The sequence below is a fragment of a genome, unplaced genomic scaffold (genome assembly GCF_019419815.1).
Source record: "Pyrus x bretschneideri cultivar Hongxiangsu unplaced genomic scaffold, Pyrus_bretschneideri_v1 Contig10, whole genome shotgun sequence".
Lineage (NCBI taxonomy): Eukaryota > Viridiplantae > Streptophyta > Magnoliopsida > Rosales > Rosaceae > Pyrus > Pyrus x bretschneideri.
The window spans coordinates 114,475-250,976 of NW_025999391.1; the positions used below are offsets into that span (position 1 = coordinate 114,475).

The following is a 136,502-nucleotide window of genomic DNA, read 5'->3' on the forward strand; positions in this document are numbered from 1 at the left end:
TCTAGATGGGTATGCTTTAAACATCGACTGTTGCGCAAACGTGGATAGAGGCAAATTTTCAAGCCTTAAGAGACATGATTGTCATGTGATACTTCAACGCCTTCTCCCATGGGAATTCGACACCTCTTGCCCGAAGACGTGGTGAAGCTGATTATATTGTTGGCGAGATATTTTTCTCAATTAACTGCAAGATCTTTGAACAAGTCCTATGTTAAATAGTTGGGCGACGATATTATTGAAGTGCTATGCAAGTTTGAACAAATATTTCCTCCAGCCTTCTTCATAAGCATGATCCATGTCATGATTCACCTGTCGGATGAGGCACTTCTAGCCGGACTAGTCAACTATTGATGGATGTATCCGATAAAAAGGTATTCAATTGCCAAAAATACTTTAGTTTATGATTTATGTACAATTTGACTAATTTTACACGTTATTTTGTGTATTGATGCAGACTACTGGGTGAATTAAATAAGAGTGTATGGAATATGGCAAAGCCCGAAGGATCAATTGTGGAGGCATGGGTCACATTTGAGTCGTTTACATTTTTTACAATATACCTACAAGACGTTGAGAGTATGTTTAACCGACAGCATCGCAATAATGACAGTGGTGTGAGAAGTGAAAAACTTTATGTTTTTGCCTAAATTGTGTGACCCTTTGGCAAACCAATCAAAGGGGAGTTGTTTAACAACATAGACATAGAGGTAGCACACTAGTTTGTACTTAACAATTGTGACGAGACAATTGCTTACCTAGATGAGCATGAAGAGTTGATGAAGTAGGAACATCCTTCACATTTATATGCCAAGAAGCACTGTGAATTGTTTCCTCGTTGATTTTGTGACAAAGTAAGTTGTTCGTGTTTTGGGTTATTTGCATAATTGTAAATGGTAAACTAACACGTCAACTTTTTATCATTAATTTAGGTGAAGAAATTGAAAGACATGAATTCACCCGCTTACACTGAAGAATTGTACAACTTGGCTATTGGGCCCTTAAGCACAGAATTGTACTTCGGTTGTCATGTAAATGGCATCAAGTTTTTGGCAGCTGATCCCAATGACAAGCTATGTACACAAAATAGTGGGGTACATGTCCCGAGTGCCTGCAACATTACAGACATTGATTTCTATGGAAAACTTACAAGTGTTATGCAATTTCTTTACAAAGACTGTTGTTAAGTTATCCTATTTAAGTGTTGCTAGTTTGATACAAACCCACGTAGGGTCGGAGGTGTTAAGCAAAACAATAGTTTTCTATCGGTCAACACTAATAGATGTTAGTATAATGACAACACCTACATTTTGGCAACGATGGCCAAACAAATTTTCTATATATATGACCCTAAGGGCGAGAGGAGGTGGAAAGTAGTTCAGAAGATTGAGCATAGAAGACTATATGATATTCCGAACTGAGATCCTAGTAAAGATGACGATTGTGGTGACGTTGCTGACCAACAACTGGAGACTTTAATGGAACTTGGTGCATATACACTGCGAGATATGACTATTGTACAAGAACCGTATCAGGTAGCGGGAGGTCTTGAAATCAAAATACCGATCGACTCCATTATGATTGACCTCGGGGATCTACCGTGATACAATGCACCTGAGCACGCGAACGACCATGTTGACGTGCCTACAGACAAGGAGGAATAGGAGTCTGAATCTGATGAAAGTGATAATAGTTATTCTAGTTCAGAAGAGGATTAATGAAAACTTGTGATGTAAATGTAATGATATTTATTGAATGATATTTTTTTTTATACAAACAAAAGTTTCCTTTAAAATTTGTAAAAAATTAGATAAAAATCTAATTAAACAAAAAATAAATTAAATTTACAAATATGCATGACGAAGTTTTAGAAATGTTTGTCGCACAAATATTTAAAAATTCATTTGTTAATTTAAAAATGGATATGCAATGAGAATTAGAACACCCTCGTCGCATAAACATATAAAAATTTGATCTTTTGGCAAAAATTGGGTGCGTTTTTATTTTGGCGAAAATTAGAACACCCACCCCCTTCATATTTCTTACAGACTCTATCTCTCTATCATTCTCTCCGAAGCTCACTCTTCGCTCTTCTCTCTCCCTCTCGATTCTCAGTCTCTCCATCTCTCAATCTCGTCACTCACTATCTCAATCTCTCCCTCTCTCTCTCCCTCTCTCTCTCTCTCTCTCTCTCTCTCTATTTCTATGTCTCTCTATAACTCACTTCCCTGCACCTGACATTTGTCGCAACTCTACGATCACACACCATCTCACCGCCATCGCAACATTACTAGGTAAGCACCAGTATCCCTTAATAAACTCTCCCTTAATTCAATTATTTATTAATGAAAATTTTCATTTTTTTCTGTTGAATTGTTTTAATTAGAACAATTAGGGATTTAGGGTTCGAATAGGGAATCCTGGGTTACGATTTTCAAATTGGGAATCTTGAGTTAGGGTTTCGAATTGAGAATATTGGGTTATGGTTTTCGAATTGGGAATCTGGAGATTGTATTTCTTTTTCCATTTTTTTGGTTATAAACAAAACTGGGTATCGAATTGGGAATCAAATAGGGTTTCGAATTGGGATTACCTATTGGGAATGAGAGGAAGTCCTAGCAAATTTCATTAACAAAACTGGGTATTATGCATTAAGAAATTTGGAAATTTTGCTTTGAATTCTACTATCATAGATCAAACTCATTAAGAAAATTGGGTATTTTTTACATTAACAAAACTAGGTATTTTTTACTGGGGTAGAAGTACTGGTTTTAAGAAAATGTCAAAAAAGAGAATATGGTTGTGAGTTCATTTTTTCTTAGCTCATTCAAACCTGATATGTGTTCTTCCTAGGATTGTAAATTGTGTCGATGTCTCTGGTTTCAATCTATTCAACTTAAACCAGGATGTTGGGTAATGACTTATCATTTGTAAAAAAAAATTGGGGATTTTTTGGGGTACTCCATGAAAGTGCAAGCTTTCATTTATAGAAATTTATAGAGGGAGGGAGGTGGGGAGTGGCCTTTCTACAAGTCTTGAATAATAAAATTTTTGATATATTTTATGCTTGAGTTGTACAGAACTTAGATTCCATGCGAGTGTCTTTATTTTGGCATGAATTTGGATAAAGAGAAAGATTGAGGAATTTAACATTGCTCCAAAGTTACTAGCTTTCCACTTTCTTTCCAAAGCAAATGGAGGGTTAGAAAAGAAAAGATTCTCCTATATATTAATTTCTTGATAGTTTTTTGCTTTATTATATAGGCAATCATATATACTCATTTTCTCTCCAATATGTGTCCCTGGTAGAGGTGGGTTCGAAAAACCAAAAACCGAAAAAACCCAAAAGCCGAACCAAATCAAAACAGAAAAAGCTGAACCGAACAAAAAAAACCAAACTGAATTGAAAAAACCAAACCGAACTAAATTCTTTTGGTTCGGTTTCGGTTTCAGTGGCCTAGAAACCGGACCGAACCGAACCGAGCCGAATTAATAAAATTAATATTTTTTTAATTTTATTTATTTAAATATCTATTTTGGGTATTATTTTTTAAACCCAATTTGTAAGCCCAATGTGTTGAGAAACCTTAAACCCAAAATATTAAAAAAAAGCCTCTATGTTATGAGTCTAGTTGAACTTTAAATGTTTATTTTCATTGTCTTTGATTCTAGTTGGAATGTTTATGTTATGATTGTGTTGGAGATGTTAAAAGTTAAGATTTCAATTTTTTTTTATTTTTTGACCTAAAATACATGGTATTTAAGCATATAATGATCACTAGCTACTTACTAGTTTGACCTAAAATACGTACTTTTTTTTTAGTTTTATATCTTAAATGTGGCAGTAGTTGCAGTGTGGTAAATTAATTAATCTATTCAGTTCTTTTTCATAATCTGCTTCCCTCTAAATCTGGATCCCTATTAATCAGTCATGGCAAAGGGTGAAAAAGAAACAAACAAAATCTGACCGACTCTCAGATTGCATGGAGGCTGCTCGCTTTAAACTTTCAAGGTTCCTTTTCTTTGTTTTAGCATCCAGGTTCCTTTTTAGCTCAATACTATCACAAACTGTCATGATAATCATCCTGCAAAGAGTTAGAAGCACTCGAACCCTCTCCACCCGTAGATACCATCTCCCTAGCGACAAGATAAGCATTCTGCACCGAGAACTTCCCATGATGCTCGTAGTGCCAGGCTCATCTATCACCAATTGTCCAAAAGCTTAACGGAATAGTTAGGATTTGCTCCACCTTCTCTTGAAAGAATAACTCTTGAAACAGCTCAACATTCCAACTCCACGATTAGGACACTATGAACTTGTCCACTGTAGCCTATGTATGCTAGTTCACCAGCGGGGGACTTGGCACTTTAAAATAAGAGTCTCTCGATATCTAGTTGTCATGCCAAATCTTGATATTCACCCCATCTCCCACTTGCCAACGGTACCCCTTAGTTATCACCTTCATTGTAGCTGCAATACTCCTCTAGACATATGACCCATTAATAGTGACTGGGGCATTAAGAAACTTAGTGTTTGGGAAGTACCGTGCCTTAAACACATGATAAGTGAGGGACTCAAGTTGGTGAGTAAACCTCCAAGCTTGTTTTGCCAACAAAGTTAGGTTAAAGGCATACAAATCCTTGAATCCCAACCCCCATACGAATTTAGGCTTACACAGTTGTCTCCAGTTAAGCCAATGTATTTTCCTCTTTCCCAAATCACCACATAACCAAAATTGTGCAACATAATATTCAACTCTTCACAAAACGATTTAGGAAGAAGAAAACATTGCATGGAATACTTAGGAAGCGTCTGCACCATGGTCTTTACAAACAACTCCCTACCCACACAACTCAACAGGCCCCCAAGCCAACTTTGAAGTTTTTTCCAAAGCCTATCCTTGACATAGGCGAAAGTTTCCTTCTTTGACTTTTGAATAAGGACCAGTAGGCTTAAGTACATATCATGGAACTCTACTATCGTCACTCCCAAATAGTTAGCAAGGAGTTGTTTGTCAACAATGGGAAGATTATTACTAAAAGACACACAACTTTTCTCATACACTCGAAGAATCTGTTTGATACTTTGACATTCCTGTAATGTAAGCCGAGCAAACAGAAAGCTATCATCTGCACAAAAAAAGAGATGATGAATACTTGGGGCCTGGCAACAAACCGTGATACCTTTCAGAACACCATCAGCTTCCACTGACTTGAGGAGAGCCGACAATTCTTGGACACACATAACAAATAAGTAGAAGGAAAAAAGATCCCCTTCTCGAACTCACCTACCAAGCTTCACATACCCAACTGGATCCTCATTCAGTTTGAAAGAAAAAGTCAGGGTAGACATACACATCATTACCGTATGGATCCAAATCGAAGAAAACCCCATGCACCGCATTATAGCCTCCAAGAATATCCATTCCAATCTATCATACACCTTACTAATATCCAGTTTTAAAGCCATATGCCCATTCAACCCTGAAGTCTTTTTATACATGTAATGAACAACTTCTACTGCTACTAAATAATTATCTGAAGTCAGCCTTCTTGGAATGAAAGCACTTTGAGTAGGGGAAATGATGTAAGGGAGAATGGTCTTCATTCTATTCGCTAAAACTTTCGCCAATATTTTATGATAATAACATGTGTATAGTTAATTTTTCGAAAGATACGTCCTAATGACACCATTTCTCGGATACCATTACACACATCAGCCCTTATAGTCGCCCAATGCTTTTGATAGAAGCCAGGTGACATGCCATCAGGACCGGGAGCTCTTGTGGGCTGCATTTGAAAAACAGCACACTTTACCTCATCATCCATGATAGGCCTCCCGAGTTCAGAGTTCATCTCTACCATAACTGACGGTGTAACCTTGCATAAGATATCTTCAAAGTCAACTACCTCAGAAGCCTTGAATAACGTGGTGAAATAATTAACCACCACACATTCCATACCCCCTGGGTCCTCATGCCACAGACCCTCCTTATCCATCAATCCATGCAAATAATTTTGCTTTTGTCTTCTATTAGCTTTCTGGTGGAAATACTTAGTGTTCTGATCACCAAGCTGGACCCAATTCTCCTTCGCCCTTTGGCTCTAAAATAATTCCTCTTATTCTAACAGGAAGTTAAACCTTCCAATAAGGGATTTCTTCTGCTCAATAAAATCTTCTTTGAAATGATGACCCAATAAACTGGTAAGCTTGTCTTCAACTTCCCTAATCTCTCGCGGCCCCGTCTTGGCATTACTACTAGCCCAATTTGTCAACATCATCCATGTTGCTTTGATCTTTTTCATGACCTGAAAAATGGGTGAACCATCCATATTTAACTCTCACCAATTCTTAACCACCTCGGCACAACCTTCATGCATGTTCCAAGCCTCTTCGTATTAGAAATATCTCTTCCCTCGGATAAAATTACTTCCTAAGTTAAGAAAACTAGAACATGATCAGAAGAAGTCTTATTCAAATGCTGCACACTAAATTATGGGAAAAGGTCAACCCACTCTTGAGTACCCAATGCAGGATCAAACCGTACCTTAATATCATCGCCTCGCATAGTAAACCAAGTGTACTTATTCCCAGAATAGCCCAAGTCAATGAATCTACACGTTTTCACCACATCCTGAAAACCCTCCATTTGTTCATTACTCATACGATTTCCCCCTTCCTGTTCATGAGATTTGAGAATCTCATTAAAATCATCAATATAGAGCCAAGGATGAGATGCATTCCCACATAATGTTCCAAGTAGCTGCCAAGGCTTAACACGACCACTTACTGCCGAAAAACCATAAAAGCCAGTAAACCTCCAATATTTCACAGTCCCAGGCACCCTAACAATCCTACGAGAAAGACCGCAAATTCAAGTTGAGCTTTTCCTTCCATAGCACACACAGCACATCGGAGCTACCTCTACTATCTACTGTAAAACTTCTATCAAAATTCAATTTCAAGCGTAGATGTTCCATCTGACGAGCATTGCTTTTAGTCTCGTATAGGAACACTACCGTGGGATCTTTACTATAGATTAGGCATTGAAGCGCATGAACTGCACAGAGGTTCTCAAGCCCCCGGCAGTTCGAACTCAAGCAACTCATTGCTCCCGGCGGGGTTGATCTTTATCAACCTCTGCTAATAAAATAATAGACTTCATCTTATCCATGAGTTTCCTACGCCCTTCTGGGGAAGGGGGCGGGACCTCGAACTCCTGACCTTCCCTTTAAATACATTTACTAAGTTCCGGTAATGTCAACCCAATCATAGCTTAGGGATTGGAAATTGAGATACCCATGAACAACTCACCCTTTCTACGATGTCTACATGAGTTCTTCCTTTTCTTATGCTGAAGCTGCTCAATGATAGGCATAATATTGAAAGGATTCGAGCCCAATTCAAAGTGCCTAACCCCAGAAAAATGCGAACTTTCTGTGGACGGGTTATGATTCACAACAAGGTTCATAGGGGCAACATTCTGACTCGGGCCTGATTTGGAAAAAAAAGACAAAGCCCACCTAATTCCAAACCACTATCTACCATATCACTGAAAGGCCCACACCTTAGCTAAGGTTCTTGATTTGAGGAACAATCTTCACCATATAGCACATCATTCAAATCAATACCAAATAAACACAAGCTTCCAGAGCTAATGGACGTGTCCTCAATAATATCCCTCCCAACAACCGTAATCATAGGGATCTCCTGATAAGGAACGATGGCTAAGGAATCAATAACTATCTCCTTCAGCTCCAAATCAGAAATCAAATCCGCATTCAAGTCAGGTATGATACCTTCACCATAAAGATCCCTTAACTCACGCTCATGCCCTTGAAAATAGCAAACCAACTCCCTCAACCTGGTCACCACCCCGCCATCCGTTACCTTCCCTGGAATATGACCAGCTAACCCTGGCTCTTTGTCCTTATCCTCAACATCCACTAGCACTTTCATGGACCACCTTGGTGATAGACCTAAACCGAAGTGAGTGCCTTGGGGTTTACGATAACTAGGAAGAACATCACTCTGAAACCACCTACCGTAGAGTTTTGAAAGATCATCCTCGTTTTTCCCCTTAAACTGATCGCATTGCTCCTTTATATGCCCAATTATCCCACAGATAAAGCAAGTAACTGGTAGTTTCGCATATCGAATATCAATGCTCACCAAAGAACCCTCAATAGATAATAACAAACTTTCTCCTCAAAGGTTTCGTAATATCAAGGGCAAAACGAATATGCAAAATCCTCCCTTGAATATCGGCCCCTCTACTTTGATCAGTGAGCACATGCTCGCCTATTTAATAGCCAATGAATTGCCCCATGTGGCAGGTCATGTATGCTAGAGGCAAACCCTTGATTTGAATCCAAAATTCCTAAGCATTAAGGGCAATCCGACTGGGATAAGCCAATGTATTGGCCTCAGCCAAAACTAGTAACGCCCCATCGTACAACCAAGGTCCACCTTTCAGTACCATCACTCTCTCTCGTTGGTTATCGAAACCAAACGAAAATAGGTCTTCTTCCAACTCTACAATCGACACTCAAGCCTTAGGTCGCTAAAGATGCATTATTTATTGGCATAATTAGGGTCTAATTGCTATAATAAATCACATAGAAAATCAAGAAATAATTCATGCAATTATATATCACAATAATGCATGCACATGAGTAATCAATGTTAAATGAACATGATATAATGAATTAGAAAAACCTAGAAAATGCGGTCGAGACAAGAGTTGGACACTTTTTCCTTAAGACAAGTTTACGCCCCACTACGGTGTTCATGGTTGATCGGTGCATGTCTCCTAAGATACAATGACCATGTCCTTGTAATAGTAGCACTCCAAATCACAAGGCTCCATGAACCACGCTTGTGTTGAAAACTCTCTCATATGGACTCAATGAGACTCTTTAATACTTAGTGCACTCTATGTATGATTATGTAAAACAATGAAAAGTTATTTTGTGATTATAGGGGGCTTCCCTATTTATAGAATGTGAGATACATTTTTGGAAAGCATGTGACTATTCTTAAAGAGTCAAAAGTTGCAACTCTTCATTTGAGTAAACAAATCTTTCTACCAAAAGGCTCCACGTCTAATTTCCATTCAATTAATAAATTTAATATAATATTATTATTATTAAATTTTTCAACAATCCCCCACAAGAATGGAAATTGACTCATTACCATGCAAATGACAATGTAGACACTAGAGAGAGAATTAAGAAGGAAAAGTACTCTATCAGGATAGGTGGCTTTTAGCTTTGAACCTTCCGTAGTGAATTACTATCAGATTTACTTGGCTAATCAATGAACGCGATATCTTGGACTGCTTAACCGTTTGTGAAACCAAGACAATAGTAATCACACAATACCCTTCCAGACACCCCGTTGTTGCTTGGTTATGTTCATTTTTGCCCTGAACAATTCTTGGTTTCTCATAAGTGCTTTTAGAAAACTAAGCCCTTCAAAAAATTCTCACAGGAATGGTCCCATTCCTCACTCAAGATAGGTGACTTCCCATTAAGAGTATCCTGCAATACCCGGCTTGTTATTTCCAAGTATAGGAATCATTAAAAGCAATGCTTATCCTAAATACGCCGCAGATAACACTGTTTCATCATAGGACATGGGTAGGAGGTAATCTCCGCAATGCTCCCTTTGAATCATCTCGATTGTCCCTTTGAACCTAGATCTTGGGATCTCCAGTCAACTAGGTTGGGTTGCCATTATGGCGATTCTTAAGACGTAGGTTTTTAACCCATTCCCCTCGATGATACAACTTACTCTCTGGTCAAACCTTTAAAAATTGGTACCACTAGGTTGACTTCTCATTATATGGCCATCACAAACTTTATATCCATGCATGGAAATTATTTCCTTTTAGAGTAGTTGTTTTCCAATGTAATTCCTCCAAACATGCGTTCGCACTTGATAAGTAATTTGCTAACACTTGAGCAAACTCCCCCACATTTAAGATATTTATAAGAAGGTTCCCAACCTTGCCATACCTTAAATAATTACTCATTACAAGAGATGACATTTTGATTGTCTTATCCAATTAGCAAATTATATTTCCATTCTTCTTAAATAAATTTCATATCTTGAAAATAGATAAGCTACGTCCACAATTATTCGATAATTGTGGTTAATTTTAACATCATCGTTAAATCGATCACCTTTTCTTTCTTTTTTTCTTTTTTTTTTCTTTTAAGAAGTAGAAACAACTAGGATAGACCTTATACATCTATCTTCTTAGGCCTTCATGCCTCACTAGCCATTATGGGAAAAACAATTCTTGGCTTTTATCCTTTCCTTCTTATGACTAACATGCATGAACATTCATATGCTTACTTAATAAGCATCATCATATCTAATTCATTTTTTTTTTCAAATATCCCACATTTTAATGTCTAGTCTTTTCCTTTCCGAAGACCAAAATGTTTTGACTTCAAACGTCACTTTTATTGTCACAACAAAATGTCAAATTGATTTCTTTATGAATAATCATGAGTCAAGGAAAACTCACTTCGCAGTGACATCATATATCACACTGACCTTTGGATAGTCATGTCTGTTCATGTTTAAAACAAGAAAGGTTGTGTACAATCATTTGTAAAGCAACGAAAACCCGAAGGATCACATCCTCATCGCCACACTATCTTTATACCGGTTCGTGAGGAAATGACAACATTCAATGATTACACACTGGGTTGGCAGCCAACCTTTCATTGCAATGCAACCGATGTACATAGCACAACCATTCAAACAGCCAATGTAATAACAACATATGTATAAATCTCAAAGCAATATCCGAGATCGAACAACATACATGAATAAAAGGCCTTTATTGTAAATGCAGTCATACCAACGGTAGTGTAAACTATTAGAGGTTATTGAAGAAGAAGGTTATACAGAAGCAAGAAACAAGAAAGAAATAGAGGGAGAAGTAGAAGATTCAGAAATTAGAGAGAAGAATCTGTTGAGAATTGTAGTATCTTTTCTTATCAGTTACAATGGTTTGTTACGAGCTATATATATAATAGCATTTGGTAGCTTACACTCTAAGTAACAATATAACCAACTTAACTAACTTCATAACCTTTTGACACTTGTCCATTTCATAACCATTGGATCTTAAAATTCTTAACATCCCACCTTAAGCTAAGGGGCAGAGAATTTAAGCCTAAGATTGGCACAATGAATCTGGAAAAAAAAAAAAAAGGAGTAGATAGTCATTTGGTTAGTATATCAGTAAACTACTCGTTTGAAGACACAAAATGCACTTGCAATTGTTGTTTTGCTACCCTCTCTAGAATAAAATGCACATCAACCTCTATGTGTTGTACGTTGATGCTAGATTGGATTTAAAGTCAGTGCTATGGCAGATAAATTGTCACAGAAGAGAAGTGGCTTTTCTACAATATGCAGAAAATGCAACTGTTGTTTGATGCAATTAAGTTCAACAGTTGTAGTAGATAGAGCCTGATATTTAGCTTCTGTGGATAAGCGAGAGACAGTATTTTGCTTCTTAGATGACCACGAAATGGGATTAAACCCCAAAAATACAACCATTCCAGTAGTTGATCTTCTATCATTAGGATGTTCAGCCGAGTTTGCATCACTCTATGCAGTAATATCCAGTGAACTCTTGACATAATGAATTCCACAACCTTGAGTAGCTCTTAAGTAACTAAGGATCCTTTTAATTACCATGAAATGTGACTCCATAGGGTTTTGCATAATCTGACAGACTTGATGCACTACAAATGCAATGTTAAGTCTAGTAAATGTCAAGTACTGTAAAGCTCCAACTAAACATCTATAAAGGGCAGGATTATTATACGGTTTCCCTTCATCTTTGAGCAATCTGTTGTAGGGCAAACTTGAAGTAGCACATGGTTTAGACAGCAACATTTCAGACTTAGTTAACAAATCTGTAACATACTTGTCTTGAGAGAGAAACAAGCCATCATTCTTCTACATAATTTGAATCCCTAGAAAATAGTGTAGTGGTCCCAAGTCTTTCATATCAAACTCCCTAATAAGTGAATGAATAACCTCAGTGATTGCTTGGGTTGCACTGCCAGTGATAATATTATCATCCACATATAAGAGTAAAATTACCACAGAGCTGTCAACAACTTTCACAAACAATGATGAATCTGCATATGTGGATTTGAATCCCAAAGATGGTAGAAAATTGGTGAATCTCTCATTCCAAGCCCTTGGTGCCTGTTTCAATCCATATAAAGACTTATGTAATCTGTAAACCTAATCTTCATGTTTGATATCAACAAATCCAGGTGGTTGTGCCATGTACACCTCTTCTTGCAATATGCCATGAAGGAAGGCAATTTTCACATCCAATTGTCTCAATGTCCAACCAAAGTGTGCTTACAAAGCTAAAACTAATCTCACTGTTGTTGGTTTAACAATTGGACTAAAAGTCTCCCCATAGTCAATCCCTTCTTCTTGATTAAAGCTTTTAGCTACTAGTCGTGCCTTATACCTCCCAATTGATCCATCAGCATTCTTTTTTATCTTAAAGACCCATTTGCAACCAACTAAGTTCTTGTGTTTTGGTAGGGGAACCAAAGACCATGTACCTTGATTGTGTAATGCTAAAATCTCATCTTTCATAGCCTCATGCCATACTAGAGTTTTTAAGGCAGATTTGTATGTTGCAAGTTCAACTTGAGTCAAGTCAACTCCTCCATTTTCATGAACAACAGCAACAAGAGCAATCTTCTTAACAATGGCACTCTTTGACCTTGTCTTCATAGGGTGGAGATTAACTGGAGGAATGGAGAAAACCACTTACAAATTGTTCACGTTGAAATTCAAGTACCACAGAGAGTGTAGAAAACAAAGGCTGTGTTGTTGGTGTAGCAATGGATTGACTGCAATTTGAATCTTCTACATCTGAGCTTGAAACTATAACTGTAACTGGAATTGTAGTAGAGCCTTCTAAACCAACGTGACTACGATGCTGCCGCCGAATCAGACTTGTTGTCGCTCTCCTAGTGATACGTAGGAAACCTTAAGAAACCCTAGAGAGCATTATTTTCGTTAGGAGTAGCATGTGGTTTCATCATAGTTCGATAAATTAAACTTTTTTATTAAACCACTTTTTGTTAGGTATATTACTTGAATTATGGAGTAAATTCAAACAAGTCATTAATGCGATGTTAATTTAGTGAGTTATTTTTGTGTTTTTAAATTCACCAAGTAATTAAGGGATAAGAAAACTTCATGCTTTAAGAAGTATTTTCCACCCCAATGAAGGAATGCAAATGACAACACTACTAATCTTTCACAAAAATGTAAGCAATGAATTGTCCTGATGATTAAAGCATTCATCTTTTACACATTGTGTCCTGAATTCAAATCCTCTCCTTCGTGGTAGTGTCTCACTTGTACTCAAACAAAAAAAATATAAACAAAGAAAACGTAAGAAACATCACAATTATTTCGTTGGTGCAGTGGAAACTGTTCCACTTCGTTTTCATTGGGGTGGGTTGCCAAGGCCAGCCCTGAGGGTAGCCGAGGTAGGCGGTTGCCTAGGGCCCCCAAGTTCGAGGGGCCCCAAATTTTTTTATACATCCTGTATATAAAATATAAATAAAGAAAACGTAAGAAACATCACAATTATTTCGTTGGTGCAGTGGAAACTGTTCCACCCCGTTTTCATTGGGGTGGGCAGTTCCTCGTAGGCATTAGTTTTTGCTTTTTTCAAATCTATGAAATTAAAGATTAAAATTAAAGATAAATTGCTCTTTAAAAATTTTAAAATTACAAGAATCAAAAGGAGTTAAAATAATTCAACAAATATTAATTTTGAATGAATTTAAAATTGTCAATTTTAGAAACAACATAACAAAACTTCATGTTAGTGGGTGGTTTATGTTTAAATTCTTATTTATTTTCAAAAATATTTTGAATAAAAATTTTATAAATAGAAAAAACTTGAGTTTCTTAAATAAAAAATATACAAAGGTCAATTGTCACACGCACAATAGGTTAGTGAAATTAATGGCCTCAATTTGTCCAAATGCATTTTTTTTTTCTTTTGCTTTTGATAATAACCTAAAAAAATAACAAAACCCATAATAATCATAACTTTGTAATCTTTTTTCTTTCAACTTCCCAATCTTTCTATTTCTATTGAATGTTTAAGGAACTATCACTTGGTTCTGAAGATTGGAATTTGAGGTAACCATAACTTTGAATTTAAATTTTCTTTTTCAATAATTTATTGTTAAACAAGGTTATTCTAAAATTTGATTCGCTAGTGTGTGTTGATTTTAGAAAGAATACAAGAGAACCACTTGGCGTTGTTGATTATTATATTCGTCAATCAAGTTTTATTGTTTTTACTCTCTTGATCATCAAGTTTTATTGCTCTTCACTCTCAATCTTGGGCTGGTTTAGTATTGCTATGCTTTGAAAAGAAAAACTGTGTCTGATGTGCTGTGAGAGTAAGCTCATTTTTGTTGTTTCACGGTTTCAGCTTATTTTCATCCAAAATTGTGAAAATAAGTTGTTTTTAAGTGTTTACCAAACACCTTTTTGAGCTCAGTTTTTTTTTTATACCCACTTTTTATAAAATCACCTCAGTACCAAACCAATACTTAGACTCTTGACTGCAAACACTTAGTGCATTTGCGTCTAAAGACATGTGACATGTAATATTAAGTAATGTTAGTACATCTTTTTTCTTTTGATATTAATTTTTAATGATATTCGACGAAGAAATAGACATTTTATGTAATTAGTAAATTCGTTTTACTATATACCAATATACAAAGAGTCAAAGGTTTGAGAACTTTAGGGCCCCACTTTGAAGACTCGGCTAGGGCCCCCAAATTCTCAGGGCCGGCCTTGCACAAAATTGTGTACAAACTTCTAAGTGACTGCAAATAGCGTGTCATTTGAACCCAAAGTCAACGTTCAACTGAAGTTTCTGTCCGTTTTCTTTTTTGGTCAATAACTGACTATATAACGCTCCCAATTAGTCCCACAGGTATTTGCTCAAATTTTAGAGAAGTCAGCCTAGTTTGTTTCTTGTAAACGGCCTAGTGAGTGGCCTACCTAACTTCCTCCCAAAAAAATAGGGAACCTTTATATTGAAAGTAAATAAATTATTAGCAAATAATTTCAGAAACAGTCAAATGTACCAAAGCAAGAACAACAAAGGAAACAATTAAATAACACGATGACCAGTAATTTCAAGTAGCTTCCAGATCACATCTTACATGTTACGCTGTCATTGTGTTGTGGAGTCTTTTTTTTGTTTTTTGGTTCAACCTCTTCCCTACATATATATATTTAGGCAAACTTGAGAGTTTTAGACTACCTTCAACACTTGCTTTCTTTTCTTCCAAGAGTACTTGTTCTGCGTGATCCACCCTAATTGCAGATTCTCAAAGAGTACATTAATCACAGCCACCTATGGATACTAGGTTTATTTTTCATCTCCTTTCCTCATAAATGCGATTATTTTCTTCCACTAAATAATTTTAGGTTTTGATAATTTATCATCGTTGTATGATATGATGAAACTTTTGACCTTGCACGAGGTAATGTTCACTTGACAAAACACGGTATGTTATTTGCCAGACTTCAAATTCACGGTTTGAAAAATTACGAGAGAACATACCCCATATCACGCGACTTACATTACCCCTTATTATTCATCTTAGTTAATCAACAATTTGACTGTATTTTTCTTTCAACTTCAGACTTGTATTCATTGTCTTACCTTTTACCTTTTCTTTTCTTTTGTATATGCATTTATTTGAATAGAAATAATGACGAAGCGTATGTCAACTTCAACTGGGACAAGCTAGGGTTTGGCCTCACTCCAACTGACTACATATATATCATGAAAATTTCTGGAAAAGATAACTTCTCAGAAGGATCTCTAAGTCGCTATGGAAACATAGAGATAAGCCCATCTGCTGCAATTTTCAATTATGGGCAGGTAATCTTTCTTGTATCATTACTTGCAACGCAAGCCAATGTTATTAACATCAAAATAGACAGAGATTTGCCAGCGACTAATTAACCATTAATTTGTGGTGTCATTAATTAGGGATTGTTTGAAGGTCTGAAGGCATATCGAAGGCCAGATGGTGGCATTCAACTATTTAGGCCAGAACTGAATGCCCTGCGCATGAAAAATGGAGCAGACAGACTCTGCATGCCATCCCCACCAGTTAATGTATTTGTTGATGCTGTAAAAAAAACTGTCCTTGCCAACCAGCGATGGGTATGAAACCTTCAATTTTATCTAGTGAACAAAAGTTGTTTATTCGTCATTTACTGACAATTTGATGAAATGAAAGAAAATATATATTTATTGACAACATTGTTAATAACATCCTTCAAAGAAAATCAGAAGTAACTGCATGAATTTTTTTTCTCAACTTTTGTTAAAATATCTCAAAATCTGTCATATTTAATCATATGTAGCATCAATCCCTGTATATAATTATGACATTAAGTCAATTAATCATGTTTATGAATTCGCTTTTTTGGATTGATGCAGGTGCCTCCACCAGGTAAAGGATCATTATACATTAGGCCTCTACTTATGGGAAGTGGAGCTGTTCTGGGTATTGGACCAGCCCCTGAATGCACATTCCTTATATTCACCTCTCCCATCGGAAATTGGTACAAGGTAGGTGGGGGCTTCCTTCCTTCTTAAGAATTGTTTCTGGTGCTTATTGATGGAAGTTGAATCCAAGACATACTAGGTTTGAATATTTGTAACATGATGCCAAGTTGCATGCCGACAACTTACAAGCTACAATGTCACATTTTTCTGTTCTTTTGCTAAGTGCTTGTTGATTTTGCTCAAATAACAGTGTGGCCCTAGCATGAATTTGTATGTTGAGAATGAGGTTCCTAGGGCTACTCTTGGTGGAACCGGAGCCATTAAAAGCATCACCAATTATTCACCGGTAAGCAAAATTGGCCTACTTCCATAATAAGAAGGATTGGATGATGAGTTGGGATTTTGGGAAATATATTTGTTTGAGATCTTAGTGGTGTCGTTATTGTATTATGTATTTAGGGTTTCTCATGAATGATTTTCTTGCTCCAATTTCCTGTAGGTTTTTGAAGCAGTAAACAAGGCTAAGGCAAAAGGGTTCACCGATGTCTTATTTCTGGACGCGGCCACTGGAAAAAATGTTGAGGAAGTTTCTTCATGCAATGTTTTCATTGTGAAGGTAGTACTGATTAGAATTGTCATTAGCCCTCATAAAATATAATAATTTAGCTAGGGTAACAAATTAATTACGTATTCGATCACATAAATTATTATACATCCACAAGGCAATAAGGAAAACATTATGATCAAGAAAATGTTACTTTGTTCATATTGCTAGACATTTCGATATATCATGTTTGCTGAACAGTTAATCCAAATTGCGGATTCGAAAAATAATTTTCTTTTAAGATGGATCAGACACCAACAACATAATAAACCAAATTGCGACATTAATTGTTTGGCAATAGAATTTTCATAATAATATATGTATTGTTGTAATTTGATATGATAAACTTGATTTCATTTTGTGTTGTAGGATAATGTGATTTTAACACCACCAACCAATGGAACTATTCTTCCAGGGATCACAAGAAAAAGCATTATAGAAATTGCTCTTCATCTAAAGTACAAGGTAATTAAGCAACTTTTTCTTTCCTCATCAACTATTATTCCTTGTATGGCTAGTAATATTCGACAAATACTGGTAAACAATCTTTTATTTATGAAAAGCAATTCTGCAGTCACTATTTCTCATACAAAATATCTAATTTATTGTTTTTGAAAAATTGATTCAGGTGGAGGAACGTGATGTTCCACTAATGGATGTGCTAACAGCTGATGAAGTGTTCTGCACAGGGACTGCAGTGGGTGTCACTGCTGTTGCTAGTGTAACACATCATGATAAAAGGTATAAATAGTGTTTAAAAGGTGCAGATTTCATAAAACAGTTTTCTAAAGAAGTACTTGTTATGTGTGCTTCTTCAAGAAATATGTCCAAGTGGTTTTCTCGTTGATTTTTGAAAAGAATTTTGAAATGTTTATAGAAACACTTCTAGCATAATTGGATATAAGAAGTGTTTTCCATTGAAGCATTACCAACTGAGTCTTTATAATGTAACATTTGAATTTTGATCAATAGCTAGTTAATTTTTATTTTTTATTTTTATACAAACGATATATTTACATTTGTATGGCGGAATAAATTGGTTGTAAACTTGTCATCCACTAAATTCAGATCTAAGCCTCTCACTTACAAATAAATAGAAATATCATTAGACCGTAGTACTAAATGACAATAAATTATTATGTTGAATGGCCAAAAATTAATTATGTACATGCAGGGTTGAATACCGAACTGGAGAAAAATCAATCTCTCAAAAGTTGCGAGTAATGCTTACAGAGATTCAAACAGGCATGGTCGAGGACAAGATGGGATGGACCATGCAAATTTATTGAGCTGCTTCTCTCTGTGTTTCATTGCTAAATCTGAACAGTGGTTTTGGACATGTAGTCAAGCCACAAATGCAAAATAATTATATTTCCTGCTGTATTAGATAAACTAAAGTATGATAGTTGAGTACTATGGGTGCTCGTTAAAAGTTGCTTCTCTATCCTTAATGATAATAAAATTTCTATATAAACATTTGAGGTGATGATTGATCCAGCAAAGTTTATTAAACATTTTCTAAAATGATATTATTCACACACTCATTTTTATCTTTCACACACTTCCTCTTAATTTATGTTATTTGGTCATTATCAATTCATTCGACTCGGTGATTGGATATATAGCCTAAAAAATTATAGAAATAATTTCTATCACAAAACCGATAACTCCATAAAATTGTTGCATGCTTTGCATGGTATAGCAAGTAATAACTAAAGATAGAGAGGGAGAATAAATGAGCTATGAAGCTTCCTAACATATTGCTTCTCTCTTATGGCAGTTACAAATCAGGGTAAATGAGGCATTTCACCAATGCAAAATATCTAACAATAATAATAGATTATTGATACAATGACAGTTAAGAGCATATTCAAAAGGGATATCAAATATAAAACATCAAATTTAAATTTGAGTGGCTTATGTGGAAATATGGAATCATGCAAAACTTCTTACTTACAAGTTCATATGTTATGCGCCTATTTTGTGTGTAGCCTCTATATGTCAAAATGTTTCATTTTATATTAGGGAATTGTTATTAACACTCTCAAAATCTCATTCTACATTCTTTACAAAATGTTTTTTTTTTTTCTAATTATAAAAAGTTTAGAATGCAAACTGAGATTTTCTTTAGTACCAATAACAATTCTCTTATATTATTTTCTTTTGTAATATTTAATAGTTATTTATTAAAGAAGGTTGAAAGTAACAATTTCACATAAACAAAATAAGTTGTATTCGTTGTGGGTCCTACCATTAATCAAATTAAAAATAATTTGGCATCAATCTCTCTTCTTGTCATTTTTTTACGCTGGGAGCACCTTTTTCAATCCAAGTTAGCATTTGGCTCCACGGTTGAAGCCTTTATTGATGCTAAAACTATCCGTTTTTGTGCACCTAGCATTTTTTACATTTTCATTGAAAATGCTCTAAAGGTTAAAACAAAAGGTTAAACACATTTATCCTAACATGAGACTATGACATGTGAAATGCAAATGCAATTAAAATTCAACACCTTAACTTGCAGTTTGACTTGAATATTTGGGTAGACTTTATAATTCGTTGCCAAAACAACCCTCCAAAAATTCCAACCTAATTAAACTAATCAAATATTAATTGTGTGTAAGTGATCGTTTAAGTGGCTGAACTACCTTTCCTATTGGCCAACTCTATCTTGTAGTCTAGACATAGAAGTCCAAAAGTCTTCATGCTTAGGTCATCCAAATTTATAACACTAAACCAGAGCCAACCTTGAGGTATGCAAAAGGTGTCACTGCATAAGGCCTCGATTCAGAAGAGCCCCCAAATTTTATTTTCATGTACACTAACACATGCGTAGATATTTTAAAATATGCAATATAATATCAAAGTTCTAATCTGGTGCTAGTGGCTTAGGGTTTTTACCATTTTGAGGCTTTAGCATGAGCTAGGTTCGACAGTCGGTAGTTTTGCCTTACTGATTTCAAAAACATGCAATTGTTTCGAACTCATGACCTATTGAAGACAGAAAACACTCTTGTCCACAAAAACAAACTTATTTTTTATTCACTAACCTATAATACTTCAATTTTATAGAAGAAAAAAATTAAAAAATAATAAATAATAAAAGGCCTCCTTGTAAGTTTTGCACAAAGCACCCAAATGCTTAGAGCCACCCCTGCACTAAACTAACAAGACTTCTTGACAAAAAAAAAAAAATATATATATATATATATATATATATTATATACCAAGACTTCGTGGAAAAAGTACTCTTAGCTAGGGCCAACCCAGGCCCAATGCTGGCAGGGCGATCGTCCGGGGTCCAAAATAATTGGGGGCACCAAAATTATTAGGATGGTATATTTATATATGTTTTCATAAGAGTATAAATTTATAAAATTTGGTTCAATGACAAAGATATTTAACTAGAACTGGTAGTTTTATTGTTTGAAATTAATGAGGAGGTCTTGAGTTCAAAACATCATGTGTCCTTATTTATTTTTCAATTTTTACAAATTTCTTTTCATAAGAGTATAAATATATAAAATTTGGCTAAATGATCAAGAAGTTTAACTAGAATCAATGATTTTTGTTGTTTAAAATTAACGAGAGATCCTAAATTCGAAATGCTAAAAGCATGTTTATTCTTTTTAATTTTTACGAATTTTTGTTTGGTTGTTAATTTATTTTTAATTAATAGCTAGTAGCTATGTGACATCCCACATCGCCCAGGGAAGTGATCATTACATGTATATTCCCATCCCTACCTAGCACGAGGCCTTTTGGGAGTTCACTGGCTTAAGGTTCTGTAGGAACTTCGAAGTTAAGCGAGAAAGGGGCTAGAGCAATCCCATGATGGGTGACCCACTGGGAAGTTGCTCGTAAGTTCCCAAAAACAAAACCGTGAGGGAATGGTAAGCCCAAAGAGGACAGTAGGTGGACCGGGCTCGGGAAGTGATCCGTCCTAGGTCGGGATGTGACAATTGGTATCAAAGCCTAACCCTAGCCGTGGTGTGCCGACGAGGATGTCGGGCCCTTAAGGGGGGTGGATTGTGATATCGCCCAGGGGAGTGATCCTTATATATATATTCTCATCCCTAACTAGCACAAGGCCTTTTGAGAGCTCACTGACTTCGGGTTCCGTAGGAACTCCGAAGTTAAGCGAGAAAGGGGCTAGAGCAATCCCATGATGGATGACCCACTTGGAAGTTACTCGTGAGTTCCCAAAAACAAAACCATGAGAGAATGGTAAGCCCAAAGCGAACAATATCGTGCTACGGTAGTGGAGTGGGCCTAGGAAGTGATCCGTCCCGGGTCGGGATGTGACAAGCTATGTGGGTTGTTATTTTTAAAAATTTGTTCCAATTCAAGTTTAATCTTCAACAAAGAGTAATGCGGTTGACCAAATTTGCAAATCATATGATGTATCATAAAAAAGTTTAATTTAGTAACCATTTGTTAGTTATACATATCAATTAGACTCAAAAACATCATTATTTTTTTAGTCCCATATTGACAAGGTTAGTGAATAAGAAAAAACACCTCACGATTTATACAAAAACACTTTAAAAGTTAAGATGGAAAACAAAACTCATATCTATCTACTTGTAAACCCGGAGTTTTTTTTGTTTCCTTCTCACGATACAAAATAAATTAGTTTTTCCGTATTTCTAAATTATTAAGTTTGAAGTTCTTTTGTAAGTATAATTTTATCGATGTCTTACGTGTGAAAACAAATAATTTTCTTATATAAAGTGAGGGCATATTTTTTAGTGTCGTCCCGGACCTCAAAAATCTCTGGACCGGCCCTGCTCTCAGCCAGACATCAAATTTGACGCCAAAAAGTACAAAGCACCGATATAGTATTTTGGTTTGAATTTTTTTGACGAAATTGGTGCTATTTCAGTTTGAAAAATCAAAGTCATGTTTTTTATTTTACCTATACAAAACTTTCTCACTTTCACTTTTATAATAAAGTGATGTTATCTAAATCTAAACTACATATTAATAGAACTTTATTTGTCAATTAAAAATCATCTAAACTACATATTAATAGAACTCTATTTATCGCCACTTAGTACTACGATGTAGTGATATTCCTCTTTACCTATAAGTGAGAGATTTTAGCTAGGTTTAATTCTCGCCAAAGGTGAATTTGAACCACATTATTGATAGCTCATTGTGAGACTCACCCCATCCCCTCCCCTTATTGTAGAAAATATCGTTTTTTTTTTTTTAAAAAAACAAAACAAAACAAAAACAAAAACAAAAAAACAAAAAACAAAAAAAAAAAAAAAAAAAAAAACTTTGTTTGTCAACTAAAAATCAATGAAATTACTATTATACCCTTTTATACATAACTAAAAGAAAAAAATTAGACATTATAGTAATTTCACACAAACAAATTTTTACTTCTTTTTTTTTTTTTTTTTTTAACTGAACCTCGTAACCATGTCATCCTATCAATACCTAAACTCACTTTTCGTTTCTCTCTCTCTCATTTGCACCCACCCACGTCTACTTTTTTCTTACTTTTTCTAACTTCGCCAATCCACTAATACTTAATTCTTTATAAATTTTAAATCACACACAAAGGGTGTCTACTGCTGCATCTAGTTATATATAAAGTAAAGGGAAAAGGGTACTAATCACCCTTAATTTTCATAAAAAATTTGGATTAAAATATGTCATGATAGGAAACAAAACGAAAATAAAGACGAAATTTGCTTTTAAATGAAGTGTTAAGATGGAGAGATATCTCACCAAAATGCGTTTATGTTATAAATTGCTCACTCAAAGGTGTTTTGTTTCTTTGTTGCGGCTGTTTTAGACTTTATTCTACATTAACTTGCAGCCATGACTTCTGAATCCATAGTTCACAGGTGATTTACTTCACCTTATCAGCTTTCTTAATTTTATCTCTTATACTTAATTTCCGTAAGAATTTCTCAAAGCAGTCATGAAGCAGATGAAAAACACGTTGATGCCATGAACTGGGATGAACTGGAATTTGGGGTAATTCCAACCGATTACATGTACATTAGGATATGTTCCGATGGAGAGAATTTTTCACAAGGCCATCTCGCTCCCTATAGAAAGATTGAGCTCAGCCCATTTGCTGGAATCTTGAATTATGGACAGGTAATTATACTTAGCTGCCCTTATGTTTGTTTCACAATGACGCCGAATATAATCGGATCCATGCTAATTAATAGATGAGTATCGATCCGAGGGCTTGTAATTCTAGTAGTTAAGAGTATGTACGTGATGGTGTCATCAGGGAATATTAGAAGGTCTCAAGGCAATCAGGACGAAAGATGGTCGCATTCAGCTCTTTCGTCCGGAAGAGAACGCTCTAAGAATGAAGATGGGTGCAGAGAGATTGTGCGTGCCATGTCTATCTACTGAGCAATTTCTTGCTGCTTTAAAACAAGCAGTCCTTGCCAACAAGCGTTGCGTATTTTCACTTTAGACCCTATAGTTCTAAAGTTTACAAACGTAAAAACTGACGTTTTAATTTTCATATGTATATGTAATCGGATCCATGCTCATTAATAGATGAGTATCGATCCGAGGGCTTGTAACTCTAGTGGTTACGAGTATCTACACCTCTTGGTACTCACAAGTTAGATCACAATGGTACTCTATTACCTAATCCTCATGAATACATATCAATGGTGGGGCATTGCAATATTTGACATGAACAAGAACTGATCTCTCATATGCAGTGAATCAAGTTTGTCAGTTTCTTCATTGTCCTGGAGGTACTCACTTTCAAGCTATCAAAGGAATACTTACTAAGGTTTCTAAAAGGCTCTATTGATCATGGTTTGTGGTTCAAGAAAAGCTCTTTGGATCTCACTGCCTTCTCTAATGCAGATTAGGTAGGCTGTGTATTTGACAGAAGATCTACAAATGATTACTGTGTTTATCTGGGTAGTAATCTCATTAGTTGGAGTGAAAGAAGCAGCGAACAGTTGCTCGTTCCTCAACGAAAGCTGAATATAGATATTGGGTTCATACAATAACAGAACTACCTGAGTTTGCAAAATATTTAAGGACATTTGTTTTCCTCTGTCTAAAGTTCCAGTTTTGTGGTGTGACAATGTATCTGCCACTTCTCTGGCTTCCAATCCAGTGTTCCATGCTAGTAACAAACAAGTGGAAATAGATTATCATTAAATCAAAGAACTAGTTCTTGCTTATCTCCTCAAATTCAGTATGTCAACAGCCAAAATAAGAATGTTAATATTCAGGCCAGTTTCACTATCTTCAGTCCAAGTTTTACCCTCCATTCAGCTTGACCGGGTGTAAAGACGCAACTCATACTCATAGTACAGTCAGCAGTGTCATAGTCTTGTCATTGTCCTTATCCTTACCTATTGCAACAGTTATGTAACTAATTGTAGTGCTAGTGCGAGGTGTTAGTGTGATTAGTTAAGCTTGATTAGTTGCTAATCATTATTGGCAAATGTATATAACGCCAGTGCCAATCTTTTTCATTCGAAAGGTAACATTGGTAATTTTGCATGCTTTGCTGCTAGCTAGGTAGCTTATTCAGTCAAATTCTTTTATTATTGTGAAGAAATGTTATCCTGTCAAACTGAGAATATCGACCATTATTTAAGTAGATTCTTGCCAAGACGTCTCATTCAGATTCACTCTGCAACAACATAATATGATTATGTTATTATGCTATCGAACTTTTGGTGATATAAATATGCACATTGCGGGTTTTGTCAGGGTATATTTGAAGGTATTAAGGAGTACAGGACAGAAGATGATCGATTTCTGCTCTTTAGGCCTGGACATAATGCTTTAAGAATGCTGATGGGAGCAGACAGCATGCAATATTTTCATCTTGAAGGCAAAACCAATTAGCATTACTGCGCTTTTGGTCCACTCAATTCGAAGGCGTAAACCTAGAGCATGCATGCTTTCCTTCAGGTCGAGGAACATGTAATTACGGTGAAGGATTTGCTTGAAGTCAACGATCTGTATTGGAACTGCCGTTGCTGTCACCCCAATTGGTGTTGTAATTTATGAAGGAGAAAGGGAGAGAATTCAACTTCATTTTTTCTTGTTTTTGGTTTAATTTCAGGATGCCGTGACATTGCATTTGTAGGGTTGAGTACAGCACAGGAAAATGAGCACTGTTTAATGGGTGCGTACAAAACTATCCTTGCTCATCCTACCCTTATTTCAATAAAATTCCGGAAAAACTAGCCTTTTATGATCATATCGTAGTAATTGGGCAAACGGGGGGTCATTCGGGGCGATTAGGACAACTCCTTAATACAAAATATATAAGACAAGCAAATAGAACATTACCATTTACTCTCGTTGTCGTGGCACAGGTGTCCAAAGCCAGGCTGAAATTTTCCTTGTGTTCTAACCACAGTTGCCTCCTCTAGATGCAACATTATGTGGATTTCAAAAGGCAGCATTGAGAACAAGTTGGGATGGGATTGTGCTGCGAAGTTCACTACATCTCAGATGAAAAAAATGAAAAATCTCAACATGAAAATAATTCATCAATTTCTACTTTTAATAACATTTAGCTGCTTTATATATAAGCCATTCCAAGTATCTGTTAATCCTGGCAAGCACCAGTGCATGCAGTCGTCGTGTTTCTTCCCACTGGCTGTGGATGGATGGGTATCTGCTCTGAACTCACTCATGTGGGTTATGTTCAAAATCTGGAAACTTGATCCTTTAAGGGACTTGTAGAGGTGTTGATTCACCAGGCGTGCCTCCACGTTTGTACCATTATTCTTCACTGAGAAGAGATCTTCGACCTAGAAAGCAAATCGTAACATTATACAATAGCTTAATTGAAACAACACAAAGTAGAAGGGGTTTGTGCTTGGGTAAAAATCATTGCTTCATAACATGTAAGTGTAGCTCAATTAACTAAACATGACATTCATTTTGCTCAAAAGTAAAAACAGACATGATATCCATTCGGGTCATTATAGCATCACACAACTCACCTGCTCTACCAATAAAGGATTTAGCCGATTACAAGAGCCACCTTGGTCCCAATCACCCCCTTCAAAATGTCTAGGTGACTGAGTACGAAAAAAATTTGATTGCACCTACTTTCGTTCTGTTCTCCATAAGCATTACCTACAATGAATGAATCCACTAAAAACATGAACACCAGAATACTACCTCTTAATTTCTTATGAAACGTAAATTTAAACAAATTATGAGTATTGAAAGTCTTGATCTCTGCCTCAGAAAATTAAACATAAAATTAACCAAATTATGAGTACTGAAAGTCTTGATCTCTGCCTTATAAAATTAAACAAAATCTGGGCCCGGGGATTTTGAAGAAAGCATATCGAAGAGAGTTGCCTTGATCTCCACCTCAGAAAAATCCTCATTCAAAGAGGTAGCCATCTCATCGGTAACTAGCTGGTCCAGGGCCCCAATAATTTCCTCGTCATCCACCACTTGGGAGGTCCAGAACAAGTTGTCAAAATAGGATAAAACAATGCGTTCCATACCATCATCTAACATAACCAACTCCCCATTATCGTCACTGAGGCCATAAATTGCATTTTTTTTGTTTTTCGAGTGGTAGCTCTCTAGTGGAAAAACTTGGTGTTCTTGTCCCCCTCTTTTAACCATTGAATTCGAGACCTTTGCCGCCAGAAGGTTTCCTCTTGAGCCAAAAGGGAATCAAGTTCTGCAAAACATCATTCTTCTCGGCCAACATGGTTCAGTCAAGGGGTTAGCCAAAAAAAATTGAGCCAAGAACGAACCTGCTCAATTTTCAATTTCCTAGCCTTGAAATTTTGGTGCTGCCAAGTTAGAAAAGAAACCTTCATCGCTTTCACTTTTTCCACCACCTAGAACATTGGGAACCCTGCAATCAAGGCAGACCTCAGCCATCACTTCCTTACAAGAATCATGATGCATCCACCATTCCTCAAATATGAAATAAGCCCTTCCATGACCCTTCCTAGAATCCCTGCCATTGTAATTGAGCAAAATTGGAAAATGATCAGATTTGCATGGGTTAAGGTGGATAATAGAGCAATTGGAAAGAGATTCATCCAAGTAGAGTAGCGAGGACACAGTCGAGCCGTCCATTAATACCCCCACAGCCGGGGGTTATCCAAGTAAAATTCTCGCCTCTGAACCCCAAACCCATAAGATTACAGTCTCCCACTGCTTCATGGAATGAGAGAATTTGGTGGATGTGGCGTAAATTTCCTCCCTCCTTCTCCACAGAAAGGAAAATTCCATTGAAACCGCCTCTACAAACCCGGGGAATAGAGGAGCGTGAAGCCAGTGTCCTCAATAGGTCCCACGTTTCATGCCTATGCTTAGTCACTGGGTGTGGGTGTCCATAGAAACCCGTGAACCTCCAGTGCTTCGCATCACCAATTCCGCCTACCTCCTCGTTAATATGGTGGGAAGAAGAGGATAGAATTCTCAAAGTAGTGTCATCATTCCATAGTAAGGAAAGACCTCTGGATCTACCACAAGAGGTTACTCCAAAAGCGTAATTGAACCCCAACTGCACTCTGATATTTCGTAGCCTATTTGTATTGTATTAGTTTTAGAGAAAAACACAATACGGGGAGCTTGTTGCCGGATTAACCCACGCAACGCTTGAACTATCCGACGGTTCCCAAGCCCCTGGTAGTTCCAAAATAAAATACTCATGGTTAACGATAAGACTGAGTCTCCTTAACCGCTGCTGATTCCAGATTCTTTTAGTGCTTATTCCTTCCTAGCAGGCCATTGAATTTAGCCTCTTCCAACTTTTTGGATGCAGAAATAAGGACTTCACATAACCCCTGGTCTTCCCCCATGCAGAACGAACTTCTTCTAGTAAAGTCAATATCTCCAGTTACATGTTGACCACGTCCCCTACCATTCCTTTTTTATTTTCTTTTAGGGCCATCGCCCTGAGCAAAATGGAGAGGTTTCTACGGGCTAATAGGTGCCTTGGTTCTTGGACGTTTAGGAGGGGGGTTAGGTGTAGCACTCTCATCCATGTGCTTTTTCTTGGCTTTTCCAAGTCATGGATCGGTAGGAAGGTCCCCCACTGGTAATGAGTTGCTAGGATCCAACAGCTAATCACAAGGTAGGCCAGCCAATTCATAGCCAGGCTCAAGCCTAAAGAATTGCTAAGTGTTAGTAAGCCCATTGGCATTGAGGAAAGCCCATGGTGGGATCCGCTTTGGGTCACTCCAAACTTTATCGAGGGATAGACCATTGATAGCCAACGTTAATAAGCCATTCGTAAAGTGGGTCCCAAAACTATCAGGGTGCCACATGTGATCAAGATCCTCTAGAGATGATCTCATTCTGACATCCTCAGATTGATTGTTACCAGGTAACGGACACTGCAAACCAAGTTGCATTCAAATGTCAGCTCCAACATATCCCTGTCGCCAGTAACTGGATTATTGTTACCGTTTGACTGCATGGAGACCTCAATGTCCTTCTGTTTGGCCACAACGTTCACTTGAAACTGCCATGCCTATGCCTTCCATTCTTCATCCCGAATACCATAGAAACCACTTTCCACATGCCATTTTCTACGCCAATGCCGCTCATTAGCACCACTACTTGGCTTAGGTCTAGTCTGGCAGGGAAACAGCAACATAGAGACGAAGCCAATAGGGGGCACTCTTAATCCCTCACCATAGTTACATTCACCGGATTCAGTGAGTTGAACCTTCTAGGTACATCCTTTAGAATGCCCAAGCCGACCACACTTGTAGCAAAAGTCCTTGAGACCTTAGTAATGAAGCCGGATAGTTAAAGAACCATTCTCTAGGCAAGGCATAATAAATCTGGTAAGGAGGGGTCTACAGGTATCAAAATCAACCCTGCATCATAAGAAACCTCAGAACCCGTTCTCCACCGGATCAGCGACTACGATGACTGCTCCAATCCTTTATCCCAACCAGCGGGCATTTTTATTGGTATAGAGTTAGCGTGGTATGCCATGAGATTGGACCCAAAACATCACCTTGTCCGGCTTAATGTGATCTAAGGAGTGATAAGTAGGCCAAAACTTAACTGAGAAAGAGTAGCCCTTCACAAACCATGGGTTCCCCTCTAACAATTGCCTCGCTACCGCTTCTTCCCCATTGGTGATAGCGTGGATATTTTCCTTCGCTCTAGCCACTCGGATGACTCTAAGTTTGTGCCAAAGTAGCCGACGTACCTCCTTCATAACATACTGAAGGGGTTCCTGATCAACAATCATTCTACCAACTAGATGAATAAGGTCTTCAAAGCGATTCTCCAGGTCCAAACAATCCTCGAAAAAATCCGACAAACATTCGATGTCCTCCACTCCATAATCGGGTTGATGTTTGTCCATAATGATGGCAAACAATAAAGGGCCTGCAGACAATAAAGGTAAAAACCCACTAAAGAAACAGCAACTAGGGGCCACCAATCAGGATCCACCGCCTCCATTAGGGACACAATCTAGCAAAGAGCCATCATCGAAGCTCGCCAGAGAGCATCACCCTTAAACTATCGTGGTTAAGCAGCCTGGATTATGCCAAAGAAAACTCAGGAAGATCAAAGATTAAGATGCCATGTTGTATATGCCTTGTGTAGGTGGGAGTTGGGCGCCGGACAGCATCACCCTTGCCAATGGAAGTTACATACAAGTGATCGGTCATCGCTTCTTAGTTCATTTTATTCTTAATAACATATAGCTTATCTTCTTAGATATAATTGTTGTTTAAAATATTGATATCAATAAAAAATATTTAAATGCAAATTTGTAGAAATATCGACGGATATATCAAATATCAACATCCAAAGTGGTTGCTTTAGATGGAAATAATGGAAATTTAAAAGGAAACTTTAGAAATTGTCAAACATTGATTTGGACAAAATATGAGAGTTTCTCTGATATTTAACAAATGTGTGAGAAATAACAATGATATCTGTCGATTTCTTTATCTTTCTCTTATTTTTTAGAGATTTCCATAAAAATATGGAACGTATCGAAGAATTTCTAATCAATAGATATATCAATCAACAAAAACTGCCAGAGTGGTTGTTGATTCTTCCATGGTTATTAAGGTTTCTCATCTTGATAGTTGCCTGGGGGATCATAGTTGCACCCAATAAAGGTACCCCCACTACTGCACCTCACTTTTGCGCACCCTAGGCGAACTATCATATTCCAAACCACCTGCCTATAATGCCCACACATCTTGCCATCAGCACACGAATTCGACTCATAATTGTAGTCAACCTTCTCTGCCTCCCACCTGTCCACAGCCTTCACTCTCGGTAAGTCAGCCGTGCTTATGGTGGAAAGGTTTTCACCGTATAGCCCATTGGAATGTGTGAGATTGCAGTCGCCAATACGTTGGTTAGCGTGGTTTTGTGCAAAACGTGCTATATTGTCCTCCCACATCAAGGGACCGACGCCTACCGTTGCGCAGGCGGAATTGTGGGAATTGAGGAAGTCTTGGGGTGTGTCTTGGGCATGAGTCGATTGGATTAGGGCTGAGCCTAAAATGTAAATGAGGGATAAAGAAATCTTGCACAGCCCCATGTTAATGGTTTGTTTTTTTTTCTGTACTGAATTATTAAGTTGTGGATGGGAAGATGAGATGTTATGGTGTGTGAGTATTTATGATAGCGGTGAATGGGAAAATTAGATGTTATGTATGGTATTATGGAGCATTTACAGTAGCGGTGAATATGGAGATTTATTTGCATGGCCAACAAAGTTGGACGTTCACACATGACTCCTTGACTTTCTTTGTAACTGTTGTTTTTTTTTTTTTTTTGTACAAACGATATTTTCTACACTAAGGGGAATCAGGTGGACTTAGTCTCATAATGGGCTAGCAGTAATGTGGCTGTAATTCACCCACAAGAATCGAACCTATGACTTCTCACTTACAAGTGAAGAGAAATATCACTAAACCGTAGTACTAAGATGACTTTCTTTGTAATTGTTAGTTATGAAAATTCCCTATTACCCAAAAAAAACAAAAAAAAAAAGAAAAGAAAAAAACCTTTCGCCGAACTGATAAAACGAAACCCTACTTTTAGAGTTCTTTACAAACAACGGCTTAATTTACATGATTACATGTCAATTCAGTGATATATATATATGGCGAATTTAGAATTCGAATTTTGTGGTCACAAAATTAAAGGTTCAAGTTTTTTTAAATAAAAACAAAGTGAGAAGGGCAAAAAAATAAAATAAAATAAATAAATAAAATAAAAAATAAATTTAGTTTAATCACTTAATCATTTTGACGAACAATTGGTGAACTTTTTCTCATCAATTAAGCCATGTTGTGCACATGTCAACAGATCTTGACATATGCCCAAGCAATCTGATGAGTGATGTTGAGATAATTTGTCTAGTGTTGTCGACGCAACGTGTCGAGATATGCCTAACAAACTTACATCAAACACTTAGTAGGCACAAAAAGGACCCGTACCAAACATTATGAGGATCCTCAAAAGACCTTCACATGATTATTTCCCTGACTCTGCATTGGTCCTACGACCACCTTGGTCCCAAAGTATATCTAGCCCTCTATGAGAGGATTAACTTTTTTTAGTACAAAATACTAATCTACACTAAGCGAGAGAGTGAAAGTCTGAACCTGGGACACAATGAGTTAAAGAAAAGTCTCTAACTACTAGGACAATCCACCACATGCATAAAAAATAAAAAAAAATTAACATTTACTTATAGTCGTGCACATCAAGAAGATTAGTAATTAAATTGTCACTATAATAAAAAGAGAAGCACTAAAGAGACTCTCTTAAAAGTGAGACTCTACGGACTCTCTACTAGCTACCACATGGTTTTGGTACAATGTTTGATTAATGTTGGCACATCAGTTGATGTTAAACTGTAAGTTGACAGAGAATTCATGGGGAGCCTCGCTTTTTAGAGAATCTCCTTAATATTTCTCTAATAAAATTGAGCAACCCCAATGTCACAAACTATATGTTAATACAATTAATTATAATCATACTACACATGTAAAAACATTCAATTAGATAAACCGATAAGCATCAAATACATATACCAATAAACAAAGCAGTAAATAGAAAAAGAGTAAGGAATAATCTGGCTTGCGATATCAAGCGAAGCATGTTGTCACTATGACAACTCCCTATGTGCAGGTTATAAAGATTATATACATTAAAATACAACCCTTGAATCTCACAAAGTGTTTGATCCATATGAACTATTACGGTAGACAGGATGCCACATAGTAATCAATTAATTGCCCATTGATGTTGAAGATAAGTAGATGGATATAGGGAATGTAGACGTCGGAGAGAAGGAAAGTAATGAACGCCTATTTTATGTTTGAGGAGTTCCGTAGGATAATAGGGAATATAGATTTAGGTGAGAAGGAAAGTAATGAACATCTATTTTATGTTTGAGGAATTCCTTATTTATAAAACTCTATACTCTCTTTTGTAAAAGTTGTGACTTATCCCAATAAACATGACTCTTCATATTTATTATTTTAGAAAATAGTAAATAAAGTTTTGAGTCTTAAGTAAAATAAATTAAATAACCAACAATTGTTCACAAGATTCAAAACTCTATAACAATTTAGAAGACGTAAACATATAGATATGAATGGAAGAAATTTGGACAAGTTGTATACCATGGAATGGGTGTAACTTTCTTCCGGACTCGAACCTAAATTTAGTGTTAACAACTTTCATCTAAAGGAATCACAATGAACTATGTCTTGGACTAGACCTCTTTTAACCAAAATACTAAATGTCACACACATGACACTGATAAAAAAAACTTGGCGCGGGATAGCGTTATTTGTCGTCTGCTCTTAATCTTGATTCTCATGAGAGTTCTTAGAGAACAACCCAATCCTCATAGTCACAGCCTCATGACTACTCTTACTTAATTGAGTTCTCCAATAGTACATGTGACTTGTACCTTGCGGAAGATTGCTAGCCTAGAAACTCATTCAGTGTTAATACCCTTCCTAACTCCACATAAAATAGCACTAAGGATGAGCAGAAGAAGATAATTCTTTATCTTTTGAGTTGCTTTGCATATCGGTCACTCAAGACCTTTGGTCTCAATATCTCATGGACATCTTCACTTTAATATGAATGCTATAATGAGTCATGTTCTATGGAATGTTTATACCACATTGAACTTCCTTCATGGTACCTCCAATTAAAGAAATTGAGTTTCTTTCCTAGGTGACTTCCTTATGGGCTTAACCACATCCTCCTCGACAATTGCATTTAACCTCTTTGCGAAGCATGCATATAAATGAATGACAAGTCATTTTATTATGTTTATCCTTGACACTAATAGAAAAACATTTTGCGCGACAAAACAAATTTCGTCGCGCAAAGTATGTTTGCGCAACGCAAAACACAAAATATTGCGCAAAGCTGTTTTGCTGAACGACACTTTGCTCGACGAAGGCTGGCATCGCGCAAAACAGCTTTGCACGACGTAGGTACACCTGCGTCGCGCAAAGCATCTTTGCGCAATGCTAGCCTTCGTCACACAAAGTGTCATCGCGTAAAGGCCATTTGCGTGATATTTTGTGCGTCTTGTTACCTGATATCTGAATGTTTGTTTTTTGACATTTTTGGCGTATGCGATCTCAAAACATATACAAACAAGTTTGACGGTTGGATCGTTGAAACTAGCTTCGTACAATGCGTTTCCCATCAAAACGATAGATTCACTAACACTTAAGAGTTTATTTATACTTTCATTAAGTATAACATAAGATTTTGTGGTATCCACTAGTGTAAATATTTTTAATTGACGATCCAGTTCATTCATTGTATTCATATAGGGTCAAGGAGTGTAGCTATAAAAAATCATCAAAATCGGAGTTAAAATAACCGTTAAATAATGATTTTTCGTTTATAACCGTTGAAATTTTTTGTCTCGTTACTTGATCTTTGAATGTTTTTTTTTTTTTTGCGATTTTTGGCGTATGCGATCTTGAAGCATATACAAAACAAATTTGACGGTCGAATCGTTGAAATTAGTTTCGTATAATGTGTATCCCATCAAAACAATAGATTCACTAACACTTAAGAGTTTATTTATACTTTCATTACGTATAACATAAGATTTTGTAGTATCTACTAATGTAAATATTTTAAATTGAAGATCGAATTCATTCATTGTATTCATATAGGATCAAGGAGTGTCGCTGTAAAAAATCATCAAAATCAGAGTTAAAACTACTGTTAAATTGTGAATTTTCATTTATAACTGCCAAGTTCAATAATATATATATTTATTAAGTAACTTTAAATTTATTTATTTTGTTATAACACTCAAGAAATTGAATGGGATATATATTTATTAAGTAGCTTTAAATTTATTATTATAGTTCAAGTCGGGTTTTTGTTAGCAAAATATGTTATTGTATTTTATGTAAAAAAAAAAATGAATTTGAAAGGAGTAAAGTCACATTTTCAATAAATTTTATAATACAATTTGATCATTGCGCAAACACATTTTATGTGACGCACCACTAATGCGTTACGCAAAAACTGTTTTCACGACACACCAACAATTTGCGCACGTCGTAATGAATACATACGTTGCACAATGTGTTAAAAATTTTGGCGGTAGTTTTGTGAAGCTTTTTTTTAATTTTCCCAAATTTGGAGAAAATGGGAGTGCAAGTCAAACTCTCCACCTTCCTCTACTGACTGCTCTTCCTCCCCGGTCTCTCTGTTATCATCTTCATCTGCATCATCATCCTCCCCTTGTTCATGCCCGTCAATCTCTCTTCCCTCTCTCTCACTCGGTCTCTCACCTTGTTCATGCCCATTCATCTGCATCATCATCCTCCCCTTGTTCCTCCCCGGTCTCACCGTTTCGAGTCTCGACAGCAAAGGTTAGTCTCACACTCTCACTTCTCTGTGTTTAATTTTCTGTTCAAATTGGTTCTGCTCTATTTACAGATTTTCCGTCCATTATTTTATACAGTTTTAGAGGTTTGGCTAGAATGTTTGCTCTCCGTGGCTATTTGGATCTTTGAGATAGATGTATGTGAGTGGATCTTTGAGATAGATACATGTATTTGAGTGGAAAACATTCAATGTGGAAAATTAAATTAGAAATTGGGGGTTTTAGTGTTAAATCAAATTTTAGGGTTTTAGTGTTAAATCGAATATTAAGATGTTGATGGTGTTGCCTTGAATCTTGATTTTGCTCAAGTTGTCGACTTTGTGAAGGAGCGCCTGGGCAAAGAGGTATTTGATCTTCACATTGTTTCGTCAATACATAAGTTCCTTATGTGTGTTTTGTATTTGATGATATTGATCTTCATAAGAATCAAGAATTTGGCTTACATGTTTCGCTCTTTGGCGTTACAGGTTGAGATGGCTGGCTGCAAAGGACCCATAACAACATTCATTGTTGAACCCTTCATTCCCCACAATGAAGAGTTTTACCTTAATATCGTCTCAGACCTACTTGGAAACAGCATAAGCTTCTCCGAGTGTGGAGGAATTGATATTGAGGAGAACTGGGTAAGGTATTTTTGGATGTCAATGTGTTACCAAATTCTTATTCAAACGCGATTCTTTGTTATTTTCAATAGAAAGATAAAAATTCCTAGAAGTGCATCTTCTATGAGCTCTATTCGTCTACCTTAACGCTCCATATTTATAAAAGAAATATACTTTATACAGGTTAAGACCATATTTGTCCCTACTGGAGTTGCTTTTACATCAGAAGTTTCTGCTCCACTTGTTGCAACCCTTCCCTTGGAGGTAAGTCTTTTATTGATATGGTATTTCGGTATCATTTCTGTATACCTTACTTCTGACCAGAAAAAAAGAAATAATGTACTCGATTTTGCTTACGTCAATCATATGCTATCTCTCTTGAGTTCATGTTCGTTTTAGTTTAAACTGGAAATCATTGACAAGTATTATTCTTGAATATAGATCAAAGCAGAACTTGAGGACTTTATCAAAGCCGTGTTTACTCTATTTCAAGGTGTGTTAAAAAGTTTGGACCATTCCATTTCGTACTAGATTGGTAAGAAGTGAGAACAATTTTGCCAATTATCATTCTATTCCAGATTTGGACTTCACTTTTCTGGAGATGAATCCTTCTGCATTGGTTGATGGAAAGCCATATCCTTTGGATATGAGAGGCGAGCTGGATGACACTGCTGCTTTCAAGAACTTCAAAAAGTAAATTTCATTCACTTCAGTTGGTTTTACCTTCTCTGTTTTGTTATGTATATGCCAAGCTATTTACTAGTGTTTTAGCATACTACTTTCAACACCACCTTACATTATTATTATTATGCTTTAGGTGGGGCAGTATTGAATTTCCAATGCCTTTTGGAAGAGTTATGTGTTTTGGAAGAGTTATGTGTAAAGGTACACACAGAAGCCTTCAACTTTTAAATGATAATGTATTTATACTTTCTGTTAATACTCAGTAAATACCCTGTGTCTAGACGTTCCAAACCCTTTGTTTTTGTCACTACCAAGAAGTCAGCTGATTCCTAGTTTGTCCAATTTACATTTTCACTATGTAGCCCGAAAGCTGGGATTCCTGCATGTCGCTAGGAGTGTATATTAGAGTTCAGAGCTTTCTGACCCTTGAGAAATAAAGGTCATCTTTTCCCAGTCAACTATGTACTTCATTCTTTAAATTGGAAACCTGGTCCTTAATGTCTGTCAATTGTAATTTCATATTAGAATAAAATCCAGACAATTAAATCCATGGACCGGAGAACGGGGCAATTAATTTTACTCTTCAACCATGCTCCTAATGCCATAGCTATGTTCTAAGAAATAAAATCTAAAAATCAAGCAGGAAGAAAAAGGTAGTGTTTTCTGAAATCAATGATGTTCTAGTAGTTGAAAAGAATAGGCCTTGGGGCAATCAGTTGCAGTAAAGGACTAGCCATGAACCCTAAACCCTCTTGTAGACACGTAAATTTTGAAATTTTGCGTTTACACCTCTATTGCGCATTCCAAATTCAAACCGTCTAATGTGTTCTGTATCTTCTAATCTCACACCAAAAATAACAAAATGAACATGTTTGCTAGAGGGCTCCTGAGTTCCATCACAACTACCTCTCCCTTATATTTATAATTATACAAATATAGAAAGAAGGGTATACATAACTTATTGGCGATTGGAGGTGACCATCTACAAGTTGCAAAAAACCTGGAAAGGGTCTCCAGTCTCTCTACCACCCTTTATTAGGCTAGGTCATATAGATATATATGATATGAGTAGGACCCGTCTTTGGGGTTTCAACATTGTGTCCACGATTTTTGTGAGTCTATTTTACACGAATTGTGATGTTATTCAAGTCAAGTCAAGTCACTGTCATGGTAAAGTGATCGATAAATTACATGTGATCAATTGTCATAAATCGTATGAATGCATCAGTTGCTTCTGTTACCTTCCTACTTGTTTACTAGTTAGTCTCTATGGTCATGTGTTTGGTTGAATGGCTTGTACAAAGTAAACTGTTTTTGTACGGTACTTTAATCATATCAATTAGTCTAATGAAGTTTTGGCACCATTGATTGATTACAATGTTTGCTTACTAGAGTGTTTACTAGGCATCCTAAAACATGTTTTAGTTGTTATAAATAGTGATTCAGATAATCTTAAAATTTATCACAGATTCCCAGTGTGGAGGAAGTGACAAAACTAAAAGGTCAGCTTGCGGCTCAGGGTGAGCAGATGAGCATGATTGTATGGGCCTTACAAATGTCCGGCCTCCAAATCCCGATGCCAGCACCTGATCTTGCTCTATCTTCGACCTCCCAACCACTTCGCCCAGCCGATACTCAGTAGCCTTATGTATCAAACCTAGAAGACTACTTGTAGTTTGTTCTTTTTTGTTCGAACATCTTGTATGTACATTTTCATATACTTTATAATTAAATACTTTTTCTTTGTTTATTAATTATTGTTTAGAATTTAATTACAATATTTATTAAAAATTAAACAAAAAACATTTTTACCAAAACCCCAAAAAAAAAAAAAAAAAAAAAAAAGAGGGGTTTGCGAGATGAAAAAGTGACCTACGTCGCGCAAAACCACTTTGTGCGACGTAAGTTATACATCGTGCAAAACCACTTTGTGCGACGTAGGTTATACGTCATGCAAAACCACTTTGCGCAACGTAGGTTACACGTCGTGCAAACTCTATTGTCATTGCCTTGGCGCGATGAAGGTTCATTGGGCAAATTTTTGTGCGATGTTTTTTTGACTTTGCGCAACGAAGGACCTGCGTCGCGCAAAGTGTTTTTTGTACTATTGTGACTATGTGTATATCATTTTTGTCCACATATTTACTCGTCATTGCTCTTAAACATACATGTTATAAGTAACTGCAAACTAAATAGCATATTAGCCATAATTCTTCATATAAGGGTGAACATCTTGGATTATATGATATCCACTCTTTGGAATATCATGTCGAAAGTAGAGGTGAATAATCATTCATAGCCTCATATTAGTATAATTCCTCATATAAGGTTGAACATCTTGGTTTATCTAATTAAATGATTTCACAGGTGTATTATAATTATAATTACCTATATTATCCTACAAATGTTTCAAATAAGGTCATTCAGATAAGATCTTCAAGATGCATTTGCTGGCATTTTTTTTTTCAGAAAATTTGCTGAGATATTGGCTCACCATGGTATGTGAAATACAATACCAAGCTAGAGAGTTAAGTTCCAGTCCGAACACAATTCCTCTGAAAATAAGTCATGTTGATACGTGTGAAGAAAATAAAAAACAAATTCAGTTGTCAATGACCTTTTTTTAAAAAAAGAAAATTTAAAAATTAGGAAAGAAAGTGTTTGGCCACAGCTCCAGTACGAGATTCGAAGAATTTTGAAGGAGAAGAAGAGTCTTTATATTAACAAATTATAAAATCCATTGCAATGGAATGTCGTAAAGTGAAGGCGTATTTGCACACACGATTACAATATACATGTACCTCACATTCCCTTTTATTTCTAATTTTTTATTTAAAAGAACAAAATACTAGATCCGAGACCAAAACATGGTCATGTCTAGTACATATGAGAAAAGCTTATTCGTAACGGGTGCTATATAATGCTCATGTCCTTAACGCATTCATTACATGATCTCTAACGAGTGAAACAAGTGCTAAAGGCACAAGATTACAATGTAAGTTTTATTTATTTAGTACGGGCGCTCCCCATCTGTTACAGAAGGATCATAATCGCAAATCACGAAGGTTTGTCCATTCGTGCACAATGACGTGGCACAACCAACATAGGTTGATTTGCTCCAAATCACAGCAAGGTAGTGACCACATTCGTCGTTAATACATTTGTTTTGGTTGTAGTCATAGAACTCCTTCTCGGTAACCCAATACTTGACAGCAGCTGCACCCGTCATGCCTTCGCCTGAGGCTATGTTCTCACCATAAGGCCCCATTGAGTGCTCCATTGCACAGTCCCAAGATCTTACATTGGCATAGTTTTGTGCATACCTTGCTATGGTCTCGTTCCATTTGATCGGACCAACACCGACCTCCGCCCGAGCTTTGTTGTGTTCATTGATGAAGCCTCTGATATCTCTTCTGGAAGTGGCTGAGGAGACACGAGCTAAGATTAATGCCATGGAGCAGATGCACAACACAAGCTTTATATTGTACCCCATTTTGTTTTCCATATTTATGAAATGTCTCAAATATTGCAGGTAGACTTGAGAAGGTTGATGGATTTTAATACAAATGGGACATGAGATTTGCCTTATTTATAGAAAGATAAAGGCATGCTACTGTTTTTTTCCCTAGCTACGAGCTGCCCTGAAAAGGGGAGGGATTTAATACGGTTGGAATTAATAAGATAAATATAGAGGACAAAAGAAAATGAATAACTAACCAAGTTCCGATTTGGTTAATGTGTTGTTATAGAAAAATGTTAGACAGATTAAATTTTAGACCGCTACGGGTTTGGTGTTCCGAATTAAGTGTCTCCTCTGTGTCTCTTTTTTAGTTTTGTGACACGTGTCATCCACTTAACTTTAAAACTTAACACCGTTACTTTGCATAAAATTTAATTAAAAATTAAAAACTCAAAAAAAAAAAAAAAAAAAAAAAAAACCCGAAACTCATCATCCCCAATCTCCCTGCAATCCTTCCCCCAGTCTCCTGCAATACTTCAAAAGAAGCCCTTAAACCCCGTGGAAACTCAACATCCTTATCGTCCTAATCAACCCCGGAAACCAAACACTTCCAACCAATACTGAAACAAAATGAATGAAATTTCACCACGCCCGCCGTCGCCGCCACTCGCCATGGCTTCTTCCATGCAGCCCATTTCTCTTCTCCTTCTTGTACTCCTAGCCCTTCTTCTAAAACCCACAAATGCCAACCCCAATGACGAATTGTTACCCCGAATTGAATCCCAGTTCTACACCAGAGCCAAGGTCCCCGACTTTCCTGACTCCCCCACGCGCAACACAAACGGGTCTCCCATACTCGCGACGGCGACGGCGACGCTCCCGAATTTACAGTACCCAATGGCGAGGAAAAGCAAAGTCGTAATCTTTGGGAACGCGACGCTCTCGAGCCCCAACCGGACCTTTGCGCTCGGCTTCTTCTCCACCAACGACGAAAGTCCCAACTGGTACTTGGGCATTTGGTATCCTCTGATTCCGGTCCCGACTTACGTCTGGGTCGCGAACCGGGATCGACCCGTCAAGAATCTCACCTCCTCGAGCTTGGAAATCACCGGGTCGGCGACGGCCGTGGTGAAATTTCATTCATTTTGTTTCAGTATTGGAAGTGTTTGGTTTCCGGGGTTGATTAGGACGATAAGGATGATGAGTTTCCACGTGGTGTAAGGGCTTCTTTTGAAGGATTGCAGCAGACTGGGGGAAGGATTGCAGGGAGATTGGGGATGATGAGTTTCAACAGTGGATTTTTTTTTTTTTTTTAGTTTTTTAATTTTTAGTTAAATTTTATGCAAAGTAACGGTGTTAAGTTTTACAGTTAAGTGGGGGACACATGTCACAAAATTAAAAAAAAAAAAGACACAGAGGAGACACATAATTCGAGACACCAAACCGGTGGCCATTTTAGACCATCCCTTTGTAGATTGCTTTTTTTATAAAAAAAACTAATGAAAAGGGATAGAAAACTTTGAGTTTTAATGATAAAAACAAAATAAAAGGTAAAAAAATAGTATTAGGATTGACTTTTTAGTGTAAAAATATGATTTTTTTTTTTAAAGTAAACAGTACCGTTGACTTTTCGTTAAAACTCTCTAATTATTTAAAGAATGAGTCCAATCATTACTCGCTACGTTATATGCCGTTTACATTTGATCTCTCTAGCATGACGTGTTGTTACATGAAATTTGTAAGTATTTGCTATTTCATTTTTCTTAAATGATACCTACGGCAAATTGAAATTTTCCTTCGACATGATATTTTTCATCCCTACCTTTCTTACATGTTGAAAATGATTGATAGTGTAAACTCACCTTAAACTAATAGATAATATTTTTACTCTCAATTCTTATTATAATTATTATGTGAATTCAGGTCAGAATCTTACTTGATTAGCATGACATTACACAAGAATTCGAAGTGATCCCCGGCCACGCTTATAACAGTAAGGTGATCTCGTGAATTCATGTCACTATCTCGTGAATTCATATCACTATCTATCATACTAAAGGCCAAAAGTCAATAATCACTTGAGCAATATCTTTTAAGCGATCACTTTTGGCATTACATTTCCCAGATCCAGCTGCAACAGTGCTTTATTTGTATATTTGTTTTAGCTTTTGTTTTCCTTTTCTTCTTAAGAGCAAATCCACTCCTAAAAAATACGCTGGTACTCAGCCCAGTTAATCCAATCGGTGAACAGTGATAGACTTCATGAACAGTAAATTGGTCAAATGCTTCTCCACTCCTAAAAAATGTGTTGGCACAAAAGATATTCACCTCTACAAAATGCACTGGCACCTAGCCTATTTAAACTATTATTAATTTTTTTTATAAAATAATAAATTTTAAATTTAGTTTTAATTTCAGATAGGATTTTAATCAATCTTATCATGCTGCGTGTCATTATCTAAAAGTACTATAGAAAAAATAGTTTTAAGGTGGAAGATGATGGTTAGGTATTTATAGAAAAAAAATAATATATTTTTTTATTTTTTTCATTATTTTTTAACAATTTTTAATAATTTTTAAATTTTTTATTAATTTTAATTTAGTTAATTAATGTGCCCAATGGTCATAATTCTAACCGTTGTGCATTATTTTTAAATTTTTGGGGCGAAAAACGTGGACCATTGATCTCTGCATCCAACGGCCCATAACGAGCCACGTGGCCTCCCATCATAACCGGTGGTGTGCCTGCGCATGCGGGCCTCGCCCCTTGTTTCTTGTCAAGGATGCATGCCCACTTGTGTGTGTTTCCCACGCGCTTGGTGCAAAAAAATTTAAAACAACTTGTGACATCACACTGGCGTCAACATGACGTCACATAGGCTTGGCCTTGGCTCAGCACATTCTAGGCCGGCCTATAAGACAGCTTGAGATGGGTACCAGCCTATTAGGCTAGGCTGGAGCACTTTTTGTGGGTGCCGGGCCATTTTGTGGGCTGTGAGCCGGCCTAGCCCTTTGGGGTGGACTTGCTCTAACCGACTTTTTCTTATTTTTCCCTAATTAACACAAATTAAGAGCTTCATATATTTGATATCTCTTATAATATTAGGAATTCAAAACTATACATCTCCTCTGTAAATGTTGACTAATTAAGTTAGTTTGCTAAATTAATGTAGCCATCTCTGTAAGCCTCCAATTTCATATCTCATGTTTCATAAAAAGAAAACTTAACATCCATTTTATACCACATTTGTTTTCTATTACCATTTCAAGTAAAAAGATAGGATATGGAAAGGAAGCAATGAGAGAGAATGATGCAAAAAAAAAAAAAAAGAATGTTGGATTCCTTTGCACGGGACCTTCCCCCAACTAGTCAATTCACTATTCAATATGCTATGAATCTCCAGATTGATTATAAACCACAACATATAGATCAATATTTGTCAAAATTTTGGAACTCAAGTTGACAGCTAAAGTCAAAATGTTTGCTTTCTTTTGTGGATTGGAAGAGGAAACATTGATATCCCTTCTCTAGATTCAGACGTGATTTCTTGGTTACAACATAAATGGCATAATGCCCAACCCTTATTGCTCGAAAAGATATTTCCTACACATGTTGAAAAATATGAAACCAAAGAAACAACGCTCTTTTTGAACAAAAAGACACGTAATGCAATGGAAACATTTATACCCATTGGGAATTATTTAGTCAAAATTCAGGAGAAGCTGAAAATGCCTCTGTGAGTCTTCTCAGCTCCCGGAATTGATGGATAATCGTGGCTTGCCACTAATTATCCCCCTTTTAAAGAAAAAAAAAACCATAGCCTTATGACTCGCGAGCGGTTCCTTTAGGATATTCTTCAGCTTTGCAAGGTTGGGTCTCGATGGTGTTCAAGTGGAATGAGATTCATAGGTTCTCATTAATATAATTAACGGCAAAGTGCAACTTCGTTGGAGAATTAGGCATTGGTTTTTAAAACTATCGTTCACACATATACTACGAAAGGCGAATATCATAGTGGATTCAATGGCACCAATAAAAGAACATTATTATCATAATTGAGTTCAAACCATAGTATCATATAGATGAACAGATAAACAAACTATCAAACTACAAATATTATTTAATTAACAGAAAAACAAATAAAGAAAATTGTCGAGGCAGCTAGAAACTGAGAATTGCATTTTGACTCACTTGTAAAATAACAAATACAATGAACATGATATAGAGAAAACCAAAGCAAACCCTAATTTTGAGGGCAAGAAATCCTAATCCTGGGCCCACAACAAACCCATAAAAAATGAACTACATAACTAATATTTTCCAAGACAAGACGGGTTCTATTAAATAGACACGACAAGACAAACTTTGTTTGGTGGACGTGACAAAACAAGTGAGGTATTAAAGTGAGAAAACAAGCAAACAAGCAATCTAAGCGAGCAAACAAGTGACCAGACGAGCAATCAAGCAATTCCAACGACCAAAAATCAAACAACAAATTCTGACAATACTGAAACTACGGTTTATGGAAAGAAAATATGAATGCTCCCATTCACTAAATGGACGAAATTTTGATATCCCAATGGCAGCAATAAACGAACAAACAGTCCACTTCATCATATACACACCGTCATCTGAGTTGTGACCAGTCCAAATACTCGGGCAATCGTTGTGGCCCGCAATAACAGAAGACAACAATCATTCTGCAAACCAATCAATATGGGCCCAACAAGAAGCCCAACATCTTACCGTTGTTCTTTTTTCTACTTTTTTTTTTTATTTCAATGAACAACAATATTCGCAGCACGCGGAATGAGTTTTGCGGCAGCAACTCGATGCGAGTTTGAGGACAATCAGCAAGACCATGAACTGCGGCAACAACAGATCGTTTTTGGCGGGTCGGGATCTAGATTTCATTTCAGGCAGCAACAGTGATGGAATCCGGCAACAAGAATCATGATTTCTAGTATTTCTAGATCTGGGAAACGACAGGTTGCGCGAGTACGATCTCCATGACGATTTTGGTCGGTGAGAGGTTGATGGATCAGATTCAATGTGGTTTGGTGGTTCAAGAACAGACAGTTGCGCAGTGCACAAATACAAGGCAGCAGGCGTGCGAGACACAATAAGTGGCGGCGAGATCGTCGAGATGAGCAACAGACTCAAATCTAAGATACGGGTATGGTGGTGGGTACATAGCAGCAAATTCAGGCGGCACGCAAAAACTTCTGGCTTTGTTCTCCACGACAGCCAACTTTGCACAGTCATTTTTCAATATCAACGACAACCGAACATACTGATCCAAACTAAACAAACAAACAAATGGAGAAGCGGAAGAGGTGAAGAACTACAGACAAACCAAATAGTGAGTGGGAGTTAATATTAGTAATTATTTTTGTTAGAAGAAGGTGCGGACGAATGGAAGAAGTTTATGTTGGATGACTTAGCAGTAAGTGGTCAGAGTTAATATATTAGTAATTGTTTTTGTTATATAATATATTATAATGTTTAATTTTGAATTAATTTGTTTGTATAAAAGAAGTGGCATATTGTTGATGAAACGGAGCTGAACCTGATGAGTTTTGTGGATGATATATTTAAGAGGCATTATTGGCTGTGGAAATATGACCTGTGATGGAGAAGCACCACCGGCAGAGTTGGTTTTTTTTTTTTTTCCCCTGGTTTTATGGATGTTTAAATTAGTTTTATAATTCTATTTATGCACTGGGTTTGGGTGTGATGGCCTGAAAGGAGTGGTGGTGACTATTACTTATTGGAAGTCATGCTTCCATGACCTTATATTTATGTTGGAGACAACGTAAGCCCCTAGTTAATTTAATATAAATTTAATTGAGACTTAACGGATGTGATATTTTCAATAAATTAAATACTTCTTTGGAATGTTTAAAAAACGTTGAGATCAATTTAAAATGACACTAAAGGGTTGGGGCGTTTTAACTACTTTCTAAATACTAGTAAATAATATAGTATTGTGTATATTATTTATATTTTTCTCGACTGGATCATGGCCTCTATAGCATGTGTATTAATATTAGTATAGAAGTTTTAATTCCCAATATTAGAATACTATTTGACAGCATGAAATTAGCCCCGAAAAATCATAATTAATTTTTCCAACCACGTTGCATCAACCCCGCACTCCTTACCCCCGTTACACAACCACAATCTTACCCAAAATTTTCAATCCAGAATTAGGTGAGATCTCAACGTACCTTTACAATATGTTCAGTTCAAATAAAAGTTCCTATACAACTTTCACTTCTTATCGTGTTTAGTTATTATCCCACTTGTAATTTTATAAATCTTAAAAGATTAGAAATCTTAGCATTCTTTCTTTTTTTTTTTTTTTTTTTTTTTTTAACAAATGATGGAATAATTTACACTAAATTCATTTAAATACGGAGATAGAGATTTGAACTTGTGTAGAGAGAGTACACTGCTTTAGTCAACTTAATTAAGCTCATGTCTTTCTTAACGTTGATTGTTTGATATTACATTTGTTTCTTATCTCCTTTTTTCAACCACAAAGAAACCAATGCAAAATAGCAAACGAGGATGATAGAGGTATAGAGAAGAAGAAAAATGAATAGTATAAAATTACAAAAAAATAATACTTTGTATTTTTTTCATTTTTTAATAATTATTGTGTCGTTACCTTTCACAATAAAGGATCATGTGCTAGTCACATAAGGGATCTTGAGAGTCCGGATGTATTTCTATACACCAGTTACATTTTAACGGTCTCTCATCCCCAATTTATTTCTAGGTTAATAATTTAAGCAGGATGTCCTCCCTGGATTTGTTATCAAATATTTGTCATGATCGACATCTTTGAAAAATGTGTCTAGTAGGGACGTTCGTCCTCCGGCTGGTACATGGGATCGTAGCTGCAAACGACGTAGTTCACTCCATTGTTGCACCTTGAAACGCCACATCCGACCTCGGTGGTTTTGCCCCAAATCACAGCAAGGTAGTGACCACATTCCTCTTTGACACATTTGTTTGATTTGTGGTCATAGAACTCCTTCTCGGTAACCCAATATTTGGTGGCATCGGCGGCGCTCATGCCGGCACCTGAGGCCAAGTTCTCACCCCAACGCCCCATTGAGTGCTCCATTGCGCAGTCGCCAACTCTTTTGTCAGCATATTCTTTAGCGTACTGGGCTAAGGTCACGTTCCACTTGAGTGGAGCGTTACCAACCTCAGCACGGGGGTGGTTGTGTTCATCCATGGCGGCTTTGATCTCTTCAGGGGAAAGGGCGGAGACAAGAGTGAACACTAATGTGGCGGAGCAAATGGAGAACAAAAGCTTCTTGTTGAACGCCATTTTTGTTTCTCAATGTGAAAAGTACTCTTGGATGTTGTAGTATTAGAGAATGTTTAATTAAGAGATGTTTGATTGAAATGGGAGATGAGATTGTGCATATTTATAAAACATATGTCCCAAAGAGGATTTAAAAATAGGCCCTTCAAATTTGTGGTGTCGCATCTTTTTTGAGAGGGGATCCCTACAGTTAGGGTTTAGCTCACAATAAGGAGGGAAGAGACTACCTTAAATTAGAAATTTGGTCAATCTCTTTCCTAATAAAAGTGAGTTTCATTTTCTTGTCGCAAAAAGTGAGCTTTCTTTTACTTTTCTTTTTTTTTTCAAAGACGAGATGAAGGAAGAAGTGGGTAAATAACATTTTATAACTTGTAAGACAACACTAAAGAAATTTTTCCCAATTCTTACGAATATTAGTTGGTAAATTACACAAATTTGCGAAATTACTCTCTTAACTTTTTAATTACCCAATTTACCCCACATTTTCAAATTTTTACACTTCGGTCATGTCCCACATTTTGTCAAGTTTGTCGTGTAACGTTTATCTTTATTAGCAACAGTTTTTCTTTTCCCCAACCTCTCTACCCTTAATAGATATTTTGTTGGGGTGGGAAATTGGTACAAAAACCGTCTATTTAAATGAAACACTCTTACAATATTACCAATTATTAGTAGGAAAAACTATTTGAGTGACAACACTGTAGGCTATGAAATAAATTTCGCTGCACAAGACATGTTTGCACGACGACAACTGTTGTTCGTCACTCAAAATGTCCATGACAACAAATTTTGTGCAACCTACATTTGCTTGGTGAATATTTTTGCTCGTTAGGCAAGAACTGGAAAAATACGCGTTAAAATGATAATTTGGCTTCAAATTTTGAACGACGAAAGGTTTCGTCGCCTAGGAAAAACAAGATGAGGAATGCCTTTCCAGATTCACCTTGCAAAGCCCCAGAAATTTAGGTGGAACAGTAATGGCAGAAATTTATTGGGCGATGAAGAAGGCACTTGAGGAGACGAAGAGCTTTGCCACACAAGGGTTCACGGGGTTATGTTTAAATCCCAAGTCCACAGCGTTCTCTCCTCATTTCCTCTCTTCCTCATCTTCTCCCCCAAATCCCAATGTTTCTTTCTCCCCGAACTCCAAAAAGTCCTTCTATCCCAACTGCCAAATCTTCATTCTTTCCTTTTTCCCACTCTTAGTGTCGACGATCAAAGGTATCCACAATAATTCTATCTTTCTCCCAAGTGGAACTGATTTTTTTTGTTTAATTATGATAATTGTGGTTATAATTTTGTAGATGCCATGTTTGGTAATTACATCGGATTCCACTGTTTCGTTGTTTCTCCAGATGAGCACGCATCTGGCGATGCTCCGATTGTGACATATGTAAGGGAGAAGGATCACAGACAGGTAATACTCAATTTGTATGAACTTTAAGGTTGTTTTTTGTTGCAAAGTTTAATTGCATAATTAAATTAAAAGTTGATTATTATGCTTGATTGGTTGTTGCAAATATTGGTTGGATGTGGACATTATGTATATCAAAGTTTAGAGTTTATGCGAAATTTTTATTTTTATGGGAGGTTATGAACAAATTTTTTGGTGGAATTTTAGGTTTGGTTTTGAACAAATTCTTTTTTCGTAGGAAAACAAAAAAGAAGGTCTCGCACAATCAGACATGTGATGAATGATCACCGGATGCACTTCAACTGTGATACCATGCGGCAAATAGATTATGAGAGGGAGGTGCACTTCAAGCTAGTGCAGAACCATTGCCTTATGCAATGGTCGTCCTGGAAGAAGTGTCTGAGGATAGACCTTGCAATTTCTTACACGACACAAAAATGACACAAAAAAAAAGGTTTCAGATTAACACAATAACTAATGTGGTCGTTATTGAGTTACATGTTAAGAACCCATTAACAAAGGATCATTAATGGGTTTACAAGCAGGTATCTTGTGGGCCACCCATTTGACCTGTTAAGAAAAAAAAAATGATTTTGATGATTTTAAAGTTAAACTACTAAAAAAACTTACTATAAAATTCAATAGCCGTAATGTATATATTGTATATTAAATATGTATTATTATTCTGTATAAGTTCAAAAGAAACTAAGTTTTATTTATTTATATATTTTTATTATCATTATTGGGATAAATTTTACAGATTAATAGTACATATAGTTTTTTACTCTTTCTTATATAGTCATACTCATAAATGTTTTACTCTCTTAAAAGTGAGATTAAAACATTATACAAACATTAAAAAATAAAAATATCAAAGTGGTTTAAAAATACTTAACACGTTAAAAAAATTGTAATCATTAATTTACGAGTGCAAATACTAATGTTTTTTCATTATGCTTTTATTTTGGGGTATGTATAAGTGGCCCTTAGTACTTGGAAGACAAATGTGTTTTTATGTTTTGAAGTAATATTTATGTAATAATGTGGTATGTATGTATTACTTTAGTATTATGTTTTTCATTTGATTATTTATTTGGTTTAAAATATATTTTCTTTAACAGGTAACGGGTCGGATCATATTACCCGTTCATTTTACCGGGTGTTACACGACACAACATGTTAAGATATTGGGTATAACACAAACACAGGAAACAAGACATGAATGTCAGGTCTACCCAAGGGGATGAAGAAGTCATTGTTGAATGACCCATCACTAAGTGTTAATTAGTAATTTAGTTATTAACATTTTCATAATTTTGTGCATAACATGCGTACTTTATTATTGATGATATCAATACTTACACGATAAATTACAACGATGACATCTTCCAGAGGCGTTACAAGAGGCGAAGCATTATGCCGATCAAGCTGCCCAGGCACCACCACCACAGTCATTGTTTATTTTGATTAAGATAGTAATATTTAATTTGGTTTAGATGTACGCTTTAAATATGTGAAGGCGACGAATTTACTAAATTTACTAATTTGTATCCAGATTAATATAATATTTTATATGCTTTAAATATTTTATTTGCTTAATTTCTATTATAGATTTATAATAATAAAACAAAGAATAATAAAATTAAAACAAAATAAAGAATGTAGAAACCTTTACACAACAATCATTATTTCGTCGCCCAAAGTGTCGTTATGCGACGAATTATGTGTTGCCTAAAGCCCGAATGCAACTAGGGTTTGGCTTGGGTGACAAAATGCTTCGTTGCGCAAAAACTTCGTGTATTTAACCATCTTCTCCAATCGCGAAAGGTAGATTTCAAAAGTGTTTAACTAGAAAAATCTGATAGCTGCCTCTCTTCGCCTCTCTCTTTCCCTCTCTCTTGCCTTATAATCCACACTCTATTCATCTTACTGCTCCTTCGGCCTTCACGTGAAATTTGTCCATCCACTCACTTGAAAGCAATAACGGTAATTTTGATTTCGTAATATATTTCTTTTAATTTTGAACTAAAAATAACAAAATTAAGTTTGTTTTCTATAGGTTTCTTGACGATTATTGGTGCATAACGAATTTGAAATTAATTTCTTGATTTTTTTTGTGATTTAATTTAATTTATTTTATGTAGTAGTTTGATAGAAGTACTACATTTATGTATTCAAATATTTTTGTACACCACATACAAATTTATTTTGTGCTGTACAAAGTTATAGTACTTAACTTCATAAGCATTTGTTCAAGAAAACTTAGTTTTCCGTTTGATATTAGTTGGATTTAGCACATGGATGCGAATTCATTACTGCAATCCAATTGATTCTTGAATTGTCCCATTTTTTTACAGTTTGGGAGTACACATTTACGTGTCATATTTTACAATTCACGGATTAGGTTTCAATCGTGGGATTTTTGGTAACATTTCATTACTGTCTTCGAGAGCATATTAGGTATTTGATATCTACACCATGTAATTGGAAAACTATATGGAGATGCTGCCGAAATTTTTTCATGACAAAATCTAATCTTGGTGGAGCCGTGAATTATAGCGCATAAAATGACACGACATAGTCGAACTTGTTCTAATCCTTGCATATTTAATGTGTTAACACACAAAATGGACAAACAGTGCATATAGAATCCGAACAGAGTTGCTAATGAATATTTAGATGTGATAGATCATTTTATTAACTTTGCAAAGGGACACAACCAGGGTTCAACTCAAATCAAGTGTCTAGGTCAGAAAGTAACAACTCAAAATGGGAGATATTGGAAATGTTCGATATCATTTGGTAAAAAATGGGATTATGCAGACCTACACATGATGGAATTATCATGTGGAGCGGTTAGACAATGCCTTGTCTTCGTACCAATCACGAGTGGAGACTATTGAATCTAGTGTGGATGTTAATGACCAAGTCATGGATATTTTAAATGACGCTTATCCATACACCTCAAGCAATGACAATAAGTAAGTAGGAGATGACGTGTCTCCCACCATGGATAGTGAAGCATTCGAGAAGTACGAAAGACTAGTGAAAAGTTCTAAGCAAGAATTATACCTAACTTAGGAACAATTTTTGGTACTCATGACCATTATAGTGTTGATGCATGGCAAAATCAAGTTTCATAGGTCAAGCTGGTGTTTTGTTTACTTTATCAGGGTTTTGAAGAGGATGCTTCCAAAGAACAATTATTTACCTAAAGGTTATAAAAGTGCACAGAAGGTGTTGAGGATCTCGGATTGGTGTTTGAAAAAAATTCATGCATGTGTAAATAATGGTATATTGTTCTATAAGGAGAACAAAGAGTTGGATAAATGCCATGTTTGCCATGACCGAGATATAAAATGATCTAAAGTGTTGATTTCATATTATATAGTTTATTTTATTCTTAGTTATATTTTGGTTATTATTTTGGTGAAATTTTGATACTTTATTTTATATTTTAAGTGTAGGACATATAACTTTACTCTATGCAAAAAAGCCGATGAAATAATGGAGTTTTGGGGAATTTCCAACTGGAGCGAATTCACAAGTATGTCAAGAAGATCGTATCAGAATTTCAGCATCATATTCCAAGATGTTTAACTATGACGAGGTCATCCCTCTCCCTTAGTGTAGCTAATATCGTTTGTTTAAAAAAATTATGGCAATGTATTAAAGAACAAGTGCGAAGTGCCATATTGTTGTTGCAGGCTTAATTAGGTTCCAAGGGCAGTAAAAATGACGTTTTTTTAAGTTGGGCCCTTCTACAGAGTTCTGGAAGATGGTCTAATATTCGTAACAAGACCTTTTGAGCCAAATTTCGTATTGGTTTCAGTCAGAAACATAAAGAATTTATGGATGGACATATTACCTAGTTAGATTAGGATTGTACTCTTTAGGTTATCCTAATTTATTTTATTTCCTAGTTTCAAGAAGACCTTATTGAGGTAGGATTAGGAATAATATATAAAGTGCATCCATGCCTTAACCTTTTTTTTTTTAAGCGACATTGAGAGAAAACTCAATGTAGGCTTGGATTTTATACTTCAATATAATGTGTTTTCCAACTTTCTCTTCTTAGTAATATTTTCTTTGATTAATTTGATTATAATTATGCAAAACTAAGTTTCTTCTGCTAGGGCGAGGCCACAAACCTTAACATGAATATGTAGTTGCATAATTTCAGTCAAGAAGATTGTATTAAATTGACAAGTACGTCAAGAAGATTGTATCAGAATTTCATCATGATATTCCAAGGTGTTTAATCATGGTGATGTATTAAAGGACAAGTGTGCAGTGGTGCCAGATTGATGTTCCAGGCTTAATTCGGTTCTAAGGCACTGAAGATGATGTTTTCTGGAGTTGGGCCCTTCTACAAAGTTGTAGAAGACATTGTAATCTTTAACAGCAAAGCTTTTGGGCTGAATTTGGTGTTGATTTAGTCCATAATTATGGAGAATATCTGGCTGGGCAGATTGCCTAGTTGGATTAGGATGTAATCTTAACGTTATCTTAGCTATTCCATTTTGTTTTCTAGTTTTCAAGAAGACCTTACGTAGGTAAGATTAGGCATAAATATATAAGGTGCAGCCATGCATGCCTTAGGTTTTTTTTTTTTACGTGACATTGAGAGAGAACTCGGTATAGGCTTGGATTTTAACACCTTTTCTTTCTCAATAATATTTTCTTTGATTTTAACTATGATTATGCATGACTACCTTTCTTTTGCTAGGGTGACGCCACGAGCCTTAACATGAATATATAGTTTCTTATCAATTTGTTTATGAAAGTATGCATGCTTGCTTTGAATTATTAATCACTGTGTTTAATCTACTATATGTCTTGATGATTGGCCAACATTAAGATATCTAGACAAGTAATTCGATTCAATTATGTTGGAATATCACCTTAGAGTTGATAAGGGTTTTTTGTGATTGATAATTGTAATTGATAATTCCAATTTCACTTATGGCGAATATCACGTGCTTAAGAGTTGCATGTTTTTTAAAAGATTTTCACAAAGCTTAATGAGTCTTGCGTATTCATATTTGAACTGAATATCACAGACGAATTGCATGTTATATATCAATTTTTTCTTGAATATCACAAGGAGAATATGTATTAGAGACACCTAACATTCAAAGCATGTTTGTGGTAATTCATAAATAATTGGTAGAACTATATAGGATCATTAGTGGCGACGTCTAAACCTAATGCCTTTTTCCATTGGTCCTTTCTCAAAAGTTTTTTTTTTCTTTCCTGCCAAGTTTTATAAGAACCCAATTTCAATTATTTCAATTTTCTTGTTTTTATCTTTTAAAATCAGAATTACAAACCTTTTCCAAAATTTGTTTTAGATAGTTAACTAATAATTCGTTTTAAAAACAAATTGTTTATATCAATCCTTGTGGAGAACGACCTTACTTGAGTCATTTATACTACAATAACCTTGTTCTTTTGCAGGTATTTCTTAGGTGTTGTTAACCCTTTTGCAATGGTGGTAAAAATCCTATAAACATCTCAAAATAGAATGACGAAGATTCTACAAAATGTGATGTGTTATCTTCCATTAAAGCCTAGATTGCAGCAATTATACATGTCAATGCATATTGCAAGTGACATGAGATGGCATAAGGAAGGACATATTAATGATGATGTTATGAGACATCTTATAGACAGAGAGGCATGGAAATAATTCAATTTGAAGTACCCTGATTTTGTGGCTAACCCATGCAATGTCAGATTGGGTCTTGATACTTACAGATTCAATCCATTTGGGGTTCTAAACCAAACCTGCAACACTTGGCCGATCGTCGTAGTTCCTTAAAATTGGCCACCTTGAAAGTGCTTGAAAAAAAAAAATATATGACGATAACTCTATTAATTACCAAAGATCCAAGAAAGTTCATTGATGTTTATTTGCAGCCATTGGTTGATGAATTAAAGGATCTATGTGAAAATGGTGTCCATACTTATGATAAGTCTACTGGGAAGAAGTTCACCTCACGAGCAGCGGTGATATGAACTATAAACGATTTTCTCTCTTGTATAATGATTTCCAGCTTGAGGACTAAGGGCTATATGGCATGCCTGGTATGCAAGGAGATGTAAAATCTTCTTAGCACGATAGAAATGTATAATATATAAGTCATTGTAGATGGTTGTCATGGGATCATGAGTGTCGTGCGAATGATATAGCTATTTGACGACACAATAACGACTCGCCTAAGACCCAAAGAATGGTCGGGAGATGAGATTTTGACTCAGTTGGACAATATGGAGAATTTGGTCCGTTTGGAAAAATTGTAACTGGGCCCAGACCAACTACACATCTGAACTGGACACATAAGAATGTGTTATTTGAGCTCCTGTACTGGTCGAAGTTAAAAAAAAGATACAACCTTGATGTGATGAATATTGAGAAAAATATGTGTGATACATTAATGGGGACAATTCTAGACATTGAGGGAAAATCAAAGGACACGGTGAAAACTCTCCTCGATTTGGAACAAATGGGCATAAGGCGACCCTTGTGGATGAAAGATGCGGCAACAAAATGAGAAAGGGCATCCATTTTTTACAGTTAAACAGGATGGAAAGAAAGAGTTTTTAAAGCTTCTTTCTTCTGTCAAGTTTCTAGATGGGTATGCTTCCAATATCTCGCGTTATATGAACGTGGAAGAAAGAGTTTTTCCAATTTTTTTATCTTTAAAACCAATGAGTATTAAGTAATTTGGCCACATTCGTCATTTTTATTTTTGAAAACAGTCTCTTTTGATTAAAAAAAAAATGTGCAAGTGGTAGACTGCCTGGTGATTAGTGTTTTCCTTTGAACCTACTAAATTCTTTCCTTGGGCTGGGTCTTGACTTAGGAACATGGAGTGTGTATTGCTCTTCCTACTAGGTCTCACCACCCCCCCCCCCAAGTGGAACCACCAGATTTGTCTATAAAAATTTATACTTTATTTTACAGTGGAGTCATAGTCCGGGTTCAAACTCTCCCCTTTCTTTCTAGTGTAAACCAAGGTTCTAAAAGACGTTAAGGGCTAGTCGGGCGACAAGCTGGAGCCTAGCGCCTAGGCAGACTAGGCGGATTTAAATAAATCTATTATATTTTGTGTAAGTAATTGTCTATTTATACTTAAAATATATGTAATTACATCATAAACTACAAAATAGAATGACATATATATTATGAAGTATTGAACATAATGAAAACATGGGGAACAAGCATATAATGTGTGTTCATTTAAGTATCCAACAACTCTCTTACAATTTATTAAAAAAAATAATGCAAAATTAAAGTTATCTATTTTCTGTCTAAGTGAGTCGCAACCTAGGTGGGTCTGGGTGGGCGCCTCAACAGGTCTAGGCTCCCTTTCTAAATTTTCAAACGCCTAGGCATTAATCAAAGCGGTGGCCAACCGCCTAGCGCCTAGGCAACGCTAGACGGAAATTTTTACAACAGTGGTGTAAACTAAAAGTAGTAAATTCACTCTTCTATTAAAGAAAAACATTCACTTTTCAAAACAAAAAGTTAGATTAAAATAGAATATCAAACATATCTACCGTAGCTACCTCAACTGAATTTTTTTCACTTTTTATTTATCGTTAGAGCCTAAAGCTGACAAACACAAAAAAAGGAAGCCAGAACAAGTATTTTCCAAGAGGGTATTATCAAACCAATGAATATTTAAGATAATTAGCTTCATGGCCAAAATCAGCCAGACCATCGCCGTAAAGTTACTCCTTATACACTTGCACCACCTTGCGATTTCATCAAACGGGGAATGATCACGAGTCTTCTCTTACAATGCGAATAATAAATGTTATACTAAACCATTTATTTTATAAAAATAGAAGTTCTCAATTGAAAATGTATGTCTTGTTTTCTATATTATGTAAAAATAATTGGGAGTTGAATCCCTCAGCCTTATTAAACTTGAGTTGTTCATTTTGGTTCCATGTTTGTTGATCACTTTGTTTGCTCGTAACGTTCGTGCGCGCGCACACACACATATCCTGTTTATTTTTAGTTCTTCATTCATTGCATTTCTACATTTTCATAGGTTGTTTTTTTTTCTTGGTTCCATGTTTGTTGATCACTTTGTTTGTTCGTAACTTTCGTGTACACACACACACACGCACATATTCTGTTTATTTTTAGTTCTTCATTCATTGCATTTCTATATTTTCATAGTTTGTGTTTTTTTTTTCTTGGAGAAATACATTATCATATGTATTATATAACACAAACACTTTTTTCCTTTAGAGCGAGCATATATAGGGGTGTAATTTTTTGCCAAATTACCAAACCAACCGAATTACCAACCATACCATACCAAAGTTGTAACAAAAAATTTGTAGCAATTGCCAAATTACCATACCAACCGAATTACCAACCATACCATACCAAAGTTGTAACAAAAAATTTGTAGCATTGGTATTGGTATGGTATTTGTACCGTACCATACATTGTCAGTACGGTAATGGTATTCAAAACCATTACCAGTGGTATAGTGTACCGTACCACTACTATTAATATTATATCATTTATTTATTCATTTATATATATATATATATACACACACACACACATACATAATTAGGTATTATTATCATTATATATGCACTTTATATTTTTTTTCCTAGTCATTTATCCAAAATCATCCTCTCACCCTCTAACTCTACTTTCCAATGAAAAAAACTAAGCCTTCTTACCGTTGCGACTTCATCCTTTCACTCATCTTGCTATCAACTTCATTTTCGTTGCTCCTGTTCTGATTACTTTTTCTCTGCAGTCCATCTCATCTTCTCTTTCATCAAATTAGGTTGTCTTTCTCCCTAGCTTCATCTATCAAGTTAATTTTTGTACAATTTTAAAGAATGTAGAGATGGAATTTAGGAATCTTTGTACTATTTTTTTTTAGGGATGATGGGTTCTTTTAGCAATTCTTCCATCTATTTACTTATTTTTTCTTAAATGAATTTCTATAAAATTCCCAAAGAGAGTGGCTGAAACAGGTTTAGGCCTTGAATTAGGCTGGAAAAAAACCAAATTTTTGCCCAAAAAAGTAGCCCAAAACAAAGTGGTAATTACCATTACCATACGATGCCAATCAAACTATTTGCCATGCCGAAATTCAGTATACCAAAAATTTGGCATTGTAATGGTAATAGATTTTGTCATACCAAAAGTTTGGTACGGTAATTGGTACATGAATTTTGATACGATAATCGTACCAATACCACCCCTAAGCATATATAACAAAAGCAGTTAAGTTAGGTTAAAAGCTGAAACAAGGAACGTCTCCTCTAGAAAGTGGACCATATTGTATAGTAATGCGACAAATAATCAATATTGTTCATCACATGTTTTATAAAAGTGAGGCCCGCATTCACTTGATTCCCAACTATTATTAATTAATACAAATATTATTATTGTTGTAAAATCGATGATGTGTGCAGTGGAATAAAAGAAATAAGACACAAAATTTACGAGGTTCCTCTACAGTCAGTGTGACTGAAGTACGTCCTCGGAGCAGCAGTGGTGCTTCCATTATAATTTAGAATAATAAGAGTACAAAATAACTCTCTCTCTATTTTCCCCTCTCCTCTTCCTCTCTTTTCTCTCTTCCTCTTCTTCTCCTCTCATTCATATCTCTCTTCCTCTTATGTGTGCATTACTGGCTTCTATATCCTCATTCGTTTTATAAGCAAAGAGAACACTATTTACTTTACAAATTTTCCACAAATGAATAGTGAAAATATTGTGCATAAATAGTAACAAACTATTCATGTGGGCTATCAACATATTATTCACAACACTCCCCCTTGGATGGCCACAAGTCTTCGATTGATTCGTTAAAATCTTGATCTGTTTTGGATGTTCCCCCTGATGAGTATCTCCCCCTGATTTCAAATCATTTAGGTTGATCGTTGATCATTCTACTTTCGTCTCTTAGCAAGAAGAGTTGCCGAAAGAGGTGCTTTACTTGTTGTTAACTTTCCACAGGCTTGTTCTTGAATTGGGTTGGAGGGCCTTCTGCTAGACTTCCTCCAAGGGTCTGAATTTACTACTTTTATTGGAGCTGAATTTGATTCAAGGGTGGTGAACACTTGATCTTGAATCAAACTTGTGATTTCTTCCAGGGTTGTCTAGGCTTGATCTTGAATGAAATTTGACCATAAGGAGCTTCATATGGCAAATGACCTTTGGCTTTGTCAGGATGAATCAACATATGTTTGTTGTGCTTGTCTCCACGTGTTTCAAAGTATCATTTTTGCTTACCTTATCTGTTCCCCTTGCTTAAGAGGTATTTTCCCTGGTTTTCCTCTATGCATGTGTGGCATATTCTCTTGTAGTATTTGTTCACTGATGTAGGAGTGGAATGCAACCCTTGCATTTGGATGGTTCATCACTTCTTGGTGACTCATCCATGTGTGGCAGCTTCAGTGTAAATAGCCAACATCATATCAACAGTTGAAGATGAGTACTCGAGAGTAATGCAAGGTAAGCAACCAGGCAAAGGTTCTGGGCAGTCGGTTCCTTATTGAAAGTTTGAGTGGAGGTTTCGACATATTGCTTTCTTTTATCCTTGTCTTGTAGGTAAGAACAAGGACAAAGGAAAAGACAGGGAGATTACAGGATATGAGATACTCTTGCTCTCGTCCCTAATGATATGAGATAATCTTGCTCTGGTATGACTGGTTTTGAAGAGGTATTCTTAGGGAGGAAGAAAACTGGGTATTTCGAGATGCTTTGTTGAAGATGCATTCTCGGAGATGAGGAAGAGTTAGGTATTCTTGCAAGTCTGCCTTGTTATGGAGAACGAAGGTTGACATATATAGAGATTTTTCAATAGCAAGTAGTGGTCTTGTGTCTTTACTCTTGTCAGCAACTGTGGTGTAATTAGAACAGTAAGATTTACGGGTTTTCAACTTTGTCAAAGATCTTTGACAAAGTTGCACGCGATATCTGAAAAAGCTGAGATTGCGTCTGAAAAATGCCAACGAACTTTATTCAGGAAAATATGGCTTTTGAAGTTCGGAGAGCGGTGCCTCTTCGATCTCTGAACAAGTGGCTCTATTGCCTCTTCTTTTATAGAGACATCAATTGTGTTCAAGAGTATGCTTAGAAAGTTGCTGCCTGTAGAAATTTTCCCTTTCTTGCACTTTTGAGATTTTATTTGACCACTTTTTCCTTCATCATTTCTGAAGCTTACCTATCTAACATTTGCTTAGATTTAAGTCTTATGAGTGACACAAACGAGTAGGGTCATGATATGATAATATATGGTGCCCGTCCTTCTTATCTTCTAATGGTCATCTTACAGTTGGGGACTTTGTGATGAAGAATAACATTACCGCTACAGTGGTAGCTAGGAATCTTCTCACTCCAAAGGATAACAGAATCCTTTCAAAATGGTCTGATGAGTCGGCCGTTCAAGACTCCTTAGCTCTCAGTGTTCAATGTGCGGGCTCTATATCCAATATGGGCCAACACCTACTTGCTCGAACTCACCAAGTTGAATCATTGATGGCTGAGGTGACAAGTCTTAAACAAGAGATTAGAGGGCTCAAGCACGAGAATAGAGTGTTACATGTGCTTGCAAATAATTACTCGACGAGCATGAAAAGAAAGCTCGACTAGCTACAGGAATCCGAAAGTCGGATTCAAAGTAATCACCAAAGATTCGTGGCTAGATTCCAAAGGCAATTGATGCCTTCCCCTTCTGGTGTTTTACCAAGTACTGGGGTGCCACATGATCAATCTCCAGTGCCTCCCCCTTCTGGGGTATTGTCGAGTACTCAGGCTTCACATGAGCAACCTTTGTGAAGGCTTCATCTTGTTTGTTTGTTTTAACTCATGTGTATGTACATGTCTGTAATTTCTTGGAGATATCAATATATAAGCTTTATTTCGTTCAATGTATTGTGCCAAATACAATAAAGCATATACTTCATTAAGATGTGGTACTTCTGGACCAAATATCAATTAATCTTCACCCTCACGAAGATAAATGATCATTCTTAGTGTCTAAATCATTTAAGTATTCAACTCATAATCTTCAATCCATAAGATTCTTTAATATCATAAACATCATGGATAAGATTCGTGTTGGCATATTGTTCGATCTGCAGTTCGAGACAATATTTTTCTCAACACTTTATAATATTTCTTGACTCTTCAGGAGTCCCAATTTAATATCATCAACTCTTGCAAGAGATTTTAGTATGTTGCAACAATATCATAATGAAAGTACTCACTAAGGCAATTTATACCATCGATTGGTATTGAGTACATATTTTATGCTTTACCCTTCCGGAGCTTACTTCAAGCTATTTGAATCCTTCAGGGATTTTCTACATTTCATGACACATTTTCCTTTGGAATTTATACAGAGCAATTTGCTTCCATGTATGTTTGAGGGATTTACTTATGGAGATATAATGTGGGCGACTCGCAACCCTTCATATATAATTCTTCATTTTTTTTTTTTTTTGAACTCGTTTACAAGAGTATAATTTCAGGTTTCAATTAGTAACCTTGTGTCATATCATGTGAGTGTATTTCACTGTATTACAAATGCTCATATGTAACCTCTTTTGGTTCAACATCTTTTGGCTATTTATATTTTATACACATATATATAGGTCCATTTTTCCACGTTTTTACAAGATTGTAATGGAATTGCCTTTCTCCATTTTTGGCAAATAATATTTTCTTTCGTCGATGGACAAAAAAACGTGACTCAATATCAATATAGCTTATTGATGAATTTAGTAGCTACTTGTAAAAACCAGAATTACCATTGGTTATCATCAATTCGTGATCCCATGCACATGCATAAAAGCTTTTCATTTCTTTGGATATCCATTGCCTTTTCAAGAGCATTACACTTTCTCTTCTAGGATAGTCATAGTTTAGAGAATGCGGATCATAACCTCCTCTTGAGCATTATAGAGCTTGGATTTTAATCTCCACTTCGGGAGTTGAGTCATTGAAACCTATACGTTTATCATGCTTGATGCATGAGACATCAACATTCCCATCTATGCGGATTGTCCTTTCTGGGACGTGTATCCATGCAGCGATTGTCATGCTTCAGGCATGTTGCAGTTATGCTTCAGGAATGCAATAGTTCAGTAGTGTCATATTCTTCTTCTTTCAAATGACTAAACCTTTTGAGTCTGAAGGTTTGCCACGCTTCAGGTGTGCAACAGATAAATCATTTACTGCTTCATTATTTTGTCCAACAGGGATATCAATTCTTGTAGCCACATTTGCAGCAAGTATATGTAATTTCATCACTTTCGTTGCATCATTAAATGCATCTGGCATTTGATTTGCATATTGTTGCATCATTCAATTATTCTCACTTCGTTTTTATATTGATTGCTTCACGAATCAAAATAAAACAAATTCTCTTCATTCTTCTGGAACGATCTTTTCTCATCATTCTTCTAGAATGATATTTTCTCATCGTTCTTCTGAAACGAAGTTATTTTCTCCCCCTAACGGCGGGAAAATTGTCTTATCAAAATGACAATCCGCAAACCACGCGGTAAACATATCCTCAATCAAGGGTTCCAAATATTGAATGATAGATGGTGTTCAACGTCAATGCCCAATCCACGATGATGCCTCATTTCAGTACGTTGTGGCAGTGCAATAGGCACAAAGATAATACAATCAAAAACTCATAAATGTATAATGTTTGCCTGGTTCCCAAACACGAGTTGTATTGAGAAGTATTGATGGTTGGAGACAGGTCCCAACCAAACTAATAATGCATCATGACATGTCACCATGTAGAAAACTTGACAATTTTGTTTTCATGAGCAGAGCGCAGGTAATCAATTTCATCCGCTTAATAAATATTTCTGCTAAACCATTTTGAGTATGGATATAAGGAACTTCTAGTCCTTATTTAATAGTCTGTAGACTAAGACTCTTATGGCTTTTATTACTAAGTTGAGGCATTATGGCACTTCAAACTTACGGTACTCATCAAGGAACTTTATGTCCTGATCTTGAGGATCAAGGGACTTCATGCCCGATCTTTTTGTATGATGAAATTTCAGGTCCAATCATTTTTATATGATGAGGAGCAGGAAACTACAGGTTTTGATCTGATCAAGGAACTTCAGGTCCTGTATATACTCATCGTAACAAAAGAAGTATAATAAATAAATTAAAGTAATAGGCGGTAATTCTAACCATAGTGAATAAATTGCATATAAGTAAATAAAGCTTGTGATAAGGGCTTTAATTCAGCACCATTCACATAAATCAAAACTTAAAGCAGTAGGCGGTAAAACCGTCCATGATAAATAAATTGCTTTAAAGTAAATAGAACTTGTGAAAAGATTTTAAACCAACACCATTCACATAAATAAAAAGTATCAGAACCCTTTATTTTATTTATTCACATGGTGCTGTGTACCATTCCATAACCTTTGCTTTTATTTCTTTTTCACATGGTGCTACACACCATTCCAAAATGGCCCCATTTCCCCTTTTTATTCTTTCACACGTGAATGATTGATCACTCACTTTTTTCTTTCTTTTTCTGTGCACAACCAAAACCACACCTCTTTCATTGGCTCCCATTTTTATTCTATTTATTTATTTAGGTATGGTAATGGACTTTAAGCCCTTTGGTCAGCAAAGGGAATCTCAATTGGGGCTCGCTGTTGGGATATGAGAATTTCCCAGCAAAGCAAAACCAATAAACCTTTGTCATCATCGATCTCTTCACCAAAAAATGGTGATAACGCTTCAGTTGTTGGATATTAGACGGGGAGTCACAAAACTGGTGACGAAGAAAATGTTGGCATTTACTAGAGGATTGCAACGCCATCAAAAGACAGCGGCCATGGGCACCGGGCCGAGCAACGTAAGACTTAAAACTAGAATTATCTTAAGTCCTCGAGATCCGTCTAGAACGACATGATCTGGGTTTCCAAGTTTGATGAGATTCTTCTGGATCTCTGGAAACCAATTATCAGGTACGAGTTTTCTCATCTCGTGACGACTACAGGTCATTGTAAATTTCAATTCTCACCGGAATTCGGTGGGGCGCTTCTAGCGCGGTGGGAGAGACGGAAAATGAACATACCTTTTGTTTTGTGAGATTTTATCTGACAGAGGTGAGAGGTAGGTAATGCTTTACCAGATTTATGGCGTTGTGCTTTCCACTAACATGAGAGCTTCTCGTGCTGATAACGTGTTGTAAAATCGATGATGTGTGCAGTGGAATAAAAGAAACAAGACACAAAATTTATGAGGTTCCACTACAGTCAGTGTGACTGGAGTACGTCCTCGGAACAACAGTGGTGCTTCCATTATGATTTAGAATAATAAGAGTACAAAATAACTCTTTCTCTATTATCCCCTCTCCTCTTCCTCTCTTTTCTCTCTTCCTCTTCTTCTCCTTTCATTCATATCTCTCTTCCTCTTCTGTGTGCCTCGTTGGCTTCTATATCCTCATTCGTTTTATAAGCAAAGAGAACACTGTTCACTTTACAAATTTTCCACAAATGAATAGTGAAAATACTGTGCATAAATAGTAACAAACTATTCATGTGGGCTATCCACATATTATTCACAACAATTATTAATTAATACAAATATTCTAACCACCAACATCTAAATATTGTTTGAAGCTCGGGCCCACCGTGATAAATTTCAGCTTTATCAAATGTTTCCAATTGTTGTGACTTTATAGAGTGAGCTTATCGATCGTCACTTGTGTCTTCAGTTATTGAGTTTTACATATATATTAGTAATTTGAGGAGCCACAGCAACAATAAACTGGTTTCACTTAAATTTTCCTTTTAGTATGGACGTTCATCCTCATAGTTACCAGGAGGATCATAGCTGCAAATGACAAAAACCCAATTATTGTCACACTTGACCCTTGCACATCCAAGATGAATCGAGTTGCGCCAAACCACCTGAGTATAATGTCCGCATTCATCACCAACACACTTATTGGAGGCGTAGTTATAGTTGGGTTTCTCAGTCACCCAAAACTTCACAGCTTGAGCACCGGTCATTTCTCCATAGCCTTCAGCCAAGTTCTCACCATAAGGCCCTCCTGAGTGCTCCATGTCACACCCTCTCACTCTTGTATTGGCATACTGCTGAGCATAGGCTGCTACAGTGTCGTTCCATTTGATCGGACCAACACCAACTGCTGCCCGAGCTCTGTTGTGTTCATCGACGAAGTCTTGGTGAGGGTTAGGGGGATAATAACCGACTTTCCGGGCTAGGGAGGTATGAGCAGCTAAGATTAATGCTGTGGAGAATATGCATAGTAAAAGGTTACTAGAGCACCCCATTTTTCTGTATCTTTGTGTAAGATGCAGGTGGGAATATCAGAGGTTGGTCTTAACACAAATGGGACATGGGATTATGGTATTTATAGAGAGAAGCTTCAGTCACAAGAATTGTTTAGCCAACAGGGCTAAAATAGGAATTCTAAATAAAATTATTAAAATAATTTTTACTTTGTTAAAAGATATTCTAAATTCAAATCTCAGGAAAAATATATGTTGAATAATATAAAATAAATTTTGTACTTCACTAACTTTATCCCAAAATTTTTTTAATATATATCGCACCTAATATGATCAAAATTATTACTTATTCTGAATAATTTAGGGGTTTTTGGTTAAATACTGAATAATATAAGTAGAAGTAGGCTATTTCAACCCGGTGAAGTAGGCTCAAAACTAATGATGCTTGCACAAAAGGACAGCAATAACATGGCTAACGTAAAGGTGTTGCTGGACTTTTGCACCCATTGAAGACGACCCCACATTTCATCCAATTAACCAATAATCTCATGCAAATGATGTTGATTAGTTTTGGGGGGAAAAAACAAAAAGCAATGAACCGTTTATTGCTAAGAACTAACAAGTTAGTAGTAGGGATTTTTCTTCTTCTTCTTCTTTTTTTTTTTTTTTTTTATTTTTTATTTTTTTTTATTTTTTATTTTTTTTAAGCGTAGACGAGAGCATATATACATCATGATATTTGGTCGTCTGATTCTCAGTTATTTGGTTCGTGATTGCACATTCATTGTTCATTCAGATATACATGCGATGTTTTGATAGTAGTAGAAAGGTGCATGTACTCTAACTGTGCTAGGACATCAAATATATTCACTAAGTTTTATTCTATAATACTACGTGGTGTTCAATCTATTTAACTTTGAATCTAACATTATGAATGGTCAAATTATTATTTTTTTTTTTATAAAACAAACAATATTTCTATTTTAAATTACTCTAAAGAAAGGAAGGTTCAAACCCAAAGCACAAATTAGGCAATCCACTCCTTGCATTCAAGTTATTATTTATTGTTTTAATATATACACGGCAGTCCCAACTTTGTGTTTCTGTAAGTCTTCAACCGAAACATTATGCCGCAGAGTCAAGGGGAAGCATGCGTAGAAGTTTGAAGAATTATCAATGATATCCCCTAGCTAGCTAGTCACGCTTATAATAGTATAAGGTGGATCATGTGAATTCTCTTGTCACTACTCACTATCTTATGGCCAAAAGCCAATTCACTATAGAACATAGGGTGCTTTTCACTATAGAATTAGAAAATTTGGTGATGATCACTGTTGGCACTACATTATCAGATCCGGCAATTTGTGTCTCTTGGCTTAGAGTGAAGCTGATGTGGTCTTTGATCGAGTCTCTATCTCTTGTTTTCTTTAATCAATGAGAAACAAGACATTTGAATTTCAGAATTTTTTTCACCATGAGAAAGAGAAATACGACTAAAGCAAGAGTTAGTTATCGTCTATATGTCTCGTTTGTTTGGGACAAAAAAGGAATAATGCAGGCAATGCCATAAATTTGAGAAGGTGCTTTGTATTAGACGAGTTCAAATCTTCTGCAACCAAAATAGATGTGGCTTCTCTAATTTCGTGACACTTATCCAATCATAGTCATTTTGAGTGTAGAAAATTTGAACTCGTATCAGACGTACACATCTAGGATAGTAGTAGTTCTAACTAGAATTTTTCTAGTCACATCCCTACACACATCTGAGTTAACCGCATTAAGTGTGTAAAACTCCCAAAAAACTGAAAAACTAAACGCATTAACGCCGCCGCCGCCCCCCCCCTGGCGGGGGTGGCGCAACCACGCCGATATCCTCCACCAGCCCGACTATCGGCCTCCTTTCTATCATTAATACATCTAAATTAGGGTAGTATTTCCATTATCAACCATCGAATAATCAACAAACCACTAGTTAAACAGAGCGCAATAAGAGAAAAGAAGAAAAATGTCTGAGTTTTGTATTCAAGTGATCTCAGCAACACATTTTTTTAATTGAAAAGGATGGGGGAAAGGAAGAGGGAGGGCTTATTCAATTCAATTTTAAGTTGAAGAGGGGAGGGAGTGGAGAGGCAGGGCGCTGAGCCTGTGGCCATGTGGTGTGTGTTGTTTATTTTCATAATTTTTTTCTTTAATTAATAAAAGTAAGATTGGTTTTAGAAAAGTATTGAGGTGAACTTGGATGATCATGATGTGTGAATAGAAAAACTCTTCAAACTAAAGGCATGCTTGATTTACAAGTAGAGAAAATTTCGGACATCAAATCATGGCCACTTTTGTGCACCCAGACCTGGATTTATTTTCCTTCCTCCCCATTTATTTATCAGTCATACAGTTGAAACTTATGGTAAAGTGATGTAATGAAGGTCACGGTATCAACGGACAACTTTTTGCGGAGCTAATTGACCGCAAATCCAGTAATTTTCTGTCAAAAGAAGAATCCTTTTGAATTTTGATTTCCTATAATTATGGCCTCGCCATGTTAAAGTCTGATGTAAAAAAATTCTGAATAAGATGACTTCATGATGTTATAAATATTAAAAAAATTAACACTGTGTTTGGTAGAGAAATTTTGAGATTACTAACAAAATGACGGAACTAGAAATGACCGAATTTTATTTTCTAAACTTTGTGAATTTTCTTTATTTTTTTATTTTTTTTTTTAAACTCATTCGTAGAAGTATAGAAATGACACCTATTTACGTGAAACTTAAACTTGAGAATTGAATGTCTCAAATTCCAAGTTTTTCTTTGCCACGCGGAAATTCTAAATATCTATGTTTATGAATCCAAACAAGGGAATTGGTTTATGTCCATTTATAAATCCCGACTTTTGTTAAAATTTCAAATTTATTTCTCTCATCTAAACCCTTTATTTTAATATTATTAAGGGGAGGGTTTAAAACTATTACAATAACAAATTGGGAAGTTTTGAATCCAGAACGCATGAGTGGAAACCAAACATCATATTCTCCAGGATATTGGACCACATGCATTGATCAAACAAATACCTTCATGCGTAGTTTTTTGACATTAGAACCTCCATTGTTCTCGAAATTTGGCCCGACCAACCACCCAGAACTCTTATATGCAACCAACCAATCCCCATTCAATAAAATTCAAAACCACAACAAAAATAAACAAAATTCTGAGAAACGACTCACAACCAAGGCAGTTAGCGAAACCCAAATCCTAATTAAGCAAACAAAGAACCTCCTTTCGCTATCAATTCAATCTCGATGAGCTTAGAGAGCAAGGGAGTAGACCAAATAAAGAGGACCTAGATGAAAATTTCAATGTGATTGAATCGAAAGAGTAAAACCCTAGAAATAACACTCCTAAAAGGATCCAAATATACATGCCTGGAAGGGAGGCGGAGCAACCCATTGCGAGCCTCTTATGTTAGTCAATTCTGCCCTTCAAAAGAAATATTGGTACCCATTAATCTAACAACATTTTTGTAATGTACTTAGGGCTGGTTTGGTTCGGCAATCTAAACCGAAAATCATCCACCGAAAATCAAATCGAAAATTACTTAGATAGAATTTTGAAAACTAAAATCGAACCGAAATTTCAATTTCTTCAAATTTCGTTAATGCTGAAATTTTTTCGGTTTATCGGTCCAGATTGGGACTAGGGCTTCAAGCCCAAATTGTTGGCTTCTAATTTTATCTAGATTTTGAGTTGAAATTTGATCAGCCCAATTTTTTGCTACTTCCTGAAGTGTATCAAATTCGTGCCCAATTCCAATTCATACAAATTTCAATTCCAATTCATACCAATTCCAATTTCAATTCATACAACTTTTATAGTCTATACTAGCAAATTACTTAAATTAAAAATGCATGCAACCAAAATAACATAAGTCAAGTTACAAACCAAAAGTAAAAAAATTAAGTTACAAACTAAACTTCCAAATGAATTTAAATTAAGTTACAAAGACAAAAAGTTATGTTCTCTTCAGATTAATAACCCCAATTCAAAATTAGAAACATGGTAGCAAACACGAACAATCAACCAGATATTAATAACCCAAATTTTTACAATTGCAATACCAAAAATAAACACCATACCGAAAAGCAACACCAAAAATCAACCACATACCAAAATCACAATTGCATGCAATAAAAACATCACATAATAAAAAACCTCAATTCTCCCAAACCCTAGAAATCAACCAAAGATTAATAAATTTCAAATAAAACCCTAGATTTTGAATACCAAATTTAAATTATTGAAAAATCATAAAGGACTTGCAGACTTGTGGGAGAAAACCCCAATCCCAAAAAAACCCCTAGATTTTAAGGCTCGAGTGTCACTCGATCGAGAGAGAGAGTCGGAGCGACATATCAAGTGTGTGGATGGACTGGTTTATGGTGTGGTCAAGACAGAGGGTGTGGTGTGGCTAGCCGGAGTCAAGACTCAGAGAAGGTGGGTGGAGGACAGGCAGAGTCGAGTGAGAGTGTTTGATAGACAGAAGGCTGAGTGACAGAAAGGAAGGGAGAATGAGAGTGAGGTGAGAACTCGAGAGACCTAAATTGGTTTGAACTGTTGTGACTAAACCTAAACCAATATAACAGTTCACATAATTAATAAGTTAACAATTTAAAATGAATCATACATACATTTTTGGCATTCTTTTCGCCCTTAAATGTAATCATGTTCGCACATAACATTTGACCTGACAATATAATATGAGTCCACAACGTAAAAACCAACCGTGTTACAAAAGTAACAATATCATTCAATTTGATTGTTATAACCTTACCACTTAATTGGAACCTTGAACTATAACCATTGGCAATTGTAGGGGTTAATTATACTAACACCCCCTGATGTTTATCTTGTTTTTACAAAATCCTCTCATGTTTGATAAATAACACTAACACTCCTGGAGGTTATAATTTGCTTTCACATCATTCCTTAATTACGTATTTACCCATATAATTAATTACTTAAAAAAAAAATAGAACCTTTCATGAATTTAAAAAATTAAAAAAAAAACCCTACGGATCTTCTTTCCCTTCCATTTCCAGCCACCAAAAGACGACTCCTCTCATCTCTGTCGCTCTCAACTATCTCAATCTAGCCCAACACTCATTGACGTTCTGGTCTTGAATTTGGGTGGGGGAGGCCACGAACAAACATAAACATAATCAACTTCATTTGGGAATAATTATCATGCTGTCGTAAAGATTTTATTTGTTAAGAATTAATAATGAATGATATGGGTTACAACTATTAACCTATTAACGATTCTAGTGCAGGAGATCCAAGCATTCTCATCATCTCATGGGTTTCATTAAAATCACCAGGGCTTATATATATAGGTTAACTACAATAGAAGAAGATGAAAAAGAATCGATTTTCTTCATGAAACTGGAGAGCACAGCCAGTTTTCTTCTACCACTAGTAGGAAAAACCATTTGCGCGACAGATGTTTGGGGACAAAGAAAAATTCGTCGTACAAGTGTGTTTTGCACAACGAAATAATAACTTTGTCGTGCAAGAGTGGTGCCACTTTGTGCTACGCATACCTTTGTCGCGCAATATTGTATGCACGACGAAAAAAAATAACCATCGCGCAAAGTGAGTAAGAAAACCACGGGTGATTTTTTTTTTTTTTTTTTTTTTTTTTTGCACGAAATAAATGCGCGATGAAGTTTTTCCCGTGGAAACCTTGCATGACAAAAGCTTCGTCGCACAAAGTCCCTTCAGTTTTTTGGTCAAAGCATTCAGTGCATGCGAATCGAAGGAATGACAAAGTTTTTCCCGCAGAAACCTTGCGCGACAAAGGCTTCGTCGCGCAAAATCCCTTCAATTTTTGGGTCAGAGCATTCAGTTTATGCGAATCAAATGAATCAATACCATATTTAGTGCAGATGTTTGCGTAACAAAGGCTTCGTCGCGCAAGGTTCCCCACCTTCCTATAAGCATGCACTTCTGCTTTCCTTATTCTTCACGATTCGTTTCGGAAACACTTTACTATTTTGCATATTATAATCAATTTGTTCTTTGATTCTTGGTACGATGGTCGACTATGGTGCGCGTTCATCAAAGACAATCCATGGAGAAGGTTCCGAAAGAGGTTTCCGTTGTAAATTTTGCATTTTGTATAAAGTTTTTATTTAGCTTGAGTATTATGACTATATACTTTGTTGATAGACAAGAAGAAAAGAGCTGAGGTATGGGTCCGACACTTTTGGTGGGAACCGCTACCGAATCACTTCTGACGAATTAATAGGGGTTGTGAAGTCAGATATGCGCACCAGGTTTTTGTCTGATGTTGGAGTATTAGTGCGCGACAAATGTGGTGTGGATTGGGAGACTTGGAGAGCCACCCCCGAGGAGATGAAGATGCACTTGATCAATGAGTTAGTTGCATGTGTTAAGTTATTAGTTAAATAATAATTATGTTTGTTAAATTTAATATAATATCGATATTTTAATTTATTAATGTTTGCATGACAGCCTAATTGGGACATTGACAAAAGTAACCCAAATCTGATGAAGTGCATCGACAACATCTTCAAGTCCCGTTTTCGGGAGTGGAAGTTTGATAATCAACGTGTGGCAGAGCTACAACGAGAACCAAAACCACCAGCGGAGGAGTAGAACAGTGTTTTTTTTTCCTTGTAATTTTATTGCTTATCTAATAATGAATCTGAATTTGAAGTTTTTTTACTATGAACGGTTTAATTAAATATGTACTTAATGTTTATTTTGAATAAAATTAATGCATTTTAATAAATATTTATATTAATTATGCATGAATGGTTTGATGAAATAAGTTCTTGATTTATTAAGTATTTATGTGGTTTGAAAAAAAAAATTAAAGACTGAATGGAAAAATTCAAATAAAAAAAAACCGTATTGTGCGACGAAGATCTGTCACATGAGACAACTTTGTGCGACGACATACCTTCATCACTTTATGGGTGTTTGCGCAACGAACTGTGGTTCGTCGTACAAAGTGTTCTAAAAGCACAGCAAAGCATAGTTGGATGGCGCCAAATATGGAAGCACCATGTTTTGCACAACGGTGCTTTCGTCGCGCAAAGTTTTTTCACTTTATTGATTTTAACCAGAATGCAGGAAGTTAGAAGCCACAAAACAATTGCAACAACTGCCTTCCTCGTGAAATTTCCAGCCAATTCTATATGTGTTGCCGTTAATCTTGGAGGTATATTTTCCTAAATAACTTATTTAATTTCCATTCATTTAAATTGTTTTGTTTGTAGTTTATAATTGTTGTGAGTTTGTGTATTTGTATGCAAACATTTTTGTATGGATGTACAAAAAATGGTTTGCAATGTTCATATGAGCTTAGTTTCTCGTTTGAGAATTAGTTGAATTTTGCGAATGGATGTGAAAGCATGACTACGGTCAAATTAATTCTTGACTTGTCCCATAATTTTGGACAGTTTCAGAATGCACAGTTAGATGTTGTATTTTGCAGTTCACGCATTAGAGTTTGAACGTGCGAAATTTGGTAGCATCTTTTTGCATTCTTCAGGTGCATCGTAGTTTTTTTGTATCTACGTTGTGCACTTGAAGAACTGCAGGAAGATGCTGTCGAAATTTTTCCACGATCGAACTTTAATGTGTTGGAACTGTAAATTATAGCACGTAACTGGGCATTCTCGAATGAGATAGGACATATACTGGAGGCATAAGGTAGCATGTCATAATTGAAGTTGTAACCCTTGTAAATTTTTTATGTTTGCAGGTGATATGGACAAACAGTGGATAATCCTAACAAATGTGTTGATGATTATTTGGATGGAATAAATCAGTTTATTGATTTTGCAATTGCAAACAACTGGGGTTCAACTCAAATTTGGTGTCCTTGTAGAAATTGTAACAAATCAATGATTGAATATTTTGAAAATGTTCGATATCATCATTTAGTCAGAAATGGGATGATGGAGACCTATACAGATGAATATATTGTGGACCCAAATGAACAAATTATGGACATTATCAATAATGTTTTTCCAAACGCTAGTCCGAATACGAATGAGGAAGTAGAAGATGACATCCCTCCCACCATTGACAGTGAAGCATATGAAAAATGTGAAAAACTGTTAAAAAGTGTTAAGCAAGAATTATACCCTGGTTGTGAAGGATTTTTGGTGCTCACATCCATTGTTGAGTTGATGCATGGAAAAATTAAGTTTCGTATGTCGAACCAGTGTTTTGATTACTTTTTTGGGGTTTTCAAGAGGATGTTTCCATAGGACAATTGCCTGCCTAAATATCATAAAAGTGTTTTTTGAAAGGTGTTGAATAGTCTTGGATTAGTGAAAAAATTCACGTGTTGTTCTACAAAGAGAATAAAGCGTTGGATAAATGTCCTGTATGTAATGAATCGCGGTTTAAAATGACCTCATAATAGAACAACGAAGATTCCACAAAAAGTTAGGCGTTATCTCCTATTAAAGCCCAGGTTGCAGCAATTGTATATGTTAACGCACACTGAAAGCGACATGAAGTGGCATAAGGACAAACGAATGGATGACAATGTTATGAGACGTCCTGCAGATGAAGAGGCATGGAAAGAATGTGATCGGTTGTACCCCAATTTTGCATGTGAGCCCCGGAATGTTAGATTGGGATTTGCGACATAAGGGTTTAATCCGTTCTGGGTTCTAAACCAAAACCAAATCATTTGGCCAATCGTTGCAATTCTGTATAATTTGCCTCCTTGGAAGTGCATGAAAAAAGAATATATTATGATGACATTGTTGATAACCGAAGATTCGGGCACATCTATTGATGTTTATTTGCAACAGTTGGTTGATGAACTAAAAGAATTATGGGGAAATGGTGTTCCCACGTGCAATAAATCTACCGGAAAGATGTTCACCTTGCGAGCAGCAATGATGTGGACTATCAATGATTTTCCTGTGTACGCTATGATGTTTGGGTGGAACACTAAAGGTTATTACGCACGCCCGATTTGCAAATAGGACATAATGTTTGGTTGGCTTGCGGGAAAAGTTTGTTACCTACGGCATCGTAAATGGTTGCCGTGGGACCATGAGTAACGTCAGAACGAGACAGCCTTCTTCAACGATACAGAGATTTAGTCAAGACCTAGAGCATGGTCCAGATATGATATTTTAGATGAAGTGAATCATTTGGATTTTGCTCCATTGGGCAAATCCGTAAATAAGACAAGACTAGACACATTTGAACTGGACACACAAGACGAGGTTGTTCGAGCTCCCGTATTGATCGAAATTAAAATTGAGACACAACATCCATGTAATGCATGTTGAGAAGAATGTGTTTGATACACTGGTTGGAACTATACTAGACATCGAGGGAAAAACAAAGGACATAATAAAAGCTTGGATCGATCTGGAAAAAATGGGCATTAGGCCAGGTTTATGGATGAAGAAGGACGAAGACATAGCCAGAAAGAAGCTTGCATCATTTTCGGTGAAACCGAATAAGAGGAAAGAGTTTTTATAATTTATATTTTCTATTTAGTTTCCAGATGGGTGTGCTTCAAACATCGGCCGTTGTGCAAACGTGGATAGAGGCAAATTTTCAGGCCTCAAGAGTCATGATTGTCATGTGATACTTCAACGCCTTCTCCTAGTGGAAATTCGACACCTCTTGCCCGAAAATGTGGTGAAGCTGATTATATTGTTGGCGAGATATTTTTCTTAATTAACTGCAAGATCTTTGTGCAAGTCCTATGTTAAACAGTTACGCGACGATATTATTAAAGTGCTATGCAAGTTTGAACAAATATTTCCTCCAGCTTTCTTCACAAGCATCATCCACATCATGATTCACTTGCCGAATGAGGCACTTCTAGCCAAACCCGTTAACTATCGATGGATGTATCCAATAGAAAGGTATTTCATCGCCAGAAATACTTTAGTTCATGATGTATGTACAATTTGACTAATTTTACACGTTATTTTATGTATTGATGCAGACTATTGGGTGAATTAAAAAAGAGTGTACGACTATTGGGTGAATTAAAAAAGAGTGTACGGAACATGGCAAAGCCCGAAAGATCAATGGTGGATGCATGGGTCACATTTGAGTTGCTTACATTTTGTGCAATATACCTACAAGACATTGAGACTATGTTCAATCAACAGCATTACAAGAATGACGGTGGTGTGAGAAGTGAAAAACTTTCTGTTTTTGCCCAAATTGCACGACCCTTTGGCGAACCAAACAAAGGGGAGTTGTTTAACAAAATAGACATGGAGGTAGCATAGTAGTTTGTACTTAACAATTGTGACGAGACAATTACTTACCTAGATGAGCATGAAGAGTTGATGAAGTGGAAACATCCTTCACATTTATATGCCAAGAAGCACCGTGAATTGTTTCCTCATTGGTTTCATGACAATGTAAGTTGTTCGTGTTTTGGGTTATTTGCATATTTATAAATGGTAAACTAGCACGTCAACTTTTTATCATTAATTTAGGTGAAGGACATGAATTCACCCGCTTACACTAAAGAATTGTACAACTTGGCTATCGGGCCCCTAAGCCCAGAATTGTACTCCTGTTATCATGTAAACGACATCAAGTTTTTGGCAGCTGATCCCGATGACAAGTTGTGTACGCAAAATAGTGGGGTACATGTCCCGGGTGCGGGCGACATTGCAGACATTGATTTCTATGGAAAACTTACAAGTGTTATGCAATTGCTTTACAAAGACCATTGTCAAGTTATCCTGTTTAAGTGTCGCTGGTTTGATACAAACCCACTTAGGGTTGGAGGTGTTAAGCGAAACGATAGTTTTTTATTAGTCAACGCTAACAGATGTTGGTATAATAACGACCCTTACATTTTGGAAACGATAGCCAAACAAATTTTCTATATATATGACCTTAAGGGCGGGAGGGGAAGGAAAGTAGTTCAGAAGATTGAGCATAGAGGACTATATGATATTCTGAACCGAGATCCAACTAACGATGACAATTGTGGTGACGTTGTTGACCAACAAATGGAGACTTCAATGGAACTTGGTGCATATACACCGCGAGATATGACTATTGTACAAGAACCGTTTCAGGTAGCCAGAGGTCCTGAAATCAAAATATCGATCGACTCCATTATGATTGACCTTGGGGATTTACCGTGATACAATGCACCCAAGCAAGCGAACGACGATGTTGACGTGCCTACAGATGAGGAGGAATGAGAGTCTGAATCTGATGAAAGTGATGATATTTATTCTAGTTCAAGCGAGGATTAATGAAAACTTGTGATGTAAATGTAATGATATTTATTAAATGATATTTATTTTGCATACAAACAAAAGTTTCCTTTAAAATTTGTAAAAAATTAGATAAAAAAATTAATTAAACAAAAAAAAATTATTTATTTATTTAAACAAAAAATAAATTAAATTTACAAATATGTGCGACAACGTTTTAGAAATGTTTGTTGCACAAATATTTAAAATTCATTTTTTTATTTAAAAAATCGACGTGCAATAAAAATTAGAACACCCTTGTCGCGTAAACATATAAAAATTTGATTTTTTTGGTAAAAATTGGGCACGTTTTTGTTTCAGTGCGCTTTTTATTTTGGCAAAAATTAGAACACCATCCCCCTTCATATTTCTTACAGACTCTATCTTTCTCTCATTCTCTTCGAAGCTCACTCTTCGCTCTTCTCTCTCCCTCTCGATTCTCAGTCTCTCAATGTCTCGATCTCATCACTCACTATCTCAATCTCTCCCTCTCTCTCTCCATCTCTCGCTCTCTCTCTCTGTTTCTCTGTCTCTCTGTAACCCTCTTCTCTACACCTGACATCTGTCACGATACTCCGATACCACACCATCTCGCCGCCGCCGCAACATCACTAGGTAAGCACCAATATCCTTTCATTCCCTTTCCCTTAATTCAATTATTTACTAATGAAAATTTTCATTTTTTTATGTTGAATTCTTTTAATTAGAATAGTTGAGGATTTAGAGTTCGAATTGGGAATCCAAGGTTACGGTTTTCAAATTGGGAATCTTGAGTTAGGGTTTTCGAATTAAGAATATTGGGTTATGATTTTGGAATTGGGAATCCGGGGTTTGTATTTCTTTTTCCATTTTTTTTTGTTTATAAACAAAACTGGGTATCGAATTGGGAATCAAATAGGGTTTCGAATTGGGATTACCTACTGGGAATGAGAGGATGTCCTAGCAAATTTCATTAACAAAACGGGGTATTATACATTAAGAAATTTGGAAATTTTGCTTTGAATTCTACTATCATAGATCAAACTCATTAAGAAAATTGGGTATTTTTTGACATTAACAAAACTAGGTATTTTTTACTAGGGTAGGAGTACTGGTTTTAAGAAAATGTCGAAAAAGAGAATATGGCCGTGAGTACATTTTTTCTTAGATGATTCAAAACCTGACATGTGTTCTTCCCAGGATTGTAAATTGTGTCAATGTCTCTATTTCCAATCTATTCAACTTAAACCGAGATGTTGGGTAATGCCTTATCATTTGTAAAAAAAAATTAGGGGTATTTTGGGGTACTCCATGAAAGTGCAAGCTTTCGTTTATAGAAACTAGCATTTGCCTACACACTTTGTGTGTATGAACACATTTTTTTTGGAAAATGAGAATGAGAGAGGGTGAGAGAGGGAGAGAGAGAGAGAGAGATAACGTGGGGGGAGTGGGAGGCTTTTGTTTTTGGTTTTTTTATTTTTTTATTTTAAATATTAGAGATATCTTAGCATCACCTGTAGGTGAGGCTTCAATAAAAAACAGTAAAATTTGGACCTGCGAAATTACATTATTGCCCATCATTTTTTTTGGGTGATAGAAGACTAAGTTGTATTTTTCACCCTCTTTTGGTTGACAAATAGGGTTTCATTAATTAATAGATATTTGTAGAGAGAGGTAGGTGGGGAGTGGCCTTTCTAAACCTCTTGAATAATAAAATTTTCAATATGTCTTATGCTTGAGTTGTACAGAAGTTAGATTCCATGAGAGTGCCTTTATTTTGGCATGAATTTGGATAAAGAGAAAGATTGAGGGATTTAACATTGCTCCAAAGTTACTAGCTTTCCACTTTCTTTCCAAAGCAAATGGAGGGTCAGAAAAGAAAAGATTCTCCTATATATTAATTTCTTGACAGTTTTTTGCTTTATTATATAGGCAATCATACATACTCATTTCCTCTCCAATATATGTACTTGGTAGGGGTGGGTTCGAAAAATCGAAAACCGAACCGAATTCTTTTGGTTCAGTTTCAGTTTCAATGGTCTAGAAACTGAACCGAACCGAATTAATTAAATTAATATTTTTTAATTTTATTTATTTAATTATCTGTTTTGGGTATTATTTTTTAAACCCAATTTGTAAGCCCAAATGTGCTAAATCCAATGTGTTGTCAAACTTTAAACCCAAAATATTTAAAAAAAAAGCCTTTATGTTATGATTCTAGTTGAACTTTAAATGTTTACTAACATTTGCCTGCACACTTTGTGCGTATGAACATATTTTTTTTAGAAAATGAGAAGGAGAGGGAGAGAGAGAGAGAGAGAGAGAGAGAGAGAGAGAGAGAGAGAGAGAACGTGCGGGAGTGGGAGGTTTTTGTTTTTGCTTTTCGGTTTTTTTTTTTAATTGTAAATATTAGAGATATTTTAACATCACCTGCAGGTGAGGTGTCAATAAAAAACAGTAAAATTTGGACTTGTGAAATTGCATTATTGCCTATCATTTTTTTTTTTTGTGTGATAGAAGACTAAGTTGTCTTTTCACTCTCTTTTGGTTGACAAAGAGGGTTTCATTAATTAGTAGAGATTTTCATTGTCTTGGAGATGTTAAAATTTAAGATTGTGTTATGATTTTGTTGGAATGTTTATGTTATGATTGTGTTAAAATTTAAGATTGTGTTATGATTGTGTTGGAATGTTTATGTTAAAATTTAAGATTTTCATTATTCTAGTTGGAATGTTTATGTTATGATTGTGTTGAAGATGTTAAAATTTAAGATTTCAATTTTTTTTATTTTTTGACCTAAAATACATGGTATTTAAGCATATAATGATCACTAGCTACTTACTGTTTTGACCTAAAATACGTACTTTTTCTTAGTTTTATATGTTAAATGTGGCATTAGTTGCAGTGTGGTAAATTAATTATTCTATTCAATTCTTTTTCATAATCTGCTTCCTACTGAATCTGGATCCCTATCAATCAGTCACGGCAAAGGGTGAAAAAGAAACACACAAAATCTGACTGACTCTCAGATTGCATGGGGGCTGCTCGCTTTAAACTTTCAAGGTTCTTTTTTTTTTTTTTAGCATCCAGGTTCCTTTTTAGCTCAATACTATCACTAATGAAAAGTGATAATGTAATACTATCACTTTGACAAAATTCAAGATTTCAATTTTTTTTCATTAAAAATAAAAAAAATAATAATAAAATCAAATAAAAACCGAAACTGAACCGGAAAAAAACCAAACAGAATAAAAAACTGAACTGAAAAAAAAATGAACCGAACTGAACCCAACCCTAGTCCCTAGGTTTTGTTTCTTTTTCGCTGGTGATAATTGGTTGCTAGGTAAACAACTATTGGTGCAAAATTTCCTATGTTTTATACCTTAGTTATTCCCATTCCCCACCAATATATGGCTATAAACTATTGCCCCAACACTCTGGATTATGCGGTGAAACCATGCTGCCTGTAGCTAATACCCATATTTTTGCTATTTTTTTCCCTACACCAACCATATATGCTATTTTCTCCAATGCTTTGCCCTAACTTTATATTCAAATAAGTTCACTATATTTGGTGTTTTAGTTTGGTTTTGGATCTTTTTCCCAAAAATAGATAAACTTAATTTATCTCTTTATCTGTGTGTGTGTGTATCAAGGAAAATGTTATACATTTGACTATTCTTTGTCTATTATATCTATTGACGAATCAGCTACTTAGGATTCATCACTTATGTTTTTTTATAAACATTTGATAGCTTTTATATGCAATACATAAACAAAAACATGTTGATGTTGGTGTTGGTGGATTATGTATATTATGTGCCATGTAATATACTCTAATAAATTGACTAAAAGTAGTGGAATGTAACTTTTTATTTATGGTTTTTGTAGATGCCGAACTTAATTTCCAACCGCCAGGTAGCTAGTACGGTCAATCAGACACCTTCTCTAGCAGGTAGTGTTGCTGCCACCTCCCCACCCGATATGGGCACGACGAATGTGTCTTCGGTCCTGCCTTTCAGTCCAACGATGTCTTCGACGTCATCGACTTCCTTGGTGATGCATCCTCTACTAAGCACCCAACAGACTCATCGACGGTCCCGGAGTTCTGAGGAGGTTGAGCAGTTTAGTAAGGCTTCCTCTGTCCATGGAAAGGGGTCCCAGACAGACAATGCATCTTTCTCATAGTATTTTCAATTTAACAATTTGGAATTTAGATTATAATTGTTTTAAAATCCCCAATTTGTATAAAGTGTTTGAATTGTTGGGTGGATGTGTTGTTTTTGTTGTTCTATTGTCTGCAGGTTTTAGGAAATGTTATAGTTTTAGGGGAGGTTTTGCCAAATTTTAGAATTCGTGTGATGTTTATTTTGTAGTTCAAAAAAAAAAAAAAAAAAAAAACAAGGGGCTCGTGTAGACTTTTGAAGAAGTCAAAGGCCACTCGCACCACGACCGAGAAGATCACCATTACGTGGGATCCTCGACATCGTGAGGCTGCAACAAAGGAGCAACACAGTGCATTGGTTAGTGACCGGTGATCAGGAATCATTGCCCGCTCTTGTGGGAGTCTTGGAAAGTTGTCCCACATGAAGTCAAGCAAGACGTTCTTCATGAACTATTGGTAAGTATTGTCAACCTCAAATACTAAATTTTTATTAAAGTATACATATATTATAAATTTTAACTACTATTTATTTTTTGAGTTTTGCAGCATCACTATGAGCTCACGAACCTCGATGCCAATCAAAACCAGTACATCAACAAGATTTGCACCAGCAGGTTCACTCAATCAAAGAGAGCGACCTCCACAAGCATTATGAGAAATATAACGGTCTGGAGGTCGCTCTAGTGATAAAATTAAAAGCACACCACAAAGTAGCACACAAATGTCCTATTAATTTTCCTTATTAACAATAAGATTTGTCAATTGTAGCATATGAAAATAAAGGTCTTTCCCGCAGAAGATTGTTATATCTAACTACTTAAAATGTCACAAAAATTGGGTTGTTGTCCCTACTGACCAGCCACCGAAAAATAATTATTAGACCCACTTAGACTTATCTAAAGTCTACGAAATTTTATATGCACATACTAGACACACAGAACTACACTCATACAAATTTTTGGGATTTTTGGAGTTGATTTGTTATTTAAATTAAATCGAACAGAAACATATTTTAAGTAGTTCACAAATTAAGAAAAACGAGTTAGGGGAATTGCTATCCACCACCAAATAATCATGCAAACATGTTATGTTTAATTCAAATTCCTTCTATTTCCAGATGAAGATGCTCAAGTTGGCTCAATGTTAGAACTCAACCTATTACTCTTTCTTATGTGGTATGTTAAGAGAATGGCATTTTCAACTTAACTTAGTACCTAGCATGCAATCTAGAATGGCGTGTTCATAGATTTAACAAGTAGACACCATTAAGAACGAAAAGAGTTTGAGTCATCACAAGGTATCATAAGTACTGGCGTTGTCTTACTTATCCTAGAAATTGATTCACATGTTAATCGCAATTAACAAGTACTACTCTAGAACATATGTAGGTCCTCATTCAACAAGGGCAGGCACACACATATTCATAGCATTAGAATCCTAGATATGCTCACTAAGTATGTATCCGTAGAAAACACATAAGGAATTCATCAATGAGACAAGTAGTGAACCAATTTTCATCCATTATAAAAGTAATTCAAACGAAATGTCATAACAAACTTGCAATCATATTCGGGGCTTCAAACAGCCCCTAACTACTAAAAATTTAGTAACACAATCCTTAAGTTAAAACAAAAGATAGACATGAGTTTGAGAAAATAGAACCGAAAGAAATCGACTAAGGCTCTCTCTTTCCTTCCTTCCCCAACACTACTTTTAAACCAATTCTTGCTGCCAATTACTCCCTCTTAATCCTCATCTTTAATTCCATTTCCTCTGATATTTGAATAGGTGTTAGCCGGTTTGTTCTTGGCTGCATCAGTTTTGGGTGCTAGTTTTATTGGATTTATTGCTTTCAATGTTTTCTTGTCAGTTACAAACTGGTCAGCCTCTTGGGAACCTTTCAGTGTTAAAACAGCCATAACTTTAGAAAAATGATATTAACAATCCGTGAAATGGTCCAGAAAATAGACATCCGTAGCTTTCCAAGCATATAAGGCTCATTCTCTAATTCATTCTGAGCTATCCGCAACTTGCTTCCAAAGTCAGCTGACCTGCACAGGCAGTTTTGACGAATTTGTTACTTAAAATCTCACTTGTGCTATTTTTCTTTTCTTTGCTTGACAAATCCTACAAAACACAAAAACAAAGTAAATAACTCAAAAATATAAGGAACTAACTAAGAAAAGACAAGTGAATTTGATGTAAAATATATATAAATATGAGCTTATCATCTAGCAATTGGGTGCTCTAAGTATAATATATATTTCAATAATATTTAATCAAAAATTTTTATATTTTTAAATAATTTTTTAATTTTTTCATTAATTTTTTATAAATATCTAAACTAATACGTTTTTTTTATTCAACAGAAAAAAGTGAAGGCAAATTCGATCAATCGGTCGAAGAAGAAACTTCTTCATCGCTCCAGCTTCTCTTATAGGTTGGAGGAACAAGCGACGTAAGGTACCTGTATATTTATTTTAAGTTTTGATTGTTTTTACTCTCTATCACACAATTGGTAATCTATATGTTAATATTTTTTTTTATTCAGGAGGGGGTCGAAGTTTCCTGAGATTGACATGTTCAAGGAGGTATACGTTCGGCCTGGGAATGAGCTGGCAGAGCAGCTTCATTTAAGTTATTTCAAATTTTTAATATTCAATTAGTATTAATATTAATTACATGTATATTAAAATTAATTTGTTTGTTTTCATTTTTCTAGTCCACCATGGCGGAGAAGGGCTAGACTGTTCTGGAAGAGGTGGCATCCCAACTTCCCCTAGAGATCCCAATCAAGGAGGTGTTTCCCCCTAAGGATGCGGGTTTTCAAATCATGATAGACACATTCGATCAGACCCTCGGTCATAGGCAGGGGAATGTTCACTGGGGACTTAGGAAAGCCCACCTTCGAGACCCCTTCTGCCTCCTCCTCTAAGCAAAGAATAGAAGAGATCTAATCGCTAACATATGAAGTGGTGGACTCCAAGGACCAAATTGCCGCCCAACAATCTCAGTTTGCGGCCTAAAGCAATATGATGAACCAAATTCATCTTGTCCTTCGGTTCTCTGGCATTCGGTTCCCCGACAATGAACCAACTCCAACAATGACCTCCCAGCCCCCCGCTGCAGAGCTATGACCTCCCAACCCCTCAACGCACCAGCAACACCACCAGCAGGCGATTGTGACGTGGACGACTATATATTGTAGTTTTTTTTTTTTTTAATTACTTTTGAATTTTAAATATTTATTTCCTTGTATGTTCACTTTAAATAATTTTTTAATTCAATATTCTTCTTTACATTTTCTGTTTTTAATTTTATTAAATTAATTTAAATTACATAAAACAATATTATCAACATTTAAAAGGAAAAACAAATCAAAAAATTATTTTAAAAATTAATTTTAAAATCTTATTGCGACGGCCCTTATATCCGTCTTGCAAGGATCACCATGTTGAACCCCAGTTTCGCCGCTCGGAGTATCTCATGCAACGAACAACCATTCCTCGCTGTTTGTTTTGCACAACGACCACCGTTTCCATTGCGCAACGAAGGACTTTCCTCCGTCGCACAATGTCTGACATCACAAGCTTTGCGTGGCGTCCTCTTCGCCGCCCAATGTTTTCGGCTACCATATTTTCCTTGGCGCGCCGGCTGTCACTTCGTTGCCCAAGCAGTTATGCTTAGTAGTGTACCCTCTCAGTTCATGTTTCTTAACACCATTAACGACATTGCCAGCTCTTTCATTTTGAAATTTTCTTGTCGACGTTACCATCTCATTCGCTCGATCTATCTTAATTTCATACTGTCTAGAAAATCTTCTTTTCGACATCGCCATCTATTTTGTTCAAAGCTTTGGGATTGTTCAACCAAGAAGAAGATCAGAAGGGGGTTGCTAGAAATGAGGGGAATGGGTTCGTGGGTGGCAGTAGAGGAAAACCGAACATAAATTAGATGTTTGATTCCAATAGGATTTATCATTTATTTTTTATTTTTTAATGTCTTGGGTAATTTTTAGTTTCATTTCTCTTTATTTATAAAAGTTTTTTACTCTTTTTGGTAAAATAAAAGTTTTTTACTTTGTCAAGTAATTAATTAAGGGTAAATTTATCTTTTTATAAACTGATTTTTTACTAAAGGGGTATTTGGGAAAGAGAATTAAATTGTCTAGGGATGTTAGTGTTACTTATTAAACGTGGGGGGGTTTTGTGAAAACTGAATAAACCCTCAAGGGGTGTTTGTGTAATTAACCCGTAATTGTAGTGTAACATTAGTTTCTTATAATTGATAGTATCTTGTAAAAGGATTAATCGCGAATGTGAGAAGCCCGAAAAAAAGTATGTATATATCAAGACAAGTAGTATCAAACATTGTAGTCTCCACAATACTCTTATAATAGGCAAGATCTATTAATAAAGAACTACTCTATTTGGACAACTTTGATGAGTTGGATGACAAGGAGTAATACATTATAAAGCGCCTTCACTCGTTAACGTTTATTTTTTCTCGTAACACTTTTTCGTAACGTTTTTATAAATAAGCAGTTTGTTGATTGTCGAGCGACTAAATATGTAGTTTTACTTTGTACAAAGTACTTTTGATATTAAATAGAGTGCTCTACTGTCAAATAGAAAAATGCTTTCAAGAAACTTTTCTCTCATATGCCCGTGAACTCAGAAGAACCTAGAAGCTTAGAACCCAAAGAAAGAAAGAAAATTTCCAAAGTTTTGTGAAAGCCAGAGGCATTTTGGACTTTTAAATTAACAAAACAAGGATAGTTTAGGCATTTAAAATTTTTCATTAAACAGGCCAAGGGCTTCCCGTGATTTCCTTTGGCAGCACTAGGTGCTTCTGAAAATAAAACTCTCAATGTGCTCCTACTTTTACCCAAAACACTTTTAAAAAATTTGTCAAATATTTTTTAAATGAAAGTGCTTTTACTCTTTGAAAGCGTTTTTAACTCTCCCAAAAATATATCGAAACAAACCCTTAGCCTTTGCTCAAATGTCCTTGATATACTTTACTAACGAACAAACCATGTTGATGATAATCAATTTGCGGACCTAAGAACTAATGTGTAAAGCCCAATATCCTTCACGGAAAAATCTTTGGACAATTGAGACATAGCAACTTCAACAGATATAGAACACAATTCATACTACACAGTTAAAAGGATGATAATAGTACATTGATCATACTTAATAAAAAGGGAAGGATCTGTAAAAGATGCTCTGAAACCCAAACTAGGCAATAATTTTGTAAACATCTCATTCTAGGCTCTTCGAACTTTTTAAGACCATATAAAGATTTCTCAAATTTTCACACAAAATAAGGATGAATAGAATCAGTGCACCCCTGAGGTTGAGCCATTTAAACGTCGTTCTTCTAATATTCAGATCACGTACCTTCCTTAGTTTCCAACCAAATTTGGGTGCTAGAGCAAGAAGAAGTCTCTTAGCCACTAATCTTGCCTTACACCTAAATACATAACCATATGTATTCTTCTTGATCAAGTAAATTCATTTACATTCTGTGTCCAAGGTAAGCTGCCAATAGTGAATGAAAAATAAAGGATTTAGGCTTAAGTATGGTAGTTGATAGAGGCCATTTTTACTCAGTCCTTGTAAAAGGCTCCTTCATGTGAACTTGTCATGTATACATATAGAAATATCATCAACAATAATTAAACATCTATTCTCTTTGCCTGGAACCCAACATATTCACAGATAAAAGACGCTGAGAAAATTGTGGAAGAAGAAAGACTAAATTGAATTTTAGATTGATAAGACGAAGAGATCAAATAGGATTGACCAATATGTGTTATCTGTATGCCTTAACCATTGGCAGCAGTTATAGTTTCAGTAGCAGTAAAAGGGGTAGCATTGGACAGGGATATATGTTATTTGTAAGCCATAACTCTTGTTGTGGAGCAATGGGATGACGAAAAGCAACCTTTGCAAAATGTTGTGGTTGCGCAGATTCTACTGAAAGAGGTTGTATAAAGTGATACGAATGTTATATGAATGAGGCTGCAACAACCTGATAGAAGTGGATATGGTGCAGAATATTAACTGTTTGGTGATGACTACTTGCCAAAGCAAGTTTATGTTGTTTGATGACAAATTTATTACCCTTCAAAGTATTGGAAAGAGAAGGGAGAAGTATTTGTTTGATTGCAAGTAACAACAGAATGCCTCTTCTTTGAATACAACTAGTAGACAATAACATAAATTCAACCTTTCGAGAACAAAAAAAGGATCATGATAACCTTGAAATGAGGGCCTCGAAAATTCCAGGATACTGCAGGTGAGCAGGGAGGAAATGAATGATCTTGAAAAGCAGAAAAGAATAAACCCTTACAGTCATTTTTGCCCTTGCCCTTATATCTGTAGTTGTTACCTTTAGAACCATTGAAACTACTAGAAGAAAAATTGAATTGATCGATAGTTCTTTATCATCTGGAAACCAGGTGGTGGTTCAGTTGTAAAAGCAGACACATTAAGAGCTGATCCAACATTAGAATCCACAAGTGAGAGAACATGGCACTACTACAAAAACTGTCTTCAATAGAATTAGTTTATAGCATTTTTTGTCATATTCTACATTTAATAGAAATTAATAAACTTCGTATAGCATTTATAAACAACATGCTATCGTCATCGCAAAGATTAAGTGGTTCACCTCTCAAAACTAGGCTACATCCACTGTTTCTTAGATTATATTGATTGCAAGACTGAATAAATAGCACTCGGCTAATGCATGAATTCTCTCTCCCTTTAGTTGTCAACCCCCAAACATGATGCCCTCGTACCTTTATATAGGCCCTTAATGAACACCACCCCCTCAACCTTGGGTTCTTCCCACTTGGCATTTAATGAACCACCTATGTAGTCAAAAGTTTTGACACCTTTTTTCTTTTTCTTCTAACATTCGTTGGTGAAGTGACAAGTGTTCAACTAATATGGCAGGCCTTTTTAAAGTAGCGAGAGCTGAGTGGGATGCTCGGCCTTGGTTACTCAACTCTGTCTTTTCGACCATTCTTCCGACCACCTTTATGTCACATCCAAGCTCCTATCACTGACTGTAAATCACCACGTGGTCTGATTGACACCTCACTAGACTAGTCCTCAAAGATTTAAGTTGTCAGCCTACCCATGTGCCATCGGCGTTCGACAAGATCTTCACTTACTCTGGTCAGGTAGAGCTCTGAGGCGCTTGGCATTTCCTCATTCTAAGCCTCCCTTGTCCCTAGACTCTTTGGTCTCTCTTGGGCTTTTTGTGATCCCACTTCTGGCTTGTGCCACTATATGGCCTAAAAGTGCCTAGCATTAACAAGTCCCCAATTCTTTGGCCAAGGGTTCTTCCTTGGGTGTGAAGTTTCTTAGGTCGGTCAGCACTGTAAATGGTGCTTGGTTGGGCAAGCATTTCAGGTGCGATTAAACAATCATTCTTCCAATTCTCTCTCTCTGATTTTTCTTGCATTTAGAAACCGTTCCTCAAAAGCTTTTTCCACCTCGCCATCGTCTCTTCAGGTTTTACACTCTTTACATTTCGTGAACTACTTGATTTTGCTGTATTTGGTTAATTTTAGCCATGGGATTCATATTCCCAATCATCACCAACACTTGGTACCCCTAGTGAATAAAATAGGGTAGGTCCCTTGGACATAGGTAGATTGCACATTTCCCTACCACTTTCATACAATGCTCGGCTAATGTAGAGCTTCTATACCATTAGCTAACCCTTACCCCCAAAAAACTAACGTCTTCAAAGCGGTCGTTCTTCAAAATACTCATCGACTCTTCATCCCTAGAGTGGGCCTGCCGACTAACATATGCGGTCGGATAACATATCATATATCTTCACACTTTCTTCTTCCTTTTTGCAGTCTAAAAGACTTTTCTTAGTGCGTTAAAATCCATCTCAGGTCATAAACTCTTCTTTTGATATCTTCTACTAGAAACTTGCCCTTCTGCTTAGGTGTTATCGTCAGTAGATAGGCTGGGGAGAAATCTTGCAGAGTTTAGTGGATAAGTGTTACATGGTGCTCGCAGCAAGTTCTTCTGGACAAAGTCCTTTCATACCAACGCGCCCCCTTCCCTGGTAATACTTATAGGGCGACCTTCCCCCTCAGATAAGTGGTTAGGCTGTTCAATAACTACTGGGATTTTAGCGCGAGTGACCCTCCGAGCGTCTGCACGAACCAATCGGTGGTCATTTTAGTATTCAACTTTACTGCTGAAGCATAACATACCATTGCTGACATTGATCTATTCTAACCATTCTTATCCCAGCAGAGGTAAGGAATTTCATCACCAGCATCTTCTGGTTAATGGTCATGTCCATCTCCGTGAAGAATGGTTGTCCCAATATCACATTATTAGAGGAAAAGCAATCTACGATCGTAAACCCGGTCGTCAGGCTCATCCTCCTAAGATGTAACCCAATTGACAAAGTGATATTCATTTCCTTGAATGGGTACATGACTTCCTGCTTTGCTTTAGTAGGCGCACCCAAGCCAATCCCCTTTGCAGTCATAGCGACAATCTACAACCTGGTCTTGTTTAGCTGCTTAACACGAGAATAGTTGACGGCCTCACGTAACAAGTCCTTAAATATCTAAAGGGATTCTAAGCCAAGTGGAAGTAAAATAACCTCCAGCAAATCCCCACAAGAGAGTGTGTAGGTTTTCACCTCATCGCATCCCTTGCACCTTGCGTACTCATTGTTGAATTGGATATGTAATTCCTCAATGACTCATCCGGGCATTCTTCACTTAGGCGAGGTCGGTTAGAATATATTGGATGTTGGAGATAATCTTATAGGTGTTAAAGAAAAACTTCCCTCAGCCCCAGAGACGGCCGTGATAAGTCATAAGGCAATTTTCTTAAACCAATCCCGAGCCGCTCATCTAAAGGTGGTCAGAAATAGCATTGTTATTTCCCCAACCCTCAACTATGTGAATCAAACCATTCAGGTGGTTGTATGAGTTAGTGAGACCCTCGTAGCTTTGCATTCTTAGTGCTCGGGTGTCTTCATTCGTTGGCTCATCTAGAAATTCTTTGGAGAATGGCAAGGGTCGAGAATTTTTCCTCAGAGTAATCAAGGTTTTGGGCTTCAACGCTTACTCTATGTCTCTTAATCGATCCTACACACTCTTCATTTCTTCGCCCATGACCTCCCTCAACGTGCTCCTCAAGTTAGGCTGTCAAATAGGGTGCATGTCGAACCTTTTGTTGTCTACTCGGCAGCTTGTTTGTTGGTTCCTGAGTTTTTTCATATGCTCAGAGTCGTTTGTTGATGATTTCACAGACGTCCTCGTCCACACTCCCGACATCGACCAGGGGAAGATGAGGAATATGAGGGAAGGGTTAGCTGACACTCAAAATCTGCACTCGATCTTCTCGTTGGTCTGGTTGATTTGTTCCAGAAGGTCGTCGTACTTCTCCTGGAGCAAGGTATTTTCGGCATGGATAAGGTTTCCTACCTCATTCATCTCTCCAACGTTGACAAGTACGTCATTCATCTTTTCCTCAAGGCTAGCAAGGTTGACCCTATCTTCTCATCCTCTTCTTTAGAGATTTGGGTCAGGTCTGTCCAGAAAGACTTTGTCCCTCAGTCTTCTGCGGTTATCCTGCTCAGCTGAGCACGATCATGCAAAGTTCCCAATAATTAGGCTACATCCACTGTTTTTTAAGATTATATTGATTGCAAGACTAAATAAATAATGCTCGACTAATACATGAATACTCTCTCCCCTTGGTTGTCCAACCCCAAAACATGAGGCCCTCATCCATTTATATAGGCCTTCAATGAACCCCCAACCTTGGGTTCTTCCCACTTGGCATTTAATGAGCCACTTACGTAAACTAAAGTTTTGACACTTTTTTGCTTATTCTTCCAACATTTGGCAGTGATGTGATAGGTGACCAGCTAAGATGGCACGTCTTTACAAAATAGCGAGAGTCGAGCAGGACCTTAGCCTTGGTTACTCAACTCTGTCTCTCCAAGCATTCTTTTGATCGCTTTTATGTCACATCCAAGCTTCTGCCACTAATTGTAAGTGGCCACGTGGTCTGATTGACACCTAACTAGACCAATATTCAGATACTTACACCATAAATTTACCAGCCTGCCCATGTGCCATATGGCACTCAACAAGAGCTTCATTTACTTTGGTCAGGTAGAGCTTTGAGTCGCTCAATCTTAACGATCGACATTGCCTTGTTTAAGCTCCCTTGGTCCTTGGGCTCTTTGGTCTCTCTTGGGCTTTTCTTGATCCCACTCCTAGCATGTGCCACTAAATGGGCCTAAAAGTTCCCAACATTAACAAATAAAAGGTACTCATTCAATTCTTAGTTGGCGATTACAATCATAATCAGATAATCAAGTTTATAATTATAGTCACCATTGCATGCAAGGTAAGATCACAATTGCATGCTCCTCTATTGTAATTCTATAATTTCTTGTTATCGAGCATGAAGCTCGATCCATTGTCGTTAGTTCTATTGTAGTTCCATAATTTCATGTGGATATTCTAACCAAGGATTTAAACTTTAGTCGGATTATCAAAAAGTTGAAGCTAAATAACAATCTCGTTATCGTACAATGAGCTCGATCAACATTGATAAGCTAGAAAACTCCCTCTGTTTGGTAAGATTTGTAATTATGTAATTTCTTGTTGTCTAGCTCAAAGCTTGATCGAGTATCACTAGTTTTATTATGACGTGTCTTTGTGTTTTCCTTAAATTTCCTTAAGAAATTACAATTGTAATTGCCAACTAAGAATGAGTACTCTTCAATTCATCAACCAAATTTACAATATAAAATCCTGTAGCCACAAAAGCACTGATATAATAAGACTATACAAACTTAGCCAATTATAGAAGTGATTCAATTATCAAATCCAAACCCATTTATAAAGCCATAATCCCTAATTTCAATTCGAATCTCATTCTCAGCAACCAATGCAAAAAATGGAAATTATACAGAGAATACCGGAATGAGCAATCTGAACTTGACAATTTCAATTAAGAACGGATGTGTGAGAGATGAGAGAGAAAGAGACAAGATTGCAGTGGTGATTTTTGGAGTCTAAGAGAAGATGATATTGATAAATTTACGATTGTGATGGCGATGAAGGTGAAAATGATGGTGGCAACAACGACAAAGTGAGAGAGAGAGAGAGAGAGAGAGAGAGAGAGAGAGAGAGAGAGAGCAATGGTGGCAACAATTAAATCCCAACAAAGCTAGGTTAAAGGCATACAAATCCCTGAATCCCAACCCCTCTTTGAATTTAAGCTTACACAGTTGTCTACAGTTTGCCAACGTATTTTCCTCTTTCCCAAATCACTACACCAAAATTGTGCAATCATAATATTCAACTTTTCATAGAACGATTTGGAAAGAAGAAAACATTGCATGGAATACATAGGGAGCGTCTGTGCCACGGTCTTTACAAGCAACTCCCTACCCGCACAGCTCAATAGGCCCCCACGCCAACTTTGAAGTTTTTTCCAAAGCCTATCCTTGCCATAGGCAAAAGTTTCCTTCTTTGACTTTTGAATAAGGACCAATAGGCCTAAGTACCTATTGTGGAACTCTACTCTCGTCACTCCCAAATAGTTAGCAAGGAGTTATTTGTCAACAATGGGAAGATTATTACTAAAAGACATAACTTTTCTCAAAGTTCACAGCATGCCTTAACGCTATCTTATACACTCGTAGAATCTGCTTGATACTCTGACATTCCTGTAATGTAGCCGAGCAAACAGAAAGCTGTCATCCACAAAAAAGAAGTGATGGATACTCGGGGCCTAGCGACAAACCATGATACCCTTCAACACACCATCAGCTTTCGCTGACTTGAGGGGAGCCGACAATCCTTTGACACACATAACAAATGGTAGAGGAAAAGTGGATCCCTTTGTCGAACTCCCCTACCAAGCTTCACATACCCAACTGGATCCTCATTCAGTTTGAAAGAATAAGTCACGGTAGACACACACATTATTATCGTATGGATCCAAGTCAAAGAAAACCCTATGCACTGCATTTTAGCCTCCAAGAAGCTCCATTCCAATCTATCATACACCTTACTAATATCTAGTTTTAAAGCCATAAGCCCATTCAACCCTGAAGTCATTTTATGCATGTAATGAGCAACCTCTGCTGTTACTAAATAATTATCTGAAATCAGCCTTCCTGGAATGAAAGCACTCTTAGTAGGGGAAATGATGTAAGGGAGAATGGTCTTCATTCTATTCGCTAAAACTTTCGCCAAGATTTTATACAACATATTACAAAGGCTGATAGGTTGCAATTGAGCCATCTTAGTCGCCTCCTTGACTTTGGGAATGAGAGTAACGTGTGTATAGTTAATTTTCCGAAGGATACATCCCGATGACACCATTTCTCGAATACCATTACACACATTAGCCCCTACAATCACCCAATGCTTTTGATAAAAGCGAGGTGACATGCCATCAGGACCCGGAGCCCTTGTGGGATGCATTTGAAAAACAACACACTTTACCTCATCATCCGTGATAGGCCTCCCGAGTTCAGAGTTCAACCCTACCGTAACTGACGGTGCACCCTTGCATAGGATATCTTCAAAATCAACTGCCTCCGAAGCCTTAAATAACGTGGTGAAATAATCAACCACCACACATTCCATACCCTTCGGTCCTCATGCCACAAACCCTCCTCATCTATCAGTCCATGCAACCAATTTTGCTTTTTTCTTCTGTTAGCTTTCTAGTGGAAATACTCAGTGTTCCGATTACCAAGCTAGACCCAATTCACCTTCACCCTTTGGCACCAAAATAATTCCTCTTGTTCTAACAAGAAGTTTAACCTTCCAATAAGGGATTTCTTATGCTCAATAGAATCTGCCATGAAAGGATGACCCAATAGACTGGTAAGTTTATCTTCAACTTCCCTAATCTCTCGCGGCCCCGTCCTGGCATTACTACTGGCCCAATTTGTCAACATCATCCTTGTTTCTTTGATCTTTTTCGTAACCTAAAAAATAGGGGAACCATTCACATTTAACTTCCACCCATTCCTAACCACCTTAGCACAACCCTCATACATGTTCCAAGCCTTCTCGTATCGAAAAGATCTCTTCCCTCGGATAAAATTACTTCCTTCCCAAGTTAAGAAAACTAGAACATGATTAGAATAAGTCTTATTCAAATGCTACACTCTAAATTATGGGAAAAGGTTAACCCACTCCTGAGTCCCCAATGCACGATCCAACCTTACCTTAATACCACCGCCTCGTGTAATGAATTAAGTGTACTTATTCCTAGAATAGCCCGAGTCAATGAATCTACACATCCCGAAAACCCTCAATTTGTCCATTACTCCAACGATTTCCCCCTTCATGTTCATGAGATTGGATAATCTTATTAAAATCACCAATACAAAGCCAAGGATGAGACGCATTCCCACATAATGTGCCAAGTAGCTGCCAAGACTTAGCATGATCACTCACTGCCGGAAAACCATAAAAGCCATTAAACCTCCAATATTTCACAGTCCCAGGCACCCTAACAATCCACGTGATTCTGCGAGTAAGGCCGCAAATTCAAGTTGAGATTTTCCTTCCATAGCACACACAGCCCACCGGAGCTACCCCTACTATTTTCAACCATAGACGTTCCATCTGACGAGCATTGCTTTTAGGAACACTACCATGGGATCTTTACGATGGATTAGGCGTTGAAACGCATAAACTGCACGGAGGTTCCTAAGCCCTTGGCAGTTCCAACTCAAGCAACTCATTGCTCCCGGCGGGGTTGATATTCATCAACCTCTGCCAATAAAATAATAGACTTCATCTTACCTATGAGTTTCTTACACCCTCTGGGGGGGACCTTAAACTTCTGACCTTCCATTTGAATACGTTTACCAAGTTCTGGTAATGTCGACCTAATCATAGCCTGGGGATTGGAAACCGAGTTACCCATCAACAGCCCACCCTTTCTACGATGTCTACGTAAGTTCTTCCTTTTCTTCTACTGAAGCTACTCAATGATAGGCATAAGATTGAAAGGATCCAAGCCCAGTTCAAAGTGCCCAGCCCCAAAAAAACCCGAACTATCTGCGGACGAGTTGCAATTTACACCAAGGTCCATAGGGGCAGTATTATGACTCGGGCCTGATTTGGAAAAAAAAACCATGCCCACCTAATTCCAAACCACTATCTACCACATCACCGACGGGCCCACACCTTAGCTGAGGTGCCTGATTTGAGGAACTGTCTTCACCAAATGGCACAACATTCAAATCAATACCAAAAAAACGTAAGCCTCCAGAACTAATGGACGTGTCCCTAGTAATATCCCTCCCAACAGCCGCAATCGTAGGGATCTCCTAATAAAGAACGATGGCTAAGGAATCAATGACCATCTCCTCCAGCTCCAAATCAAAAATCAAATCCGCATTCAAGTCGTGTATGATAACCTCCCTATTAGGATCCCTTAACTCACGCTCATGCCCTTGAAAATCGTCAACCAACTCCCCTAACCTAGTCACCACCTCGCCGTCCGTTACCATCCCCGGAATACGACCAGCTAACCCGGCTCCTCGTCCTCATCCTCAACATCCACTGGCACTTTCATAGACCAACCTGGCGATGGACCCAAACCAAAGTGAGTGCCTTGGGGTCTACGATAACTAGGATCAAGAACATCACTCTGAAACCACTTACCGTAGGGTTTTGAAAGATCAACCTTGTTTTTCCCCTTAAACTGATTGTATTGCTCCTTCATATGCCCAATTATCCCATAGATAAAGCAAGTAACTGGTAGCTTCTCATATCGAAGATCAATGCTCACCAAAGAACCCTCAATAAATAATAAAAAACTTTCTCCTCAAAGGTTTCGTAATATCAAGAGCAACACAGATACGGAAAATCCTCCCCTGAATATTGCCCCGTCTGCTCTGATCAGTGAGCACATGCTCATTTATCTGATAGCCAATGAACTGCCCCATGTGGTGGGTCATGTATGCAAGAGGCAAACCCTTGATTTGAATCTAAAATTCCTGAGTATTAAGGGCAATCTGACTGGTATGAGCCAATGTATCGGCCTCGGCCAAAACCAGTAACGCCTCATCGTACAAACAAGGTCCACCTTTCAGTATCATCGCTCTCTCTCGTTGGTTATCGAAACCAAACAAAAATAGGTTGTCCTCCAACTCTACAATCGACACTCGAGCCTTAGGTCGACAAAGATGCATTATTTGTTGGAATAATTAGGGTCTAATTGCTATAATAAATCACATAGAAAATCAAGAAATAATTCATGCAATTATATATCACAATAATGCATGCACATGAGTAACCAATGTTAAATGAACATGATATAATGGATTAGAAAAACCTAGAAAATACGGTGAGACAAGTGTTGGATACTTTGTCCTTAAGACAAGTTTACACCCCACTACGGTGCTCATGGTTGATCGGCGCATGTCTCCCAAGATACAATGACCACGTCCTTGTAATAGTAGCACTCCAAATTACAAGGCACCATGAACCACGATTGTGTTGAAAACTCTCTCGTATGGACTCAATGAGACTTTAATATTTAGTGCATTCTATGTATGATTATGTAAACAATGAAAAGTTATTTTGTGATTATAGAGGGCTTCCCTATTTATAGAATGTGAGATACCTCTTTGGAAAGCATGTGACTATTCATGAAGAGTCAAAAGTTGCAACTCTTCATTTGAGTAAACACATATTTCTACCAAAAGGCCGCACTTCTAATTTCCATTCAATTAATAAATTTAATATAATATTATTATTATTATTATTAAATTTTCCAACAATCCCCCCACATGAATGGAAATTGACTCAATATCATGCAAATGATAATGCAAACACTAGAGAGAGAATTCAGTAGGAAAAGTACTGCATCGGGATAGGTGGCTTTTGGCTTTGAACCTTCCGTAGTGAATTACTATTGGATTTACTTGGCTAATTAGTGAACGCAATGTCTTGGACTGCTCAACCATTTGTGTAAACCAAGACAATAGTAATCACACAGTACCTTTCCAGACACCCTGTGGTTGCTCGGTTGTGTTCATTTTGGCCTTGAACAATTCTTGGTTTCTCATGAGTGCTTTTAGAAAACTAAGCCCTTCAAAAAATTCTCACATGAACGGCCCCATTCCTCACTCAAGATAGGTGACTTCCCATTAAGAGTATCCTGCAATACCCCACTTGTTATTTCCAAGTATAGGAATCATTAAAAGCAAAACTTATCCTAAATACACTGCATATAGCACTGTTTCATCTTAGGACATAGATAAGAGGTAATCTCCGCAGTGCTCTCATTGAATCATCCACAATTCAGTTGTCCCTTTGAACCTAGATCTTAGGATATCCAGTCAACTAGGTTGGGTTGCCATTATAGCGATTCTTAAGACGTAGGCTTTTAACCCATTCCCCTCGATGATACAACTTACTCTCTAGTCAAACCTTTAAAAATTGGTACCACTAGGTTGACTACTCATTAAATGGCCATCACAAACTTTATATCCATGCATGGAAATTATTTCCTTTGAGAGTAGTTGTTTTCCAATGTAATTCCTCCAAACATGTGTTCGAACTTGATAAGTAATTTGCTAACACTTGAGTAAGCTCCCCCACATTTAAGATATTTATAAGAAGGTCCCCAACCTTGCCATACCTTAAATAATTACTCATTACAAGAGTTGACATTTTGACTGTCTTATTCAATTAGCAAATTATATTTCCATTCTTCTTAAATAAATTTCATATCTCAAAAATTGATAAGCTACCCCCACAATTGTTCGATAATTGTGGTTAATTTTAACGTCATCGTTAAATCGATCACCTTTTTTTTTTTTTCTTTTAAGAAGTAGGAAACAACTAGGATAGACCTTATATATCTCTCTTCTTAGGCCTTCATGCCTCACTAGCCATTATGGGAAAAACACTTCTTGGCTTTTATCCTTTCCTTCTTATGATTAACATGCATGACCATTCATATGCTTACTTAATAAGCATCATCATGTCTAATACATTTTTTTTCAAATATCCCACTTTTTAATGTCTAGTCTTTTCCTTTCCAAAGACCAAATGTTTTGACATAAAACGTCACTTTTATTGTCACAACAGAATGTCAAATTGATTTCTTTATGAATAATCATGAGTCAGGGAAAACTCACTTCGCAGTAGCATATCATATAGCACACTGACCTTTGGACAGTCATGTATGTTCATGTTTAAAACAAGAAAGGTTGTGTTCTTAAATCACAATAATTTGTAAAGCAACGAAAACCTGAAGGATCACATCCTCGTCGCCACACTATCTTTATACAGGTTCACGAGGAAATGACAATATTCAGTGATTACCCACTGGGTTGGCAGCCAACCTTTCATTGCAATGCAACTGATGTACATAGCACAACCATTCAAACAGCCAAATGTAATAATAGCATATGTATAAATCTCAAAGCAATATCCGAGATTGAACAACATACATGAATAAAAGGCCTTTACTGTATATGCAGTCATACCAACGGTAGGACATAACGTTTAACATAATATTCAGTGCCAAAGATAAGTATCTTATGCAAAATGCATGGTAAAACTACCTAGTCTAAAAAACGCATCCCTTCAGAAGATAAGTTTTCCTTACATACCAATCTTAAAATCCTTACACACTTGAGACTACTAGAACAAAAGTTGTGAAACAAAACCTTTATCCTTTTGCATGCATATTTCAGAGAATTGAAATTAATGAACTCATTGTCAACAAATACATGAATTTAATTAGTGTAATGTCAGGAAATAAAATGCATATATGCAGGTATATATATTAGTATAACTTTTCTGTGCCTTCATTACTCGCAAAACAGGAGAAAATCACAATCGATTTCAAAGCAGTGCATGACCAATGTTGTCGAGAATATTAAAACCCACAAGCCAAATTATAATAGCAATAAACCAATAAACTTGTAAAGAATATTTGGTTCAATTAACTATAAACAAACGAACAAAATAATGATGAAAGGTTTTGAGATGGCATCTTTTGAATCAAATTAACTTGCAATATATTTGGAAACAGTTAACATATGTACTGTTTTATGCAAAACTAGAAACCAAAACATTCTACCATGAAAAAGAAAATCCACGCATTAATATACACGATAGAATATTATTCTCAAACAAACATAGCAATCAAACCATAATCTTGTCTTAAGATTGTTGGAATAATTAAGGTCTAATTGCTATAATAAATCACATAGCAAATCAAGAAATAATTCATGCAATTATATATCACAATAATGCATGCACATAAATAACCAATATTAAATAAACATGATATAATAGATTAGAAAAACCTAGAAAATACTGTCGAGACAAGTGTTGGACACTTTGTCCTTAAGACAAGTTTATGCTCCACTAGAATGCTCATGGTTGATCGGCGCATGTCTCCCAATATACAACGATCACGTGCTTGTAATAGTAGCACTCCAAATCACAAGGCTCCATGAACCGTGATTGTGTTGAAAACTCTCTCATATAAACTCAATGAGACTCTCTAATATTTAGTGCATTATATGTATGATTATATAAACAATGAAAAGTTATTTTGTAATTATAAGGGACTTCCCTATTTATAGAACATGTGACCATTCAACCTTCTAATTTCCATTCAATTAATAAATTTAATATAATAATATTATTATTAAATTTTTCAACATTATTCGCCGCTTGAATCTCTCCTTGACAACTGGCTTACGAGTCAGCACTTTCCCCACTAAGAAGGCCTTGGTCGTCTTGAGAAGAGACCCTTCCTTGTCATCAATCACCACTACTCGTTCCTCCTCTCTGGTCAACGCCAGCCGCGCTGCAATCCATAAACCTTTGGACGACTCGCCAACCCCCGTTGATAGCCCACCAACACTAGTTTCCAACAAACTGGGCAAAATGGCCCAACATCCAAAAGGACACAAACTGGAAGAACACAAATCCTAAGGAACCAATGTGACAACGATGGTACCGCCGAATCAGACTTGCTGTCGCTCTACTAGCGATACTTAGGAAACCCTAAGAAACCCTAGAGAGCATGATTTTCGTTAGGAGTAGCATGTGGTTTCATCATAGTTCGATAAATTAAACTTTTTTATTAAACGAATTTTTTGTAGGTATATTACTTGAATTATGGAGTAAATTCAAACAAATCATTAATGCAATGTTAATTTAATGAGTTATTTTCGTGTTTTTAAATTCACCAAGTAATTAAGGGATAAGAAAATTTCATGCTTTAAGAAGTATTTTCCACCCCCAATTAAGGAATGCAAATGGCAACACTACTAATCTTTCATAAAAATGTAAGCAATGAATTGTCCTGATGATTAAAGCATTCCTCTTTTACACACTGCATCTCAAATTGAAATCTTCTCCTTCATGGTAGTGTCTCACTTGTACTCAAACAAAAAAAAAAATTCTCACAAAATTGTGTACAAACTTCTAGGTGAGTGCAAATAGCGTGTCATTTGAACCCAAAGTCTACGTTCAACCGAAGTTTTTGTCCGTTTTCTTTTTTGGTCAATAACTGACTATATAATGCTCCCAATTAGTCCCACAGGTATTTATTCAAATTTTAGAGAAGTCAGTGTTGTCTAGTTTGTTTCTTGTTAACGGCCTAGTGAGTGGCCTGCCTAACTTCCTCCCAAAAAAAAGGGAACGTTTATATTGAAAGTTTAGTTTTTGTAAATAAATTATTAGCAAATAATTTTAAAAACAGTAAAATACACCAAAGCAAGAACAACAAAAGAAACAATTAAATAACAGGATGACCAGTAATTTCAAGTAGCTTCCAGATCACATCTTACATGTTACGCTGTCATTGTGTTGTGGAGTCTTTTTTTTTTTTTTGGTTCAACCTCTTCTCTACATATATATATTTAGGCAAACTTGAGAGTTTTAGACTACCTTCAACACTTGCTTTCTTTTCTTCCAATAGTACTTGTTCTGCGTGATTCACCCTAATTGCAGATTCTCAAAGAGTACATTAATCAAAGCCACCTATGGATACTAGGTTTATTTTTCATCTCCTTTCCTCATAAATGCGATTATTTTCTTTCACTAAATAAGTTCAAGTTTTGATAATTTATCGTTGTTGTATGGTATAATGAAACTTTTGAGACCTTGCACGAGGTAATGTTCTCTTGACAAACACACGGTATATTATTTGCCAGACTTCAAATTCACGGTTTGAAAAATTACGAGAGAACATACCCCATATCACGCGACTTAGATTACCCCTTAATATTCATCTTAGTTAATCAACAATTTGACTGTTTTTTGCCTTCAACTTTAGACTTGTATTCATTGTCTTACCTTTTACCTTTTCTTTTCTTTTGTATATGCATTTATTTGAATAGAAATAATGACGAAGCGTATGTCAACTTCAACTGGGACAAGCTAGGGTTTGGCCTCACTCCAACTGACTACATATATATCATGAAAATTTCTGGAAAAGATAACTTCTCAGAAGGATCTCTAAGTCGCTATGGAAACATAGAGATAAGCCCATCTGCTGCAATTTTCAATTATGGGCAGGTAATCTTTCTTGTATCATTACTTGCAACGCAAGCCAATGTTATTAACATCAAAATAGACAGAGATTTGCCAGCGACTAATTAACCATTAATTTGTGGTGTCATTAATTAGGGATTGTTTGAAGGTATGAAGGCATATCGAAGGCCAGATGGTGGCATTCAACTATTTCGGCCAGAACTGAATGCCCTGCGCATGAAAAATGGAGCAGACAGACTCTGCATGCCATCCCCACCAGTTGATGTATTTGTTGATGCTGTAAAAAAAATTGTCCTTGCCAACCAGCGATGGGTATGAAACCTCCAATTTTACCTAGTTAGCAAAAGTTGTTTATTCGTCATTTACTGACAATTTGATGAAATGAAAGAAAATATATATTTATTGACAACATTGCTAATAACATCCTTCAAAGAAAATCAGAAGTAACTGCATGAATTTTTTTTCTCAAATTTTGTTAAAATATCTCAAAATTTGTCATATTTAATCATATGTAGCATCAATCCCTGTATATAATTATGACATTGAGTCAATTAATCATGTTTATGAATTCGTTTTTTTTTATTGATGCAGGTGCCTCCACCAGGTAAAGGATCATTATACATTAGGCCTCTGCTTATGGGAAGTGGAGCTGTTCTGGGTATTGGACCAGCCCCTGAATGCACATTCCTCATATTCACCTCTCCCATCGGAAATTGGTACAAGGTAGGCGGGGGCTTCATTCCTTCGTAAGAATTGTTTCTGGTGCTTATTGATGCAAGTTAAATCCAAGACATACTAGGTTTGAATATATGTAACATGATGCCAAGTTGCATGCCGACAACTTACAAGCTACAATGTCACATTTTTCTGTTCTTTTGCTAAATGCTTGTTGATTTTGCTCAAATAACAGTGTGGCCCTAGCATGAATTTGTACGTTGAGAATGAGGTTCCTAGGGCTACTCCTGGTGGAACCGGAGCCATTAAAAGCATCACCAATTATTCACCGGTAAGCAAAATTGGCCTACTTCCATAATAAGAAGGATTGGACGATGAGTTGGGATTTTGGGAAAGATATATATGTTTGAGATCTTATTGGTGTCGTTATTGTATTATGTATTTAGGGTTTCTCGTGAATGATTTTCTTGCTCCAATTTCCTGTAGGTTTTTGAAGCAGTAAACAAGGCTAAGGCAAAAGGGTTCACCGATGTCTTATTTCTGGATGCAGCCACTGGAAAAAATGTTGAGGAAGTTTCTTCATGCAATGTTTTCATTGTGAAGGTAGTACTGATTAGAATTGTCATTGGCCCTCATAAATATAATAATTTAGCTAGGGTAACAAATTAATTACGTATTCGATCACAGAAATTATTATACATCCACAAGGCGATCAGGAAAACATTCCGATCAAGAAAATGTTACATTGTTCATATTGCTAGACATTTCGATATAGGGAGTTTTAACGAAAAGTCTGCGGTACTGTTTACTTTAACGAAAAACCACATTTTTACACTAAAAAGTCAATCCTGAAACTATTCATTTTACCCTTTATTTTGTCCTTATCATTAAAACTTAAAATTTTCAAGTTCTTTTCATTAGTTTTCCTTTCAATGTATCATGTTTGCTGAACAGTTAATCCGAATTGCGGATTCAAAAAATAATTTTCTTTTAAGATGGATCAGACACCAACAACATAACAAACCAAATTGCGACATTAATTGTCTGGCAATAGAATTTTCATAATAATATATGTATTGTTGTAATTTGATATGATAAACTCGATTTCATGTTGTGTTGTAGGATAATGTGATTTTAACACCACCAACCAATGGAACTATTCTTCCAGGGGTCACAAGAAAAAGCATCATAGAAATTGCTCTTCATCTGAAGTACAAGGTAATTAAGCAACTTTTTTTTTCCTCATCAACAATTATGGCTAGTAATATTCTACAAATACTGGTAAACAATCTTTTATTTATGAAAAGCAATTCTGCAGTCACTATTTCTCATACAAAATATCTAATTTATTGTTTTTGAAAAATTGATTCAGGTGGAGGAACGTGATGTTCCACTAATGGATGTGCTAACAGCTGATGAAGTGTTCTGCACAGGGACTGCAGTGGGTGTCACTGCTGTTGCTAGTGTAACACTTCATGATAAAAGGTATAAATAATGTTTAAAAGGTGCGGATTTCATAAAAGAGTTTTCTAGAAGTACTTGTTATGTGTGCTTCTTCAAGAAATATGTCCAAGTGGTTTTCTCGTTGATTTTTGAAAAGAATTTTGAAATGTTTATAAAAACACTTCTAGCATAATTGCATATAAGAAGTGTTTTTTATTGAAGCATTACCAAATGAGTCTTTATAATATAACATTTGAATTTTGATTAATAGCTAGTTAATTATTATTTTTATTTTATACAGACAATATATTTACATTTGTGTGGCGGAATAAATTGGTTGCAAACTTGTCATCCACTAAATTTGGATCTAAACCTTTCACTTACAAATAAATAGAAATACTATTGGACTGTAGTACTAAATGACAATAAATTATTATGTTGAATAGCCAAAAATTAATTATGTACGTGCAGGGTTGAATACCGAACTGGAGAAAAATCAATTAATTATGTACGTGCAGGGTTGAATACCGAACTGGAGAAAAATCAATCTCTCAAAAGTTGCGAGTAATGCTTACAGAGATTCAAACAGGCGTGGTCGAGGACAAGATGGGATGGACCATGCAAATTCGTTGAGCTGCTTCTCTTTGTGTTTCATTGCTAACTCTGAACAGTGGTTTTGGACATGTAGTCAAGCCACAAATGCAAAATAATTATATTTTCTACTGTATTATATAAACTAAAGTATGATAGTTGGGTACTAGGGGTGCTCGTTAAAAGTTTCTTCTCTATCCTTAATGATAATAAAATTTCTATATAAACGTGTGTCAATTTTGTGCTTTTAAATACTATTATATTATTATTTATAGATAACTGAATTAACAAAGATTCTATAACATTTGAGGTGATGATCGATCCAACAAAGTTTATCAAACATTTTCTAAAATGATGTTATTCACACACTCATTTTTATCTTTCACACACTCCCTCTTAATTTACGTTATTTGGTCATTATCAATTCATTCGACCCGGTGATTGGATATATAGCCTAAGAAATTATAGAAAGAACTAGAAAGTGTGACCCGCACGTTGCTGCGGGAAGTGTCACCTGCGTGTTGCTGCGGGATTTAAATTTTTATGACAAATTATGATTAAAACATATAAAAGATAATGCATCCAATGATTGTGGACCTAATAATCATATAAATGTCATCAAATCAAAGTAAACTTTCATTTAACGAAGTTCTTGGCACTTCAGTTAAATCTCAAGTTTTAAAAAGTAGTTCAATTTGACTAAAATTATACAGAGTGAGGGAAAAGAACAAAACAAACAGTTGCGGAAAGGTGTACATTGACACTAATCCTGCAAGTCAAATATGAAAAATGTTAAGAATGTAGAAGCTTAAATTATCCCTAGTATCAGTAGATTAACAATGAAGAGACAAAATTCATATGTTTATATTGATTGTCGCTTGACAATTCAGCATGGGAAAAAATGCAAGAAAAAAATATTGTTAAATATCATGTGAATAAGTGAATAACAGTGAACATTACATATAGCATAACATGAACATGCATGTGCATAGTAAATATTGCGCAATAATATGCATAGGCAAACACTAACTATCAATTAACCATTTTAATTAACACTTTAAAAAAGTTTCTTTAAGTATAAAAAGATCTAATACAAAGAATAGAACACTGAATATTATAAAAAATAAATCCATATAATATACAGACACAATGATTATGAAAATATATATCATTTGACAATACAAAATCAAGCAATGTCTAAAGATGACAAAAAGATCTCAAATAGTGTTTTTGACCCCAAAAATAAAGATCCTAGATAGTGTTTATTACAGAAAGCAGAAACGTTAGATCATATGCATTGAAACAATGAACAAAATTTCAATGAGCAATACTAAGTGTTTATTACTTAAGATCATTAAGTAATGATTGCTCACCTTTTCATCAACCAGTATACGTGCAAACCTGTATATTTATCAATTGTCATCAGAACATGCAGACTTTAATTTTTACTGCCTTTTTATATGGTTATCAGTTCTGATCCAAGTAAACTAAAAAAACCAATTATAATTAAAGATTTATTAGTCGTAGGCTAAATCAAACGATGATTGTATCTCAAGAAGTGAAAGATAATTAGTTGTGCCTAGTTTTATGCCAACACTTCATATTACATCCAATTTAACTATCACAACAATATAGTGACACACTTAACATAAAATTCTGCCAACCATATAACAATAGTAAATCAAATAATTTGCAAAAATTAGAAATGTATCATAAAAAGTAAATATCTTATGTCATACATGTTAAAATGATTAACAAATTCTTAGTCGGTCGTATTTTATTAAGACTCGTGGCTGAGAAAATAAGAAGGGAGAAAGAGAGAAATGAAACATTACCATCTAGCCTCTTTAACTGTGCAAAACTTAAAATTCACATAGTCAACGGCCATACTTGAAACCAATGAATAAAAAATTAATAAAACTTCATCAGAGATTCAGAGTAATAGTTAAAAATTTGGAAGATCCAAATAAAAATCATTTAGCTATAAACAGTATGCAAAAACATGAAGAAAAAAAAAATAGAGATGCACTAAGACCATAATTCATGACTGTTATCCAAAATCTCCAAAGTAAACATACAATCAAATAGATTCCTCTCTATTTTTCATCTCTCTCTCTATTATTTAGTATTGTGATAAGGTTATGATAAGCAATTATTTTTCCAAAATTTAATAATAATAAACATCACAGTATAAGCTTAACATGAGAAAAAGAGTCAATCTCTACCTTTGATATGTTGATCCTACCATTCCCCTGCAAACTTGATCCTTTTTAAGTCCACCTATTGGCAAAAAAATAAAGACAAAACTTGTAACACTATTTAAACAAAAAGAAATTTCTCAATCAGAAAAAGCTTCAATTTCAATTAATTTATTTTGTTATCAATGCAATATTGGAACTTGCATTTGGTTCAAAAAAGTAATGTAAATTGATCAAGCAAAAGAAACTAAAAATAGAATCTATACCAATTGGTTAAAAAGCATTAATCAGTATGACAATGAAAATTTCATACTGAAATCTCACCTTGTGACATTACCTTATATGTGTTCATTTCCTATTTTTCATCAGACGCATTCTCATTCTCTAGTTGTTAAGTTTAATTTTTCTTTCGACTCCTTATGTAGATGGGCTCAACCTCCTTTTGTTTTTCCTAGACATTTTCCACTGAAATACAAACATGTGTAAGTGTTTGAAAACCTGTATTGGTTATGGATATTAACAAACTGATAGAGAACTTGTTACATAATATACATACCTGCAGCATTAGAACATATGAGAAATAGTGGGTATCATCAATAGTACTTGTCATCAACATCAATTTATCATCCAAACCAGCATTTAATTTCTTTTATTCTTCATCATCTATGAAATATATGAATAATAGATCTCAAAAGAATGAAAAAAAAAACAAACAAAATATGGTCGACATTGCTTTATAATTTCGTATCAATATGGCATGAAAACTTGGTTGATTCATTTGTGAACTAAATTAAAAACAAACTTAAACGATAATTTAGTGATGAGAGGTTGATTATTCAATGATAAACTACATATGCACGCCACTGTCTACTTAAGGTGAGCAATTTGAAGATTTTATACCTCAAGCATCTGGAACCGTACATACAAAAGCGGCAAAAACGATGGCCACTGCTTCCTGAAAATAAAAAAACCAAATCATATACCCACACTAAAAATCCATATACAACACAACCCCAAAATTAATTATCACCAATTTTCTGTACCAAAATTAATTATCACAAATTTTTTTTACAGAAAATAGATCCGCAAACTAAACACGACCCAAAAAAAATTTAAATTTTGTTCAGCAAAAGATATAAGAGGAGGAACATAAATTATATACCTTAATCAGAAGGGGCCTGCAAACTTCTATACAAAAACCATAAAATTCGAACGGCAACGTTTCCTGAAATAAAAAACAACCAAATCATACACCCACACTAAAAATCGAAACTCATAAACCATGAACACTTCTCCCTGGAAATAAAAAAACAACCAAATCACAACCTATACTAAAAACCCAAACAGACAAAGGAAACCCCAATAATTATCACTACACAAGATTTCATTTCTCTCTCTTGTTTTCTCTCACTTGTTCCTTAGCTTTTCTTCCTGTTCTTATGGGTTTTTCTGTACTCTAGCAGAACTGTTATCATGGTATCAGAGCCGAGGGTTTCGATCTTCGGGGCTCCTTCCGCTGTGATCGTTGAGGGTTTCTTTCTGATTCGCTGGGGTTTTCTGGTAGCTGGTGATTTGTTGGAGTTTCTGGGATGGGGTTTTCCGATCATAAACTCAAGTCTCAGGTTTTGTTCCTAAATTATGCCCTCCATCTGTTTGCTTAAATGTTGCAGTGAAAATTTGCTTCTTCGATGGGATTTCTTGTATGCAAGTTTCTCTGATAAGGCCGATAGCCATTTTCTACGAGATTGTTAAAGGAATACAAAGGCCAATAGCCATTCTTTTCTGTTGTTTGATTAGTTCTTGATTGTTTGCGATTTGTGCACTCGAAAAAGGCCGATTGCCAAGAGTGTTGAATGCATTGTTGAAGGAATACAAAGGCCAATAGCCATTCCTTTCTGTTGAATAGTTTGTTCTTGATTGATTAAGACTTTTGCACTTCATAAGGCCGATTGCCAAGAAATGTATTGATGACAACAAACCAAAGGTTAATACTTGCTTGAAGTGTCAAGATTCTGTGTTCTTAAGATATGGCATTGAGTACTGTCAAGATTGAGAGTCTTTTGGGTATGATTACTGTGAATCGACAAGATGATAATTTTGTCAAATGGAATTATCAGTTCCAATCTGTTCTTCGAGGTTATGATCTTTTTGATTTCTTTGATGGGGAATCACAATGTCCACCTAAGTTTTGTATCACTACTGAAGCTAGAGTGACAGAGGAAGTTTCCATGGATTACAAAGAATAGGTTAAGACTGATGTATCTCTGTTGAGTTTGCTCATTGCCACTCTTTCGGATGGAGCCATAGACTATGTTATTGGTTGCAAATTGTCTCATGAAGCATGGAAATGTCTCTAGGAACGTTATGCATATGTGTCTGTAGTCAAGATTAATTAGCTTAAGACTGAATGTCACACGACACAGAAGGAATCTGACTTTGTGGATAAATATTTTTTACGATTAAAGGGTATTACAGATCAGTTAGTGGCTGCAGGGGAGAAGGTCACTGAGAATGATTTGGTCATTGCTGCTTTATCTGGATTACCATCAGAATTTGAAATGATAAGAACAGTAATTCTTGCTCAAGAAACACCAATACCACTGACAGATTTTAGAGCACAACTTCTTGGGGCTGAAGCAATCATTGAGTCTAGAGTACATAGTTTGTCTCAGTCTATTTCTGCAATGTCTATTCAAGGGCATTCTTCACATTCACAGGGGTAATTCCAAAGCTATGAGAAGGGTGAAAGCTCGGATTCAAAGAGGTCACAAGGAAATAATTTCAATGATGGCTATGGAGATGGGAGTTTTAATGGAGGATCTGGTTATGGAAGTAATGGGGGCAAGAATTTTCATCAAATGCCAAGTTATAACAATTTTAACAATAGAAGAAACAATGGAGGAGGTACCAACTTCAGGTCTAACTTTGGAAACAGATTTGGTTCTAACTTTTCTCATGATAATGGGAAAGGTTCTCGATTTAATAAGTCTCAAAATTACTCCAGTGGAAGCAAGCAAGTTAACTCCTGGACTGGAAATACTAATTACAAGTCTGCTATATCTCCAAAGTGCCAGATATGTTCAAGAAAGGGTCACACAGCACCTATTTGCTATTTCAGAACTGATAGTGGTCAACCTTCTGGAGGATTCGTGGTTTGTCAAATCTATGGCAAGAAGGGACATATTGTTTTAGGATGCTTTCACAGGAATAATTTTTCGTATCAAGGTGCTCCACCTTCTGCTTCAATTACTGCAATGACTGCTCAGAGTTCTACTACTGCAAATGGAGTCCAGAATATTCATGATTTTGCACCAGTTGATACATAGGTGGTTGATACAGGTGCAACTCACCATATAACATCAAATCTTGATGTCTTAAACAATATTACTCCTTATAATGGTGATGCAAAGATAAATGTTGGTAGTGGAGAAGGTTTGCTAGTTTCAAATATTGGCTCATCTATACTTAAAACACCTCAGCATACTTTAATTTTACATAATGTTTTGCATGTTCCAAAGATTGCCATGAATTTATTATATGTCAAGAAATTGTGCAAAGATAATGGATGCTGGTTCATTTGTGATGATTTGTTTTTCTTTATACAGGACAAGGCAACTCAGATGGTGTTGTACCATGGAAAGAGTGATGATGGGGAGTTATTCCAAATTTTGGTTAATGTGTTTTCAAGGTCTTTTGCTACAAAGCTTGGGAGTAGTACTGCTTTTGTTGGAAAGAAGATAAAGAGCTATGTATGGCATAGCAGTTGGGTCATCCTTATGAGGAAATATTAAATAGAATGTTGAATGTTGCTCAATTGTCTGTTACTTCAAATTCTAGTCAATCCACATGTATTGCATGTATTCATGGCAAGATGAGTAGGTTACTTTTCCCTGTAAAACAAGATAGATCACATGTAGTATTTGAGAAAATACATTTAGATGTGTGGGGACCTACACCTGTGAAGTTTGTTGAGGGTTTTAGATATTACATAAGCTTTGTTGATGACTATTCCAGATTTGTATGGATTTTCCCAATGTTGAATAAATCAAAAGCTTTTTCAATATTTTGCAAATTCTATGCATTTGTTGTTACTCAATTCAATGCACATGTCAAGTACTTTCAATCAGATGGTAGTGGTGAGTATATAAGCAACATGTTTCATAATTTTTAAGAAAACAAAGGAATTGTACATCATACTTCTTGTCCACACACACCTCAACAGAATAGTCTAGCTCAAAGAAAGCATAGACATGTTGTGGAAATAGCAATTAGTTTGATGTCAGATGCCCAGTTACCAACTCAATTTTGGTACCATAGTTGTTCATATGCAGCTTTTCTGATAAATAGAATGCCCTGCAATAATTTGGATATGAGGTCTCCTTATCAAGTGTTGTTTCAGTGTAATCCTAATATTACTTCTCTTAAGGTTTTTGGAACTGCTGTATATCCTTTCCTCATACCTTTTAATGAAAATAAGCTTCAACCACGATCAGTTTAGTGTGTTTTTCTGGGTTTTTCTAGCGGATACAAAGGAGTGGTGTGTTATAATATCCATACAAAGAAATTTGTCATTTCCAGAAGTGTAATTCATGATGAAGATGTCTATTCTTTCAAGCAGTTCTGTGATACCAATGGTTCTAATAATGCGCAGAAGAGGTCATCTTCTCTTGTGATAGTGCATATTAATATTCCAAGTGCAGGGTCTCAACAACTGTCTAATTTTCAGAATGTGATTCAAGAAGGGAGTAATGTAGCACTATCTAAAAGAAGTCAATCTTCAGGATCAAATGAAAGAGAAATTCAATTTTTTGGTTCCAGTGTTAGTCATAATTCTGCAACTTTAGACAGTAATGGGATTATTCATCAGAACAGTGATTCACAGTTGATTGTATCAGGTTGTAACAATGTCCAAGCTACTTCTCCAAGTCATCACTCTTCCCCAAGTCATCACTCTGGTACAACATCCATGTTGCATGTCCACTCATCTGATCAGCTTGAGGTAATCATTCCTATCTCACCTAATTGTGAATCAACTCAGTGTGATACAGGAATCAATACACATTCTATGACTACCAGGCTAAAAAGTGGAGTGATTGAGAAAAAGAATTATGCTGCTTTAGTAGCTTCATTCTTTACACATTACTGAAAAAGATCCATTCACGGGTGGTTATTCATTCATTTTTGAGATAGCTGATGTACAAGAGCCTTCTTCATTTAGAAAAGCATCTATAATTCCACAATGGCAGGCAGCTATGCAGGACGAATATGACTCATTGAGGGCTCAAGGCACTTGGGTTTTAGTACCTTTACCAGAAGATAGAGCTATAGTTGGTAGTAAGTGGGTATATAAAGTAAAAAAAAAATCCAAATGGTACAATCTCAAGGTATAAAGCAAGGCTCGTTACTCAGGGTTTTTCTCAAGAACATGGCATTGATTATATGGACACATTTAGCCCGGTTGTTAGACACACTACAGTTAGAATTGTCTTAGCCTTGGCTGCTATTAATCACTGGAATTTGAGATAATTAGACATTAAAAATGCCTTTCTTCATGGAGATCTACAAGATGAGGTATACATGAAGCAACCTCAGGGTTTTGTTGATGTTTTTCATCTCACATATGTCTGGAAACTTGTTAAATCATTGTATGGTTTAAAACAAGCTCTAAGAGCTTGGAATTCGAAATTTACTGCCTATCTAAGAGCTTTGGGATTCTGTGCTTCTGCATCTGATACTAGTTTATTTGTGAAACAAGATGGGTCTAATATAATCATTTTGTTGTTGTATGTTGATGACATAATCCTAACTAGTTCCAATTCTGTGAAGATACAAGGTGTGATACAAGAGTTGTCTGAAGTCTTTGATTTAAAAGACATGGGTAAGCTCACATATTTCTTAGGGCTACAAATACAGTATAAGGATAATGGGGACATCTTTGTCAATCAGTCAAAATACATCAAAGATTTGATACATAAAGCTAGTATAGAGACATGTAAACCAGCTCCAACTCCCTACAAGCCTCATCATCAACTGTTAACTTCAGAAGGCACATTGTTGGCAGACCCAACTTTGTATAGGAGTAGGGTAGGTTCATTGCAATATTTGACCTTTACTAGGCCAAACAATGCTTATGCAGTCAATACAGTTTGTCAATTCATGTCATCACTAACTTAGATTCATTTTGGGGCTGTGAAAAGAAGTTTGCGATACTTGCAAGGACAATAACTACTGGAATCATGTATTTTGTAGATATAATTCACCAGTTAAATGCCTTCTCAAATTCTGATTGGGCAGCCGATTTGAATATAAGGAGATCAATCACTGGTTATGTCCTATTTTTAGGCAATAATCCTATCTCATGGTAGTCTAAAAAGCAAACATCAATGTCTCATAGTTCAACAGAAGCCGAGTATAAAACCTTAGCTCATACTGCAGCTAATATAGCTTGGGTCAGAAACATACTGAAGGATCTGGGAGCGTTCTTATGTCATCCACCAAGTATTCACTATGATAACATGTCAGCTATTGCACTTAATACCAATCCAGTTTTCCATTCACTTATCAAACACCTTGACACAAATTTTCATTTTGTCAGGGAACGAGTACAACAAGGAGATTTGGAGGTATCGTATGTTCCCACAGAAGATCAAATCGCCGATATATTGACAAAGGGGTTACATAGTCCTTCTTTTGTTACACATTTTCACAATCTCAAACTAGGAAATCCTAGTTGAGATTGAGGGGGGGTGTTGAATGTAATTCAGCAATGGTGAGTGTCATGTCAACATAAGTGGATAGTGATTGAAGTGCCATGTCATCAAGGTTGTTAGATAGGTTTGTTAGAAGTCGGTTATATAGTTAGAATAGTAGCTTGGCTGCTAAGTCTTGAGGGAATATATATAACAACCACAACTATGCAACTGTATTCATTCAGAATTATCAATAAACAAGATTTCATTTGTCTCTCTTGTTTTCTCTCATTTGTTCATTAGCTTTTCTTCCTGTTCTTCTGGGTTTTCTGTACTCTAGCAAAACTATTAACATAAATGAGCTATGAAGCTTCCTAACATATTGCTTCTCTCTTACGGCAGTTACAAATCAGGGTAAATGAGGCATTTCACCAATGCAAAATATCTAACAATAATAATAGGTTACTGATACAATGACAGTTAAGAGCAAATTCAAAAGAGATATCAAATACAAAACATCAAATTTAAATTTGAGTGGCTTATGTGGAAATTTGGAATCATGCAAAACTTCTTACTTACAAGTTCTTACGTTATGCGCCTATTTTGTGTGTAGCCTCTATATGTCAAAATGTTTCATTTTATATTAGGAAATTGTTATTAACAGTCCCAAAATCTCATTCTACACTCTTTACAAAATGTTTTTTTTTTCTAATAATAAAAAGTTTAGAATGCAAACTGAGATTTTTTTAGTACCAATAACAATTCTCTTATATTATTTTCTTTTGCAATATTTATTAGTTATTTATTAAAAAAGGTTGAAAGTAACAATTTCACATAAACAAAATAAGTTGTTTTCATTGTGGGTCCTACCATTAATCAAATTAAAAATAATTTGGCATCAATCTCTCTTCTTGTCATTTTTTACGCTGGGAGCACCTTCTTCAATCCAAGTTAGCATTTGGCTCCACAGTTGAAGCCATTATTGCTGTTAAAACTATCCATTTTTATCCACCTAGCATTTTTTACATTTTCATTAGAGATGCTCTAAAGGTTAAAACAAAAGGTTAAACACATTTATCCTAACATGAGACTATGACATGTGAAATGCAAATGCAAATAAAATTCAGTACCTTAACTTGCAGTTTGACTTGAATATTTGGGTAGACTTTATGACTCGTTGCAAAAGCAACCCTCCAAAAATTCCAACCTAATTAAACTAATCAAATACTAATTGTGTGTAAGTGATCATTTAAGTGGCTCAACCACCTTTCCTATTGCCCAACTCTATCTTGTAGTCTAGACATAGAAGTCCAAAAGTCTTCATGCTTAGGTCATCCATTATAACACTAAACCAGAGCTAACCTTCAGTCATGCAAAAATGTGTCACTGCATAGGGCCTCAAAAGAGCCCCCAAATTTTCTTTACATGTACACAGACACATGTGTAGATATATTAAAATATGCAATATAATATCAAAGTTCTAATCTGGTGCTAGTGGCTTAGGGTTTTTACCTTTTTTAGGCTTTGAGCATGAGCTAGGTTCGACAGTCTGTGGCTTTGCCTTGCTGATTTCAAAAACATGCAATTGTTTCGAACTCATGACCTATTGAAGATAGAAAACACTCTTGTCCACAAAAACAAACTTATTTTTTATTCACTAACCTGTAATACTTCAATTTTATAGAAAAAGAAAATTAAAAATAGAAAATAATAAAAGGCCTCCTTGTAAGTTTTGCACAAAGCACCCAAATGCTTAGGGCCGCCCATGCGCTAAACTAACAAGACTTCTTGACAAAAAAAAAAATATATATATATATATATATATATATTATATACCAAGACTTCGTGGAAAAAGTACTCTCAGCCAGACATCAAATTTGATGCCAGAAACTACAAACCACCGATATAGTATTTTGGTTTGAATTTTTTTGACAAAATTGGTGCTATTTCAGTTTGAAAAATCAAAGTCATGTTTTTTATTTTTCCTATACAAAACTTTCTCACTTTCACTTTTATAATAAAATGATGTTATCTAAATCTAAACTACATATTAATGGAACTCTATTTGTCAATTAAAAATCATCTATACTACATATTAATAGAACTCTATTTGTCGCCACTTAGTACTACAATCTAGTGGTATTTCTCTTCACTTATAAGTGAGAAGTCTTAGATAGGTTTGATTCTCGCCAAAGGCGAATTTGAATCACATTATTGATAGCCTATTGTGAGGCTCACCCCATCCCCTTCCCTTAGTGTAGATAATATCGTTTGTTTTTGTTTGTCATCAACTAAAAATCAATGAAATTACTATTATACCCTTTTATACATAGATAAAATAAATAAATTAGACATTATAATAATTTCACACAAACAAATTTTTGTTATTTTTTTTTTTTCTAAACCTCATAACCATGTCATCCTATCAATACCTAAACTCACTCTTTGTTTCTCTCTCTCTCTCTCATTTGCACCGACCCACGTCTACTTTTTTCCTACTTTTGCTAACTTCCCCAATCCACTAATATTTAATTCTTTATAAATTTTAAATCAGACACAAGGGGTGTCCACTGCATTTAGTTATATATAACGTCAAGGGAACAGCGTTCAAAAAAAAAAAAAAAAAGTCAAGGGAACAGGTACTAATCACCCTTTATTTTTCATAAAAAAAATTTGGATTAAAATATGTCATGATAGGAAACAAAACGAAGATAAAGACGAAATTCGCTTTCAAATGATGTGTAAAGATGAAAGAAAAAAAAAACCTGCTTTTATGTAACACAAAGGAACACTAGTTTGAAACGAAACCCTTTTATATTATAAAATCGAAGATTATTACCAGCTTTCTAAATTAATATCTCACCAAAATGCGGTTATGTTATAAATTGCTCACTCAAAGGTGTTTTGTTTCTTTGTTGCGGCTGTTTTAGACTTTATTCTACATTAACTTGCAGCCATGACTTCTGAATCCATAGTTCACAGGTGATTTACTTCACCTTATCAGCTTTCTTAATTTTATCTCTTATACTTAATTTCTGTAAGAATTTCTCAAAGCAGTCATGAAGCAGATGAAAAACACGTTGATGCCATGAACTGGGATAAACTGGAATTTGGGGTAATTCCAACCGATTACATGTACATTATGATATGTTCCGATGGAGAGAATTTTTCACAAGGCCATCTCGCTCCCTATAGAAAGATTGAGCTCAGCCCATTTGCTGGAATCTTGAATTATGGACAGGTAATTACACTTAGCTGCCCTTATGTTTGTTTCACAATGACGCCGAATATAATCGGATCCATGCTAATTAATAGATGAGTATCGATCCGAGGGCTTGTAATTCTAGTAGTTAAGAGTATGTACGTGATGGTGTCATCAGGGAATATTAGAAGGTCTCAAGGCAATCAGGACGAAAGATGGTCGCATTCAGCTCTTTCGTCCAGAAGAGAACGCTCTAAGAATGAAGATGGGCGCAGAGAGATTGTGCATGCCATGTCCATCTACTGAGCAATTTCTTGCTGCTTTAAAACAAGCAGTCCTTGCCAACAAGCGTTGGGTATTTTCACTTTAGACCCTATAGTTCTAAAGTTTACAAACGTAAAAACTGACGTTTTAATTTTCATATGTATATATGTATGTATGTGTGTACGTATGCATGTATAGGTACCACCTTCAGGGAAAGGAGTATTGTATATTAGGCCATTGCTCATTGGAAGTGGTCCTGTTCTTGGCTTGGGGTCAGCAACAGAGTACACATTCCTAATATTTGCTACTCCAATTGGTAGTTATCACAAGGTAACTTATTTGCCAATGCAATTCGTGTTAATTACCAATTGGTTTTAGATTGGATACTTTAACTTTGATATAGTTTCAAAGTCGAGAATTAAGTCACATATTGCTAATTGATTGGGATTCGATCACGAAGAAAAATACTTGGTTCTGTGGTAATTTCGTTCACATAAATTATGTTTTTCTCAAATTAAATTTAGATTTTTCCTAGTTACTCTCTATTTTTCAGACCTTTTTTTTTTTTCTTGGGAACTTTATTTTTCCAACTTTGATTTTGTTTATACAACAGAGTGGCAGCACCATGAATTTGTACATTGAGAATGAGGTTCGTAGGGCCACTCCTGGTGGAACTGGAGGCATCAAAAGCATCACCAACTATTCACCAGTAATTTACTTGGCCAACTTATATATATAATTAGGTTGAAGATATTGGGATCTTCTAAATAATTTTTATTTTTTGCTCCATTTCAATGCTACAGATTTTTAGAACAGTACAAAAGGCTAGGGCCAAAGGGTTCACTGATGTCCTCTTTCTGGATGCAGCCACTGGAAAAAATATTGAGGAGTGTTCTTCATCTAATATTTTCATTGTGAAGGTATTAGTAATTACAATTTGCATATACGGTTTCAATATTACAATTCACCAACATTCTGAGCATGTTACGTGACCAGATTGTTAAACCCTAAACCCTAATTACTCCGTAACATGTTACATAACTGAATTGTTAAGCTACACAATCAAATAAGAATTATTTTAATCGACAACAAACAAGACGTGCATTATTGAGCTTGAAGTGTTGTTCTAAAAATTAAATAACAAAAATAACAATGCTATCGAAGGTTTCTATGTGAAATGCCCATTCAAGTTTGGCCTAACAATTATTTTACTGGTGTAGGATAATGTGATTTTAACTCCACCAACCAATGGAACTGTCCTTCCAGGGATCACAAGGAAAAGCATCATAGAAATTGCTCTCCATCTCAATTACGTGGTAATTAACGACCGCTTTTTACCTTAATTAAGCATTAACTACTGCTTGTACAGCTTGTTAATTATATTTCACAAGTCTAAAATGTAAATTTTACTCATGAGAAGTGATTTTCTAGCTAATTGCAAACTCTAAAACCATGTTTTGGAAAATGAATATCAGGTGGAGGAACGTGACGTTTCACTAGAGGATGTGTTGGCTGCTGATGAAGTTTTCTGTACTGGGACTGCTGTGGATGTCATTGCCGTTTCTAGCATAACATATGGTGACAAAAGGTACAAGTGTTTGAGGAAAATTCTTAAGGAAAAGCACTTTTGGTACTTCTATGCCTTGAATTTTTAATTTAAATTTTTTTATGTGCTTTTTAAACCAAATGCACTTCATACAAAAGCAGTTTAGAACAGACCCTCAAAATCGTGGCATTTTTTTTTTTTTTAAATATCATAACCCTGGAATTTAATAGTTAAAAATGGATTATGTTAATGCAGGGTTGAATACAGAAGAGGGAAAGAAACTGTGTTTTGCAAACTGCGTGAAATGCTTACTGAGATTCAAACAGGTTTGATTGAGGACAAAATGGGGTGGACCTTGCTCATTGATTGAGCTGCTGCTTGATCCCCGTTTCAATTACAATGAAGCATGTGCGTTCATAATATGAACTTCGTATGGATACCAAATAAATTGAGATGTTTTTCATGTTGTTCTTCATTGCTAAACCTGAAACCAGGTTCTTGGATTTTTTTTTTTTTTTTTTTTTTTTTTGTTGAATTTATGGGACAATATATGCAATCGTATCTTTAAATTGAAATTGTACTTTTTTTTGTTTTTTTGTTTTTGTTTTATAAATATTGCTTCTCTACCCTTTACTATATGAAAATTTTTTTTTTTAAGAAACGATATTATCTATACTAAGGGGAGGGGGTGGGCTTAGCCTCCAATGGGCTAGCAATAATATGGTTCAAAAATTCGCCTTTTGTTAGAATTGAACCTAAGAACTCTCACTTACCAGTGAAGATGAATATCAATCGACCATAGTACTAAGTGTCTATACGAACATATTATTAAACACTACTCGTCATGAGCAAAGCCATAAAAGTTTTTTTTTTTTTCATATAGTGTAAACTTGTAACTAAGATATTAATGTAATTGGATGTTTTATAAGTTTTAACATAATTTTTCTCCCGTCTGTGATTTATTGTGGGTAATTAAAGAGGGTAGCCGCTAATTAGCATTCTAACATTTTCATTTTTCAACATGGTTATGGCCATACACTTTTTTTTTTTTTGGTCAAATGATAATATACACACCATTAGTTTGTTGTATTTAAACACAGAAATAAACCAAAAAATAAATCAAAGAGATAAGAAGCTTCCGTGGGTTCCACAAAATACATCTCGGATATAACCATCTAGAGGGTTACAAGTACCCACACATGGGCTTGATTAATGAAAATTAAGAAGAAATTAAAGCAAGAGATTTGAGGAAAATAAGCTTATCTAAATTACTTATTAACATCACAAAATAAAATTATGACCATTCATTCAATTTCTCATAAACCCAATTTTACTTTTTTTTTCCAAACCTCTCAAATATCATCATAAAATCTCTAATTTTAAAAAATAAAATAAAAAAAACCTTACTTTTTTACTCTCTCTTTCTATGTCTCACATTTGTCTTCAACTTCGCTCTTTTTGCATATATCTTTTCTTTTAAAAGTTTTTATATTTACATACACATGGTATATGGGCTTCATCTAGTAGTATTTATAGATGTTTAATTAGCATCTATATATATGGTTGTTTCTAAGGTGCAGACCTTGCGTGTGGACTAGAATCTAACTTTTGTGATTTGACGAGCTCACACGTGGAACTGGGTTGTTGTGACCTGGTGTAATTCAATATGTTTTTGTTGGAGAGAAAGGGGGAGAGAGAGATTATTCGCACATTCAAGAGGGAAAGAATGGCAAAGAGAGGGAGCTAGTGTGAGGAATCAATTTCAGGTGGATTGAAGCCCCGTTTCGATTGTGACCCGGTAATCCTATACCTTTAAATTTTATTTTATTTTTTGTTCACTGGGTGTATTTTTGTTGGAGAGAGAGGGAAAGATTATGGTTTTCTTCGCAAGGAAAAAGAGGCAAAGAGAGGGAGCTGGTAGGTGGGAGTGTTCAATTTCAGGTGGATTGAAGATGAGTCTCGATTGTGACCCTGTAAATCCTATACCTTTATTTTTATTTTTATTTTTTTGGTTCACTGGTGTGTTTTTGTCGGAGATAGGGGGATACCTGATGGTTATATTCGCAAGGAAAAAGAGGCAGGGAAAGGGAGCTAGTGAAGGGTGCTCGATTTCATATGGATTGAAGCTCTGCTTAGATTGGAGTTGACAAGGGTGGTTCGTCCAGAACCTCTGAAGAAACTCATATGGTGATGTTTGGTTTTCTGCCGTCATTTGATCCATTTCTGTTCCATTTTGGTTCTGAAAACCAACTTTGGGTACGTGTGTACGATATTTATAATTTTGGGATTTGAATCCATAATACTGGGTGGTTACCACTAGACTTGGTTGAGATCCTGAAATTGGATTTTAGATATATAGGTGTAAAATTTGTGCTAGTTTGTGAGAAGTTGTGTTGTAGTTGTGTACATTTGTAGCAGGTAGATATTGAACTGTAATTCGATAAGGAGTGAGTGAGAAATAGAAGAAGAAAGGATGTAGATGTAGGAGATCAATTTGGTGCAAGGAAGGTTGAATTTGTTGTACCAACGTTAGACAATGAGTTGAAACCCAAATTGAAAATGGAGTTTGGTTCGTTGGATGAAGGGTATACCTTTTACAAAACTTTGATCTTCATTGTATTCGAATTCTCAGTCTGATTATTCATTATTTGTGAAATTTGATCCTTCTCTTCTGATTTTGTTGGTCTATGTTGATGCTATTTAGGTAACTGGGCATAATCCTACAGTTTGTAAGGCATTTTTCAAAAGACTTGGTTATTTTCAATTAAAGACTTCGGTGCATTACACTACTTCTTGGGTTTAGAGGTTCACAGTTTTTCAGAAGGTATTTTTCTTTCTCAAGGTAAATATGCATTGGACCTATTCATCAAAACACATATGGAAAGGTGTAAACCTTGTGCTACACCTCTTGGTACTCACAAGTTAGATCACATTGGTACTCTATTGCCTAATCCTCATGAATACATATCAATGGTCGGGCATTGCAATATTTGACATCAACAAGACCTGATCTCTCATATGCAGTGAATCAAGTTTGTCAGTTTCTTCGTTGTCCTGGAGGTACTCACTTTCAAGCTGTCAAAGGAATACTAAGGTTTTTAAAAGGCTCTATTGATCATGGTTTGTGGTTCAAGAAAAGCTCTTTGGATCTCACTGCCTTCTCTAATGCAAATTGGGTAGGCTATGTATTTAACAGAAGATCTACAAGTGATTAATGTGTTTATCTGGGTAGTAATCTCATTGGTTTGAGTGAAAAGAAGCAAGGAACAGTTGCTCGTTCCTGAGGCTGGATATAGATACTGGGCTCCTACTGTAGCAGAACTACCTGAGTTTGCAAAATATTTAAGGACATTTCTCTGGCTTCCAATCCAGTGTTCCATGCTAGTAACAAACAAGTGGAAATAGATTATCATTAAATCAAAAAACTGGTTCTTGCTCATCTCCTCAAATTCAGTATGTCAACAGCCAAAATAAGAATGTTAATATTCAGGCCAGTTTCACTATCTTCAGTCCAAGCTTTACCCTCCGTTCAACTTGACCGGGTGTAAAGACACAACTCATACTCGCAGTACAGTCAGCAGTGTCATAGTCTAGTCATTGTCCATATCCTTACCTATTGCAAGAGTTATGTAACTAATTGTAGTGTTAGTGTGAGGTGCTAGTGTGATTAGTTAGGCTTGATTAGTTGCTAATCATTATTGTCAATCTTATTCATTCGAAAGGTAACATTGGTAATTTTGCATGCTTTGCTGCTAGCTAGGTAGCTTATTCAGTCAAATTCTTTTATTATTGTGAAGAAATGTTATCCTGTCAACAGAGAATATCGACCATTATTTAAGTAGATTCTTGCCAAGACGTCTCATTCAGATTCACTCTGCACAACATAATATCATTATGTTATGCTATCAAACTTTTGGTGATATAAATATGCCCATTGCGGGTTTTGCCAGGGTATATTTGAAGGTCTTATGGCGTACAGGACAGAAGATGATCGATTTCTACCCTTTAGGCCTGGACAGAATGCTTTAAGAATGCAAATGGGAGCAGACAGCATGCAATATTTTCATCTCGAAGGCAAAACCAATTAGCATTACTGCGCTTTTGGTCCACTCAATTCGAAAGCGTAAAACTAGGGCATGCATGCTTTCCTTTAGGTCGAGGAACGTGTAATTCCGGTGAGGGATTTGCTTGAAGCCGACGATCTGTATAGGAACTGCCGTTGCTGTCACCCCAATTGGTGCTGTAATTTATCAAGGCGAAAGGTAGAGAATTCAACTTCATTTTTTCTTGTTTTTGGTTTTTCAGGATGCCGTGACATTGCATTTGCAGGGTTGAGTACGGCACAGGAAAAGGAGCATTGTTTAATGGGTGCGTACAGAACTATCCTTTGCTCATCCTACCCCTATTTCAATAAAATTCCGGAAAAACTAGCTTTTTTATGATCATATCGTAGTAATCGGGCAAATGGGGGGTCATTCGGGGCGATTAGGACAACTCCTTAAAACAAAATATATAAGACAAGCAAATAGAACATTACCATTTACTCTCGTTGTCGTGGCTCGGGTGTCCAAAGCCAGGCCGGAATTGTCCTTGTGTTCTAACCACAGTTGCCTCCTCTGGATGCAGCATTATGTGGATTTCAAAAAGGCAGTATTGAGAACAAGATGGGATGGGATTGTGCTGCGAAGTTCACTACATTTCAGATGGAAAAATGAAAAATCTCAACATGAAAATAATTCATCAATTTCTACTTTTAATAACATTTAGCTGCTTTATAAATAAGTCATTCCAAGTATCTGTTAATCCTGGCAAGCACCAGTGCATGCAGTCGTCGTGCTTCTTCCCACCGGCTGTGGATGGATGGGCATCTGCTCTGAACTCGCTCATGTGGGTTATGTTCAAAATCTGGAAACTTGATCCGTTAAGGGACTTGTAGAGGTGTTGATTCACCAGGCGTGCCTCCACGTTTGTTCCATTATTCTTCACTGAGAAGAGATCTTCGACCTGGAAAGCAAACCGTAACATTATACAAGAGCTTAATTGAAACAACACAAAGTAGAAGGGGTTTGTGCTTGGGTACAAATCATTGCTTCATAACATGTATATGTAGCTCCATTAACTAAACATAACATTCATTTTGTGACATCCATTCGGGTTATTATAGCATCACACAACTGACCTGTTCTACCAATAAAGGATTTAGCCGATTACAAGAGCCACCTTGGTCCCAGTCACCCCCTTCAAAATGTCTAGGTGACTGAGTACGAAAAAATTTGATTGCACCTGCTTTCGTTCTGTTCTCTATGAGCATTACCTACAATGAACAAATCCACTAAAAACATGAACACCAGAATACTACCTCTTAATTTCTTATGAAACATAAAATTAAACAAATTATGAAGCTTTTATCTTAAAAAATTGGTACCATGTGCTTCAAAACCATATCAAGGCCGACATCAGGGAGTACTGGAGGAACCACTGGACGACCCTTTTCAAAGAAAAGCATGGGTGACTTTGTCGGGTCAAACTTTGAAGGCGCCCACCACCTGTTTATTCATAAGAACCGAAAAAACAAAATGAATAGTCAGCAAACTTAATGACACGTGAAATTTCCAACTCGTCACATTTAGAAGTTTACTAATTCTGGTCTTTATCTTAGAAACGTTCTCCTACCTTCTACATACTGATTTAAGCCTATCTATATGGCTGCTTTATAGCGCTCTTGAAAACAGATATTTGTTGGTTTGTATTCCTATTGTACTGGTATTTACTTGGAGGGTCAATTAGATCTTAGAAACTATAGTTCCTGATCGTCTAGTGGGAAAATCAACAAGCTCCGCGGCAGATTTCAAATTGCTTAATCTGTTCTATCTCAACTAACTTGTTTTCCTACATCAAAATTCTTCTCACTCACCACTTATATGAGTAAACTGCATCACGATTATCGATACCAGGCTACTAGTCTTGGGATCAATAAATATGATACACACAACTTATTGTATTTTTTTATAAACAGAATTTATTTGATCACATCACGAAATTAAAAGAAGACTAATACTAAACCAAGTAACAAATGTATCTGCTACATGTACAAGTTCTTGAGCAAGCATAACAAATAAGAATGAAAATACATACCAGTGCCCCGTGTTAAAGATCAGAATGTCATGAAAGCTTAGAGCTTCTGCCCATGTGCCGTCTGGAATGTCAACATCAACTCTATAACCCTCCTTATATCCAAGAGATTCCAGCACCCCACCATTAGCATCGGCTGACCACCTGCATCGAATAAAAGCATAAAAAGCCTAAGTGTACAAACAAACAGACGAACATCAAAGCTTAACATGTGCAAGATGTAATTCAGTTCCCCATCAATTTATCTAACAAAACTAGTGCATAACCATCACATAGTTGCAAGCATAGCTTACCTACCATAACGTGCCAAAAGATTTGTTCGATGATATGCAAGGGTGAGATTAGACCGAAGAAATGTAAACCCGCGATCAGCACCAGCTGGTCGCCACTTCTTCACTTCACTTGACACTCGTTTTAGAGAACAGAAAAGCGAAACAAACATATTTCTGTTCAATGAATCACCAACGAACCCTACACTGTAGAACACCCATAAGGTTTCCATACATACAACCCAGGATTCAAAATATATCACTCTACCACAAAGCCTTTCAAATCATCCTATTTATTGCATTTGATGCGACGTTTAAACTAAATACCAAATGCTGGTTTATCAGATATCCGAAAAAAACTTAAACTTTACGTCAATTAGAATTAAGTAGCTAAGAAAACAAAGGCCTGCATTCAATCAAGTAATATAAAGTTCAAAATTCCGGATTTCAGTTTGTTTATGTCTTGCCATAGCATCAAATGCAAGATTTTCTCACTCTTTCTCGGCAACCAAACAGACAATAACTTCACATCACAACTAAATAACTTCAAAACCAACACGCAAATATAAGCAAGAGAGAATACCAATGCTGGTGTCTCTGTACATCTTCAGAAACCTAATCGGATGGAACGGCGGTAGATCACAACCCTTGGGCTTCCATCTCCACTTGAGTAGTTCCCGACCGTTGGATTTGCCGCTGGAGATGCAATTCCATCCCTTGAATATTTCCTTGCAGGTATTGTCGTACCTCGGAGGATCATCCGGAGACCGGATCCAGCTTCCGTCGGAGTAGTCGCACGACCCGCCCCGGAGACTCGGGTTGGATCCTTCAGTCTTTTGGAATTCGAAGCTGGCGTTATGAGGCCGCGGAGGAACGGAGGTCTTCAGAATGAAGGAGATGAGGAGGAAGATGGAGACGAAGCAGACGAGGGAGAGGAGAGGGAAGAGTGGGACTTTCCTCGTCTGGTTTTGCTGTTGAGAGTGTTGGTCTCTGGAGGCCATGCCTTCACCGTCGTCGATGATTTTTGGCGCAGGTTATAGCCTCAACTGCCAACTCCAACTCATAAAAGCACTTCTCCAGCAAAAAATAAGGGTTATAAGAGCACTTTGCTGCTCAGTTTTTTTAATTTTTTTTTTCTTGGACTTCTTCTTGTAAAAGCACTTTTGCTTAAACTTAGAAGCACTTCTATTAAAATGCTTGAAGTGCTTCCGAAAAAATGTACTTAGAATGCATCTTGATATATTGTCGCAAGCAATTGTGAGCTTTATGAACTTAAGTGAAAATTTTGAGTTTCAAAAGGTTGTAGGGAAAACCTAAAAGCTTTTAAGAACTTAAGTGACAATTTTGAGTTTGAAAAGATACAGTACAACTTTAGTTTTATTTTAGACAGTAAATGAATAACCAAGGTTCCTTACACTAGTAAGCTATATTCACCAAATGATGTGGTAGTTTCTCAAAACGAAATCATTTTCACACCCTTTCTCAACCCCTGCATGCTCCTCTTAGTTTCCATCCCTCAATTATTCTTTGATTTATACAATCCAAAAGCCCTTAATTATCCTTTGATTTATTCAATCCAAACGCCAAAAATGATGAGGGGTGTGTCGAGAAATAATCTCGGAGAGTAAATACCATGCCCTTTTAAAAATTTAACGGAGTCTGGATGTGGTAAATCTGGCGATCAGTTGTTTTGGAAAATCATTGGATCATCGTCTCCTTTTAACCATAAGGGACAAGATGCCATCCATTCATGAGATATTATAGTGATCACTAAGAAATTATTTTGTGTTTTATAAAGCCAACAAGCGGGGAGGGCGGAGTCTATCATCCGCAGCCATACTCTTACTTTGCAAAGAGGTTGTTTCCATGACTCGAATCTGTGATCTTTCGGTCACAAAAGAACAACCTTTGTGTTTTATAAATATAATAAACAAAAATAGATGTAGAGAGTACTAACCAATCTATTACAGCAACAACAAGAAGGAGCAAGAACGTTGAGGAAAAACAAATACATCATGCCAAAGAATACATAGTGAGGATGAAAGCCAACACATGAGAACTCACTTTTGCCTACACAGATCGATCGGAAGGTCATGCATCAAACCCAAGCGCACAATTTGGCTCTGTATTCCCATTAAATATAAACTTACCCTTCGGGTGCTGAAAACGTTTTGTACTCGGTGTTTTCACCAAGAGGCTGATAGAGTAAAGATGCAAATTTGTAATTTTAGTGGTATGACTTGAGGTGGAAAACTTGGCAGGTAGGTGTGTAAGATTTCTTTAGTGCAGCCTGTTCAAACTTCTTTGAGGCCGCTTCGTTCTCTTCTAGTCTTGTTTGAACAAAGTACCTTATCCACCAAGATGAGCTTCGCAATTTCGCCTTCAAAAAAAAATCATTGCGTCATTCTTCCAGATTTAACTTTTGTAAAGTTAATAGGAAGTTAAACTTGCCACATCCATACAATGAAAGCAAGAAAATGAAATTGAGAAGCAAAAATAGTATTGCACCAGCAATTGTCATCAATGTGTTATTAAACATTAATAACTTACTGGACGGCCAAATTTGGATAGCTCCGCAACGTTAGCTCTATGCTGACCTGGATAACCTATAAAAGGAAACGACAAGTACGTAAAAATTCAAAGAGAACAATAACTGTCATGTATGATTTGTATAATCAATCACGGGCATGACCAACTAAAAGATTGTGTTTAGATTTTGATCAGTAAGGCAGTACGCCTGCACCTCCACCATTTAAGTTGAAGTATTAGCTTCTGCTAACCGATTTTGAATAGAGATGCAGACAAATACCATCAGTAAATCTCATTTGGACAGGGGGTGGGGTGGTGTGTTTACTGAGAAAATTTTACCAGTAAAGATAACAACACCATCAGCAGATACCCGCGCCAACTCTGGAAGAGTTCTGTTGAGGTACTTTGGAGACAAGTAATCTAATGCATCCGATGTTATTACGAGAGAAAAAGATTTTGCCCGGTATGGCAGTGGAAACTTTATATCAGCCGCCCGCACAATGCCTTTGCTAACAAGACTCTTGCAACTTGCGTCAGCATCTTCCAAGTCATATGGTTCCACACCCCATGCTTCAGTATCCTCTTCTTTTAGTAATTTAGATACCACTGAGCAGGTTTCAGGGCCCACGTGCAACACCTTACGCATGCTATCACCATATGCTTTCTTTAGTATAGGTATTACTCTTTGAACTTCAAATGTACACGAAAAACCACCTACATGTACAAATTAGAGATTTTCAAACTCTAAAATAGTTTTTGTACCTGGAAAAACCTACATGCTAAAATACAACACAAAAATACAGAAAAAAATTCTCTCACAGCAAAGGGTTTCTAATTCTTAAAAAAAGTAAATTAAAATAAAAGGAAACGGAGACTTTATAATGATATTTACATATTTTGAAACAACTAAGATCAGTTTGCCTGAACTGTTCAACAGAATAATTCTGTACAGCCTTGTTCCTCTGGGACAAAAAACTATTACACCAACTCCTGACGGAATCTATACAATTCTACCGAGAATCCAACAGAATTGGATAGGCTCGCTAAATAAAACATATATAGATAACTAGTGAGTTCAAGGATGCAATGTAAGAAATTTATGATAGACAATATGGAATTCTAGCATCCCATTTTGGTAAGTATGTGTGCTATTGCATTCGATAACCCAAAACTTTTTAAGAGTTATGGACACTAGACAATAGAATAGATCATGAAATATACCTTCAAGTTTCATTACAGCCTCTTTAGTGCTCTGGCCACCTGTAATACAAACCATAATAATTGAGAACAAAATGGAACGTAGAAAGGACAGTGTTGGTAGCTGTCAGAGTTGCATAGCTTGCCTAAACACTTTTCTTGAAAGGTGAATGGAAAGATATATGCCCCCATCAACGTTTTTTGTTAGAGTTGGGATGACATTTGAATCACACTTCTTCATACCATAATTTTAGGAAATATTGTTTTTGATAAACCTCACTTGCAAGTAGAAGTCAAAACAACTACTAACCTGACCCGCTAAAAGCGTAGAAGACGAGAAGAACTGCACCCTGAAATTTAAAAGTTAATAGTCAGTATTTTCCTAAAGAAACTAGACCTGCTCGTGTAATTGGGTTCAGTGACGGTATTACTACTAGGATTGAATTTATAGTGGACACATTTTAGTCATCTGTTTGTGCTCAACTTTGTCAGGACTGTTTGTTTCTGGATATGTTAGGATTACACCATGATCTCAAAAAAAAAATAATGATGCACCGGAAGAAAATGGTGATAGAAAGTACCACAAGCACAAGTCCTATGGACAGTAGAGGTGATGAGCGTGCTTTGGATTGCACCGCACCCACAAATGGGATACTTCCACCATCACCAATGCGTCTGGAAGGATTTACTGGCCTCCTCGACATGACTATAAATTCTGCAAACTAGAAATCCTGCCAGAAGTAGCATAAGTTGAAGAAAAAAACTTCCATTAGCAGTGTTTCCAAATGCCTTCTGCCGAAACGTTTTTCTAACTGTTTTCTACTCACTGATCTCAAGTTATTCACATCATCCAAATTAAACCGGCACAAACATCTATGAAAAAGCCGCAGAGAGATCTTTCGGCATCCACATCAAACACAAAATTCGCATTCCAAACATCAATTCAAACCCATACAGATATACCGCACTCTGCCAGCTACTCCATATTATACACAATATTGCTTCTCACATAAATCTACCCACAAACCATCAACGAATGCAGCAATATCAATCTAAAAGTTGAGAAATTGAGGAAGATTCCACTGAAACATGCAAGTTTGAGCTCAAAAATCTTGCAAATAAAACCAACCCATATATCCAATCGACTACGAAATTAGCAAGAACTCAAAAAACACATGCATAATAATGCAATCTTCGCCCAAATCAATACACAATTCAAATTATGATCGATTAAGCAGTAAATTAAGCTAATTTGCGGATAAAATCAGTCGATTGAATTCACATAAACGGATCTGGAATCCGAAAAGGCAAAGCAAAAAGCAATGATGCGAGAAGTAAATGGGGAGAAACCTGAGGAAAATGCAGCGGGAAAAGCTGGACTAGGAGATCTAGGGCGCGATTCAGATCTGAGCTGGTGCTTTCTTACTCTCTTTAGCTCGCAGAGAGTGTTTGGAATCTATTTAATTTGTAGTTGTAGGAGGAGCTTCATACAACAGCAGGTCCTACCCACTGCAAAGTCTACATCTCCATTAAACAATCGGTAATGCTACTGGGTAGATTAAATTTGTACAATAAATTAGCAAATTAAATAAGAAGTCATTAATAAAAAATAAACACTTTTATTAATAATTAAGTAATAATACAATCAACCATCTTTATATTTAATTTACAAATTTAATCTCTCTAACATTAGTCTTAAATAAAAGTACATTTAATAGACTAAAATAAAAGTAATATAATAAACACCGACCCTATTTTGTGCAAGTGGAGTTGCGTCTTATTCTCAATATTCCTTTAATATTTGCCACAACAAAGTGAAATTTGTTTGTGCAAATGCTAATATAATAGTCTAGTTTTTATTAAGGAATTGTTATTGATACTGCAAATTTTTCATTCTACACTCCAAACTTTTGATATTTAGAAAGAAAAATACATTTGTGAGGAGTATAGAATGAGATTTTTGAAATGTCAATAATATTTCCCTTTTATTATTGAATTTCAAAGAAGAATGAAAAGGGTCTTACGAAATCAATATAAGCATTTTGTATTGTAGACAAGTTTCCAACAATGTTAACTTAAAGCGCGGTGTTATTCACATACTCATGTTTATATTTTACACACTTTTTGTTAATTTATATTTTTTGATTATCTTCAATTCATTTGATTTAATGGTTAAAATTAAGAAGGGTGTGGAAGGTAAAAATGAATATGTTGATAGTATCATCCTAACTTAATCGAAACTAGTGATATTTTACCAAAAAATGCATTGAGTGACTGAAAATACATGTGTTTGTGATATCACTTGTCATGTCATGTAAGATTTTAGTACGCATAATAATCTCTATCTCACGAATTTTGAATTATTCTAGCTTAGCGTATCTCTAAAGGCTAAATCACGGCTAGTCCTTCTTATTAATTTTAATTCATTTTCCTTTTTCACATTAATTTTAATTCTTTTTTCTTTTTTCTTTTTTCTTTTTTTTTCTTTTTTTGATTTTTCATAATAATGTGAATAAAAATTGACAACTAATGAGGGCAAAGTTAAATATTTTAGAGAAACTAATAAAAAGGATGATTGTCGCACTGTTATTTTTGTTATCACAAACTATTGTGGCCAATTGACCAAAAGAAGAGAGAAGGTGCGGCAAGAGAGAGAGAGAAAGTGGAGAGAATTAGGCAAAGGAAAATTGTAGGATGTATTTTCCTTGTGCCAGGGCATTTATTTATAATAAATCATCAGAAGAGAGAAATTTTTTCTCCAGGTAATACAAACTTACAAAGTTTAATAGGAAAAAAATCACAAGAATAAAGAGTAATCGTAAACCCAATTTATCTTGGATTTACAAAATCACACATGTACTAAATATTAATTACAACACTCCACCTTGAATATCTAAATACTCAAGTAGTTATCACATCATATCTTACAAAGATGGTTGATGAAGTGGTCTCGTTGACAATGATAAAGTAGCATGCTAATCTGAAACAAGGAACTTGCATATAAAAACAAGTCTAACAAAGCCGGCTTTGTAAAACCCAATATGGGAAAAAAAAACTATAGTCTAAAGAAAAAGGTGAGTAATGTTGAAAAGTCTCATGGGCAATGAATGCCCACAGTTTCATTTGTGAAAGTCTTCTGCATGGGCAAAGTTTTCAATGCCCATGCAAAGTGAAAGAGATTGTATAGTCAGACGAAGTTTCATAAATTTCAAGATGCATTAACTGCATCAGTTTGGAGTTACTCTATAAATAGAGCACTCCGCATGTTTTTAAGTTACAAGGAAAGAAAAGAAGAAGTGAACGAGAGAAAAATATCAGTAACATCATCTATTTTCTCTGCTTTTATTTGTTATCTGCCTGTGCTATAGTTTTAGTGTGGCATTTTACATCTGCCTTGCACCTACCATTAAAAAGGTTATTCTCTCAAACTTTAACCCTTTTATAACAAGTAATGCAAAATCAAGTTTAAGTGTCTACTTGACATACACAAGGGCATGACTATTCTAGGTTAAATGCCTCGTTAAAACCTAGTCAGTGTATGACTATTTTTTGGGTTTTCATTCATAGATCATCCTTGTAAAAAATCATTTCAATCCGAAATCATTTACCCATTTGATTGTCATGATGAAATTTCATTGTTTCGTAAAACACAGTGTTCGTTATTTTCTTTAAACTCAATTGAGCTAATATTTTGCAATGATGATCTATAAGTACAACTTGAAAAATAAATGATTCAAATCGTTGAAATTCAATATGGATAGGCTCCACAAGTAGTCCCCATTTTTATCAAAAAAATAAAAGATCCATTTGCATAAAAGACACATGTGTATATATAGTATATTGTTGACAAGAAAGTTATAAAACCAGTGTAAGCAAAAACGAGCATTGTAAGAGCAACTCCACCCCTAAACGATCCCTAGGCTATAGACAACTCAATCCCCCAAAATGAACATTAATTGCCTTTAGTGAACAGTAATTGTCCAAGTGTATCTTTACTCCTAAACTAAATAGCTTAGGCTATTGGTATTAAAATATTTTTTTATAAAATAATAAAAGATGATTTTATTTTTAGTTTTGGGTATAATTTTTAACCAATCTCATCATGTCATGTGTTATTGTCTAAACGTACAATTTTTGTGGATAGATTTTCGAGTAGATTTTTAACAAATTCCATGGCACCACGTGTCATGATTATGTAAGAATTTTGTAGATAGATTTCCGATAAGTTTTATAGAAAAAAAGATTATAATTTATTTTATAGTTTTTGTAATTTTATTAACTTAATTAATCTAGATCATTGGATTACAAAAAAATTGAAATCCAACAGCCCAATGGTGACACATAGCCAACGGTAACATTTCTCTTTTTTTTTTTTAAGCCAACAAACCTGGACCGCTTATTGGAAAATTAAATGGTCCAGATTGCGACACATTGTCTAGCCGTTGGGGTTAGATTTTAAATTTTTTTACCGTTTGAAATCTAACGGTCCAACTTTCCCCATGTAATGTTGTCAGAGACAAGCGTCCACTCGTGCATGTTTTCCACACTCTTGGTGCCAAAAAAATTTCAACTGTGGCTGACATCACATTACCTCAGTTGTTGGGCATGTCGATTCGAGCCTGGGGGAAAAGTCGGGCTCCCTGGAGCCCAGTGGATTGGTATGAACTGGAGGGTTTTTTGGGGGAGGGGAAGGGAATTTGAGTTTCTCTTGCCATCAGTCGGCGGCTCGCAACGTCCACAAAGGCATAGGAGTTTCAGACTAACAACGTTGTTGTCAACAACACAACCACCTGCCTAGCAGGGCATAATTTCAAGCCAAGAATGGTGAGAAGAAACATGCAACAAATTGCAGGCACGGATATTCCCACACCTTCCGCCATCAGTGATCAGAATTTTTCTTTGATATCTAATTCAACTCGAAACCACCAACCATAAAGTATGTGTTAACCTAACTCCCACTGAAATTGTTAAGCCATTAATATTAATCTATTTGAAGACACTTTTGTTTGTTTGTTTTTTTATTGAGAAAATAAATATTATTAACTCTCTTATCGCTACTATAAAAAATGCGATGGCTAGCCGACATCTATAAATCGTCTTTGTTGTGTTTTCAGATGGACAAATTTGTATTCTCCAAGTTCGTTGTTGATTTATTAAGACTTCGACTCTGTCTATAGTGCTCCGTAGCATTGTATATTATAATCTAATTCACAATGTAGTTAGCATTATATTAATCTATCATCAACTCTCATCACTACTACAAAATACATGATAGAGAACAACTAAAAACATCTTTTTCTTTTTTCTGTAAGGAAAAAAAAAAAAAAGAGTATAAATTATGCATGTCATGCCACTATATTTTGAAAAGTATTTGCCTTTAGTTTTATTTTAATGTTTGGTTTTTTTTGAGCCTAGCATGCTAAAATTAGGGTTTCGTTTCCTTACCTATTAGAGTTATGTTAGTTCTATAAAATAATAAGTTAGTCACAAATGTAGTCTTTTTGAGTTATGTAGTTGTTCTAGTGTTTCTTCATTTCCAATACTATTCCTAATTTAGTAATCCATTTATTCGTCCATTCATTGTGTGTACTTTGATTTTCAACTCTGTATACGAGGCACGCATAGAGAAGTGGCATTCGCATTAACGCTAATAATATTAAATAGTATGATCATTTCTTTGTCTCCTGGTTAATTATTTTTTTAGTTAATTAATTAAGCTTAAAGTTTGAAAGGTTGACGATTGCCAAAAGGTGATCAAGGTTTTTATCATTGTCCTAGGAGTAAAAGGGTGTCTTAGCAACCCCACGTAATTCGGATTATATTACTTGCATGCCACACATTCCATCTGATTTGCAATTTATTTTTTTCACTTTCCGATTCATAATTACAAATCTCAAATAATGATATTAAATCGGATTATTCATTCAATATGAGCTGAATACGCCGATATTAGGTTAATTCGATTTCGAATTAAATTAATTATTATATAATAATTTTACATGAATAAATTTTTTGTTATTGTCATGAGAATAATGTTATCTTATTAGATAGTAAGAAGACGAACGTTGGGTATATGATTCCAAATCAAAGCTTCATGTTGGATCATCCTTCTCCTTCATGAATGATAGTGCATGTTTATCATTGTTTGTTAGTTGGCCCCAACATTAATTGAGTATTTCTTTAAAGTGAAAGACAAAATGTTTGATTAAATTTCTCCTAGAGTTTTTCTTTATGGATGCCTTTTTATCTAATACCCTAATTATCACATATTTATGCCTCTGTTGTAAAATACAACAAAATTTGGAAATTTCTCATTATAAAATAGCGAGGTTGGCGTTTTTACAAGAAACATAAAGCCAAACTTTTGTGGAATATTCTCATTATCTAAGATCGTCTCTAATCTTTGGGTTAAACTTAAAAATTTTAATTTAGCAAAAATTTAAGTTTTAACCCAAAAGCAATTTTTTCCTCTAATGATCCTAGGTTAAAATTTTTACCCGAGATTATTAAAGAATGAATTTAGGAGGAAAAAATTTTTGGTAACTTTATTTAAAATAAAATTTATGTAGATTATCTAAAAGTTGAAAATTCACTAAACCAACCCCATGAAACATGTATTTATAGAATTTTTGGGTGAATTTTGATTTATATTTTTTTTAAATTGTTAGCTGTTGAATTTAATTTTGAGCTGTAAGATCTTTTTTTACCGTTAGATTTGAACATATTCGATCTCAGTTGTTAGATTTAATGTACTGAAAGATTTAAAATTAAATAGGTTTGAGTCTGGATCGTTGGATCGAAAAAGAGTTGTTGGGCTTGTTTTGGGTAGCCGACATTCTAGTCAGGGGCGAGCCCCACTTCTTGTCAGCCCTCATGCCTCTGGTGCGTTAGGCGCGTCACTTTGCTGCAACCTCCACTTTTTTGGGCACGTCCACATGCATAAGATGTGCCAACCTTTTACCCTAGCCGGAATTCTGAATTAAATTTGCCTAAATTTTATGTTTTAATTCAAAACATATTTTAGCTCAACCATTAGACAAGACAAGGATTGGGTTAGTTTATAACCTGAATTTTAGGTTTTAATCGAATGGTTGGAGATGGTTCAAAAATATTATGGTTTTTGCAACGCAAGGTTCCTTATACTAATGCTTTAAGGTTATAATAAGAGCGAATCTTGTATAGTTATGGCATACGGCAACCAAGACACAATAAAATTGTATTAAATGAGACTAAAGTACAAAAAGTTTTCCTTCTCGGATTGTCAGTGTATATGTTGTATTACATAAAGTTGTACTTACCTTGTATGTATTTACTATTTAATATAAAACTAAATCACAACAAATTGGAAAAAGATGGGAGAGCGAATCACGTATGGGTTGTCTCATTAATAATTTAATCCTCATTAATCTATCATTAGTCAGCAACATCGAGAAAGCATGTGATTAGGGTAAGACACCAAACACAGTGACAATGCTCTCTCTCTCTCTCTCTCTCTCTCTCAGCCAGCAGCTAGCTTGCAACTGCACGCCCGTTTAGCTGTCGTGGACCCGCCAAATAGATGACGAAGAAATGAAGATTATAACGACGCAAGTTTGATGAGGAGTTGAGATCAAAGTTATTCGCTTCTCCAAATCGACCACTAGCTCATCCCACCTTTGTACCACACGTCAACCCCCACACAATGCCAACCCATTTCCAACTATACATATAAATATATATACACATACGTTATTATCATTATCAACCTCTTTTTTATTATCATTATCAACCTCTTTTCACCCCTTCACTTTGATTTTAACAACACTTCTATTTCCTCGAATTAGTAGCGTATTTGTTATTTATAAAATTTGAATATAAATTTTTTTACTTACAAATAAACAAATATTATTAAATTGTAATACTAAGTAATATGTACTTATATATTTTAATGAAAATAGGGTAAAAGTATTCAATATCCTTTGCATATTATATATATATATATATATATATAATTTTTATGTAATAGTGTAGTGGGTAGGGTACATGGTCAAGAGTCAAAGCAAATTCCCATTCTAATCCTATCTATCTTTCTCCCCACACTTTCTTGGACCCGGCTTCTCTGCCCTCCTAATTCTCATACATTCTCATCACTTCCTATTTTGTACGATTATGGTTAAGCCACGTTAATATTTTATATTGATTTTTTTGTAGAGATAATAAGACAAAAAACAATAGTGATATAAAATGTTGACGTGGTTTAACCGTGACCGCACAAATAAAAAGAGATGAGAGTGTATGGGAACTGGGAGGGTAGAGAAGCCAGGTCCCACTTTCTCACCATTTTACGTTATAACATTTTGTGAATGATAACCTAAATTTGGTTATATTTTTCTTTCAGTCTCATGTGTCAAGCTTTCCATTTTTTCTACATATTTTGTACATACACAAAAAAAAATATATATATATATATCTCTTATTTAATAGAAATACCTTTATGTAATGAGGTCCATGTTAAATATAACGGTATGTTTCTTTTGCACAAAGTAATCTAAATAGAAAAAGTTTGAGTCGAACTTTGACATCAAATAAAGAAGTAAAACGCTTTCAACTGTCATAGCTACAAGCCACCACCTGAAAAACCATTATCATCAATTTCTTGTTAAAACTGTTTTTTATCATTTTAGGATGGATTTGACAAATTGGTTTTTGTTTTATTTTCTGGTATTAGCTAAAAAAAAAAGGAAAACTAAATGTAAGAAAAGAGAAGAAGAAATAAGAACAAGACATATAACAGAAATGAACAATAAAACTAAAAAAGTTTATTTTCAGACAACAA

The 136,502-nt window shown here is 35.8% G+C and overlaps 10 protein-coding genes and 1 long non-coding RNA gene across 12 annotated transcripts; 4 read left to right on the top strand and 7 right to left on the bottom strand.

Moving 5' to 3' along the window:
• Window positions 1–9,635: 9,635 nt before the first annotated feature.
• Window positions 9,636–18,521, top strand: LOC103967077 (putative branched-chain-amino-acid aminotransferase 7). Its single transcript, XM_048568963.1, has 10 exons — window positions 9,636–9,646; window positions 12,123–12,173; window positions 15,815–15,992; window positions 16,104–16,280; window positions 16,560–16,691; window positions 16,879–16,974; window positions 17,128–17,244; window positions 17,602–17,697; window positions 17,861–17,973; window positions 18,407–18,521. The coding sequence occupies exons 1-10, from the start codon at window positions 9,636–9,638 to the stop codon at window positions 18,519–18,521; spliced, it is 1,086 nt and encodes a 361-aa protein (XP_048424920.1).
• A 4,463-nt stretch (window positions 18,522–22,984) lies between these two features.
• On the top strand, window positions 22,985–103,703 carry LOC103934343 (putative branched-chain-amino-acid aminotransferase 7). Its single transcript, XM_048568970.1, has 9 exons — window positions 22,985–23,093; window positions 23,169–23,352; window positions 23,492–23,668; window positions 101,544–101,675; window positions 101,863–101,958; window positions 102,114–102,230; window positions 102,750–102,845; window positions 103,000–103,112; window positions 103,589–103,703. The coding sequence occupies exons 1-9, from the start codon at window positions 23,068–23,070 to the stop codon at window positions 103,701–103,703; spliced, it is 1,056 nt and encodes a 351-aa protein (XP_048424927.1). The 5' UTR covers window positions 22,985–23,067.
• On the bottom strand, window positions 30,281–30,766 carry LOC125468435 (pathogenesis-related protein 1-like). The gene has a single exon (XM_048564153.1). It carries the CDS (start codon window positions 30,764–30,766, stop codon window positions 30,281–30,283), a length of 486 nt encoding a protein of 161 aa, XP_048420110.1.
• Window positions 35,346–38,155, top strand: LOC103967067 (ATP-citrate synthase alpha chain protein 2-like). The gene is made up of 7 exons (XM_048564136.1): window positions 35,346–35,463; window positions 35,587–35,742; window positions 35,905–35,985; window positions 36,163–36,214; window positions 36,300–36,414; window positions 36,539–36,606; window positions 37,874–38,155. Exons 2-7 carry the CDS (start codon window positions 35,593–35,595, stop codon window positions 37,927–37,929), a joined length of 522 nt encoding a protein of 173 aa, XP_048420093.1. The 5' UTR covers window positions 35,346–35,463; window positions 35,587–35,592; the 3' UTR covers window positions 37,930–38,155.
• On the bottom strand, window positions 39,381–40,335 carry LOC103934346 (basic form of pathogenesis-related protein 1-like). Its single transcript, XM_048564147.1, has one exon. It carries the CDS (start codon window positions 39,908–39,910, stop codon window positions 39,416–39,418), a length of 495 nt encoding a protein of 164 aa, XP_048420104.1. The 5' UTR covers window positions 39,911–40,335; the 3' UTR covers window positions 39,381–39,415.
• On the bottom strand, window positions 46,095–47,843 carry LOC103934336 (pathogenesis-related protein 1A-like). Its single transcript, XM_009380314.3, has one exon. It carries the CDS (start codon window positions 47,209–47,211, stop codon window positions 46,729–46,731), a length of 483 nt encoding a protein of 160 aa, XP_009378589.2. The 5' UTR covers window positions 47,212–47,843; the 3' UTR covers window positions 46,095–46,728.
• LOC103967069 (pathogenesis-related protein 1-like) lies at window positions 64,431–65,018 on the bottom strand. Its single transcript, XM_009380315.3, has one exon. It carries the CDS (start codon window positions 64,967–64,969, stop codon window positions 64,463–64,465), a length of 507 nt encoding a protein of 168 aa, XP_009378590.2. The 5' UTR covers window positions 64,970–65,018; the 3' UTR covers window positions 64,431–64,462.
• Window positions 103,704–106,494: 2,791 nt separating the features above from the next.
• On the bottom strand, window positions 106,495–107,189 carry LOC125468411. The gene is made up of 3 exons (XR_007250777.1): window positions 107,022–107,189; window positions 106,760–106,814; window positions 106,495–106,522 (listed from the first exon to the last, which is right to left on the bottom strand). It is a non-coding gene; the product is annotated as an uncharacterized LOC125468411 (long non-coding RNA).
• An 8,187-nt stretch (window positions 107,190–115,376) lies between these two features.
• Window positions 115,377–118,027, top strand: LOC103967066 (putative branched-chain-amino-acid aminotransferase 7). Of its 2 annotated transcripts, none has more exons than XM_009380313.3 (9): window positions 115,377–115,530; window positions 115,617–115,789; window positions 115,929–116,105; window positions 116,213–116,344; window positions 116,628–116,723; window positions 116,818–116,934; window positions 117,235–117,330; window positions 117,490–117,602; window positions 117,816–118,027. In XM_009380313.3, the coding sequence occupies exons 2-9, from the start codon at window positions 115,637–115,639 to the stop codon at window positions 117,928–117,930; spliced, it is 999 nt and encodes a 332-aa protein (XP_009378588.2). In that variant the 5' UTR covers window positions 115,377–115,530; window positions 115,617–115,636; the 3' UTR covers window positions 117,931–118,027. The 2 variants fall into 2 exon arrangements, with proteins under 2 accessions (XP_009378588.2, XP_009378587.2); XM_009380312.3 differs by having other exon boundaries at window positions 115,379–115,530; window positions 115,606–115,789.
• A 4,150-nt stretch (window positions 118,028–122,177) lies between these two features.
• On the bottom strand, window positions 122,178–125,142 carry LOC103967065 (protein trichome birefringence-like 13). Its single transcript, XM_009380311.3, has 6 exons — window positions 124,545–125,142; window positions 123,986–124,163; window positions 123,696–123,836; window positions 122,986–123,106; window positions 122,740–122,874; window positions 122,178–122,564 (listed from the first exon to the last, which is right to left on the bottom strand). The coding sequence occupies exons 1-6, from the start codon at window positions 124,960–124,962 to the stop codon at window positions 122,301–122,303; spliced, it is 1,257 nt and encodes a 418-aa protein (XP_009378586.2). The 5' UTR covers window positions 124,963–125,142; the 3' UTR covers window positions 122,178–122,300.
• A 1,046-nt stretch (window positions 125,143–126,188) lies between these two features.
• On the bottom strand, window positions 126,189–129,202 carry LOC103967064 (probable pectin methylesterase CGR2). Its single transcript, XM_009380310.3, has 7 exons — window positions 129,038–129,202; window positions 128,269–128,418; window positions 127,998–128,037; window positions 127,712–127,750; window positions 126,830–127,204; window positions 126,512–126,567; window positions 126,189–126,341 (listed from the first exon to the last, which is right to left on the bottom strand). The coding sequence occupies exons 2-7, from the start codon at window positions 128,389–128,391 to the stop codon at window positions 126,189–126,191; spliced, it is 786 nt and encodes a 261-aa protein (XP_009378585.2). The 5' UTR covers window positions 128,392–128,418; window positions 129,038–129,202.
• Window positions 129,203–136,502: the final 7,300 nt, after the last annotated feature.

What these genes read in the sequence shown, in the direction of transcription:
- LOC103967067 (XM_048564136.1), top strand. Translation starts at nt 35,593, where the DNA reads ATGGCTGGCTGCAAAGGACCCATAACAACATTCATTGTTGAACCCTTC. An exon ending in TTGCAACCCTTCCCTTGGAG is followed by an intron (nt 35,986 to 36,162) that starts GTAAGTCTTTTA and finishes TCTTGAATATAG; the next exon opens with ATCAAAGCAGAACTTGAGGA. An exon ending in CGTGTTTACTCTATTTCAAG is followed by an intron (nt 36,215 to 36,299) that starts GTGTGTTAAAAA and finishes ATTCTATTCCAG; the next exon opens with ATTTGGACTTCACTTTTCTG.
- LOC103934346 (XM_048564147.1), bottom strand. Translation starts at nt 39,910, where the DNA reads ATGGAAAACAAAATGGGGTACAATATAAAGCTTGTGTTGTGCATCTGC.
- LOC103967065 (XM_009380311.3), bottom strand. Translation starts at nt 124,962, where the DNA reads ATGGCCTCCAGAGACCAACACTCTCAACAGCAAAACCAGACGAGGAAA. An exon ending in ATCTTTAACACGGGGCACTG is followed by an intron (nt 123,107 to 123,695) that starts GTATGTATTTTC and finishes ATGAATAAACAG; the next exon opens with GTGGTGGGCGCCTTCAAAGT. An exon ending in ATATGGTTTTGAAGCACATG is followed by an intron (nt 122,875 to 122,985) that starts GTACCAATTTTT and finishes TGTTCATTGTAG; the next exon opens with GTAATGCTCATAGAGAACAG.
- LOC103934336 (XM_009380314.3), bottom strand. Translation starts at nt 47,211, where the DNA reads ATGGCGTTCAACAAGAAGCTTTTGTTCTCCATTTGCTCCGCCACATTA.
- LOC103967066 (XM_009380312.3), top strand. Translation starts at nt 115,505, where the DNA reads ATGACTTCTGAATCCATAGTTCACAG. An exon ending in CAATTGGTAGTTATCACAAG is followed by an intron (nt 116,345 to 116,627) that starts GTAACTTATTTG and finishes TTTATACAACAG; the next exon opens with AGTGGCAGCACCATGAATTT. An exon ending in ATAACATATGGTGACAAAAG is followed by an intron (nt 117,603 to 117,815) that starts GTACAAGTGTTT and finishes ATGTTAATGCAG; the next exon opens with GGTTGAATACAGAAGAGGGA.
- LOC103934343 (XM_048568970.1), top strand. Translation starts at nt 23,068, where the DNA reads ATGACTTCTGAATCCATAGTTCACAG. An exon ending in GAATCTTGAATTATGGACAG is followed by an intron (nt 23,353 to 23,491) that starts GTAATTATACTT and finishes TGGTGTCATCAG; the next exon opens with GGAATATTAGAAGGTCTCAA. An exon ending in GCATCACCAATTATTCACCG is followed by an intron (nt 101,959 to 102,113) that starts GTAAGCAAAATT and finishes AATTTCCTGTAG; the next exon opens with GTTTTTGAAGCAGTAAACAA.
- LOC103967069 (XM_009380315.3), bottom strand. Translation starts at nt 64,969, where the DNA reads ATGGGGTGCTCTAGTAACCTTTTACTATGCATATTCTCCACAGCATTA.
- LOC103967077 (XM_048568963.1), top strand. An exon ending in CAATTTTCAATTATGGGCAG is followed by an intron (nt 15,993 to 16,103) that starts GTAATCTTTCTT and finishes GTCATTAATTAG; the next exon opens with GGATTGTTTGAAGGTCTGAA. An exon ending in GCATCACCAATTATTCACCG is followed by an intron (nt 16,975 to 17,127) that starts GTAAGCAAAATT and finishes AATTTCCTGTAG; the next exon opens with GTTTTTGAAGCAGTAAACAA.
- LOC103967064 (XM_009380310.3), bottom strand. Translation starts at nt 128,391, where the DNA reads ATGTCGAGGAGGCCAGTAAATCCTTCCAGACGCATTGGTGATGGTGGA. An exon ending in CTACGCTTTTAGCGGGTCAG is followed by an intron (nt 127,751 to 127,997) that starts GTTAGTAGTTGT and finishes TTTGTATTACAG; the next exon opens with GTGGCCAGAGCACTAAAGAG. An exon ending in TATCCAAATTTGGCCGTCCA is followed by an intron (nt 126,342 to 126,511) that starts GTAAGTTATTAA and finishes TTTTTTTTGAAG; the next exon opens with GCGAAATTGCGAAGCTCATC.
- LOC125468435 (XM_048564153.1), bottom strand. Translation starts at nt 30,766, where the DNA reads ATGGGGCTGTGCAAGATTTCTTTATCCCTCATTTACATTTTAGGCTCA.